The sequence below is a fragment of the Cibotium barometz genome, chromosome 63 (assembly GCF_041138505.1).
Source record: "Cibotium barometz isolate CiBa-2024 chromosome 63, ASM4113850v1, whole genome shotgun sequence".
Lineage (NCBI taxonomy): Eukaryota > Viridiplantae > Streptophyta > Polypodiopsida > Cyatheales > Cibotiaceae > Cibotium > Cibotium barometz.
Window position 1 is genome coordinate 17,344,307 of NC_141108.1, and position 144,179 is coordinate 17,488,485.

A 144,179-nucleotide genomic window follows, 5' to 3' on the forward strand; every position below is an offset into this window, starting at 1 on the left:
GACCAGCCTTACTAGACTGTTATCCCCCATGCTTAAAGCTCTTTGCTTTACCCTTATCCTTGGCTATAAATGCCTTGTCTCCACCACAGTTGCTAGATAGGTTTGCTCTTCTTTGATCTTCCTATAAGAGTACACCCACCAGCTCTTCAAAAGTGACGGGATCACCACCTCCTCTCATAGAGAGGTTGAGAGAGGTGTGAAAGCCCAAGTAGGAAGGTGGTAAAGAATGAAGAGTGTTGGTGACCAATTGTCTGTCTGGGATAACCTCATCAATGTTGAGCAATTGTTCTTGCAAATCTTTCACTTTGGTGAGATGATCCGACATGGAGTCACCCTCATCCATAGAAAAAAGATCCATTTGCCTCTTCAAGTAGGCAACTCTTGCCTTGTTGCATACCTGATACATTGCTTCCAATGTGTCCCATGCAAGCTTCGATGTCTTGCAAGATCGAATGTGTGGAATAATAGACCTTTTCATTGAAAGGGCTATTAAGGACATTAGTTATGGCCAGATTAAGAGTTATTCAAACATGTCAGATTTGAGATTAAGTCATTACAAGCATTCTACTAGCCCCATCCATCATTTATTTAAGGCTAACTAGTCAGTTTATCATCAGAAAAAGTGAAAAGCCCCCAAAAAACCCCATTCATTGATGTGCGTCATACAGTGTAATGTAATCCCCATAATCTACAGTGTTGTGGGTTATTCAATATCTGAGCCCTACCATCAAAATTGCACATCATCAAGAAATATATAAAATAACTGTCAACAAGTATTCATGAGAATTTATAGAGGCGAAAATGAAATAACTTCTGTCCAAAAATGCAAGTGCAATTTTTGGGGCCAGATAATCGTAGAATTTGAGGAGGTAAACAACGATTATGCATGCAAGTTTTGTAGAATAGATATTCAGTTTAGGGAAACGCCCCAACATCTTTGAATTAAAATGACTCAGGAATCTACAGCATGCAGATGCCATCACAAAATCAACCATATGGGATTCAGAAAGATCATTATCCGAGAAAGTGCAGAGACTACCATGAGGAATAAAGAAAGTAGGACTCAGATCCAAAGCACCAAGTTACCTGAGAAGATGAACTCCCAATAGAAGCCAACACCATCGACATGGCTAAAAAAACCAATAAGACACATCATGCTAAGTGAGTATGTGAACTCATATGCAAGATGGCCATTTTATACTCGATGTGGAGACGAGGAAGCCAGCTAACACCGCCGTACGCGTTCAAGGAGGATCCTTCGGCAATTTTTGTGTAGAGCTTTGCTATCACGTTTTGCCAGGAAATACCCAGAGTGGTAATGCCACATAATATAGGTACCGGCAAAAGAGATCTAATAATAAAGCGTTTATCTCTTAAAAACCTAAGTCGGCTAAGATAAGCAATCCTCAGAATGTGTGTGTGTGTGTGTGTGTGTATTTGAAGTGAATAAAATGTGCGTGTGTGTGTGTGTGTATTTGAAGTGAATAAAATGTATCTCATGCAATTTCATATGACCTTCAACTCACAACTTCAATTGGATATATGTATTAAACATACACCTCACATCATCCATTGAATATACTCTCTACCTTATACAAAGGCATTGAGACATACTAGGATTTGCAATATCATATACAGTAGTGAAAATCTAAATATATTCAGTATAGTAGTAAAAATCAAATACATAGGCATTTATCTAAGTTGGTTAAGATAAGAACTACTCGGAGTGTGTGTGTGTGTATATAATAAAATATATATGTATGTATGTATGTATGTATATGTGTGTATGTATGTATGTATGTATATGTGTGTGTGTGTGTAGATATATACATACATATATACACACAAAAATAGTCTCCACACTTTTCGTTTGTAGAAGTGTTCAGAATTCTACATGTGTAGAAGCTAGGAGAAAAATAGGAATTTGGAAAATTGATCTAAAGAGGAAGAATTCGACCTCCACCTGTTTCACCCGATTCATGCACCTTCACTCAAGGAGGTTTTTCCAATCCACTTTACAAGGACATGCAAGTAATGATGCCCAAACATCGCATCAATCTAGCTAAAGACTCTATCTTGTCGACCAACATTAGCATTGCTAAGAGTTTAGCAGTAGTGAGGATGCTTTAATCATGAGCCAAGAGGAGAGTGTTGGCCTAGGGGGTGATCAAGGACTTCAACTAGCAAAACCCAAGTGGCTACTAGGACTAATTAAACCAGAGTAGCTATTGCATGGATGTTTACGAACATGGTAAGACCCACAACATGCCTAACAGTGGATGAAGATGACACTGATGAACTTGACTTTTCCTATTGTTGGATGGAATAAATAAGAGCGGTGCAAGCATCCTTGTTCTAATCATGGTTTCCACTATAATTTCTACTATATCAAGTACTAAATGAAACCTTGCATCCTATCATTCCAACCATAGATGGACCATCATGTCTAGTAATCCTGCCCTAGTTGGAACTATTAAACCCTTAGCATCAAGGGGAGACACAGGGATGAAATCTCTAGTCCAGTTAGATTACCCCCTTGTTGGAAAAGTCTTGGGACAACAAGGGATTAATTAAGATTAAACCACCTTACCTACAAAAACTAGACCCTTTGTCGAACCCCCTTTCTAATTAAGCTCAAACCACCTTACTTACAAAAACCTATAGGCATATGCTCACTTATAGTAATGCACTTAGGTGGCAAGTGTTGGATTTGTGGGTTTTTTGGGGTCCTTTTCCATTGCCGTCCCAGATTCGTTTGGCAGCCTTGTTGCTTGCGCCTTCCAGATCCCACTGCCTGCAGCTTCAACGCGTGCGCCCATCTGCTACTGTGCCGACTATCTCAAGCTCCCACCCACCCTGCTACGTCAACTGTAGAGCAGCATCCAAACCTATTTGACTGCACCTCCTATGTGCGCCTGCCTGTAGAGCAGCCCCTGTTTGAGACGCTTGCCATCCGTCTTCTGCACCTCCTACTCCGTGCAGCTCTGACGCGCCAGCACTCTGCTCGTCTTCTATATCTGGTCGCCCCTTCAACCCCGCCACTTGCAACTTCCCCTCTACTTCCAGCAACAACAGGTTAACTCCACCTCAAGAGGTCATTTCAAGCTCTTCGAGTCACTTGCAAGTATTTTTATTATTAAAAAAAACAAAACAAAATAATATTTGTTGTAGACATTTTGGTGCAGGTTCATATAATTTTGGGGGTTTCGCAAAATTCCCCTTTTTCATGGAAAATTGCAGGCTATGTTAGGAAGCACCATCAAAAATTTCTCAATTTAATACAAAATTGCCAAAACTTGAACATGCTACTTTGCTTAGAATTTGGGGGTTTTTCAAATTAAGGTCAAAATCAACAAATTAAGCCTCTTGTAGTTGTAGAAATTTGGGGCTTTTGTGAAAATTGGGCAATTGACTGCACATTGAAGCAATTGCAATGCATAAAAATTGGGGCTTTTCAGTTTGGAGCATGTAATCGGGGGTTACAGTAGTGATTTGTCACATATGTATATGCATTGTGTGTAGTTGGACAATTTGGTGCAGGTTTATACTTGCTTCAGGTTGTAGGCAAAATTTTGCATAGGACATTTGGTTACCTGGCAATGCACATTGGTGCTTGGTTTGCCTGCAGGTGTATTTTGTTGACATGGCTCAAAATGTTGCACATGTATTTGGTGTACTCACCCAAGAGGACAAGTTGGATGGATCAAACTACTCCCTCTGGAGTTTCATGATCCGTAATTCGATGTAGCCAAATAGCTTTGGGGTATCGTGTGTGGTGATGACACACGCCCACTTACCATACAGCCAGCAATGCCTCAAAGGGGAGGTGCTCAAAGAGCTCCTGAGGTAGAACCTGCTCCCACACAAGAGCAGAAGAGATGGGACTCCAGTATGGCATGCTCTTGGATTGATAGAATCACTAATAAATCAAACATTGTATTATCAGTTAGACACATGTGGGTGATGTTGCTTATGGCGACAACATGGTTAATTTTCAACTAGGCACTCTGAATTGTTTTTTTTTTTAATTTTTGGAATACATTCTTCAATGGTGGGATATATACATCTTGCTTTCTGTAATTGGTTTATGCTCCTAATAGGATATACTATCGGTTAGGTCTACTTAGTGGTGCATTTATATCTATTACTAAAACTCAGATACATGATAGATATTTTGTTGCTTATGGTTCCTTCCCTTTGTATGTTTTACTGATTATTCAAACTTTGCATTCTAAGGCAAAATATCGTAACTCACTTTTGTGGAAAGTGGTAGAGCTGGCTTAATGTGGATGCCTAGTAATAGAATGGAAGACTAGTTTGAATAGTATGGGCATGTAGGGCCCATTGGTCTATCCACTATGTGGATTACTATGCATTACATTTCTTATGGATAATCACATGATAGGTTTACAGGTTATCTATCCGAATTTTGGGAATTGACTTTTGGTTGACAAAAAATAAAGGGACTAATTGACCCCCAACCTTAGCTTAAACATTGGGGTCTTTGAGTGACATCTATAACATGTGGTAGGTCCTAAGACACCTATAATATACGCATAGGCTAACTATTTGTTTGTCTGTGTTGGATGGATGTAGGTGACAAGTTCTACCCTCTCAAATGTCTCACAGTTTAAGCTTTAAGACACATGGTTTACTATTTGAGACACAATCTCTCATAACTGATAACATGATTATTGTAGACAATACTTTTGTTGTGAAATCATGTTCAACACTTCATTTATCAAGACTGTCTGGGTTCTCAACTTTTTTTTTTGTTCAGCTGTGGATATATTATTAGTATAAATAAAAAACACACATATATATGTACACACACACACATATGTATATATATGTATGTATGTATGTATGTATATATGTATGTATATATATATATGTATGTATGTATGTATGTATGTATGTATGTATGTATATATATGTATGTATGTATGTATATGTATGTATGTATGTATATGTGTTAGTGAAAATAAAAGGACATAGTACATATCACTCCTCATCAAAGGCTACTCAACAAAAAACCACAATCTTTATGAGATATTGGCCAAGCCTAGCCTCCATGTAGTTAACTTTTGAGTTTTGGGAGCCCAATTATGTATAAGGGCCAATTGCATATAAGTCAATTTCTCATAATGGAAAAACACAATCTCCCTTTATGCCAATTGAGTTTATGCTATCTACTTGCTCTCTTGTTTGTGGTGTATGTGTGTAAGAGTTGAGAGTAGAGGTGTGCTATTCTTGGTGGGATGTTTCTCTTTGCTTCTCGTATATGGGATAGTGAAGAACATGAGGAGTGATTGGTGAGATAGGAAAAGGGATTTGATGAGAGTGGAGATTCAACAACTAGTTAGGCTTGTAGACTTCAAGAGGCGCATTGAAATTAGGCAATGTCCCCATGGTAAGCTGCATTCGGTTCTTATTTTCTCTGAGTGAATAGAGTTATAGGAGGGGTAGAAATGGGGCATAACATGGTTCGAACAGAGAAGTGGTGGACTAGGACATGGGGAGAATCTTATACATCCTATAGCAATGGAGTTACTCATGTTGCTTCATTGGTGGCATATCTAGACTAGAAACAAGACAAGGGCATAATAAATGTTAGGGCTATGCCAATCACTTATTGTAAAATAGTTGTTGAGGTCATCATGCATGGATGGGGTACCTCCTTTTGACAACAAGCACACGCTTGTCGTCGCCTTCTTACCTCCAATGCACCTCCCACTCTCTTGCCTCTGGTGCTCCTCGGCCAGCCCGCTTTCTTGCCTTTTGGTCCATACCATCCTGCTTACCATTATGGCCCATCCGTCGTTGCCCATAACTCCCTTCCCATTTCGCCAGTGCCACCTCTTGTTGCAGCACCTCTGTTCCTAGTGTTGCCCGCAATCTCCCACCTTCTCCATTATCGAGTGTGGCCCTCTCCTTTTCCTCTTTGGCTTTGCTCCAGCACTACTACAAAAGAAGGAATAATGTGATCATCAATAGAGCACTTCTTCTTTCATATATGAAGTCTTTCAAAGACGTTATTAATGAAGAATAGTTGATCACAAAAAAATCCTTTGTTATCATATATGCCTTTGGATATTTTGTATGTAGACAAGTGTCTTCTTTAAAACTCCCCTAACAATGAAAATTACATTAATTGCAGTCAATCTCTTCAATTTTATTTAGCAACATGGAGAAAGCTCGTGATAACTTATCATTTGTCTATAGAAGACCTATTTGAACCTTAGTCCATAAATGGAAATGTGGTTTAGATTTCACTGTAACAACACCCTCAAAGTTATTAAACTCAACTCTCTCATGACTTCAAAAGCTCACCCTCAAAGATATTCAACTCAACTCTCTCATGACTTCAAAAGCTCACCCTTGATCAACCAACTTTGAGAACTTATCACAATTATGGCTTTTATGTGATTGCCTATCTTTAGTCATGTGAGCTATGTCTAGCACGAAATAGTATGTTCGTGTACACTAAATAAATTCCCACAATCATCATTTAACTGCTGCTCCTCTCACAATTCTTGTTGGCTTTTGCATGAAATCACTCTTCAAAACCTTGGACTTCCTTCTTAACTCTTGCATGTACCATGGATCAAACTCTTTTGGGTAGAGCCTTTTGTTGATATTGTAGAGCTTAGATATAAGTACTAACCTCACAAGATGGCTTCTTCCTCATCCTACAACACTATAATGAAGTTAACCCATCAATAGAAGTTGCTAATACTAAGCTATTTGGTAACATGGATAATAATTGTCAAGGAAGACATGCCTACCTTCAGAATGGATTGGTTTTGACAATCTTTACTAGATGTTGTTAAATCTCATATCTTTTTTCATATAATAAGTTCCAAATTGTAAGGTTCTGTCAAGCAACCCAAATGTTTATACAACACACACACACACCCTCACATAACTTATGCATCTTGACAACCCATGAAAAGTGTCCTTCTACAAGTCTCAAGGTACCCTTTGATTGTTTCCCTTCTAATGTAATCAATACTAATGACTAGCTTAGAGATGCCTGCCTTCAAAATGGATTGGTTTTGACAATCTTTACTATATGTTAAATCTCATATCTTTTTTCATATAATGTTCTAAATTGTAAGGTTATGTTAAGCAATCCAAATGTTTATACAACACACACACACACACACCCTCTCATAATAACAGCACACACACATATGCAATACTGACATAACTCATGCATCTTGACAACCCTTGACAAGTGTCCTTCTACATAGTCTCAGGGTACCCTTGACAAGTGTCCTTCTACATAGTCTCAGGGTACCCTTGACAAGTATCCTTTGACGGTTTCCCTTCTAATGTAATCAATACTAATGAAACCTTCTACATTGTCTTGGGTACCCTTGACAAGTATTTTTGATGTTTCCCTTCTAATGTAATCAGTACTAATGAAACCTTATACATTGTCCTGGGTACCCTTGACAAGTATTTTTGATGGTTCCCTTCTAATGTAATCAGTACTAATGAAACCTTTTTCCCCTTGCCTTTGAAGCATTTACAAGATCTTTTACCCCAAAAAGTAAACAGTCTCCTAGTATTCTAATAGTGTTATAATGATTTCTATAAATTTTCTCAACATGACAAGTATCCTTTGACGGTTTCCCTTCTAATGTAATCAATACTAATAAAACCTTTTTCCCCTTGCCTTTGAAGCATTTACAAGATCTTTTAACCCAAAAAGTAAACAGTCTCCTAGTATTCTAACAGTGTTATAATGATTTGTATAAATTTTCTCAACATGGCTCAATGTTCCTAACTATTTCATTTTTTCTTAGCATGGCTCAATGCTCCTAACTAAGTCATCATTTTTTGTTTGTTGGCATGGCTCTAACCCTTCATAACTTTTAGGTATTTTTTTCCGTTCAAAAGCTCCCATTGACATCATTTATCAACACACTCTGTGCCCTTATTGTTATTTTTACATTCAAACCGTTTCTTAACATTTTTCAAACCTCACATGATAATAAACTTTACTGGCATAGATAACAAGTGTAGAGCCTTATTTACACCTACCTTCCTACTACTAATACAATTCCTTGTTTGGTGTTGGATGATGGTGGCATGTATAAAGACTCTACCTCTAAAGTTGATGGATGGAGTTGCCCTATTCATCAACACATTAATAATGTGTAAAGCCTTATTGACACCTGCCTTCCTACTACTTATACAATTCCTTGTTTGGTATTGTATGGTGGCAGGTATAGAGACTTTACCTCTAAAGTTGATGCATGGAGTTGCCCTATTTGTCAACACATCTATCTTGTTTCAAATTCTCTTCTATATATTACATTTTTCTCATGAACTAAGTATCTCCAAATTTGACACTTTGCTCCTATTTCTTTCCTTTTCATTAAAATTTTAAGTGGCTATTGGTAGGTTGTAATTTGTTTCACTTCTACACACACACACACATACACGGGCGTGCACGCGCACACATACACGCACACGCACACGCACACGCATGCAGGCATACATGCACACACATAGACACACATACACATACGCTCCCTTCCCATGTCACACATACACATACGCTCCCTTCCCATGTCATTACCCCTTTCTCCTCGTTGGAGTCCATTGCTCGTGCTTTATGGCATGCAAACTCTTACCCTACATGCAATAAATTCACAACCACAGCTTGTTGCTTATTCTTCATGCTATACCACCTCTATTCTCCACTTAATCACCTCTTGAAAATCCATTTTCTCCTTGTTCATAATGTATGTATTAAGTTTCTTCTCTCTTCTTTTATGCTTAGTGACTTACCAAGGCACCAATGCCTCTCGTTGACGCGAGAGAGAGAGAGAGAGAGAGAGAGAGAGAGAGAGAGAGAGAGAGAGAGATGCTAACAGGGTGGGTGAGCATGGATATTTGAGGTGGAGATAGAGAGGGTGAGAGGTGGAAGACAGGAGGGGTGGGGTGTCAGTTCAAGATGGTGAGAGGTGATGCAAAGGCAAGATGGACTTGCCATCTATGAAGAGGTACAAAGGAGGGGATGGGGTGTCAGTCAAAGCTGGGAAGACGAAAGAGGGTAAGAGGATGGGAAGGCAAGATGGTCTTGCCATCTATGAAGAAGGCCCAAGACATGTATAGATTGCATGGTCTTCAAAGCTACGTTAGGTTTTGTCTCACGAATTTCCGCCCTAAGTCCAAACCTTAGGACCTTTATATTATTTAATGTCTTACCAAGAACCAGCTGCTTTCTGCTAGCAATCTCCACCATAGCTCTTGCTCTTTTGTGCCTGCCTATGGTCACCCACTTCAAATGAGACTGTAGTCTTGATGTGCAGGTAGGGTTTTATTTTTAGACAGTCCTGTGCTGGATGAAAGGAAGGCAATCGACAGCGATGGAGACCTTTCACACGCGAGAATCTGGTGGTACAGCTCTCCCAAAGCAGACAGTGCATGCATTGCTTCATTGCTCTTCTCTTGAGAAATGAGCGGAGGTTTCCGCTTGGAAGCAACAGCATGGTGCTTGCATGTGCACGATCTCTAACCTCAGGTTGGAATTTAAGGTTCCCTCTTTGTTTGATATTGCTTACACTCAGGAACCCCATCAGTGGGATACTGTGCTTATTTGGCCATGGCATAACCCTCACATGTTAATATATGTTCATTGTTTCAGTTTTTTTTGATTGCCCTAGCTATGGCACTACATCTTTCCTAACTACAGTTAGATGCCCAAATATCCTATGGTGTACACGTACGTAGCTTTGGCATTTGTCTTTTCTTAACTGCAGTTTAGATGCTTGTAGGTACTAGCTGTATATCTTAACTGCAGTTAAGATGTATGTGGCCATTTTTCTTCAAAAAATATAATGTTACGGAGAGCATTGTAATGTTAGCTATACACTTGGTCTTTCCTAACTGCAACGAACAAGCAGCTCTCCAATGTTTTATTTCCCTAAGATGATGTATACAGTTATGGCATTTGTTCTCTCTAAACAGCAGTCAAGACTTAGGCTTTTTGGTTTTACTTGATCTTTTTGTTATTATAGCCACAGGAACTCTGCTTTTCTTGACTTGACCTCTGTCTGGCTTATGATCAGGTCGTCTGCTTTTTAAGGGGTTTTTGGGAAGAGCATACATTGCAATGTGGGTTGCCACTCTTTGTGTGAGCCAAAAAACACAGGAACCTGGATTTACCACCTTTTACAAGCCGAAGCATTCAAAATGTCATCGAAAAGCAGGCAAATTTTTTAGGAAAACAAAGGCCCACAACATATCTGGAACTGGTAAACTACGTGTTCAAGAAGAAGTGCGGGCCATGTGTGAAGTTCTGAAGGAGAACCGTTGGAGCGATGATGCCGAAAGGATGCTAAAGAAGGCTGTGAGGAAGCTGACATCAGCTCATGTGGAGGAAGTGCTGAAGCAAACCAAGAGTGTTGATATGTCAGTGGGCTTTTTCCTTTGGGCTGGGAAACAAGATGGTTATAAACATAATTCTCTTACGTATCATGGCATACTCAAGCTGGTTGGACGAGCTAAGGAGTTCCAATGCTTTGAAAAACTGCTGCTAGCAATGAGATCAGATAAGTGCAAGCTAAATACAGTGACTTTTAACATAGTCATATCAAGCTATGGGCGGGCAGGGTTGACTGGAAAAGCTTGGGCAGCCTTCTCCAAAATGAAAGTTTTTCGCTGCCTTCCTGACACTTTAACCTACAATACACTCATAGATGCTTATGTGAGGAAAGGGGAATGGGGCAGAGTTAAAGAATTATACAGACAAATGTCCAAAACTGGTCCAGCTCCAGATTCTTATACTTTTAATACTCTCATGGATGGTCTCTCCAAAGCGAAGAGAATGAATGATGCTTTTCTAGTATTGCGAGAAATGGTGACAAATGGTTATTCCCCTACTGTGGTTTCTTACAACACATTGATGGAGGGTCTTTGTCAAGAGGGTAGAGTGGATGAGGCTTACAGCCTGATGAGCAATATGCTGAAGAATGGCTGCATTCCCACTGTAATCACTCACAATATTTTGATCAACGGCATGTGCAAGGTGGGGAGAATAGAGGATGCCTGCAAAATTCTACATGCAATGCATGAAGCGGGTTGCTCCCCTGATGTTCAAACGTACACGGTAATGATAAACGGACATAGTAAAGTTGGCCAAATGGATGAAGCTTGGAGCATGTTTTTGGAAATGAAGAAGAGAGGCTGTACTCCTGATGTCATTACTTATGGAGTTCTAATGGATGGATTCTGTAAGGCAGACAGGCTAGAAGCAGGATTTGAACTTATGCTAGAGATGCTGGAAAGGAATATTCCTTTAAATACGGTTGTATACACGATGTTCTTGGATTGTCTATGCAAAACCAACAAGGCTGACTTGGCACATGCAATCTTGGATGATATGATTCGCAATCACTGCATTCCTGATGCTATAACATACCGTGCACTCATCAATGGTCTCTCCAAATCTGGCAGAACTGCAAAGGCTTATGGTCTAATGGTAGAGCTGGTCAAAGAGAGTTCTGTCCCTCCAGATCTTGCTAACTACAAGGCCTTGATTGATGGTCTCTGCAAGAGTGGATGCGTGGAAGAAGCTATGAACTGGTTTGATGAACTCTGCCACAATAGGGGAGTTCCTGATATCATTACTTACAAGGTGCTCATAGGAAGTGTATTTAGGGCTGGCAGAATAGAAGATGCTCATAAGCTTTTGAAAAAGATGATTCAGGCAGGTTTCTACCCAAGCAGAAAATTCTTCCATGACATAATCCTTGGATACTGTCAAGAAGGCAAATTTGATTTTGCTGGTAAGGTCTTTGAAGACTTAGTGGCGAATGGCAAGTCTGTGAATGGAGATGTTTTACAAGCTTCAGTTCACAGCTTTTGCCAAGAAAATGGATTGTCCAGTGCGAGTGCACTCCTTTACAAGGCTTTGGAGAGTGCTCCCACACAACACATAATTTCTTTTGTAGAGGTAATTGGTTATCTTTGTCAAGGTGGCGAGTCTACCCTTGCAAGGAAACTCCTGGAGCAGATGATGTTGCAAGATTGTTTCAGCCCTGTTTTAGATGGTATTAGAATGCTTCATAATTGGTTGAGCAATGGGGAGCTGTGTAAGGTAATGGCAGCTTTGACAGGTCTAAGGATTCCATAAAAGGAATGGAACTGACCATAAGAAGGTAAAACCTCACGCATTCATTGACCTCATGTGCCTTTGTTATAACATGGAATAAAGAAACTAAGTTTTGCTTCATTAATCATTTTTGTCCAGATGGTTAATGGCAATTGTAAATTGCATTTTGGTGGTCTTGCGGGTGTTGATCTTTATGGTTCACATATCACAAGCATGCGGGTGTTGATCTTTATGGTTCACATATCACAAGCATGCGGGTTTATCTCAGGTTTGTTTTTCCCACATTTAATATATCTTGTTTGTGCAACGATTATTGCTAGTCATGTGCACTGTTGCAGTGCCCTACCTGTGTGTGGCTAAATTCTGCTTTCTGCCATGATTATCAGGGTGCTTCACAGACAGGATACACAGGCTCAGGTATCCTTGGTGTTGAAAGAAGAGCTTATCAAGGCTTGGAACTTGATCACCTAACAATTCAGCAGCAACTTTTGGATGACAGGTGTTGAGTTGGTGAGATTGTGAAGAGCAAGCAGCTTCCATCATGTAAGCATTTAGTGTCTACTATCATGTAATTTCTGAGTCAACCCTGTATTATGCATTTCTTTCCAGTGTTTTTTAACTGCCATAACTGGTCTTGCTAAAATATTCCATGACTAGGAATGCTTTTTTGACGTGCTGATTATACTGATGTAGACTATCAAGCTTAGATACCAATCAGCTTTCTAGTTATAACATTCAGCTCTAGAAAGTAGCTCAGGACCAGCTTTAAGCGAGTAAACTAAGTCACCAGTTGGCACAGTAGCTACCCTTGCTTTCACACAAGCCTTTAAATGCAAGAAAATTTTCGCCAATGAGGTGATAGCTCAAGTGATAGAGATGTTTGTCTAGGACTAGGAGGTCTTGGGTTCAAAACCCCACATGGTGCTTCCTTGGCGGCATTGCCTACGGTCAGATAAAAGTGCCTGGGTGAAAATGGGTTAACTACGGGAGGTCTTGTGGCTAAGGTGAGTCATAAAAAAAAGGAGGGGGGGAGCGGGGGGGGGGGAAGCAATAAAATTTTATCACAGGTAAGGCATGGAGCAAATTCAAAAATGGAGAATTAAAGCATGCTATTTTGTTCCCTTGTGAACTCCAAACTGGTGAATGGATTGAAGGTTCAAAGAATTGACGGCTATTGTATGGGCAAAGTTGGCAGAGTAAATTTTGCTGGTGATCGTCCGAGGTTTTGTTTTTGGTCTCCCATTAGAAGCAAGGCTCGCTCATACAGGGCTAGTCAATGTGTTTCTGCTGAGTAGTGTAGAAAAGTGAAGAGTAGTGAAAATAGAGATTCTATGCAAGTAGAATTCCTAGTTTGAGCCCTTTTTCCCATAATCCATATTTTCTTAATGAGAATCATTGATCCCTCATTAGGTAACCTACCCATCATTTGACTAAATTTCCAACTTGATTCTTGGTGATTTTGGTTAAGGGAAAACTATGCTAATTCAACGGTAGTCTATTCTTTGTGTCAAGATTTGGAATTGGTTCTCGAGGTTTTCGCTTGATTCGAATTCAAGAGATGGGCAAGTAGTTTACTGGCCGCCATTCTCACAGTCGTGGTCTAACCAAAATTATTCGGTTTACTTCTAACTTTGATTCCTAAGGAGTTTCTTCAGATAAAAATCCACTGAACTTTTAACCGTAAAGAAAATTCTAAATTTATGAATTTCATTCCTTCCTAAACCACAATAGATTAAGAAATAGTTCTATACGAGAATATCGAGATTTTATAAAAATACTCTTCTTTCACTAATCTAATTTTGGGTATATAACAATTTATTGATTTATCCACAAAAAATATCGAATAATATTCTTCCCACCAACTTAATCCTTAATATACTCTAATTTAATAGGTGGAATTATGGTGAAAGATCCTCTTTTGTCATCAAAATTAATTTAGACCTTTCTCTACTTAAAAGACCATGAAAATTCTTCTTTTTAATTAAATATAAATATCCATTTTTTTAATATGCCAAAAATTCCTCTTTTTACATTCAAATGATTGAATTCCCAATGTCATGGAAATTCCTCTTTTATCATTTAAGAATTTCTATGCATAAAACAAATTTATCAAAAATTTCTTTTTAAATTAAATAAAAATATCCATTATTTTGAATATGCCAAAAACTCCTTTTTTTTGCATTTAAATGATTGAATTTTGAATGTCATGGGAATTCCTCTTTTATTATTTGAAAATTCTTGTGCATAAAATAAATTTATCAAAAATTTTTCTTTTTAAATTAAATAAAAATATCCATTATTTTGAATATGCCAAAAATTTCTCTTTAGTGTTTAAGCAAGAATCTAAATGTTTTACATGTAGAGATAGGTGCCTTGATCTATGACAACAAGATTGCAAGTGAATTGGAATCTCAAAATTTTTACTTTTATGATTCATTGTATGTTGTGTAGAGACATAGTTTGGAGTACATTCCACTACCATCGTTGTCTAGCCCCAGGAATGGTATAATGGTAGCTTAGACATGTCAAAAGCATGTAGGGTAAAGATAAAAACTCATGTTTGTGGTGCTATGAAACCCTCCACAGGTCCCAGAGACGTGCATCTAAGTTGGTTTGTTCCATTGGGTTTGTTTGCACATTTGTTTGGATCCTGTGAAGTAGTGAAGAAAACTAAGATTACTTACCAATGCATGTGCCCATCTGAGGATTGGATGACTTAGTTACTAGGTGAGTCATGGGCCATGGCATCTCAAGAGAACTCACCATGATGATATCATTGAGTGTAGAATCATTGTGTCAAATGTTACCTTTAGGTAACATGGCACTTATGTTGATTTTTGATAGCTTTTATTCACACGTACTTATGTTGATTGTTGTTATTTTTATGTTTTTATGTTAGTTGTTGCTTATTTTTTATGACAGGTACTTCATTGTAAGAAGACAAACTTTGTGCATTCATTTCTAGTATAGGAGGAAGTGACTTCTACAAGGGGAGTGGCTTAGCTTGGACCAAGACATGCAAGATGGCACACATTTAGTACTCATTGATGTGGTTATTATTTGGGAGGGTCATGACTCTTAATGTAGAGAGTCATCGCCTCCTTAGTTTTATGAGGTAGGAAATCCAACTGATGTCCAATGATCCCCCTTGTAACTTCTATTTCAAGTCGGATGGTAGGAAGGTTGGGAGTTGGAGTGAACATTACAAAACATGCAAGCAGGCAGTGTGTTACTCCACACATCCTTGAGATTAAGAGTCAATGTAATTCTTATTTTTCCAAGTGAATATAAGAAGTTGTTTCTCTAAAAGTGCAGTAAATGTAATTTTAATTCATTTTAATAAAGTGTTGTGGTTTGTGAAGTCTAATGTGTTTCAAACCCATGAATATGTAAGAAAATAATGATAAGTATCAGTAACAACCCTAATTGTGTGTTTGTCTTTTTTCCAAACCAAATTGTAGATTTGCTCTTTATTGATTGTTGAGACTCATGATCTGTGCGACTTGGTTTTGGTGTAGATTCCTGCCTAGTATGGTCAATGGTTGATGTAAGCTTAGAAATAAAAGATACCTTGGGTGGGAAAACTAGCCCAGTTCTTGTGGTCTCTGGTGTGGTGTATAGTGTAGTATTTTGATTGCTCAAGTAGATAATTTGATTTGTGGTGGGGAATGGCTTGGTATGAAAGTTATGATCATTATGAATCCATCTTTGTGCAGTGCTTATATCCATTTGGTTCAAAAAGACTGATTGAATTGTGTGGCACTAAGTCGATTATAAGACCCTCAAAAGCTCACTGTGAAGAATTAAGTTTTCGCTCTCTTTCATTGATGTCGGATCAGATTAGCTAAAAAGAGCGATTGAATTGTGTGGCACTGTGTCACTTATAAGACCCTCAAAAGTTCACTGTGAAGACTTAAGTTTTTGCTCCCTTTCATTGATGTCGGATCAGATCCAAAGTCTTGAACAACACCCACTATTGGGCACTGATGACGTTAGTGGGGATGTCGTAGTATCTAGTCCATACTATGCATGATGGAGTATATGGTTGTGGATGGCTACTATGAGGTTATAAATTGCACTTTCTTATAAGGTGAATTTGGGTATGTTCTTGAATTCATCTAGGTATATCTTTATGCTGCATTAGCATACATGCAAATTTCACATTGTGAAGTTTTCGTCCAAGCTATAGCCAATTGATATTGTGTTAATTCTTTCTATCTTTAGTGGTGCATAATACTGCATATGCCCTATCAACTACCTTTTTATTGTAATAATTCTTTCTATTTGTTATGATCCTTAGTGCTAGGCTTCATTATGGTTGAGTCTGCGCTGTATCTCCGGAGCTTTGACAGAAACTCAGTACACAAACCTTTGTATGAATGTATACTTTTATGTGTGTGTGTGTGCGCGCGCGCGCGCACGCGGGGTGTGTGTGTGTGTGAGCATATATTGATACCAAGTTCTACACCCACTATTGGGCATTGATGACGTTAGTGGGGATGTTGTACTATCTAGTCCATACTATGCATGATGGAGTTGATGGTTTATTGTCTTGTGGATGACTACCATGAGGTTATAAATTGCACTTTCTTATAAGGTGAATTTTGGCATGTTCCTGAATTCATCTAGGTATATTTATATTCTAATATTTGGCAGAAAGGATACCTATATTAATTATAAAATAACTTGTATTTGAGGCTCTGTTATGAAAGGACACTCAAAGAATAAATCACTACGTGAAAGGTGTGGGTGCTTTCAATGACCTCGTACAATGGGATCTTCAAACTTGCCATGCAATCAGGCTCCTGTAAATTTCCTGGTCCGCCCAGAAGATCTCAATATTTTACATAATAAACAAGAAGTGGATGCAAGTATGATATGCAATTGAAGTACAGTGTGTGTACGGTGTGTGCTTCATGGGTAGACACTACATTGGGGACCAAAGTATGGGTTGGTCCCCTCTGTTTGGGTATTCTTTTATTCCAAAGATTGGCTTCAATGCTGTACACTGGGATTGTCAATACAGGTGCGCACTCCACCAAATTCAGGCCGTTTAGCTCTGCCAAATTCTGGATGTACAGCAGGGTATGTGCTGGCCATAAGCTGCACGCCCTGCCCATACCCTTTTGTAGACATGATCTGGCCGTATAGATGCTCTTAAATTGTGTGTACAGTTGAACAGGCTGATCTTTGAGGTCTATGTAAACCGTGACAAACAAGGTCTAACTGAAGCAAACAAGGTCTATGTAAACCGTGAGGGATCAACATGACCCTCTAAAGCTTATCTAAAAGATGGATAAATTGGTCGGACCAACCCATCTTCTTTCCATAGGCATAATGTGGAGTTCCCTCCAGATTTCTCTTGGTCCACTTCTTCTTGGACTTGTAGCTTCTGAGGTATGCTCCAGGTCCATGTGACTTGAGTCCTTGAGATGCCCTTGGGATTTGGGAGACTTCTCATATCCACCCTCACACGTGAGAGGGCCTTGACAATCATTCTCACATCTCATGTCCATAGCTAAGTCTAGCATAGTTACCGCGGAACGGGAACGTTCCGGGAACGTCGGATGCTAGAACGGGAGCGGGAACAGAACGGGAGCGGATCGGGAACGTCGCGGAACGCCACACCATATGACATGTCAGCATATGACACAAAAAAAATGTAACTTTTTGTATACGGATAGCCAAATATGCTTCATAATATTTGCTCCCCCAAGACATGAACATACATTTCTGCAAGCAAAACTTGAAAAAAATAAAAAATAAATAAAAAAAATCGGAACGTTTCGGGACGTTCCGGGAACGTGCCTTCGCCCGGAACGGCGTTCCGGCGTTCCAGGAAGGCGGAACGACGTTCCGTGGTAACTATGAAGTCTAGTCTCACTTATCTTGGCCCACTTAGTCTTGGATTCATAGTAGTGTACCTAGCAACACGTTTAACCATGGGATCTCAATACTTGTGCAATTGTGAAACATGTATTCACCCCTATTTAAGTTTTTCTTATCTTATGATTTGCAGACCTAGCTGATCTCTTAAATCTCCCTAAATCAGCCCCTAAAGTCTTTTCAAATGTAGGAAGAATTATCCAAACTAGTCTTGTATTGAGGATCTTGACCAAGTTTTAACTTAACCCCATTTGTAAATCTTTGATTTTTAAGGGTCTCTTTGCAGTAATTTTTGAACATCTAAAACTTGCAAAATCAGCCCTTCAAACCATTTGAATAACCCCAAAAGACAGAGTCCCGATATCTACCTTATAGCTGAAGATATTCAAATGAATGTATGCAACAAAGAAACTCCACACATAACCCATGTAACTTGCGGCGGGTGCCCGGGGGACCAGGGCCTTTGACACACTTGTTGATACCATCAACAAGTGTTGATATTCAAATGAATGTATGCAACAAAGAAACTCCACACATAACCCATGTAACTTGCGGCGGGTGCCCGGGGGACCAGGGCCTTTGACACACTTGTTGATACCATCAATGCATATTAAAACATTTAAACATGGCCACAGCCTTAACACATATCCATCATCACTTTGCATAAAACATAAAGCTGGACAAAACATCCACAAATGCTGAAAATGGAGCTTGCACGTGTGACACCGCATAGAGGCCGGAATGGGCTGACCCCCCCCCCCCCCCCCCTTGGAGTATTTTATTACCCAAGGAGAATAGTTTCATGTACAAGCTTTGAGGGCCTTACTCTCCCCTCGGGAGATGTCGGATTATCCATATACAAATGCCATAACACAGCCCAACACGAGGCAACCAAGCCGGAACATAGGCTGTAGAAATGTCGAGCCAACAACATAATCCATATACCTCCGTGTGGGTATTGATTCTTTCCCAAAAACCACGGGTCTTCATGCAATAGAGCTGGTACAGCAAGTACAACTCTCCATTCAGCCGGTACAGCAGGTACAATGTGTAATATGCGGAAGTTTCGGAGAAGAATCAGTAACTTCAATACTCAGAATTCAGCACTCTTTTCGCGGCGGAAATTAACGCACAAACTGAAAGGAGAAGTGCAGAAAATAGAGAGAGAGAGAGAGAGAAAGAAAGAAAGAAAGAAAGATATATTAACGTCTACGAGAGGCCAAAGTCGGCCTATGAGACAAAAAATAATACAACTGTGTTCTTCCGATCATCGGAAGAAAAGAAACAAAAGAAAAAGTGTGCATGTGTCTGGATACAACTGTGAATCATCATGGATCGGTGGAGCCCATATACAAACAATATAAGGGGGGTGGGGATGTGGATGGAGTGCTAAGGCAAGATGCATCTCTATATGCTGAAGGGGTAGTACAAGCATGCTATGCAGATCTATGTCTAACTCCATCCAGTGCCATAAGAGGGATATAAGATATCATACATCGCCGATGCTGAGGCTGTGAATGGCATGAACATGTACCTTGAGTCTGAATGAAAGCGAGCTAGCCTCTCGTGTGTCTCCATCTGGTGTCTCATTCGGATAGCTGTTATCTCTCGGTGACGGAGTCGGGGTGCTCTATGTCCAGTCTGTCTAGGTCTCCTCTTGGCTCTCAATTCCTCTGCTCTCTGTGCGGTCACCCCACGTGGTACATCAGCTGGCACTGGCATAGCTCTCTGGAAGAAATCTGTGAGCTGGGACTGTCTCCCACCCCTAGTGGGAGCGGGTGTCTGGAGGAGTCTCTCTCGAGAACTATGAAGCTCTAGTAGTAGTCTGCCAAGCTGTCGCTGGTCCGAGGCCTCCATCAATTGATGTAGTGAAGAGTGCTCCTCAAACAATCCTGCATATCTATCTCTGACCCCCTGGTGGGCTCTACATCTACATACAAAGTGATCCTCAGTCTCCACCTCCTCGCGGCACAATCTGCATATCCGCTCAGCTCTAGGAATCCGTGCCGCTCTCCTAGCCTCTATCTCTAGCTGATGTGATGAGACTCGTAGCTGTCCAATAGCAACACGAGAGCTGTGTGGCATGTATACATCCATGTACCGCAGTCGATGTATAAATCCATCCCCTGAGATGCTCATAAAGTGGTCTCTGTAATACAGCATCTTCGGTGGTAGTGGGCTCTCTAGTGCTGTCCATGTCTCCTGTATGTAGTGCTGCCATATGTCCTGTCTCATCACTCTGCTCCTCTCATTGAGAGAGAGGTAACCCCGTGGAGCAGACTGATCATACTGAAAAGGTGGCAACCGCTCAATGTCTATACCATGATGTGTGCATACCAAGATCCAGTGTGTCCAGCCTCGGCCAGCTGTCTGGATGCCTCAAAAGCTCGGCGAGATAATCTCTCCATGGGCATCTCCCTCATCCTGTATATAAAGGAGATCGTGTGGAACAATGCCTCCACTGCCATAGGTGGTGCAGCAAACTCAGCTCGAACAATGTCGTGCGGGACGGATGGTTTGCTGCGTATCATCCTCGAGAGCATCCAGATCTGTGGTCTCTCCAGCTATACCCATGTGGAGGCTGCAAGCCTTGGTGCCCAAACCGCTGTTGCATACATCAAGGCTGGTGTCACTAATGTATCAAAGAGCCACCCCTTCGTGCGGGGTTCCTGAAAATGTGCCTGATGACACTGACGCTCAAGGCCAGCAAGAGCTGCATACCCCCGGGTCACTCTGTCTCGGACTGCCTGAGCCATGGAGAAGCGTCCAGCTGAGCTAGTAAATGTGATGCCAAGGTAAACATAAGAGCTCACCACCTCGACCCGCCCTCCTGCTAATGTGAGAGAGAGAGAGAGGGAGAGGGGACACAGTACTGGGTCCCAATTACCCTCTGTAGGGCCCCCACCACGGATGGTGTATTTGCTTTATTAGAATGATGAGAAATCCGAAAGAAAATACAGCAATCTTGGACCTTTTCTTGGCTGGGAATACCATGCCCTTGACCTGAATCCTTCACCCCTTTGCTTAGCACCCTTTTGGCTTTGTCTAGCCTCTTATGCTTGAGCTCTTGGTGGAGAATGAGATAAATGAATGGGATTGTGGGCATCTCCTTTTATACCTCCCAATCATGAGCAGTCGGCCAGTACTACAGCAGTCGGCCAGCATTAAATGCTCCCACGACCAGAAATTCAGCATAAAATGTTGAATTAATTCACATTTAATGCTGCATTTTTCCCTATCAAGCTGAAAGGTGATGCGGCTGCTTCCAGAGGGCTGGGCACAGCTTTTGCCCACAATCCAAGGGCTTGGCAGCCTGTATGGGCTGCCCCATACTTGCCCTACAGCCATGTAAAGGTTGTAAATTCCTGGAATTTGCCTTATTCTTGCCCTAGGGCTGTCCTACAGCCCCTCCATGGCTGGTGGGTTCAGCCTGGGCCTTCCTGGCCCTCATGGGGGTGGTTCCACACCATTCCCATGCCCACACTAAGATCCGGGGTAGCCCTATGGGCTGGCCCCTTGTCCTAACCACTATCTACTTAGTGATCTGGCATCCGGTACCATACCAGATACACAGAACCACTGACATCATTCTAGAGGGAGACTCACAGTGCAGACTGGCACTGTTTCATGTGCAGGACAGTGCCGCCTGCTGTGAGAGAAGAAGCATCCACTTGCAAGGGAGGAGATGCCTGGCTGCAGTGTGGAGGAGCTCAAGCAGAGTCGCCTGAGGGCAGTGTTCTACTGGCTGGAACACAAGCGCACAGCCACAGCCGCCTGTAGGGGCATGCGTAGCTTGGAGAGGTGCAGCCGGTAGATAATGGGCAGCCTGCAGGTACTGTCGCCTGGGGGAGTAGCCGCCTGTAGGAAGGGAAAAACAGCAGCAGCACGCTGCAGTTATGAGCAGCCGTACAGCTATTTATGGCAGCCGCCTCTGGCCTGTACAGCAGCTCAGCCTATCGGAGGTGACAGCCGCCTGCTGAAGGGGCTGTAGCAGGCAGCAGCAGCATAAGCAGCCGCCTGTAGAAGAGCTGCCACCAGCACCCGCCTTGGAGTAGAAGCACATAAAATTCAGCAGCCGCTTGGGAGCATGTTTGGTTGTAGCTTGTAGTGCAGGGGAAACAGTCGCCTGAGAGAGAGAAGGCGCAGGTTGGTGAATAAACGCTTGAAGGATGGAAGCGATTGATTGTCCACGCTTGAAGGAGGGAGCCTTTTTAATAAAATTAAAGTCGAGTCTTCTCTAGTGAATTCCACGCATGCATGTGGGGGGACTAGTGTGGGTAGATGACCATGCCCACCCCCACACTCACTTAAAGTGGGGCTCCCCACCTTGGCCCCTAAGTGGGTGCCCACTTTTAAATAAATGTGAACACCTAACCTTATAAAATAAAAGGTTAGAATATGAAACATTAAAACAATATGTGCGACATACTTACCACCTGTTCACATGCACCAAAACTCGTCAGAATACAGAGCAGACTTCACGACTCACTGGCAGGCGTCCCCGCTCAGTAAGTAACACGTCAAGCAGGCAAACACACAAATACATGTCATGCGAAAACAGTTTCAAACATGCAAAATATGTGTGCATGTGCAAATAGTAACATGGACATATCTCCCGTTCATGGAACAAGTACAAAATATCTGTCGGCACAAAACTGGCACGACATAAAAACATAAAAACCTGGTCTTCCTATGGAGTGACAGTCCCATAGGTAAGACACAGTTCCAAGCACGAGTCTCCCTATGGTGTGACAGTCCCATAGGCAAAACACGGCACGAATACTGGCCCTTCCATGGCGTGACAATCCCATGGTCGAACACAGTCCAGGTCATACACGGGTGGCACTGGTCTGGCTCCCGTCCATAGGACACCATCCTGCTAACACACGGGTGGCACCAGTCTGGCTCCCGTCCATGTCAGTAAAATACTGGCCTCTTCACACGAGACACCGGCCTGGCCTCAAGTGAACGAGACGCAAAAATTGGAGATGGACCAAATGGTCGGTCAATTGGTGACACAATCCCGAGAAGTATGTCCTTTTGTATGACAAAAGAAACATCTACTCTCCTTCTTGTGCTGAGAAAGGTCCTCAGCACTTAACTAACCACCTGTCTTGCCTGCCTTTGCTTTCTGGTCTGGAGTAAGCTTAGACGCATTGTTTGAGTTCTTGGAGCCAGAGGCTCCCGGGCTCTGTCCCGGGGAAGACACCATCTGGTTCTGGCTTTTGTCCCCCGAGGCGGTAGCCCTGGGAGAAGCCGGCTGGGAAGTCTTGGGCTTGCCACCATTATGTTTCATTTTTGCACTCTGCGCAAGCGAGAGTGCGTCCTCAAAGGTGTCTGGCCTAAACATACGCACCTCCCATTGGATTTGTGAGTCTACGCCATACAAAAATTGCCCTTTCTTATCCGTATCCGATAAGCCTAATCGCAGACATAAAGTCGAAATTCTATTGGCAAACTGAAGGACTGGTTGCGCGTTTTGACGTGCTTCCCTGAACTCAAGGTAGTGGGGCGGTAGAAACCGCTGCTTAAGGTCGCGGACAAACTCGTCCCACACATAAGCTGCCATACTTGCTCTGGTGTGGACATGAGCCCACTGAGTCCACCAAGGAATGGTCTCACCTTCCAAGTACCAACTGGCTAAGATCACTCTGTCAGTATTTGTTTTCCTAACTGCGGCAAAGTAAGCTTCAAATTGATGTAACCATGAATAAAGAGTTGTGGGATCGAGTTTACCATTATACTTACTAAAGTTCATTTTCTCGGGAAAATGATTCGAGGGCGTCGCCGGTGTCAATCTGGCGTCCAAAGCTCTGAGGTAATGCTCGTGTTCCAGGCGTCGCATGGCTTCGTCTTCTCGTTGTCGGATCTCCAATGCACGCATCTGCAACTCAAGCAAAGAGCTTGTCTGCGGTTGTGACCCCGCGAGAGGGTCCCTGTGTTGAGGATCTGGTATCTGGGATACGGAAGGAGAGGGGGGAGGAGATGGAAACGCGACGCTGGAGAGCGCGTACGCTCCTCCAGAGCCAAGATCTGCGCCTTCTGCTCATCCAACTTGGCTGTCTGTTCTGCGATTGCTCGCATGATCTGCTGGAACATGTCTGTGACACTCAAGCATGGTGCCCTAGCTGGGCTGTGTCATGTGCACAGTGTGTATCTACCGTGTGCTACACGCACGCAAGACTAGCTTCGAGGTTTGGGGAAGCTTGGAGCTAGGCAGGCAAATTGGTGAGTTGAGTTAGGGATAGACTAACGGGCGCGGGCGCCCAAGTGTGGACGCCCGATGACCGGCCAAGAGCCTATAAAAGGGTGGCCAAGGTTAGTCATTAGTCATATAGAGTCTCGCGAGATTTGTGAGAGCTCTATGGTCTTGGAGCCTGGATCTAGTGCAGACGTGCACCTGCTTTACGCAGCTGAGGCCGGCAGCAATCTCGAGGCCCGCGAGGGTAGCTTCGTGGCGGTATGGGACGTCGCGAGGAGGAGATTGGTTGGTACGTCAACCTAGTTGGCTTAGCTCGTGGCTCGGTTGTTTGTTTGTTTGTTTGCAGGATTCGAGTCTCGTACCAGGAACGATCACCAGTGACAGTGGCATCAGAGCATGCCTCGTGAACGAGCAAGTCGGTAGGTAGAGACGATGAGGTCGAAGAAAGGTATGTGTTCAAGAAGCTTGCTGTTTTGTTATACATGCTGCTGATTTTTCAGAAAGTATGTGCTTTTTCCATCAAAGAAACCCAGGATGATGGAGATGGTGGTCTAGAAAGGGTTGATTGCTTTGCAAGAAGCAGGTTGAAGACGCTTGTGCAGTAGTATGCATGAGTCGGGTGAGAAAAACAGAAAAAGCACGTAGTTTTTTGTTGGACGCGAGAGAGATTGAGATTGAGAGATGCGATTGTTTTGGAGCTACTGGTCGTGAAGTGTTGCAGGCGGGTAGACATGTGGGCAGGAAGCTATGTAGTCGGCCAGGCCTAGGTAGGCCGGCGCTCAGGCCTACGAAGGCAGGCGCCTTGGCTAGGCAAGCCGGTGCCTAGGCTACGTTGGCAGCTGGCCAGGCCTACGTTGGCAGGCGGCCAAGCCTAGGCGGGGCTGGCGCAGGCTCTCGTGTACAGCCAGGTACACCCGCATGCAGCGAAGCTGGCGACACACTCAGATAGCGGCGGCGGCGTTATTTTCGAGGGGCTAGAAAAAAAAAACAGCGAAAGCATCCGCCCGATTCGGCGCTTTTGTTTTTTTTTGTTTTTTATTAAACTTTTTTTATAACAAAAGTTTAAAGGTCCCTATGGTTCAACATGTTTTTATTTATTTATTTATTTAAAGAAAATAGAACTTTTATATATATATATATATTGAAAAAAAAACACAAAAGCAAAAGCTCAAGTAGCTTTTGGAGATAGTTATATAAACTCCTTAAGTGGACTTCTTGCCACACATCTCTTAAGTTTTCAAGCTCTCAAGCTCTCAAGTTCCCTTGCACTTTTATTGTGCAAAGATCGAATTTTCTCTCCACTTGTTCTCTTCACGATGTCGACCCAAGAATCGGAGTTGGAGCCCCTTGTCGAACGCGAAGGCTTGCCGGCTACGGAAGATACCGATGCCGATCTTTTTGACGATTGTGTGTCAAAATTAGATTTCCAAGAGTTCAAAGTAGCTATCGAAGCTTCTTCTTCGGAATGTTGGGCACAAATTGCTGCCCAGATGCAAGCCTTGTAGAACTCCATCTCTCTTTTGACCACTACCCTCTCTACTCTTTCGGGTATGGATACCTTGGCCTCTGCTTTAGGCCCCAACATTACTGCGGAACCGTTCGGGGGCGAGCAAAAGCAGCCAGCAGGTTTCCTCTCCGGCAAAGCTTTGCTTTGGTGGAAGGAACTCAACCCTAAGCCAACAACGTGGGCACAATTCGAAGATGTCTTCAAGAAGGAATTCCTCAAGAAAGAGGATGATTATGATGTTGTTGCCCGGTTTTCAGCTTTGACCATGACCTCGCAGCACCTCACTTATGACGTCTACCTCCATAAGTTTAGAGACTTGCAGATGAAAGCTACAAAGATGGATCCCACTACTCTTTTGGAGTTCTTCGTAGCTGGTTTACCAGACTCATATCGTTTATAGGTTAAAAATAACAAATGTAAAACATTGGACGAAGCCATTCATTTAGCTCGTATCTATGATGATACAATGGTCTCTTCCAATTCGAAACCCGTTATCGAGCAGGAGAACAAGCATAAAAGAAAGTTCTTTGCACCTATGGCTAACACGACTGAAGGAAAGTCTTTGGACCAACCTTCGAAGAATTCAAGTTCGACACCAGCGAAGAAGAAACGACTCCTTAGGGCTTTAAAGCTCAAGAAGGAAGGACGTTGTTTTATCTGTGAAGAAAAAGGACACATGCGTAACGAGTGCCCAAAGCAAAAGGGTGCAAAGACCAACGCAGGACCCAAGCCAAAGGCAGCTAACCAGTCATCTTTGACAGGTACGTTAATTACTGTACTTTCTCGCCCTAGTACTTGTTCTGATTGTCTGTTCAACTCTAAAGTATTTGGCTTGCATGATCTTCTCCGCGTTTATGGAGAAGTGAATGGCTATAAGATTCACATTCTTCTAGACCCTGGCAGCTCACACAACTTTGTTAACTACAAACTTGTGGAGAAATTGAGTCTTGATACGACACCCAGCGATCATACCTATGAGGTACGCCTACTTGCGGGAAGGCAAGTATGGGATCGAAAGGTGGAGATGCTTCCAATCTAGATTCAGGACTACAAAGATACTCTGGAATGCTATGTTATGCACCTAGAAAATGTAGACTTGTTATTAGGGATTGAGTGGTTTAAGACTCTTGAAGTCCAGATAGATTGGTCTAGTCATATTTTTTCTTTTCAGCATAGGGACATCCAGTATAGTATTTTAGGTGATTGTATTCATCCCTCTCAGGGACCTCTTGTAAATACAGTTGATTTTGGAAATATAATGGATTCTTCTTTGTATACCGCTTTTCATTGTGTATTGATTCCACTTTCTTCCTTTCTCATCCCTTCCATGGATGTAAATGAATTAAGTGTGTTTGAAAGCAAAGAATTACAGAAGATACTTGATTCGTTTCAAGATGTATTTCCTAAGGAATTGCCATCAGGCTTACCACCTGAACTGGCCGTAGATCATCGTATTGACTCGATCCCTAGTGCCCATCCTGTCAGTATTCCACCTTACAGGATGAGCCAAGCTTCGTCTTGCTTTTGCTCATTAATTTAACCATCTTATTGAAGTTTGACCAAACTTTCTCACGTAGAACTACAAGGCTTGGATTGGTGCAGTCAAATGTTATGCATTTACACAAATCCTTCCACAAGTCCCAGGACTTTGAGTTCTTTACTTTTTCTGGCCTCTCTAGAAAATGTATTGCCTTATATCCACTCATTGACACCTGTTGAGCCACTTCATGATTAATGCCAGAGGTCTTCTTGTTAACAGTAATCTGCACTTTGCCGCCATGAGGATAATATTTGTCGTATGCCGTGACCCCATTGTAATCCTCAATCCACGATAAGTCAGGCACAAGCGACGTAGGTCATTCTCAGCCATTGCAAGTTAGTCAGACAGTCTAAGTCCCTTAACCCACTTAAAGAGACGCATTCATGCATATATAGTGAGTAGAAACCTTAGGGTTTGCATTCGAAAGCATCCTGTATATTGCACATTATTCATGCATAGCATCTAGACCATTGCAGGAATCCCAGATATCATCCAGTATTTATCAAGATATTTACTAGGATTTTTTGGTATTTTTTCCATCATTTTTAGCATTTTTCACATCATTTATGCATTTATGTTGAACATGAGCAGTCGGCCAGCTCAGTAGCCAGCCGACTGGCTCCTTGTGTCCATATAAATAGAGTCCTTGCATAATCATTGAACCCCCTGCCAATGGAGGACCTCTAGCTACTCGTGGAGGCAATATCTGGGGATATTTCAACTGGGAAAGTGAAGAAGACAGCTGGGCGCTCAAATTCGTACGGTCAATCGAAGGAAATGCTGCTTCGTTGTTGCGGCATTGCCGCCTGAGTGCGCCGGCGCCTGTTTTCTGCTACGCTGGATGCCATACAGCAATACGCCGTGTGTAGGCGATTGCTGGCTGCATTGCTTTAGGGCTTTTGAATCCCAATGTCTCAAGGAGCTACAGCCCTAATTTCAGTCCCAATGGTTGCTCCATTCGTCTGCTACAGCAGAAAAAACCAAGGTTTACTCCTTCAACTCCATTGAAGCTCACCATTAAAGCTTCAAAACCAAGTCTTTTCTTGCTCTAATCCGCTCCACTTTGCTCTAATCACATAAGTGATCTCGTGAGGGCTTGTTGCTGATCTTATTCTTGATTTTGAAGCGGTCGCCAACAACATGAGGCATTCATAAGTCTCATTCATCAAAACGTCATCAAGCTTCCTCATCATCTGCAAGTTCACAAAGCCTTTCAAAGTGTGCTTATGAGCACTAATAGTGTTAATTAACACTAATGAGGCTTTTAATCCAGCAAAGGAGAGTTATTCCAAAGTGTTTTTAAACACTAAGAGTGTTCTTAAACACTAACGGTGAATCTAATCACCAATACAAGTGTCATTAGACGCTAGAAATGTGCTCTTAAGTACTAATCGTGTTTTTAAACACTAATGGTGATTTTAATCACCAAACAAAGTGTTGCTTAACACTAATGTGGTCTTAACCATCAAAGGAGGAGGTCTTTAACACTAAGGAGGCTCTTCTTCATCAATATTGGAGGCCGGGCACACACCATAGGTGCCACATTATAAGTCTTTATCGACCCGCTTCTATGCTTACCTTGGCAAGCTTTCAAGGAGAAATGGTGCAACCATAAGCCATTGTCTTCATCCCATAAGCCATAGGATTGAAGTTTTCTGGTTTTTTATTAACAAACTCAGTTTTTTGAGTGGTTTAAAGTTGGGCACATGTACACTAAGTGCTCATCTTTAATGATGTTGTGTATCACCCTTGAGGCTCTTGTTTGTAAGAGGCATAGGCATGTCCTATGTCACAAACCCCTATATTCTAGGGACATGCGGATGCGTGTCAGGCCTAGAAGCATGCGGATGCATGTATGTATTATACCTGGGCATGTGTATGGATCATATGAGTGGATGCATATGAGTCCAAGGACATGGCAGGACATTTGTGGACTTTCGGGCGGTGCCCGTGTGGATTCCGGCCATGCACACATGGTGTGTTATGATGGCAGGCGGAATATTTTCAAGTACAAGAATGATGATAGGTGGTTCTCCAAGTTTACATGTGCACAATGCATAAATGATGCGTGCCATAACTTTATTTTACTTTGTGTGACATTGTCTTGCTGCTTGGACAATGCTTGTTATTTTGGCTTGTGAAGTCCGAGGGATCGGGGACGCCCGGGCACCTTGTGGACGCGTGTGTGCACTCCTGTTTGGGCCTAAAACTGTGGGCTTATGGGTTTTGCAGGTGGTAAGTGCGTCCACACTCAATTTACAGCTTATTTCATTTACTACTAAAGTTTATTGGTTTGCAGGTCCACACTCATTAATAAGTGGCCGGACAACTTATAATGCGTTCGCATTTGGTTGGACCAAAATTAATGAAGTCCGGACAGCTTATGGCCATTTCCCATTTGGTTGGACCTAAACTTATACAAACAGGACAAATGGAGCACTATGGGCTGGACACCTACCTGGACACCTTATGGGGACACATGTCAGCCATTATGTGCACCCACCAAGCCCCTTAGGTGGCACTGGAGAAAGGCGCCTCCCTCAAGAGGTCTTTTGGGCTGTTTTATTCATTATTCAACACATTGGAGAGCTGGTTGGAGCTTTGGGAGTTGCTACAGGGCTGGTTGCTTGCTTCCCGGACTCACACAAGCTTGGATAATGATCCCCACACTCTTCTAAAGGGCTGGTTGGTAAATTTCAGACCTGTATTTTCTGGTTATTGCGAGTTTTGGGCTGGTTACAGGTGTCCAAAGTCAACTTGGACAGTACAGGACAACTCTAGGGACCTCCACAGGGCTGTAGAACCCTTTACAGGTGGATTTCTCGCGACAGAAAGTTGCTGTTTTGGACTGGTTATTGCACAAAACAGGCCGGACAGCAATGGAATATGTGAGCATGGATGTGTCTCAAGGATTCCTGGTATAGCAGGTGCTTAGGGCAAGCATTGGGGACACTTGCTCGCGGAGAACACAGGTTTCTGGATCAGTTTCTCGCGTGGAAACAGGGCCTAAAGATCCATTTACATCCTGTGCAGGGCGGAGTACCTGTGAGGATTGTGATACTCTTGTGCAGGGCGGATGTACCTGTGAAGAGGCTTGTGCAGGGCGGATGTACTTGTGTGTAGGGCGGATGTACCTACAGATTCTCTTGTTTGAAATGTATTCATTCATGATGTATTTGGAAGAATCAGGTGCAGGCTGGTGGTGAATCCCCAGGCACCCGTAATCTTGTACTTTGCAGACTCTTTTGGTAATATAACCTAAAGGGGGGGGGTCAGCCTATCATCGGCCCCTTTATGTGGTGTACTGTCATTTTTCAGCTTTGTGGTTGTAATACTCAAGTGTTAAGTGCTCAGAATCTTGTTCACATTTATACGATTCCAATACACGCGTCTGCCTCCCGTTACATTGGTATCAGAGCTCAGTTTTTTCCCCTCATTGGAAAACGGTCTGAGGCTTGGAATCATAAGTGGTGACCTGATTTGAGTGTCATGGACAGCCACATTTCTGACAATGTGGAGAACACACAGGACCGTGAATTTCATGGTACAAGGGATGCAAGAGATGCTGCAGGCAATGATGTCTATGGAGATGCAGGTACTCATGATACTATGCATTCTGATTTGGAATCTTTGAGGCGTCAAGTGCGACGCTATAGGGCTGAAACCGAAGAGCTTAGGTCATTGAAAAATGACCCGGATGTACAAAAGGTGTTGGCTGCGAAGGCAAAGGCTTCGGTCCATGAAGTCACTTTTGAAGCAATTGCAAAGGAAATGGATGTTGAGAAACCCCGAGAGCTTGCACTTGCATACCTAATGGTTAAGGGTGATGTATACACTGAAGTAGATGGTAGTTTGGCTTTCAAGAAGCCACCCCTCATGGCTGCCTGTGGTGATGCACATGATGCACAACAAGCAGAAAGAGCACAGCAAGTGCCAAATGCTGAAAGGACAAGAGTCCCTGGTGCTAGGCTTGATGCAGGTCAAGAGAAGAGTAAGGATGAGGGATCCTCTACTCATTCCCGCTTTGCTCCAAGAAGACATATCCGTTCTCGTGTTGAGCTTTCCACTCATTTGGAGAGTGTGGCTCAAGAGAGAACGAAGAGGGATCGTGAATCTTCATCGCGGCATCATCATCATGCAGATGAACAGGATGTACATAGGGATGCATATAGAAGGAAGAAGCCTCGAGAGTTCAAGTCCGGTGACAAGGATGTAAAATTTGAAAACTTTCAGGGACGGATGGACTCTACCAAAGCACTTGCTTTCATTAGACAGTTTGAGATAGCTTTTTGCAATGAAGACTTTTCCGAAAAGTCTATGCTCAGGCATGTGGGAATGCATCTCAAGGATACGGCAAGTGATTGGTGGCTTGCAAAAATACTTGATGGAAGTGCTGCCCCAACTTGGTCTTCTTTCAAAATTCAGTTTTATGATCAATTCTTACCACCAAACTTTGCAAAGGATGTACGCAAGGAGTGGGATTGGCTGTCCCAAGATAAGGGAGAGTCCGTTGCTTCATACATAGCAAAGTTTTGGAAAGTCCTTCTCAAGGTTACTCCCTTCATGAAGATTGGAGAGGACGAGAAGAAGAGAAAGTTTGAATCGGGGCTCCATCACATCATCCAACAAAGCTTGGGAGTGTACCCAAATAAGACCATACAAGAGCTTATACACTCAGCCATGATTGCGGAGAACTTGCACATAAAAGCACCCACAAATAAGTCATTTGCAGGTCAAAACAAGAGCAAATTCAGGGCTGGTTATGACCAGAAAAAGGGTGGACAGCCACCTAAGAATGCTCCCAAAGATGGCCGAGATGCAAAGGATGACTCCGAAAAGAAGCCGGGGGGTAAACGCCACAATTTTGGGCTCTCAAAACAGCAATTGGAAGAGTACAGGAAGGCTGGAAAATGCTTTAAGTGTGGCAGTAAAGATCATATATATCCTAAATGCCCACAGAATCCTAAGAATGATGAGCCTAATGTGGAAAAGCCTCTTGTGAATGTTGTACCCGATGTGCAGGGTAATACAGGGCATGAGCCCAAAAGTAGAGTCATATGCAAGGCTTGGGGCAAATTGAAGGATCAGCCTGCTTTGTTTCTTTTTGATGATGCTTCCACAGATAACTTCATATCCGTACAGATGGCTGCCGCCATAGGTCTCAATGTGGAAGACATGGGAATGCAAATGAATGCAGATGCCGCCTTTGAGGGCAAACAGGTTGATGTAACTCCGGTCATTGGTAAACTCCGTGTACAAATACAGGACTACCTCGACTATGAAAGCTTTCTAGTGGCTCCTCTTACATGTTGTGATGTTTTGTTGGGGATGCCCTGGCATCACTGTTTAGAGCCTGTTAAGGCTTACAAAGAGAAGAAAATCAGCTTTGTACATAGAGGCCGTGAGCACTCTATAGATGCTGGTACTACTGGAAGTACCATACCTCTTGTAAGCCATGTACAAATTAATAAGGCAATAAAGAAATCAGCTTGTTCTTACTTGGTTTTTGTACGTGATACCATTGAACATTCTAGTGTTGATGTTAGTACATTAGATCAAGACAAGCTTAACTTTTTGAATGAGTTCAAAGATTGTTTTGCGAATGCTTTACCAGCAAGGTTGCCACCAGAGAGGCCGGAAGATCATTGCATAGATCTAATTCCCGGTAGCTCTCCACCTAATAGGTCACCATACAGGGTGAGTGCTAGTCAACACGAAGAGATTATGGCACAGGTGAATGAACTTTTGGAAAAGGGTTTGATTCGGCCTAGTTCCTCGCCATATTGCTCGCCGGTACTTCTTGTTAAAAAGAAGGATGGTACTTACAGGATGTGTGTTGATTACCGTGTCCTCAATAAGATAACCATCAAGAATCGGTTTCCGATTCCGCGCATTGATGACATCTTGGACAAGCTTGAAGGTTCGGCATGTTTCAGCCGAATAGACCTCAAGAGTGGGTATCATCAAGTGAGAGTGGCACCTCAAGATGTTCACAAGACTGCATTTAGAACAGCCTTTGGTCTTTATGAGTTTTTGGTGGTGCCTTTTGGTCTTACAAATGCACCCGCTACCTTCAACAGGATGATGGACAGGGTGTTCAGAAAGCATAGAAAGTTCACAGGTATATTCTTTGATGACATTATTGTATTCTCAAAGAATGAAGCCCAACATCGTGAGCACCTGGCTATTGTGTTTAAAGAACTTAAGGAAAATCAGCTCTACATAAATGCAAAAAAGAGTGAATTCTTCCTCCCAGAGATTCACTATCTTGGTCACATTGTATCAAAGGATGGTGTGCGCATGGATCCCGCAAAGATACAAGCCATGCAAGAATGGCCAGAGTTGAAATCAGTCCATGAAGTCAGGAGCTTCCTTGGTTTATGTGCTTACTACAGGAGGTTCGTCAAGCATTTTGCTTTCATTGCCGCTCCGTTACATGACTTAACGAAGAAGAAAGCAATCTTTAAATGGACACAAGAAGAGAGAGATGCCTTTCAAAAGTTGAAGAGTGCAATCATCTCGGGACCGGTACTCATTATTCCGGATTTGCATAAACCTTTTGTGGTGGAATGTGATGCATGTGGGGACTGCATAGGGGCTGTTTTGAACCAAGAAGGACATGCCATTGCCTATGAGAGCAGACGCTTGCAACATGCAGAGCTTCACTTACAGGTTTATGAGAAGGAGTTGTTGGCTGTAATTCATGCCCTTACTATTTGGAAACACTATCTTTTAGGGGCTGATTTTATGGTCAAAACTGATCATCAAAGTTTGAGATACTTTTTGACTCAAAGTAAGCTCTCAGAGAAGCATATGAGATGGGCAAATTTCCTCTCAATGTTTCATTTTCAGATTTTACACAAAAGTAAGCTCTCAGAGAAGCATATGAGATGGGCAAATTTCCTCTCAATGTTTCATTTTCAGATTTTACACACTCCAGGGAAAAAGAATGTGGTGGCAAATGCTTTATCTAGACGACCACAGGTTCATGCTATTACAGTTGCATACCATGAGGACTTATCGGATATGCGTAATACTTATCATCTGGATGAGGATTTTGCACATGTATGGGCTGAATTACAAGAGGGTATTGCTGTCCCGTCTTATATCATAAGAGATGGATATCTCATGATGCAAAATCGTATGTGTGTGGTAAAGAACCTTCGCCATAAGGTTATGGATGAGTGCCATGCTTCTCCATATGCAGGTCATAGAGGCATTTTGGCCACAGCACAAGCTTTGGAGAGGTATTTCTTTTCGCCAGATATTCGCAAGGATATTGAAGCATATGTACGTGAATGTATGGTATGTCAAAAGGTCAAGTTTGATCGACATAAAACACCTGGATTGCTTCAGCCTTTGCCTATACCAAATGAACCATGGGAAAGTATTGCTATGGATTTCATTATGGATTTGCCAAGGACGCCACAGGGAAATGATGCTATTTGGACCATCATTGACAGGTTTAGCAAGCAGGCACATTTCATTTCCGTGCGCAAGACAATAAAGCCAGATCATATGGCTAGGATGTTTTTGGCAAAGATATTCAAACACCATGGCATGCCTAAATCTATTGTGGGGGATAGAGATCCTAGAACCACAAGCTTATTTTGGCGCGCATTGTTTGACAATATGGGTACAAAGCTGAACTTCTCATCAGCTTACCATCCACAGACAGATGGGCAAAGTGAAATAGCGAATTCAGCCGTCCTCGACTTGCTGAAATCTTATGTATCCGACCGCAAATCGGATTGGGAGAAGTATTTACCTCTTGTGGAGTTTGCCTACAACAATACGGTACATACTTCTACGGGCAAGGCGCCCTTTGAGATTATCTATGGCAAGGTGGTACTACCACCCATCCTTCGTTCAAAGGATGAGATTTTTGCAGCAGATGAGTATGTCAGAGACTTGGATACTGCATTTGCACAGGTACGGACAGCCATAGAGAGGTCTCAAACCAAGATTAAAAAGGCAGCTGATAAGCATAGAAGGGATGTACAATTCAAACAAGGTGATTGGGTCTTGCTGAAATTTGAAAAGGCACGCCTTCGGAAGAGGCCAGGGAAAGAGGGAAAGTACCCTACGCTTTCCAACAGGTACTATGGACCTTTTCAGATCTTGGAGAAGATCAATGATGTTGCATTTCGGCTTGTACTCCCAGATCATTGGAACATGCATAATGCTTTTCATGTGAGCCTATTGAGGCCTTATGTGGGACCGACACCGTTTGAGCTGGTTTTGGAAGACCCACCCGAAGTGGATGAGCTGGAAGAGATTCTTCAACCTGAACAGATTGTTTTTCACAAGGAACGAAAGCTTGCGGGAGGCAAACTTGTTCGTAGGTACCTTGTGAAGTTCAAGAATTATTCAGCTTTGGATGCGAAATGGATGGATGAGGCCTACTTCGAGGATTACCCAGATCTTTTGAAGGCCTATCTGGAGGCTTTTCAGTTGCGGTCAACTGATTAGAAGCCGGGGGGATGTCACAAACCCCTATATTCTAGGGACATGCGGATGCGTGTCAGGCCTAGAAGCATGCGGATGCATGTATGTATTATACCTGGGCATGTGTATGGATCATATGAGTGGATGCATATGAGTCCAAGGACATGGCAGGACATTTGTGGACTTTCGGGCGGTGCCCGTGTGGATTCCGGCTATGCACACATGGTGTGTTATGATGGCAGGCGGAATATTTTCAAGTACAAGAATGATGATAGGTGGTTCTCCAAGTTTACATGTGCACAATGCATAAATGATGCATGCCATAACTTTATTTTACTTTGTGTGACATTGTCTTGCTGCCTGGACAATGCTTGTTATTTTGGCTTGTGAAGTCCGAGGGACCGGGGACGCCCGGGCACCTTGTGGACGCGTGTGTGCACTCCTGTTTGGGCCTAAAACTGTGGGCTTATGGGTTTTGCAGGTGGTAAGTGCGTCCACACTCAATTTACAGCTTATTTCATTTACTACTAAAGTTTATTGGTTTGCAGGTCCACACTCATTAATAAGTGGCCGGACAACTTATAATGCGTTCGCAATTGGTTGGACCAAAATTAATGAAGTCCGAACAGCTTATGGCCATTTCCCATTTGGTTGGACCTAAACTTATACAAACAGGACAAATGGAGCACTATGGGCTGGACACCTACCTGGACACCTTATGGGGACACATGTCAGCCAGTATGTGCACCCACCAAGCCCCTTAGGTGGCACTGGAGAAAGGCGCCTCCCTCAAGAGGTCTTTTGGGCTGTTTTATTCATTATTCAACACATTGGAGAGCTGGTTGGAGCTTTGGGAGTTGCTACAGGGCTGGTTGCTTGCTTCCCGGACTCACACAAGCTTGGATAATGATCCCCACACTCTTCTAAAGGGCTGGTTGGTAAATTTCAGACCTGTATTTTCTGGTTATTGCGAGTTTTGGGCTGGTTACAGGTGTCCAAACTCAACTTGGACAGTACAGGACAGCTCTAGGGACCTCCACAGGGCTGTAGAACCCTTTACAGGTGGATTTCTCGCGACAGAAAGTTGCTGTTTTGGACTGGTTATTGCACAAAACAGGCCGGACAGCAATGGAATATGTGAGCATGGATGTGTCTCAAGGATTCCTGGTATAGCAGGTGCTTAGGGCAAGCATTGGGGACACTTGCTCGCGGAGAACACAGGTTTCTGGATCAGTTTCTCGCGTGGAAACAGGGCCTAAAGATCCATTTACATCTTGTGCAGGGCGGAGTACCTGTGAGGATTGTGATACTCTTGTGCAGGGCGGATGTACCTGTGAAGAGGCTTGTGCAGGGCGGATGTACTTGTGTGTAGGGCGGATGTACCTACAGATTCTCTTGTTTGAAATGTATTCATTCATGATGTATTTGGAAGAATCAGGTGCAGGCTGGTGGTGAATCCCCAGGCACCCGTAATCTTGTACTTTGCAGACTCTTTTGGTAATATAACCTAAAGGGGGGGGGTCAGCCTATCATCGGCCCCTTTATGTGGTGTACTGTCATTTTTCAGCTTTGTGGTTGTAATACTCAAGTGTTAAGTGCTCAGAATCTTGTTCACATTTATACGATTCCAATACACGCGTCTGCCTCCCGTTACATCCTAAGCCATATGCTCTCATTTCCCAAGCCCAAGGCATGTTATTCCGCTGCATATTCAACATTTTCATCCTCTTAGATGAGTTGTAAGGTTGAGCATAACATCACTAAGTGCTCTACCTTGTTGTTTGTCATGTTTTTAAGCATCTCTTGGCATTGTCTTTGTAAGAGGCATAGGTAATATTATGAACCATGCTCTCACCTTCTCGAGCCACGAATGATGTACCTTATTGGTTTGAGCATTTATCTCAATCACTTACTCACTTTCATTAAGCTTGTATCTTCAAACCCTATTGGGTATCATGTAACCAACATGCACAAAAGCTTTTGTTGTAATTATGGAGTAGACACTGCCCTTGACCAATCCATAAGGCAAGTGGTAAGACCCTCCCTTTCCCTTTCCCATATAAATCTACCTCATAACCATTACTCTAAGAAGGAAGGCCCTCATTGCCCATGGAGGAGGTATGGTATTCAAGGAAGCATCAAGCGTGTTGAAGGAACATCTATGTGCAAACCACTTAAGCAAAGGTGGCAGCCTTGTTTTGATCATTGTGTGAGAATGGTCAAGGTGGAAAGCATGTGGAAGCAATGGCATGTATGTCCAAAGCATGTCAACTACAAGAAGTCAAGCAAGCACAAAGAGTGGGGTGCACCATCATTAAGGTGTACAGCTTCATCGACATCAAATAAAGACTTAGATTGCATCATTGTATTAGCCTCTAAGGCTCTAGGAACATAATTGTAAGTCCTAGATAACCACACCACCTATATTGCTAACCTTGTACGCCTAAAGGCAACCTATGTCCAATACCACCTATTCCAATTTATTTCATAGTGGGTATTGAGGGAGGGTATTAAAAGACTAAGGTTATGTAAAAGGAGAAGAGAGGGGTGTGTGTGTGAAGGGGCTTAAGGTCCACTAGCTCATCTATTTAAAGGTGGAGCTAGGAGGGTTTTTTTGTATGGAGCAAGAAGCCTAGTTGTATTTGAGCAACTTAATAAGCAAGATATTTTCTTGTATTTTGTGAGTCCCTCTCCTCCACATACTTGATCTAGCATGAGCACCACGAATTCTAACATTTTAAAACCTTGTATTGAGGGGAGGTATTAAAAGACTAAGGTTATGTAAAAGGGTAGGAGAAGGGTGTGTGTGTGAAGGGACTTAAGGTCTTCTAACTCCACCTTTAAATAGGTTAGCTAGTGGACCTTAAGTCCCTTCACACACACAGCCTTCTCCTACCCTTTTACATAACCTTAGTCTTTTAATACCCCCCCTCAATACCAACTATGAAATAAATTGGAATAGGTGGTATTGGACATAGGTTGCCTTTATAACATTAGGCGTACAAGGTTAGCAATATAGGTGGTGTGGTTATCTAGGACTTACAATTATGTTCCTAGAGCCTTAGAGGCTAATACAATGATGCCATCTAAGTCTTTATTTGATGTCGATGAAGCTGTACACCTTAATGATGGTGCATCCCACTCTTTGTGCTTGCTTGACTTCTTGTAGTTGACATGCTTTGGACATACATGCCATTGCTTCCACATGCTTTTCACCTTGACCATTCTTACACAATGATCAAAACAAGGCTGCCACCTTTGCTTAAGTGGTTTGCACATAGATGTTCCTTCAACATGCTTGATGCTTTTCTGCATACCATACCTCCTCCATGGACAATGAGGGCCTTCCTTCTTAGAGTAATGGTTATGAGGTAGATTTATATGGGAAAGGGAAAGGGAGGGTCTTACCACTTGCCTTATGGATTGGTAAAGGGCAGTGTCTTCTCCATAATTACAACAAAAGCTTTTGTGCATGTTGGTTACATGATACCCATTAGGGTTTAAAGGTACAAGCTTAATGAAAGCGAGTAAGTGATTGAGGTAAATGCTCAAACCAATAAGGTACATCATTCTTGGCTTTAGAAGGTGAGGGCATGGTTCATAATGTTGCCTATGCCTCTTACAAAGACAATGCCAAGAGATGTTTAAAATCATGACAAACAACAAGGTAGAGCACTTAGTGATGCTATGCTCAACCTTACAACTCATCTTAGAAGATGAAAATGTTAAATATGCAGTGGAATAACATGCCTTGGGCTTGGGAAATGAGAGCATATGGCTTATGACATGCTTATGTCTCTTATAAACAAGAGCCTCAAGGGTGATCAACAACATTAAAGATGCGCACTTAGTGTACATGTGCCCAACTTTAAACCACTCAAAAACTGAGTTTTGTTGACGAAAAACCAGAAATCTTGAATTCTTTGGCTTATGGGACGAAGACAATGGCTTATGGTTGCACCATTTCTCATTGGAAGATTGCCAAGGTAAGCATAGAAGCGGGTTGACGATGAAGACTTATAATGTGGTACTTATGGTGTGTGTCCGGCCTCCAATGTTGATGAAGAAGAGCCTCCTTAGTGTTAAAGACCTCCTCCTTACATTAGTGTTAAGCAACACTTTGTTTGGTGATTAAGATCACCATTAGTGTTTAAAAACACAATTAGTGCTTAAGAGCACATTTTAGCGTCTAATGACACTTGTATTGGTGATTAGATTCACCATTAGTATTTAAGAACACTCTTAGTGTTTAAAAACACTTTGGAATAACTCTCCTTTGTTGGATTAGAAGCCTCATTAGTGTTAATCAACACTATTAGTATTCATAAGCACACTTTGAAGAGCTTTGTGAACTTGAAGATGATGAGGAAGCTTGATGACGTTTTGATGAATGAGACTTATGAATGCCTCATGTGGTTGGCTACCGCTTCAAAATCAAGAATAAGATCAGCAACAAGCCCTCACAAGATCACTTAGGTGATTAGAGCAAAGTGGAGAAGATTAGAGCAAGAAAAGACTTGGTTTTGAAGCTTTAATGGTGAGCTTCAATGGAGTTGAAGGAGTGCAGCTTGGTTTTTTCACTATAGCAGACGAATGGATGCACCATTTGGAGTGAAATTTGAGTTGTAGACTCCTCAGAGTATGGTCTTCAAAAGCCCTTAACTTCTATGGCTTATGGTCGCCTACAGACGGCGTATTTCTGTACGACCTCCGACGGTGTAGAAAACTGGCGCCGGCGCACTCAGTGAGCAATGCCGCAGCCACGAAACGATTAATCCGCCAATTGATCGTACGAACTCGAGCGCCCAAATGTTATCTTCACTTGTCCAGTTGAAATCTCCCGAAGATATTGCCTCCATGAGCTGCTAGAGCTTCTCCAATGGCTGGGGGTTCAGCTCCACACAAGAAAAAGGTGATAATTTTGACCTATTCTACACCACAAAGGGACCTAATCAACCAAAGCTCTGATACCATGTTAGAATTCGTGGTGCTCATGCTAGATCAAGTATGTGGAGGAGAGGGACTCACAAAATACAAGAAAATATCTCACTTATTAAGTTGCTCAAATACAACTAGGCTTCTTGCTTCATACAAAAAAGCCTCCTAGCTCTACCTTTAAATAGATGAGCTAGTGGATCTTAAGTCTCTTCACACACACACCCTTCTCTTCCCCTTTTACATAACCTTAGTCTCTTAATACCCCCCCTCAATACCAACTATGAAAGAAATTGGAATAGGTGGTATTGGACATAGGATGCCTTTATAACATTAGGCGTACAAGGGTAGGAATATAGGTGTCATGTGCACAGTGTGTATCTACCGTGTGCTACACGCACGCAAGACTAGTTTCGAGGCTTGGGGAAGCTTGGAGCTAGGCAGGCTGATTGACGAGCTGAGTTAGGGATATACTAACGGGCGAGCACCCAAGTATGGACGGGCGGGCGCCTAAGTGTGGATGCCCGATGACCTGCCAAGAGCCTATAAAAGGGTGGCCAAGGTTAGTTATTGGGATATAGAGAGTCTCGCGAGTTTGTGAGAGCTCTATGGTCTTGGAGCCTGGATCTAGTGCAGACGTGCACCTGCTTTACGCAGCCGAGGCCGGCAGCAATCTCGAGGTCCGCGAGGGCAGCTTCGTGGCGGTATGGGACGTCGCGTGGAGGAGATTGGTCGGTACGTCATCCTAGTTAGCTCAGCTCGTGGCTCGGTGGGGACTGCCAAGATTGTGGGCTTGCCCACGGCTGTCGTGGTTGGGAGGTGAGTCAGGCCTGCACCCCCTTGTTTGTTTGTTTGTTTGTTTGCAGGGTTCCAGTCTCTTACCAAGAACGTTCGCGAGGAGATCTGTGGGGATTTGACAGTGGTATCAGAGCATACCTCCTGAACGAGCAAGTCGGTAGGTAGAGAAGAAGAGGTCGAAGAAAGGTATGTGTTAAAAAGCTTGCTTTTTTTTCTGTGCATACTGTTGTTTTCAGATTCAGTATGTGTTTTTTCTTCATCAAAGAAACCCATATTGATGGGAGGTGGTAGTTTAGGAAGGGTTGATTGCTTTGCAAGAAGTAGGGAAGTCGTTTGTGCGGTCGCATGAACTGCAGGGAGAGAAACAGAGAGAAAAAAAAAAGGAAGCATGATGCTTTTCTGGTTGAACGCGAGAGAGAGAGCGAAGAGAGATGCGAAGGGTTGAAATGTGGTGGCGTGCTGGAAATCGTGCTGGAGGTCGTGTTGGCGCCAAGTTGCGGGCAGCTTTGTGGCGGGCGAGTACACAGTTGGCCAAGAATACACATTCGCACACAAACGTGTGCAAGACTTGTGCGTAGGCGGGCTCTGTACGCAGGCAAGGAAGCAGCCAGGCCCTGTATACACGTCCAGGCGGCCAGGCCTGCCAAGCGAGGCGGCCAGGCTTGCATGACCAGGCGGCCAGGCCTGCCAAGCGAGGCGGCCAGGCCTGCGTAGCCAGCCCAGGCAGCGCCTAGGCCAGGCGGACAGGTGCCAACTCAGGCCAGGCAAGGCAGGCGCCCAGGCCCACGCAGGCGTAGGCGCAGGTTGGCGCAAGAAAGCACCGGCTGACGCAGGTGACGACAGCAGCACGTCGGCGGGCTAATCCTGGAGGAAAGAAAAAAACAAGGAAAGCACTCCGGCTTTCCTTTTTTTTAAGTTTATTTTTTTTAAAAAAGTTTAAAAGTCTCCTCCTCCAAGGTTTCAAAGGTGTTTTTTTATTATTAAAAAGAACCTAGAATATATATATATATATATATATATATATATATATATATATATATATATATATATATATATAAACACAAAAGCAAAAGCTAAAGGTAGCTTTTGGGGGCTTTTAGTTTTTTTTGGAAACCTTTATAAACCCCCTTAAGTGGGCTTCTTGCCACACATCTCTCAAGTTTTCAAGCTCTCAAGCTCTCAAGTTCACTCGCACTTTTGTTGTGCAAAGATCAAATTTTCTCTCCACTTACTCTCTTCACGATGTCGACCCAAGAATCGGAGTTGGAGTTCCTTGTGGAACGCGAAGGCTTGCCGGCTACGGAAGGTATCGATGCTGATCTTTTTGACGATTTTGTGTCAAAATCAGATTTCCAAGAGTTCAAAGTAGCTCTCGAAGCTTCTTCGTCGGAACGTTAGGCACAAATCGCAGCCCAGATGCAAGCTTTGCTGAACTCCATTGCTCTATTGACCACGACCCTCTCTACTTTCTTGGGTATGGATACCTTGGCTTCAGCTTTAGGCCCCAACATTACTTCGGAACCTTTTGGGGGCGAGCAAAAGCAGCGCACCAAGGAGATCGTGGACACGTGGCTACATAAGTGGCAAGTTCACTTTCAGTTTTATTCATATGATGATGGAAAGAAGATCCAGTTAGCAGCAGGTTTCCTGTCCGGCAAAGCTTTGCTTTGGTGGAAGGAACTCAACTCTAAGCCAATGACTTGGGCACAATTCGAAGACGTCTTCAAGAAAGAATTCCTCAAGAAAGAGGATGATTATGATGTTGTTGTCCGGTTTTCAGCTTTGACTATGACCTTGCAGCACCTCACTTATGAGGTCTACCTCCAGAAGTTTCGAGACTTGTAGATGAAAGCTACAAAGATGGATCCCACTACTCTTTTGGGGTTTTTCATAGCTAGTTTACCAGACTCATACCGTTTACATTGGACGAGGTCATTCATTCAGCTCGTATCTATGATGATACAATGGTCTCTTCCAAGTCGAAACCCGTTACTGAGCAGGGGAACAAGCATAAAAGAACGTTCTCCGCACCTACGGCTAACACGACAGAAGGAAAGTCTTCGGACCAACCTTCGAAGAATTCGAGTTCGACACCAGCGAACAAGAAACGACTTCTTAGGGCTTTAAAGCTCAAGAAGGAAGGACGTTGTTTTATCTGCGAAGAAAAAGGACACATGCGCAACGAGTGCCCAAAGCAAAAGGGTACCAAGACAAACGCAGGACCCAAGCCAAAGGCAGCTAATCAGTTGTCTTTGACAGATATGTCAATTACTGTACTTTCTCGCCCTAGTACTTGTTCTGATTGTCTGTTCAATTCTAAAGTATTTGGCTTGCATGATCTTCTCCGAGTTTATGGAGAAGTGAATGGCCATAAGGTTCACATTCTTCTAGACCCTGGTAGCTCACACAACTTTGTTAACTACAAACTTGTGCAGAAATTGAGTCTTGATACGACACCCAGCGATCATATCTATGAGGTACGCCTACATGCGGAAAGGCAAGTTTGGGATCGAAAGGTGGAGATGCTTCCAATCCAGATTCAGGACTACAAAGATACTCTGGAATGCTATGTAATGCATCTAGAAAATGTAGACTTGTTATTAGGGATTGAGTGGTTTAAGACTCTTGAAGTCCAGATAGATTGGTCTAGTCATATTTTTTCTTTTCAGCATAGGGACACCAAGTATAGTATTTTAGGTGATTGTATACATCCCTCTCAGGGACCTCTTGTAAATACAATTGATTTTGGAAATATAATGGATTCTTCTTTGTATACCGCTTTCCATTGTGTATTGATTCCACTTTCTTCATTTCTCATACCTTCCATGGATGTCAATGAATTAAGTGTGTTTGAAAGCAAAGAATTACAGAAGATACTTGATTTGTTTCAAGACGTATTTCCTAAGGAACTGCCATCGGGTTTACCACCGGAACGGGCAGTAGATCATCGTATTGACTTGATCCCTGGTGCTCATCCTGTCAGTATTTCACCTTACAGGATGAGCCAAGCTGAGGAAGATGAGTTGGCTAAACAACTGGAAGATTATTTGAGGATGGGCCAGATCCGTCGAAGTAAATCTCCTTGGGGTGCACTTGTGTTGCTTAGGAGAAAGAAGGACAATACTTGGACAATGTGTATAGATTACAAGAGATTGAACAAGCTGACCATTAAGAACCGTTATCCTCTCCCTAGATCAGATGACCTGATTGACCGGTTAGCAGGAGCGAAATTTTTCACGAAGATAGATTTACGTACTGGCTATCACCAGATACGTATTCATGAAAGGCATGTCGAAAGAATCGTCTTTCAAACTAGGTATGGCCATTACGAGTTTCTCGTATTACCTTTTGGGTTAACCAATGCTCCAGCCACTTTCCAGCAAATGATGAACGATCTTTTTCGTGAACATTTGGGAAAATTTGTGGTGGTGTTCCTGGATGATATTTTGATATATAGTCCTACTCTTGAGGATCATGTCAGACACCTCACGATTGTCTCATCTATTTTAAGACAGAATCGACTATATGTAAAGTTAAGTAAATGTGAGTTCTTTATGACCGACATCATTTACTTGGGACACAAGATCACTAGAGATGGATTGAGCATTGACTATGACCAAGTTCAGAAGGTTCTGGACTGGCCTATATTGCGAACAGTGAAACAACTTCGTTCTTTTCTCGATTTTGTTGTTTTTCTTTGGAAATCTGTACGGGAGTACTCTCAGCTCACACTACCGATGACCGACTTATTGAAAGGTCGTGGACGTAAGTCAAATCAGCCTATCACTTGGAATAACGATTTGGATATGGCCTTCAGACTTTTGAAAGATAAAGTCAAGGAAGCACCTATCTTAGCATTATCTGATCCTAGTCGGCCTCATGTTCTTGAAACTGATGCCAGTGACTATGCTATCGGGGCTGCTCTATTTCAAGATGGTAGACCGGTTGCTTTTGAAAGTAAAAAGCTAGACGACACTCAATCTCGTCGGCCAACCCTTGAGAAGGAGCTTTATGCTGTGATTCATGCTCTCAAGGTTTGGAGACATTATTTATATGGCTCCAAGTTTGTGGTATTGACTGATCATCAGTCAATCAAGTATCTGTGTGATGCGGATGATTTGAGAGGAAGGAAAGCTCGTTGGGCTGAGTTAATGCAAGATTTTGATTTTGAGATCCGTTATCGGAAAGGGTCCATGAATAGTGTTGCAGATGCGCTTAGTCGAATTCGAGAGGTGAATACTTTGTCGTTCACGGAGATTTCTATTGACTTATTTTAGTCATTGAGAGGGCTTTGCAGGACTGATAATTATTTTGGTCCATTTTGGCAGAAGATCCACATTGATTGACCAAGACTCGATGACTGAGCAGTTTACCATTCAGGCTGCAGGAGGCCAGTGGATGATTCGGAATGGTTTACTATTCCGTAATGACAAAATTTGTGTACCACAGATCCCGGACATTAGGTCTAAGATTCTTAAGGAGTGTCACAACGCCCCTTCTGCTGGACACCTTGGGGTACACAGGACGTTATCGTTAGTGAAACACACTTTTTATTGGCCAAAGATGAAAGGGTATGTAGAAGATTATGTTCTCAAGTGTCAAATTTGTTAGGCGAATAAAGCTGAACGCTTTAGACAGGTTGGGTTGTTGCATCCTTTACAAATCCCAGGTAATAAATGGGAAAGCATTTCCATGGATTTTATTACCGGATTGCCAACAACACATCAAGGCCACGATTCTATTTGGGTTGTGGTAGATCGCTTGACAAAAATGGCTAGATTTTTACCAACCCGGAAGACTATTACAGCTACGCAATTAGCACGGCAGTTTATCGAGCAATTGTTTAGACTGTACGGGTTATCGCAGGACATAGTCAGTGATAGGGACTCTAAGTTTACGAGTGATTTTTGGAAACTTGTTTTTGAGAAGTTGGAAACAACTTTGAATTTGAGTTCCTCTGATCATCCTCAAGCTCATGGCCAGACTGAAAGAGTGAATCAGATTTTGGAGGATATGCTTCGATCATATGTATCCAAAAGACAGAGTTCATGGGAGGATTATCTTCCTATGTTAGAATTTGCTTATAACAGTACTAAGCATACGAGTACAGGGTTTAGTCCTTTCATGCTTATGTATGTTTTTCAACCTCGATCACCTGTTACAGTAGGATTCTCAGGATTTTAGCATGATGCAGCACGTAATTTTTTGCAAGATATGCAGAAAATGTTACAAGTTACGAAGGAATCTATTAGAAGTGCTCAAGACCGAGACGGGTTTTGTTCTAATAGACATCGTTCACCCAGAGAGTTCTCTGAAGGAACGATGGTGTATTTGTGAGTTCCGAAAGATTCCGAGACTTTACGGACAGGTCGATTTCCGAAATTATCCCCTAGATACTGTGGACCATTTCGTGTTACACGACGGATTGGTTCAGTTGCATATGAATTGGATTTGCCTTCTCATGTGAAAGTTCATCCTGTATTTCATGTCAGTAGACTTAAGGAAGTACTGGGTGGAATAGATCAGATAGTTACTCCTCAAGAAATCATAGATGTCGAGGACATGACATTTGTTCCGCACGAACCTGAAAAGATTCTTGGATTTCGTGAACGAAGATTGCGTAATACGCTTATCACAGAATACAAGATCAAGTGGAAGGATCGTGTTGAGGAGGACGCTACATGGGAGACATTGACTACTCTTCAGAGAGATTACCCTGGCTTTTTAGTGAGCTCTGGAGTGAGCTCTTAGAGGAAGGGAAGTATGTCATGTGCACAGTGTGTATCTACCGTGTGCTACACGCACGCAAGACTAGTTTCGAGGCTTGGAGAAGCTTGGAGCTAGGCAAGCTGATTGACGAGCTGAGTTCGGGATATACTAACGGGCGGGCACCCAAGTATGGACGGACGGGCGCCCAAGTGTGGACGCCCGATGACCGGCCAAGAGCCTATAAAAGGGTGGCCAAGGTTAGTTATTGGGATATAGAGAGTCTCTCGAGTTTGTGAGAGCTCTATGGTCTTGGAGCCTGGATCTAGTGCAGACGTGCACCTGCTTTACGCAGTCGAGGCCGGCAGTAATCTCGAGGTCCGCGAGGGCAGCTTCGTGGCGGTATGGGACGTCGCGAGGAGGAGATTGACAATAGGTGGTGTGGTTTATCTAGGACTTACAACTATGTTCCTAGAGCCTTAGAGGCTAAAACAATGATGTCATCCAAGTCTTTATTGGATGTCGATGAAGATGTACACCTTAATGATGGTGTCCATAAGGCAAGTGGTAAGACCCTCCCTTTCCCTTTCCCATATAAATCTACCTCATAATCATTACTCTAAGAAGGAAGGTATTAAGAGACTAAGGTTATGTAAAAGGGGAAGAGAAGGGTGTGTGTGTGAAGGGACTTGAGGTCCACAATCATATTCAGCAATCAACATTCAGGCGCATCAGTCTTCAGCCTTGCATTCGCTTCAGCCCTATACATTTTGGAGAAGCGTGTCATCCTCCAGCTAGAGGAGCATCAACGCTTGTGCATTCAGCCCTCCATCAGCAAACGCAACAGTTCTCAGCATTCAGCCATTAGTAAACCTTGCGTTTTTTGCATCCATACAGAGTTTTTAGCATTCATCATATCATCGTTTTGCTCCAGTCACTCGGTGAAGATAAAACGCAGCATTCATAAGCATTTACAGCATTTATATTCAGTCTAGAACAGTCCCAAAAAGCCCCTCTCTCAGTCTTAGCTTTGCATCCCTCCCTCATTCCATTGGGAAGAGTGCATAGGCTTGAGATTGGACATCTTTGGTGCTTCTACAACAGTGCACAGTTCAGCCCAACACTTGGTCTTCAGAGGTCTTGCGTTTGGCTTATCGTTCACACCGTCAGTCTCTTTAAAGATAAGAAAGCAAATACTATCTCGGAAATGGGATAGGGGTCCTTCACTGGGTAATTCGAGACCCCATATGGTGTACAGCTCTCATCTCTCTCTCTCTCTCTCTCTCATATCTCTTTAAAGTTTGAAGTCATTCAAGTGGATTGCTAAACTCGGGAAACTCAGGATACAGAAGACTATGTGAGCATTTGTGTGACAGGATCCTCCAATACGAATACTTCCGTTGCATGTTACATTGGTATCAGATTCAGCTTGTCCACACATACCGTATCCTAGCACGAGGGCATCCTTGGATGGTCAGATTGCGTTCTGGCACGACCACCGACTTCAGCATCATGTCTGTAGAGGAGAGTACTCATCAGCCGGAAGAAGTCTCCCCTGAAGGAGACCTTGCTCTTCCGACTACAGTAGACACCATAGCTCTTCTTAGAGCTCAGAACCAGCTGATCATGGAGCGTCTCCAGCTCTTGGAGGCAACAGCAGCACGTCCTCCTCTGCCTCCAGTAGTCCCCGACTACATCTCCCTCTTCTTTCAGATGGAACAACGAAGAAGAGAAGACGAGCCTTGAAGGAGAGAAGAAAAAGTAGAAGCAGAATTAAGAAAACAACAAGAAAAAGCAGAAGCAGAATTAAGAAAACAATAAGAAAATGTCCAACGCAGGATCGACGAAGACCAGCGTCAGGCTGAACTTGCCGCTTGGGAGCACCAACGAAAGCTCGATCGAGAACGTATGTTACTCGAGAACCAAAGGGAAAAGAAGGCCATTCATCTTAGATACCAGCACCTCTCTTCAGTTTTCCCCACCTCAGGTGCCACCAACCAGTAGTCTGCAGCATCAACTACCGTCGTTCACAGTCAACCAAATTTGGCAGCAGGCGCAGGGAGCTCTCTCTCTCTCTCTCTCTCTCACTATCGTATATGCATATTAAATCTTTGCCGAGTTTCATATTTTGATAGTTACTCCTATCAATTGAATATTAAATTTATTTTTCAATCTACGTTCTTGTATTTAAACCTTTTCTAGTGTTTTCCTTGTGTTTGCTTCTTGTTAAACAAGTGTACTTATTCTTGCTTATTTTATGAAGCAGAGGTGGCGTTGGACAATATTTTTATTTATAAGCTGCTATTTTCTAACGCTTCTAGCATTTGTTCTCTTTCACGAGCTTCCTACTTTGAAAGAGCCTTCCCTAACCCCTAACCCTTCTTCACAACCAAAACCTTACTTTGTTGCTCTAAATCTCTAAATTCAGCCTACATGACTAAAATACTTGCGTAATTAACCTCCAAAAGCTCCAAAGACTCACAACCCTTGTTTTAGAAGTTGTTGGGGCTCCTCTAACTTGGAGGTCTACTACAAAATGAGCTTCAAAAGGGCTGTCAATTCAGCTCAAAAAAGTGTACTAAGAGTTCCTGTAGGCTGGTGCCAAGCTGTTTAAGCCTAAAGTTTCCAGCTTTATGTAAAGTCTAGGGCTAAACTTATGAGTGTATGTATTTCTGGGAGATTGGAGGTGGCCATCTTTAATTCTTGTCACAAAAAAGCTTACCCATGGGTTCCATCTTAGCCCCTTAACAACAAAGAGTCCTCCTTTACCTCTTCCCTTGCTTTTTCATTCATCTATTAAAAAGGTAAATCACTACACACCCAGCATGTGTTTTTTATGCTCCCCAGTGCCCACATGTATGGAGAACACTTTGGAGTACCTTTTTGTGGAAGATTCCTTGTGACAAGAAGAACCCTTTGTCTACTGATGACTTGTTTCAGTCAAGAATCCCCAGATGGGGTTTGGAGCCACCTTCAGGGTTGTTAACTGTTACAACATACTCTCGAGTTGGTGTTGAAGTTTTATAATAATTCTTGTCAAGACTGTTGTTATGTAATTGATTCAGCTGTTGGTAATTTATGCTGATTTATGAAGATTTTTTCTGTGGCTGTCTATTAGCTTTTTTGAGTGGATTGACTTATGGGGATATCTGGCTTTACAAATTAAAATTTTGCTAGTTGATGGTGTTTTTAAGGCAGCATCGTCTTCAACACTACAGACTTACTGGCTGATTTAAAAGATCCTCAGATATGCATTCAGGTTGACAACAACAGCATGGTGAGAATGATGCAAGGTAATGATTTGGATGCCATCTGCAGACACCTAAACAGTATAGCCCCCATGTCCAGTTATTTTCATAAATTTGATTCCCACATTCTATTTCACCGAGTGATATTTTTACAGTTTTTGTGTGCAAGAATAACACCGACTTTCTGAATTGTTGGCTTTGGGTACAGATTGTAGGAAGGGTATCGGGACTGAAGGCAAAGAGGGCCAAAAATTTCATGGGATGAGTACACTTGAGGTTGTGGGGCTGGCAGGAGATAACTCAATGTTGTCCAGTTACAGAACCTGTCAAAAGCATCTATGAAAGATGACCAGGCTGCTGATTGCATGGATCGGCATTCAGATAGTCTAGTTTCCTAGTCACTACATAGCTTTGCTATGCAAGATTGACTGAAGGAACTTTCCGAGTTGGCCTATCAGATCCTGCTCCTAGTGCAGTTGAGCTTCTGAGCTTTGCATTGAATGTTGCCTTGCAATGCTGAAGTCTCTGAGTATTCTGAGTGGATGTCTTTTATCAGCACCCATTGTGCTATTTATGTGATTTTGCACCATAATTGCTCTCTCTCAACCATGCTTTGATTTGGCACTGGAGTGGCCTTGGAATTTCCTTCTTAATGGATTTGCTTCTGTTTTTTCCTTGTGCTTTGATTACTACACCTATAACTGCATTGTTACACCCCTCACGTGTGGTAGTCCACCAGTAAGATGCTGGCAGCACAGGAGTGTTCCACTATCACAAAGGAATGGGCAAGGTCACTTAACACGTTCTGCCAGTTCTCTTAGTTGTTACCTTGTAATGTATCGTTGCCTTTTTACCTGGTTTGATGGAAAACATGAGGTGACTGGACGAAACTCATCTGCCCTTAGGAAGGGGTGTCCATACATGCAAGTCAAAGCTCCTCATTGAGCTGCAGGTGATAAGCAGTTCTTCACCCTTGGAAATCAAGTTAGTGGCTTGACACCACCTCTGGAGGTGCTGCGACAAGGGTTTGATGTTAAGAACGTTAAGACTTGTGATTGGTTAGGAGGACGGCATTGTTAACCAAAATGAGGTTCTCTCTTTTTCTCTTATAGGTTGCTTCAACTATAGTGAGTAAAGACATTCAATTTTAGAGTGTTATTTCCAAGGTTGAGGACCATGCTTTGAGAACGGGGGTGTCAAGCTAACCTCTTACTTGTCTACCTACCCATAGTATAGAGGCCATTGGGTTAACGCAGTCTAAGAGGATTTGTGAGGTGCCACGCAAGTATTTGTAATGTCGATTGGCATGGTTGCCAATTGCATTACTCTTATCTATTTATTTTGTTTCTTCTCTCAACTCCACCTCTCTGTAGTAAAACCTAAGCTGCTTGCATGCCACTATTAACACATACATATTACTTAGGTTAACGTAGTCTGAGAGGGTCTGTTGAGGTGCCACCCATTTGTAATGTCAATTCGCATGGTTTGCCAACCACTTTTTTCTTATCTGTACTTTGTTTCTTCTCTCAACTCCATCTAGCAAATCCTAAGCTAGTTGCATGCCACCTTAACCCAATACTTGTTTTAACGTTGAATGCAAAGGTTACGATTTTGGATTTTAAGTCGTGCAGGAAACATTTCAGGCCACAAGTGGGGCCTATAATCAAAAGTAGCAAATATATTTTGAGGCAAGCGTAGGTGTTGCCTTCTACCATTAATTCCCTTTTGGCAATGTGGGTTTTAGGCTTCAGAGGCTAAGCAATGTTTGGCAGGCGCTTGACCCACATATCATGCCAAGGAGTTTGCCTTTCCGATTGGTTTAGCTACCGACCTCTTGATGAGTGCTGACTCCACTTTATTTTCCTTCCTCAACTCCATGATAAGAAGATACTTCCCCCACAACGTTGAGCTTGAAGAAAATGGAGTACTGCAACCCAAAGGAAGTTCCCAAGGGATTCAACCCAAGGAATCGGGTGTACTCTTATTTCCACTCCACGCACTCTATTCAAACTAACTCTGGGCCTTAATCATTAACTAACCTTTAGAGAATCTCTAACAAATATAGCACTTTCTTGCACATGGCTTCCAAATCACTATCTTTACATGTTTTGTGCACTAAAATAAGGAAATTGCATCCATTTGGTCAAGTGGTATATCTAGACAAACTATCGATTTGATATAATTGAGACTTAGGTGATTTATATTCATTCATATTGCATAAGTTGGCAACTCCTATGAAGCTTTAGTCTAAGCACATGATCCTTTTGCCATCCTTGGCCTCTAGTTTTTTTTTTTGGTCAAATTTGGGGCCTTTACACTACTATCTGGGCATACAGTTTATGCATAGAGATGACGGCATTGTTATGTAGCAAACTAAGTACATAAAAAGTGTAAATCAATAAAGATCCTTGTATTTTACTTGATGTCCGTCTTACATACTTGAAATCATAGCCAGGAGAGCCTACATCAGGATCTTTTATAGCCTCAAATCACTCTTTAAACACACAACTGGTTGCTCTATATTATTGACTAAGGAATGCTATCAAAGTTAGTGCTCCATGGCTTCTCCAAATTATCATGTGGTCTTCAATTTGCACGTTTGTTTGTGTGGCTTGAGCTAGGCCATCCAAAAGCTATCAATGTGCTACCAAACACCAAAACATTCCATGCGATATTTAAAACAAAATATTGAGCATTCAAACCACTCAAAAACATGGTAGCTTCTTATGAAGGGGAAATATAAGCGCTAGCCAAATTTTGAGTGGAAGATTCAAATTTGGGGTTGGGCATTGATTTCTAACACTCGACTAGAGGAACCACTCAAACATGGTTGAGACCTTGAAGATGAGCTACCCAAAATTTGAGAAGATCTACTACTTAGGTTAAGCATTGATTTCTATCACCCCCCCCCCTCAAACTTGAGGATAGACTATACCAAGTGGCCTATATGCACATGGATCTAAAAAGAAATGGTTTGATTTCCAACACTCTATCTTGATCTTCACTAAAAGGTGAACATTTTCTCTATGGATGGATACTAAGATACTAATGCTTATGCACACATCCTTGAGGAAAAGATTCACATCCAATGGTTTTGATAGAAGGATCCTTATAATGCGTTGAATGATCCAAGGGCGTACTCTTGCCCAAGAAGTGCATTATACATGCAATATCTTGGACGTGAAACCTTCACATTGATTGAAAGGCCTTACCTTTGAAGCACTTTGTTATTAATCCTGAAGTAGCAATGCTAACCCACTTTGTTATTAATGTCCGAAGTAACAATTCTAATCACTCTCAAATACCCTCAATATGCACCTTTTCCTTCTAATCTAATAAGAGTAAAGATGCGTCACATGTGCATGTGTATGAGATACATCACATGTGCACGCATACACAACATTTTAAGAATCAACTTTTGTACACAATATCCACTAAGTAAAGATCTTTTCAAAGCCCTTTTTCATCTTTTCCCTCGCGGTACTTGTTCGCTATCGGTCTCTTGTCCATATTTAGCCTTGGATGGAATTTACCATCCACACGTAGGGTTGCATTTCCAAACAGCATGACTTGGGTCCGACAAGGGGAATGCGCTCATACCATGAGGGTATATTTAAGATTGACTAGCATTGTTACTTCAGAGATAAATAACAAAGTGCTTCAGAGGTAAAAGCCCTTTAATGTGAAGGCATTACATGACCAAATATGCAAATAAATGTAAAGATCCCAAGTAAAAATTGATAGAGTGACCACTGTGATTATACCATGGCTTTGTTCAACTCAGAAGGATTCCAATGGGCCCCTAACTAAAATTTGTGAGTGACCACTTTGATTATACCATGGCTTGTTCAACTAGTGAAGATTCCAATGGGCCTTACAAGGGGAATGTGCCCATACCATCCCTCCTTGAGAGAGAGAGAAAGAGAGAGAGAGTTTTTGTCTAACTTCGATGCCCTCGTATACAGATAGATAGATGTGCATGCATAAGAAAGATTTAAGGTATTTTGGTGGCAATTTATGTGCTCTCATACAACAAAAACGCTCTACATTGAAGAACATTAAGCAAGATACGAAACTTTGTGACCTCCATGCTCACTTCCATGGCATCATTTGAAGCTACAAACCATCTAGAAGGTTGGCCTCTTCGAAAATAAGCTTGCTTTGGTGCCCTTCAAACCAAGCTTCAAACCTTGTAGAGAAGGTTGGCCTCTTTAAAAATAGGGTTGCACCTTAAAAAAATAGGGGTGCAAAAGAAGGCCATTATTTTGAAAATTTATATACATTTCTTATGAACAATCACAAATGGCCATTGTTTTGAAAATTTCTATACATTTCTCATGAATAATTAAAAATTGAAGGTTAGGGTAGGCTTTCAAATTTAATTACTCCATGGAATGGCATGAGAAAAGGGCACCATGGCAATGCACCCACCATATTTATGCGTATTAATAAGATGAACATTTGTCATATTACTATTTGAAATTGTACTCAAAAGCAATTTCAGTTCTAGTCAAGGGTTTACATCAACATTCCATTTTTTCAAGCCCTACTATCCCTTGTTTTTCACCATGGATTGTATTTGAATTGTATTGAACACTCTTATTTTCGAAAATCTCACAAAATATATTTAATGGAAATGCAAAAAAACATTTTGGTGCCATATTTAATTTAGTGCGTGTGCTTAGAATAGAATACAAAATGGAATTACATTTTTCTCCCTACAATCTACTCAAATGGCTATGGCTTGCTTCACCAAAAAAAAAAGGCCCTAGACGGCTCATTTAGGGCCTCTTTAAAATTTTGTTTTATTAATAAAGGAAATGATATGTCTTTCATTGTTTCAAAGCCCTAAGAAATTGTGATAATAGTTCAAGGACATGATATGCAGTATTTCATTGTTTCGAAGCCCTAAATCAATCCTGTTCTCTGAAAAAAAAAGTAATTTTTTCTTGAATCCATGGATTTAAGAAGTGGGAAAAAAACTGGATTTTTTTCTTGCCATGGATTTAAGAAAGGAAAAAAAATGTAATTTTGAACAGGCATTCACAATTCTGAAATTACCAATTCGACAGGTCTGATTAATTATGACTCATTATAATGAATGCACAGGAATGTGATAAGGGTGGCAGTCCCCTCAGTCCCCTCCCTTCTGTCGTGTGATGTTGAAAGAGAGAGAGACTGTCTCAGAAGAGGTGTGTCAGAGAGAGACTGACAGAAGAGGTGTGTCGCAAAAAGAATGGGACTCACACTTTATTTCACTTTCTTTTAATTATAGGTAGATGTTCAAAATTGAGGTTTTAAGGTTCATTTATGCATTTAATCAAAATTGCCCATCGCTTGGTTGGAATGGAGTTTGACAGTCTGCAGGTTGTGGGTTCGAATCTTCCCTTTAGTGTGCGAGCGATGGCAGGGTAAAAACATGTTAGTGCAGTGGAATGGAGTTTTAGAGAGTCTGGAGGTTGTGGGTTTGACTCTTCCTTTCCCCTTCCTTGTAGGGATGGCACTTGTTTGTGAGGTAAAATGGGTCATCCCTACAAGGAAGGGAAAGGGAAGGGAAGATTTGAACCCACAACCTCCAAACAAGGAAAGATTCGAACCCACAACTTCCTGGCACTTGTTTGTGTGGTAAAAACAAGTTATACCTTCTACTTTCAAGCCAAGATTATTAAAAAAAAAAAACCATGGGACACATATTCACTTTATTCTATTTTAAAAGCCCCAAAAATGAGTGGCTGTGCACAAAGCTTTTGTTCATGAAAGAAGCAGAATTAAAAAGACCCTAGTAGAGGTGCATTTTTTTTGGGGGGGGGGGGGGGTTGGTTTAAGAAGCATAATATAAGACCTTTATAATAGTAGAAACAGAAGGAGATTATGAGGATGATATAGAAGGATATGAAGGGCATTTGCCAAGGAGCTAGGAAGGAACAAGCAAGGTGGTGGTTGAGAAACTTCTGTTAAGGTGATTGCAAGGGGAGGGGCAAAAATGGGAGGGGGTGGTGTGTACACACTAAGGGCACTTGTCTTGGCCTTTGCTGTTCTTGAGGTTGGCGTAGCATGGACAAGCTTGCTTGTTGCCCACCGTACCCGGGGGTACACACTGGCATTGCTTGCAACAGATCATGCACTCTTGGGTACACCTCTTCTGCTCCCCAGCTGCACTGCACCTCCTCTGGCAGCTGCTCGGACAATCTTTAACACACACACACACACACACACACACACACACACAAAAACATACACACACGCGATCAAAACAAAAGAAATGGTTACCCTTCTCTTCCTTGATTAGAAACACTAACCCCCTTCTCTTCCTTGATTAGAAACACTAACCCATCTTTCTCTTTGAAAAACAACCCAAGTCTACTACTCAAACCATCTTTTCTTTTGCAAAAAAAAAAAGAAAATTTCCCCCCACATCTAATAAAAATGCAAGAGTCCACACATGTAGTAACCATCTTTTCCTTGACAAAACAGAACAAATTCACCCCTATTAAAAAAAAATGTCTCTCCATATCTAATAATAAACCATCTTGTTCTTGAAAAAATAGAAATTGGGTTCAAACCTTCCCTTGTGCAAGGAGTGTGTGTAAGTAGTGTACTTTCAAATTTCCAACCGAGGTTGCCCCAAAAGGAAGAAAAAAGAAAAAAAGAAATTCACCCATAGGTAATAATTGTAAGTGCAAGAGCCCAAATCTATGTTTTTTCTTGAAAATTTGACCCATACCCACTAATTTTCACCCATACCTACTAATTAAAAGTGCAAGAGCCACATAAATCTAAACGCAATTTCGAACACACTATAATTTTTACAACCCACTTTTAGTTCCTCACCACAAGCAATCACACATATGTGTATGCTTACCAATGGTTAAGAGGCGCCTTAGATGCAAAATTGACTTTGAATTGGCATGCACTGCGTTGGCTTTAGTGTTACCTCCTGCTGCTGAACACTCCTGAAATATATAACACAATGAAATTGCTTAGTACCCAGCCATGCATGTACACAAACAAGCCTCCATTTACAACTAAAAACAACTCAAAACAAGTAGATAATTAATCCAGCTAGAGGAGAATGATATAATCATATAAACACAGGCTAAAGACAAAATTACACTAAATCAACCCTATTTTGCAGATGTGCATGTAGATCCGTGTGTCACCTGGAGGAGCATAAGCAGAATTGTAGCAAGAACAAGGGAAGCCATGAGCTTGAGAGGAGCCATACTGTGTAGCTGGAAATGCAAAGACAGGAGTGAAGCTGTGGAGGACTGTGGTGGCAAACAGCAGGGACTAGAGGTGCATATTTATAGCTCAGGAGACATTAATTTGTGGAAATGAACAGTGAAAAGATCATTAAAACCAAATGATTAATTGGTAATCAACCTGCTTAATGGGTGATTTGGTTGGTGTTTTGTACTGTGCAAGCTAGTGCGCGACAATTTTACAAGTGTAAAAAGAGCAAGCTTTGATGGCTGTTTCGCTCTTTTTTCTACCCCATGTACCCGCCTGCAGCAGCCAGCTTGCATGCAGCGACACGTGAAAGATCGGGCAGGCTCGGCGGCCTGTATAAAACTTGCTTTTATATGCTCCTTTAGACTTGAAAGTTCAACGACCAGAATGAGTCCCATTGCATTTGGCCTTCCTAGCTTTGCACAAGTTAAAAACAATGTCGTCATTGAAGTGTAAAATCGAAGGCTATGTGTGTGTGTGACCTCTCCCCCTCCCCCCCCCCCCCCCTCTCTCTCTCTCTATATATATATATGTGAGTGTAAAATCAAAGGCTGTGTGTGTGAGAGCTCTCCCCCTTCCCCTCCCCCTCTCTCTCTATGTGTGAGAGTGTAAACTCAAAGGTAGAGACCAAACCGTAAGCAACCCAAATTATAATGAGATTTGGGTGGAAGATTTTCTTAAATAAAAAACATCGATACTATGGTCACTATATCGACGACAAGTGGCAAAGCAACCCAACTTAATGAGTGTCAAATGAGTCACAAAGCAACTCATTTTAGATGGCTAAGCAACTTTTTGAAGTGCCTTCCAAAAAAAATAGTCAACTAAGTAGACTTGAAAAGATACAAGTTGTTGTGTCTAAACTATATGTGGTCTTGCTTCGTCCGCTATTGTCACTTTAGGTGAGTCTAGATTTTGACAATACACACCCATCCACATGCCCCAAATAGACTTACTCTCTTCGTCCGCTATTGTCACTTTAGGTGAGTCTAGATTTTGACAATACACACCCATCCACATGCCCCAAATAGACTTACTCTCTTTCTCTCTCTTTTTGCCATACATACATACATACATACATACATACATACATACATACATACATACATATATATATATATATATATATATATATATATATATATATATATATATAGAGAGAGAGAGAGAGAGAGAGAGAGAGAGAGAGAGAGAGAGAGAGAGATGTATATTGTTAGCACACTACCATTCATGACCATTGGGGATGCCCGAGAAGTCATCGTGTCATGTTTATGGCTCATGGTATTTTCAGATGCATGGCATACCCAAGACTGGGATCGGACTAACTGTTATAGGCGATACCGTTGTGAAACACCACAATCTCGTTAGGTGTATACTTGGGCTTAAATCATTGTTAGTGTGTGATTTATATTTACAGCTTTGTGTGACATTGTCTTGGTGTGTAATTTGGTTTATTCACATCTTTGTGCGGCACTCACATGATTATTTTTGTGAGTACCTAAAAGAGAGGCATAGGTGATGCTAAGCATGCGTGTTGTGGTGATGACAATATACGTGGGACAATTATTGCATGTCCGATGGTATTTTCGATGGTGGTGTGACTGCCATGATTATTTTGTTGGCCATGCATCATTATTTGTACATATTATTTGTCCACCTTGCACTTGGGTAGTGCTCTTTGTATTAGCACATATGAACTAGGTTTATTAGTTTTACACTCCTCATGCACACTCTGTGTATGAACTACTCAATTTTTGAAGGTCTACATCTATTGTTATGTTTGTTGATATGTGCATGAGGTAATTTTATCAAGTAGTACAAAGGTCCTGACATTGATATCAGAGCTTGGGACTACTTTGAAGAGGAAGAACCAAGCCAAATCCTAAGGGAGCAAAGGCAAAGGTCTTTTACCCACTAGACATAAGGACCTCTAATGGTTTAGCAAAAGAAAGGTGGATTTGCGTAAGCCCAACCACCCTTTTTCTCTAATAGTGGTTTTTCCCAAACCTTAACCTCATCAAGATCAGACTCCATGGGATGTGATCAGCAAGTTGTGAAGGTCAAGGTTCCATTCTTAGAAGGAGGCGCAACTATAATTTCATCTCTTTCATTCCACGAACGTGTTGGTGGCACACTTCTTCCTAATGACACCTCGGTTTCACTCCAAAAAGAAGCTTCAAAAGCTTAAGCCTTAGTCATTAGGCTTATAAACCTTAAGTAAAAAGGCTAAAAGCAAGGCTACTAAAGCCATAGTATAAGGCTAAATTTAGAGAATTAAACAAAAGCCTTAAAAAATTTAGAATTTTTTAAAATTTTGGCAAAAAGAGAGGCCTGGAAATTCATAGAAAATTTATTTATGAAAATGGAAAAAATTGTATTACTTCAAAAAATTGTCAAGTCAAGGGCGGCTTTAACAAAAATTAGTTTTGGCTTCCATTTGAGGTGTGTTTTCGCTCTTGGTATCACTTATCGGTTTTTGGTTTATCACTCAAACAAAATTACTTAAATAACACTTCACAAACTCAAGCAAAGATTCGACTTTTTGCAAATTGGTCACACTACCTTCACACTTTTATTATCCATTATTTTGCAATATCGTTGTTTCTTCTTTTTCATATTCTTTTATCCTGTCATAATGAATTAGCAACTTCTTCTATCCTTGAACAAATCCAGCTACTCTAAACTCAGTTGAATGAAGAAAGGGAGAAGAGCAAGGAGTTAGAGGAAACTGTTTTTCATAGAAAGAGGAGAAGAGCCACCTTTGAAGTAGAATATGAAGATGACATATCTGTAGAACAGTGGAAGCTACTCTTAGAGCCCAATATGCCAAAAAGGAGAAGAAAATTAGTCGTAAGGTTTTTTCTTTCCAAAACTTGGATGGCAAGAAGGATGCATGGGTTATTTTAATGTGGCTAAACCAACTTGATGACTATTTCACGGGAGAGAATTTTTTTGATAAGATCAGGCAAATTGTCATGCATCTTTTAAGATTGTGGGCCACCATGGTCATGCTTAGAAGATCTTTCGGCCTATAATTTCTCCAAAAAAGTGTCCTACACTGACACCTTGATGTGCTTGTGTAATCACTACAACTTTCTCATGTGATTGTAACCATTGAATCCATCTAGAAATGAATATATTTCATGACCACCAACAGTATCCAAAAGAGAATTTGTGAAGGGTAATGGAAAGGGATCTGTAATTGTGGTTGCATTCAACTTCCTGTAATCCACACATGTCCTCGAAAGAGAATTTGTGAAGGGTAATGGAAAGGGATCTATAATTGTGGCTGCATTTCATGACCACCAACAGTATCCAAAAGAGAATATGTGAAGGGTAATGGAAAGAGATCTGTAATTGTGGTTGCGTTCAACTTCCTATAATCCACACGTCCTCAACTTCCCATTTTTCTTGGGGGGATGATAACAATAATTGGAGACACCCAATTAACTTTATCAATGGGGTAAATGAAACCTACTTTCAGCAGCTTATCAACCTAATATGATCTTAATTGGAGACATCCAATTAGCTTTATCGATGGGGTAAATTTACTTTCAGTAGCTTATCAATCTCTTCTTTAACTTTGTGGGTATAATTCAGATTCATCCCTGTACCTCTGCTTCATGGGAATTGCATCTTCCTTGAGATTGATTTTATATTGATAAAAACTAGAATCAATACCCTTCATGTCTTTATAACTCTAAGAAAATACATCTTTATATTCAGACAATAATTTCTACAATTTTTGCCTCCATTCTTCTATGAGTTTGGCACCTACCTAGACCATTCAAGGATTCTATCATCTCCCAAAAAAATAGTTTATCTTCTTGTGCTCGACCACTTTTGTACATGTCCTTTTCATGGACTTCTTCCGCAATAGTAATTAATGCTTTGATCTCTTCAAAAACCTCAACTTGTTCTGTTTCTAGAAGAACTTTCTTGACCCTATCCTTTGGATTTACCAGTATGGTTTCTTCCAATCGGTGTCATCACAACTGCTCATATTGGGAAATAATCCGATCTACATCCACCTCAAACAAGGAAACTAGATCTGGATTCTCCCTTAAGATTTTCTCTTCCTCATCGTCCTCCACTCCTTTTAGCCAATTAAGTCCTTTTGCATAGAGTGGTTGGACCGATGGATCCACTTTTCCTTTGGAGGACATAGACACTCTGTTCTCTTTCCTCTGTGGATGGTGAGCCGGTTTGTTTCCCAATTTCGGTGAATCTCCCCATGCTGCAGCCACCACGATCAGCTAAGCATCATCAAATATGCTATGGAGTTTTCCTTCATCCATAGTATCATAAAGGATACCAGAAATTTACATTTAGTCACATTGATTTCTTAGTTGCTTGCATGCATAACTCTCTGCTAAACTACCATCTTGATTGGCAGAGGGTGCCGGCTGCATATTTGTGATGTCGTTGATCTGCCATCTTGATGGTGGCGGAGGGCATTGAGTGCATCTTTGTAATGCCTTATCTATGAGTCATTTCTTTTTATAGCACATTGACTCCAAATCCTCCATCTATAAGGATGCCAAATAATGTCTGACCTTTTAATGTTACTGTGACCTTCTTCAGGATCCTCCATCTATAAGGATGCCAAACATTGTCTAACCTTTGAATGTCATTGTGACCTCCGAGACTCCTTCATCATAGTTCTACTGATCCACATTGTACTACATTTACCTGATTACTATTGCTGCCTGCTGGCTTGAACTTTCACCAATTTCTCCACAGTTCCTATCATTTGTTACCAATACTTAGACACTAAACACAGGAATTGATCCAATGTAATGTTGAGCTTTATCTTTGCAAGTCCTCCCATAGATCATATTCACATGATTGTTCAGTGTTCCTTGCTTCCAAATTTTTGAGGTGAAATATCTACCCCTCTCTTGGCCGAACACTGCTCCTAAATCCACTATCTTTAACTGAGCTAACTTTTTGTTTTCCTCCTTCCTTCTAAACTTTAGCAGTGTTCTTTCCTTATTTCTTGTGAGCTTCAATAGTATGCTTTGTTGTGTCATCGAACAGTTCATCTATACCTTTTCCAATTATTTGTAGCTTGATTCTGGTGCTTTCGGCACTTTTTGGCCCTGGAGTGCACCTATGCTACTTGATCCTAATGTGTTTTGGCACTTTTTGGCTCTTGATTACACCTTGGATCCTTTTTGGTTTATTTGGACTAATTCCTTTATGTGATTGAATGGCCTCTGAACTATCTGATGTCGTTGGTAGGGGAGCTTTATGAGATTTTCGGACCTTGCCCTGTGCTTTTTGCACCGTCTTGGTGACTTGATCCTGTGTGGTGGACACGCTGCTCCTCCTCCCAATTTTGGGGTTTTTTCTTTATCCTTGGTCCACCCATCCCGACAATTCTCTAAATCAGCTAGCCTACACCCTTGTGACAGCGTGACTGCCATGATAGCCTACAGTAGTGGTGGAGGATGAGACACCTCTAGGTATGGCTGAATTTGCACAAGGTTGATTGTTGGAGGTTAGGCTAAAGTGGACCCCTCTGCTTATGTTTTCTAGAGTTCCTACTGAGATGATGCTGCCACACTGAACACTCTGTCTTACAATGATGGATTACTTTGTAGTAATAACACTAGAAAGGGACACTTATTGCACCACCACGACCTCGTCTGCCACCATAAGGATGAGCCTATATGGTATGCCTGTAGAGTGATGCGGTTGACTGGTGCTATGTATTTTACTGGAACTGTGGTAGCTTGAGTTTGCTATAGACAATGCACTCTGCCATTATATCGGTAAGCCTCGTACCATGAGTGGTGGTTTGACATGTAGAATAATAGGGAGTATTCTTACATTCTTCCTTAGTGTGACCTTGATTTAAACACTTCGTGCCATCAGACATACGATCGTGCAGTCTAGATCCAACTCTCCTTGCACTTGCACCTTGAAGCGTAAGCCTATGTTGCCACTAGTCATTCTTTATGACAGTCTCTAGTTCTTCTGGCTTTTCTTCTTCTGGTTATTGTGCTTGGATTTTGAATCTGACTCCACATCCAACTTATCATCTAAAGTGTCATTCTCTTGCTCATCCTATGAGGAATCTACTTCTCACTTTTTCTTTCTCTTCTTTGAAATCAATCTTTCTCTTCATTGAAATCAATCTTTCTCGTAAACTTTTCTCGTAAACTGTGCTTTGATCTTTGAGTAGCTTCCACTAGCGTGGTGAGATCACTGGATGCTACAACTGGCTTCAAATTTGTCCACACAAACCTTGGACAAACCATTCTCCCATAAGTGCCTCAGTGGCTGATCCGTCGAGTCCACTCGACTCCGTAGAGTGTGGAATTTAGCCACGCAATCTTCTACCATCAAGGTTTTCTTCTCCAAGCAGTATAGTTTCTCTAGCACCTACAATAATGTCTTATCCTTGTGTGCAGAAATGCATCATGTAGTTCCTCATATGTTGGAAATACATTGGGACCATACTGTACATGCCAATCGGATGTGTATGTCCATCAAAAGTTCCACTGAATGTATTACACTTTTGAGTAGCTGTAACTATAAGCGGCATGCCATTGGCCAACCATGTGTTCTCAAAATTTTCTACATGTGTATCCGGATCCTCCTTCTTCTTACCTTGGAAATTATTTGAGAGATACCTATTGAGCTATGATAGGTAACGGCGGTGGAGGTAATGATACACCTGCAAGATCGAGTGGGTCAGGAAGTTACCGTAAGAGAGCAGATGGAGTCAGAGCCTTCAGATGACATGCCAAGATAAATCTACACCTAATCTGGCAAGCAGTAGTCCAAAAATCAACAGGTTCCAAGCCATGCGCTTGAGACAGATACTAATGAGTCAACTGGTTATAATCATCCGTATGGTGTTAGCTGTCCTTCGAATGCTTCACTAACTATATCTTTCATAGCCCCAACATCTGTGGGCTTATCCTTTTCTTTTACGGGTGCCTTGTCTTCTTTAGTAGCCTCATATTCCTCAGCATCCATGGGTGCATCCTTTCATAGACTATGCAATGTTGCATGGTGTCGATGCTCCTCCCATAGACTACCCAGTGTTGCGAGCATCATAATGCCATTGTCCCGGTCCATCATAAATGTATGATCCAATAAGAGTCATTGCCACGCTCTGCTTCCAAAGCAAGTCTTGCACATTTGATTCAGCATGGACGGGGAAAACTATTAGATAGCCACACAAAAGTGATAAACCAGCTTAAATGCAAAAAATGGAAGACGTTCTAAGCACTTTTACTTGATCAACCAAACATCACAAACTCCTAAGCTAACATTGGGAAGTAGGAAAAATGAAATTTCTCCTTGGGTTTCACTTTGAGGGGGGCTCAAAAGAAAGAAGAGGGGAACACACAAGAGTCTTAGTGGCCTTTGGGGAGCCTTTGGGAAGAAGGAAATAATGAAATTTCTTAGCTGATTTTTCTTTTAGTAGTTGACATATACTGGAGGTTGCTTTTCACTTATTAATTTCAAGTGAAATATCAATGTAGCTAAGGAGTTTGACATGTATTAGAGCTTTCTTTTATGTGCTATTTTAATAAAGTATTAAGCCTTGCAAAAAAATTGGCATGTTCTTAAGCTTGCTTTGCATGTGCTAAGGAGTTTCAACATGTGCTAAGGAGCTTGACATGTGCTAGAGTTTGCTTTGCATGTGCTAGCTTAGTAAAGTATTAAGCCTTGCAAAAAAATTAGCATGTGCTTAAGCTTAGGTATTTGTCAAACTTCAATGAGGTATTCCTAATGGGCTTTGGAGTTGACATGTGCTATTCTTAGCATGCTTTGGAGTTGTGACATGTGCCAGCAAGTCTAAGTTGCTTTACATTTATCAAGTTTCTTCGTAAAATTAACTCATTTGTAACTTATTATAGAGTGGGTAATTTCTTGATCTTGCTTTACATTTTTCCTCTTTTTTTAGTGAAGTTTAAATTTTACTTTTATGAAGGAGTTATCAATTAAGCAATTATTCACATGCGAAGGTGACAATTCCTTCATTAGCCCGTTCACCTACTACATCAGACTTCGGTATTCTTGTACAGGTTATGTGGGGCTTATTTTTATGGAGAAGGCTCATTGTGGATTAACATTTTCGTGATATTCTAAGGCCCATTTCTCCATTATGGGGATTGTTCTCATAGCATTTCTTAATGTTGGTAAAAAAATATTGCTTAAGCCATGTGGGCCATGTGGGAAATTAATGGTCAAATTGTAGAGTGATTTGACAACCTAATATATAGACCATTAATATAATTTTTTTAAATTGAGATTTCCACAATATTCTTGTAGGGACTCTATATAAGTAGATACGAGGCTAGTCAGAACAATGGAAATCATTAAGAAAATACAATTATAGAAATTTGTAATCTACATGAAGTCATCTTTATGGGCCTTAAAGATGGCTATTAACTACCCTACCGTCGAGTCATCTGGGAGTGCAACTCAAGTGGTGCAAGCCCTATCTTTTGAATAATAATCAAATGTGGAGAGAGTACATGGCCATGCTAAGAAAAGTCTACATTGACCCAAGGTTCATGCCTATCAAAAGAAGGTGGGGTCATGGTGTAAGTTCTTACAAATGGAGAGCAAAGGCCCCCGTCTACAACTTTACTTGGAGTGATGGCCCTCACCACCTAATGGAGATGCAGCTCCTCATAAAAGACTTCAAGGATCTCTACTACACAAAGGCGACCCACCTATCAATTCTTCAAGCATATTATCCTCATCGCGTAAAGGAACAAATAAAGAATGCCAAAGTTATCAATTTTTCAATATGACGTGGCTTCATCTATGTTAGCCTTGGTGCATGAGCTATTCCTAATTCTGTAGCAACCCTCTTCCTATTTTAGCATCCTTCTCTATAGATCAACTCGAGTAGCTATGGCCATGCATGGCATTGGTACTGATGAAAAACTAGTTGGTGTTAGTTCTTTAGTTTGCTCTTATTGGATTAAACACCCCCTTCCTTGTCCTTTACCCCTTCTTGGGTCATGAATATATGGAGGTGTAGGCCCTTAGGCAAGCCTAATTGGGCAACATCATAGGGATCTACATGTGTGTGAGAAACTTTGTGTTTGTTGACAATATGTTATTGATATCTTGCTTTTTGTGTACAACTAGTCAGTTAGTCCTTTTTGTGTACAATGGTCAATCAATCCTTTCATCATGTTAGGATTAGGTGTTACAATGTCAAGTTGTATAACAGTCTCGTAACCCTATTATTTTATTTTTCCATGTGGGAGCCCCTATAATTTTGGACTCAATATTTTCAATTAAATATTGGCACTAACCCAATTATTTTTTAGTTTCTTTTTCAACAATTTTACTATTTTTCTCCTTTTACTTAAATTAAATGTAGGTGTGCACGTGCATATAGGGAGGGGTTTGTCTTATTATTTTAAGTATATGAATCCTACTAATTTTACTCAAAAATAATTTTCTAATTTACTTATGAGACTTCAACAAATAATTTACACTTTTTCTCTCTCTTCACTGTGATTACAATATTTTACACACTCAATTTAATTTTTTAATATTTAGAGAAATTTTACATTCTCCCCTACTCAAAGAACCAAGATGTCCTCAGCTTTCACAAATTGGGAATAACATCTTACTATATCATTTTCTTTCTCCCATGTTGCATCGTCATCTTCCACTTGATTAAATATTCCTTCAAGATCCAGCTCTAAGAGGCTTTTCTCTAACATCTAAGACCTCCTATGATTCTAATTCTACTTATCCTTGAACTAGCATAGTAATTTGCTCATCTTCTAGGATATATTGTCTTGGATCTAGAATATACTTTGTCAACAAACTGACATGAAAAATATTATGGATTTAAAGATACAGGGGAAGAAGAATTTCATAAGATTGATCTTCAATCCTTTGCCTAATAACATATGGACAACAATAATATCTAGGTGATACTTTCTCGTACTTTTCTAATGAGAGAGAACTCCTCTTAGGTCATATACAAAGAAAGACAATATCACCTTTTTCAAATTATCGGTTGGAATTCTTTGGGTTAGCATATTGCTTTTGCCTATCCTGAGTTGAATTTATGTTCTTTCTTATTGATGATTGCATTTTATGGTCCATCTCATTAAGCATCTACTTATCTTGCATTTACCAAAGGTAATCTAGTAATGAAATCCATACTTAGGCATTCCCATTTCATATGCGAACTATCCAAGGGATGTAATTTTCTTGGCATTTACATCCTTTTTTAATCTAGGCCAAAAGAAACTCCTTTTGACCACCATAAATGTCCTACATAACCAAGATGTTCTACAATGTGGTTATCATGAGCCTCAATAGTTGAGATTCTCTTCTTGAATTCCCCTCCATGTAGTTATTGAAATACAAACAACCATCTTCAATTTTTTATAACCCTAGATTTTCCTCAATTCCCGAGAGTTCTTTCTTTCTTGCATTAACAAGGTAATGATTGGACCAAAAAACTCATATGTCCCAATCTTTCCCATGATCTATGTAGATAGAGGGTTTGAAATCATGGTTATTGCAAGTAAAGAGGCTTTCCTACTAAGGGCATTAGCAACCACATTCTCCTTTCCTAATATATATTTAATTTGAAAGTTAAGCTCTTGTAGAGTCTTTATCCTTCTCCTTTGATGCATGTTGCGATCATTCCATATAAATATCCACTTCAAGATCTTGTGTTCAATTACTAGAGTGAATCTCTATGTAGGAAAATAATGTCTCCCACAACTTCAAGGCATGTATTGCTACCAATAGTTCTAGATTATGAACCACATAATTTCTCTCTTGAGCTTAAAGATGTTGGGACTCATATTCTATGGGTCATCCTTCCTGCATAAGAGTCCCATCGATAGCACTCGTGTTTATGATTACCTCAAAAGATTTGTTGCTAAACCTGGTAGTTTCAATACCAGGTTGGTTACCAAAGCAATCTTCAGCTTATCAAATGTACTTTGGCACATCGGAGCATCAAAATGGTGTATCCTTCTTAAGAAAAGATATTAAAGGTGAGGTAATCTTAGCATACCTATGTATAAATATCTAAAATCATCCAGTTAAGTCAAGAAATCCTAACTTCCTTCATTGTTTTTGGTTCAAGCCAATGAATTAGCAGTTTGTACCTTTACCGAAACAACCAAGATTTCATCTTTTGATACCCCAAATACTCAATAATCTGACCAGCAAAGAAAGTACATTTCCTCTTCTTATAGAAAAGAGTCTATGTTTTTTTAGTATCTCCAAGACCTCGTGAACATGCTTCTTGTGATTAGTAGCATTCTTGGAGTAGACCAAGATGCCATCAAAAGCGAAAGGACAAAATCATATAGATGCTTTGTGAAGATTTCTTACATAAGCCGATTAAAAGGGGGAGGGGAATTTGTTAAACTAAAGGGCATTACTATGAACTCGTAATGTATATCCCTTGTATTAAATGTAGTCTTTGGAATTTCCTGCTTTTAACCCTGATTTTAAATCAACCTTGATAAACATTTGAGTACCATGCAAAGGATCTAAGAGTGTATATCCTAGGGATATCATAGTTATCCTTATTAGTCAACTGGTTTAATCCCCTATAATCAATGTATACTCTCAGGGTTTCATCTTTCTTTGAAAAAGAATTGGTGCACCCCATGGAGATACACTTGGCTAGATAAAACCCCCTTCTAAAAGTTACCTCAATTCTTCCTTAAGCTTAATAGCCTCTAGGAACACAACCATTTTATAGGCTCACTCAAGCACTTGGATGAGCTCTAGGTAATGTCCTATGAGCATACATTTTTTTTTTGGTGCATAAAAGTATGGGATGAACTGAGTTCTTAACAAAGACATCTCTGCTTACACCAACATCTACTTTTATAGCTGGATGGTAGAGTCTATACCCTTTTCTTTTGAGGTTGTATTCTATATAAAAATGCATTTTATTGCCTTATTATCTATCTTCTTATGTTGTTGCTCAGGCACAAGAGCATAAGCAAGACAACCAAAAATACATTTTATTGCCTTATCATCCATATTGTAACATGCCATCTCTATGAGAGATATGTTCTTTCTCTTAGCCATACCAATTTGTTGAGGTTTTTAAGGCACCGTGCATTGATATTTATGCCTCTTTCAGCCATTTTGTTGAGGTGTGTAAGGAATCGTGCATTGATATTTTACACCTCTTTCAGCCATATATGCATGAAACTCCTTTGATATATATACTCCCCCCTTGAACTGTACGAAGATTACCGACTTTAAATGCAAATGCATATAGAAACAAAGTGTGTAAAGCATGTAAAAATGTATGGAGAATTCTAAGAGAGATTATCCCACCATTTGCAGTAGTGAGCACAACCTTACTAAGTCCTTTCATTAGATATGAGGAGTTTTTTGCACATGTGATGATTGTGCCTCCTTGAGGAGAAGACTCAAGGGAGGAAAATAAATCACGTTGAGAAGTAATGTTCTTGCTAGGACCACTATCAAAATATCATACATGTTAATCTATCACTCACATGTATATATCATGGAACACAAGGGTCCTAACTAGTGAATGCACAATCATCCTCTTGTGCATATAGTTTATTGACTTCTTCTTTTGAGCACTTAGTGCGGATGCATCAGCCACAAGTGCTAATGCACCAACACCAAGCACTCATGTTGATACATCAACCATAGCCATTCTTGACTCTTTTTTCTTCTCTTTCTCTAGACTTTTTCTACATTCATTTAATATAATGGCATGCCATTCGATAATAGTTGCATTTTCCTTTCTTCTTAGTCTTATCACCCCAGTTCATTATGGCTTTGGCGTGTAGCCACCCTAAGAAAAGGCTTTGCTTAGCGAGAATGCTTGATCTCCCACATGCATACTAGTTTGATTTTGTCGATATTGTGCTCTTCTCAAGAGCATTGCAACCAACTCATCAAACATCAAATATAAGGACATTGGGGTTATCCTTCATCAAGAGCCGAAGTGTGGATGTAAACCTTGATATGAATTAAAAAAAGGTTGTGAGAATAGTAGCACCAATGAATTGTTTAGATAGGCTTCATCAATACATGCAAGATGCACTTTGAGATCTTTGATCCTTGTGAGAAACCCATCCATTAAGTCTCCTTCATTCATATGCTCCGACTCTAATCGCTTGCATAAGTAGGCAACTCATGTCTCGCTATGCACATGTAAAGCATAGTAAAAAGTGTATCCTAAGACTGCTTGGCAGTTTTACACGAATGAATATGAGGAATAATTCTCATTTTCATGGAAAGTGCCAGCAATGCATGTGCATGTGTATCCTTGCCATCCTGCCTAGCTTGTTCCACTGTGGGAGGTGGGGAGGCTATGTGTGGCAACATAGGGCATACCTCAATGCCAATAACAACATTCCAAATCCATATTAAAATCAATACATAATGCATCATATAGGACCACAATGGGTAGTTGGTCTCATCAAGCTTATCCTCAATGGAAAGCATCCCAAATACATTACTGCCTACCATTTCAGCCTACAAATAATAAATCTCTAACACAAAATGCAAATATCCCAATAACCTACAAGTATTATCAATGCCCACTAAATGCAACCAAGATGATTGGGAGTAGTAGATCATTGATGAACGAAGAGAGCTCTAAAGTGCATGAAAATGGCAGGTGTAGAGTGTAGAAATGTTACTACTAGTAGGGATGCAAAATTCGATGACAATGATGACAATGTTGTTGAGCTTGATAATGCAATATTGATGACAACAAAGTAGTGTTGATGCCCCAATCTACATACTAAATGTATATTGTTGCAATGCCAAAAATTTATTAATGATGAGCTCGATAATGCGATGGAGAGATGATGAAGTAGTGATGAGACGGTGGCCCTATCTCACACTAAATGTATGTTTTAATAGTGTCAAAACCCTAAAATTAAACAAAGAAAATTTAAACTAACACTCCCCCGAGATGTTTATGAAAACCTTAAAGCATGCAAAGAAGCCCTAAAGCACACGAAAGATGCACAAACACTGTTAACATAGTTAACTTCACACTATAGGGTATACCTTTCCACTTACTAAGAGGATAGCTCTCAATGTAAGATAATCAAAAGAGCAGCTTGAGGAGGTAATGAGATGAGGTGATGAGGGCCAAGAGAACCTGCTCTGTACCAATTGTTGGAGTTACAAAATACATATAGATACAACAAGCAAGAAGAGATAGAGAGAAGTAAAATGCTCAAAGAAGATTAATGAGAATGAGTTAAGTACAAGTCAACTAACATGCTAAGGTCACTTGCAGACTCACCCATAAGAATGTGTACACATGCTCGGGGGAAAAAAACCCTTCAAAGAGGTAAAATGTGTCCCAGCCCATTATTAGTGTACGTCCACCAACAATCACTACCATATCACTCATGTTGGAGCTAGTACACATCCATCCAATTGCACTCAACTTTCAAGAATGGTGCCAACTACTCTAGTCTTTAAAGGAAAACAACTTCATCATGTTGGAAAATAAATTCATCATGTAGGAGAAGGATCACAATTAATGGAGCACTAAGCCTTATGATAGTGTTAGATGAGAGCATAAGTGGATGATGACCTCATTACTTTTCTCTCCATCTTGGCTAGTCCTTGACATTGAGACAAACATTGTTTATTTGCACATTTGATCATGCAAGATGGGGTTGGAGAGACATATAGCAATTATCACACCCAACACTTAGGTCCATTGGGGGGTTCCACTCAATTCAATGGTATGAAGTTTATCGAAGGAGGAGAAAATTGAGTTTTCCTCTATTTAATAGCCTCATGCATATACATTGGGTAAAGTGCCCCGATTGAGGCACAAACTTCACCAAAATTTGGAGGTTATCCATGACACTTGTTTGGTGATGCACCAAAAGGTTATAACTGCTGATGCAAAATGGCAGAGTACGTCAATGTAGTTAGCTTAGGACCATTGGATGTTGATTTTTGACCCCCAAAAATCTTCTTTTAGTGTATTGATGTCTACAACTAGTTGATTGGTATTATGTAGCATAATTATGAATTAGTACTTTCTTTTTCAAAAAAGAAATTTCTATTGAGTATGAAAAATATAAAAGAGGGAAAATTTAAACCAAACAAGGTGGAAATCTCAACTAGTCTAGCACCTTACGTTGCTAACAAGGTCCCATATGAGTGGGAGTGAAAAGATGCCATAATGCCACTCTTTCGTATATTGGTGGCAATTTCGCTCTGCAGCCCTAGAACATCCCTGGATTCTGGCCCAAGTGGCCATGAGGGTGTGGATGATATCACTCCAAATCCTACAAATGCACAGTGACTCATATACCAAGTTACCCTCAATGGCATTAGTGTATCTAGCCTTCCAAAGGTGTGAGGCATTGCAGTACTGGAAATAATCTCCCATCCATTTTCCAACCTTTGTGTTGGGGGACATATCTTGACTCTGGCATGTCCTAATAAAGATAACACCACCAAGTAATTCCTTAACTAATCATAATGACCAGATCCATGGCGTTCCCTTCATACCAGAGATATGGGCTTGATTGTGTCAGCACCAAAAGGAATGTAAGCATCTTTCCTCATCCATCCGAGGAGATCTATCACAAATCCAAATCCTATGTGCTTCCCTTCACTCCCAAGGCAATGGTAAATTGTCTTTGAAGCTTCTGTGCATCTTGGGCATGTTGGACTAATACCAAAATAACCAATCTCCACTGGTCGGTGGCAAGATCACCAAAAATAGAAAGCCAAATAAAGGAGGATATATGTGTCCTGCTATAAGATTGCCACAACCTCCTCCAAAAAGTCCTCTGAATGTCTGGTGTAATACCATAAGCCTCCCTATGAGGTCTAAGAATAGGGACGCTTTGAATGTGTCATAGAACAAGATGATTGGCATCCCACATAGTATAACTAAAGAAAGGCATAATTTTCATTCACACCCACTCATTACCTAGGTCCCAATGCAACAAGTACCTAATAGGGTAGCTGCCATACAATCAAAGGCTCTAAGTATCTATGATTATACTTGGGGTGGGATCAATATAAAAAAACTTCTTTGCTCTACCAACAACTCTCACAAGATGCACCACTAGGACCTCGAGAATATCCTGCACATCACATCTCTCTAACAACCATCCATCCTATAGTACAAAGAAAAAGACCGGTGCATCATCCTCCCTAGAGTGGGGAGGCCCATAACCATGCTTGTCTCGAAGAAAACTCCAAACCACCTTCCAAAAAGGGCTTCATCACTTGTGGACCTTCCAAGAAGGTCCATGGAATCCAGTGGTTGGGTAGTATGAAAGCATTAACCTACACAATACTCTGACCTAATGACCCTGAAATGTTGTGTAAGAATGCCTCTCTGATCCTCTCTGATTCTTTTAAGCCTCTTCCAATCCACTATGGGGAGGAGAGTCTCCCAAACAGCCCACTGAATATGTGTAGCTACTCCAAGAGGTCTATCATACTCATCCAAGATCAAGTCAGAATAATTGTTTCCCAAGAAATTTTGTATTGTGCCATCTAATCTTGATCAAACAAAATCTTGAATGAGGTGAGGTAACTAGCCAATGCATCCCCTATGAAGAACCTAACAAGAAGTGATAGATCAAGCAGTGGCCACCAGCAACACTTGGTTAACCATCAAGGCTTTAGATGCCACATCAAGCTTCAAGCTACTCCAGTGTTGAAGTTTGATTTTAATGCTTATGATCAGCACAAACTATTATGTTGGGGAGATGTTAGTGCATTTTTAAATAGGTACGAGTCTAGGACTCATATGTTTATGATGAATGAATAGAATATGTCAGTATGAATAGGTACATGTCTTGCATGAATATTAGTACATATTTACATAGCTATGTTCTAATATTGGTAGGTTTATATAAGTGAATAGAATATGTTTTAGTATGCATAGGTACATCTTTAGATACATACACTCAAGTTTGGTACATTTTGAAATTGGTATGTCTCTTAAATGAGTGCATGCTAGCTTATCTCTTAAATGTGTACATGTTTTAAATGTTTGTACACCTATGTTTATTAAGGCCTTCATACATGAACTTGGAATGTATACATCTTTTCAATTGTTATGCCTTGTTAAATGTATACATGTTTGAGGTTAAGTTTGATATAATTTTAGGATGCACGTACGTACTAACAATGAATGGAAGATTTGTGTGTATGAGTCTTATCCTTAGAACAACTTTTAATTTTGAAGGCACCATGAGTGAGCTCGCATGGAAAGGCATGAATGTTGATGTGTCAAAGTGTGAGTCCCTCTCCTAAATTTCCAAGGTTTGTGAATGTGTGCTCATGTTTGTGAATGACTAGGTATTTATAAATGCACAGGCTTGTGAATGACTAGGTATTATAAACTTATAGGTTTGTGAATGAAAAAGCCTGGGTATAAACCCATGAGTGAGTCAACTCACATTTGTGCATATACATTCATGTATGTGAATACATGACTTAATGAGTGCAAGACACTAGTGAATGTAGTTTTGTTTAATAGGTGACCACCTACTAGTGTGAATGTAGTTTCAACCACATTTGTGAACATGAGGACCATGCCCATGAATGAGGGGGTTGTGGATGAGTAGCTATAAACATACATATCATTTGAATGATCAAATTCAAGCTCACATTTTTTAGCATGATGAGTTAAGGGACTAAGGTGTGAATATGTCAACATGCATTCCAAGGAGGTATTCTTGTGGCAAAACTGTGGCAGATCTCATTAAGGTTTATAACACACCTATGCTTTTAAACGGGTCATCACCATTTCTCCATTAATAATCACAATTAGTAAGTAATAATTATTAATTGACCCTTCCCATTAATAATCACAACTAATAAGTTCTACTTATTAATGGGTCCTCCCCATTAATAATCACAATTAAGTACTAATTATTAATGGGCCCTTCCCATTGAAAATCACAATTAATAAGTACTAATTATGGTCAATTTAATGATAATCTTGGCACTTAATGAGCACACAGCTTATTTGGGCTTGGATTAAGACACTTAATGGTGATTAAGCAAGTTAATCACCATGCTAACCTAATAATAACCACATAGACTCATTGGTGTGCTAACTCAAGTAAGAATTATGGACTCCCCTAAATGTTAATTGTGAGATGACTAGCAACCAATAATTTTTGGTTAAACAATGCTAATCATGCAAGACTTTGTAATTATAATTGTGCTCTTTACAATCTAATCAACTACACTAATTAGATGTTATGCAAACTTTAGTCAAAAGCTTACTTTAGGCCTAAATAATAATCGTTAATTAGCTTATTAACACTAACTTGTCACTTACCCTAGGCCAAACCCTTAGGGCTGAATCCAATCAATTTTTTGGCCTAATCAAGGGTTATTGATCAAGCCTTTTACCAATATAATTTCCATCTCAATGAAGCACATTATGTAAACATGGACCTACTTCAAATGTTATGTAGAATTTTCTTTAATTAAGTATACATTTTAAGCTTAAAAGGTATTGTAATCAAAAAAAAAACCATCCTACCTCCAAAATTGCACATTTTTTGTAGTGTGCCACTAATCATTCTTTTGTTAAATCTTGTTCTCTATGAAGGTTCTATTGTTTGTGTTAATGCACAAGTTGTGATTTCATACAATGGCTCCATAACCCTTCATTGGGCCAAAAATAGCTAATGATAAAGAATGCTCCAAAGATTTCTTACAATGACTCCACAGCCCTTGCTTAGGCCAAAAAATAGCTAATGATAAAGCATGAAGGTTCAATTATTCTCTATAAATTTTGGCCTAACAAAGGCTAATGATAAAGCATGCTCTAAACTCTAATCAATGGTGATTCCACACAATCTTGATCAGGGTTGCAAGAGAGTAAAAACAACACCAGATTTATTGTATAAATTATAAATCATAATGTATCATAAAATCCCAACATTATTTGTAACATTGTATCAAAAAAATTACAAGCCATACTAACCTACTCGAAAATAAATGTGTAATTACCGTCATGGAATCAAGTCTCTAGCTCTAAACCTGCTAGGGTGCATGGAAGGGAAACTTTGATGGCTATAAATAGAGAAACCTATAATTATGTGCTTTGCACTTTAAAGTCATAAAAGTAATCTAGAATTGCATGTATGCTAGAATATAATAGGCAAAGTAATATAAGGTTATTTCATAACATGAACAAATATAATAAGGTTATTTCATAACATGAACAAATATAATAATCTTTTGTAGCATGCTTTAACTTCATCTATGTTTGCACATTTGGTTATGGTACACACGCATGGCAATGTAAGGTGTCTAAACTTAGGAGGTACAATTGAATTCTACTTTATGGCACAACAAAATAGAGAAGGAACAAGGATCTGCATTTGGGCATGATTTCAAACTTTGAGTGGTACAATGCCCACTACTTATGGCAATTTAATAGAGACAACAAAAAACAACAAGTGGCTTAGAAGAACATGATAGGGCCACAAAGACCTTTGATTTCTTGGAATGGGGGAAAATGAGTGGTTAACTTATCATTTTTATTATTATAGCAATGTTCAAGATTAAAGTAGATTCCCAAGATGAATGTGATCTGGCCCCTTTGGTTTCCAATGTAAGACATTTGAATTGGCATGGAAAAAAATGTAAGACATTTGAATTCAAATGTAAAACATTTGAATTGGCATGGAAATAAATGTAACTTCATCTTTTTAATGTATTATATATTCATGTTTATTAAAAACTTGAACTTTACATAGGTTCATAACTTTTTGAATCAATAAATCAAGTTTTATCATTTATTGTGTTTAGACATTAGTTTGAAATCCATGAGTAATGTCATGGCTAAAAAATGAGCAAATCACGGAAAATGTTTAAAAGTCAAAAAGTTGGTTTGAAAAGTTAATCTTTATATAATATTTAAATCAATGTAATCACTAATGCATAAATATTACTAGATCTACGTTAAAAAAGAGCACCTTTTTCAAGACATTCTTAAAAAAAAACTAGCATATTCTCTTCATGTGGTGGATGTTGACGATTTAGTTGATTGAGAATGTAAGCAATTCTTTTATTAAAAAAAAGAAACTAGCATTCTCTCTATGGGATGGGTGTTGACAACTTAGTTGATTGGTTGAGAATGTAAAGCAATGCTTGCTCAGTTAAGCTATTTTTCTTATTTTCAAACCATGGTAGTAGGAGAGGTGAAGGATCCACATTGAAAGTATGCTAAGGTTACAACAAAGGTCATATGTGGGTGGGGATGATTTATGGGGCAAACATCAAGTGAGGTGCCAAGCTTAGAGCTTGGAATGGTAAACATAAGCATGCACGTTCTCTAAAGAGGGAGTCGCCACTTCGTGCAAGGGGCAATGTCTTAGAGAATTGATGGTGATGATGGCATGTTAGTAACATACTCCCTTCACACCAATGATAGCATTATGGTTAGGATTGTTATCCCAAGCCTAACAGCTAGACTAGATGGTGATATGTTGCCACACCCAATAACAACACATCCATAAATCAAGTATCCCACTTAAACTATCCACAAAACCCTACCACACCTTTCCTTTCCCCACCGAAAGAGGGATTCTTACCCTAAAGCTCTATATAGACCTTTGCCCTAGTGAAAATCTAACCCCATTTGCACAACCCACAAACCAAAAAAGCTATTTAAAAATCCAAAAAAGAAATTTTGACCCAAAAATAAAACCAAAAGAGAGAGAGAGAAAAAAGAAGAAGCTAAGCATGAGTGGAGTAGACTAAAAGGGGACTAAAAGGGGCTAAAAAAGCACCAAAATAGGCCCACACATTGCAAAGCATGAGTGAGGTAGACCACGAAGGGCTTCAAAACTTTGTAAAGCATGAATGAGAAGTAGAAGAAAGTGGAGGCCCACCACCACACCAAAAAAACAGAAAAACACACACACACACACAAGAATTAGATTCATTATATAAAAAACCCTACCTTGGTGGGGTTAATTTCTCACTTTGAATTTGAGAGCAGGTACCACCCCAACATTGACATAAGAAAATGCACTACAGGAAGGCTTCACGCGGTTTGTTGTAGAAAACACCCAAACCAAGGCTAGGCCTCCGTATAAATACTCATGAGCAATGCCGCTCCTCTTATCATCTGAAGTTCTCATCAATGTGTCCAAGAAGTTAACATTTTGCCATGGGCTTTCAAACCTCTAAATCCCATTCCATTAGCCTTAATTTGTTTGGTTTTAGGATTGTTAGCTCAATTTAGGGCGGCCAAATTGAAGAGAACTAACCATAACCCAAGTTTTGCTAGCTCACTTCTATAACAAGCTCTATGAGGTAGGGGTTAGGAGAAATACAGACCATTTGATCAACCTCTACATTTTCATGCAAATATATATTCTTTTCGTCACCATTAGCTGGGATTTTTGGGCTCAATCCGACAGAATTTTCCATGCATTAGACCGCGTACTAAATCTGCAAGTTGTTATTGAATCTGCATAGAGTTGTAGCCTAATTAAGACAGATTTTCATCATATTCAAGCCACTCAAATCTGCAGATCTCGTTGATTTTAATCCTTTTAAACCTGTAAATTGTGGGTTACTTCATGGCGATTTGGTAGCCCATTAATTTGAAAGCAAGTAAAGCTAGCTTTTGTGGGATGATCAGCACTTACAGAGGGCACCCAATGGCGGTGACAGCAGGAAGCGCAGCAGCTTCTGCTTTTGCTTTTGCTTTTGCTTTTTCGGTCTTGCTGATGGCGGGAAATGCAAAAGCAGCGGGTACGTCTGTGGGGTTTTACAGAAGGAGCTGCCCAAAAGCAGAGGCCATTGTACAACGAGTTGTGCTTGCGAGGTTTGCCAAGGACAAAACAGTCACCGCTGCACTCTTGCGAATGTTCTTCCACGACTGCTTTGTCAATGTAAAGCTCTTAACAATAGCTGATCTCTGATTGTTAGAGCTTAATTCGTATTAATTAGTGATACTGCTCTATAATGATGCAGCTTCAATTGCTAGTGATCAATTTTTATTTGATTAGCAGATATTATGCTGCTTAATAATAGCAACGCTCCAGTATATTATGCAGCTTAATATGCGATTAAAAGAGCTCCATATGCAGCTAATGTATCATTGTTTGTGTATGATTGAAACTGATTAACAACTACTAATATGTGATCGCAGGGTTGTGATGCATCTATCCTAATTGATTCTACACCCAATAATCAGGCAGAGAAGGAGGCACGCCCAAATCTCACAGTGAGAGAGTTTGATCTTATTGATGAGGTGAAGCAGGCTTTGGAAGCTGCATGCCCGGGTATCGTCTCATGTGCAGACATCATTGCTATGGCTGTCCGAGATGCTATCGTCCTGGTAAACCCTTTTTTCTGTTCTTCTCAATTTCTTGATGTGATCTAAAATTCCAAATTACTTGTTCAGCTAATTTCTAATTGATAATGGGTTTTAAGAACTACTTTGCTTGCAATTAAGTCAATCAATTAAGATGATTGCTCATGCCGCTCTTTTTCTTCATATTATTAAAGGAGTCCTAATTATACCTTCAAAAAATTAGCCTATTGATGTATTTAACTGCAATTCAGCCCTATAAAGGTAACTGTAATCTTGATGTATTCGATTAAGCTAAACTAAGCCAATTAGTAAAGATCAATTAGGCTAATTGTAAATTTCACATACACACATACCTAGTATACCACATATATATATATATGTGTGTGTGTGTGAGAGATATGCATATACATGTTTATTCCTGTGTGTATACATACATATATATATATATATATATGTGCTTTTTTTTCAACTCCACAAATGCTTGTGGACACCAACAAGAAAATGATTGCTATATGATTGAATAATGGACCTCATTGCAGTCAGGAGGCCCGAGCTATGGAGTGCCTTGTGGGCGGAGGGATGGCTTGATATCAAGGGTTACAGATACTGTTAACCTGCCATCTCCAAGCTTTAGTGTGGACCAAGTGAGGGTAGCATTTGAAGACAAAGGGTTGACCTTGACAGAGATGGTGGTGTTGCTGGGTAAGTCAAAAAAGCACACATGCATTCTCTCTTTCTCACACACACACAATCTCTCTGTCCATCGATTGGTCTCTCTAAATCAATAAAATCGACGTTAAGCGCTAGATCAATAAAGTCGACGTTAAGTGGCTCAATCTCTCACAACACACACAATCTCTCTCTTTTACACACAAATAATGTTGCGCATCTAATTATGTTTATTCTAATTGTGTATTAGTTGACTACATATGGATGCATGCAGGCGCGCATACTGTGGGCTCAGCACTGTGTGGGTTCTTCAGCGACAGGGTGTTTAGCTTCCATGGCACAGGGGCGCCGGATCCAAGCATGAACACCACCCTGGCCAGGCGTTTAGGTAGCGTGTGCCCAGATCCCTTCACCAGCGAGAGCAATGCAGACCCCGCAGTTGGCCTCGACCAGGCCACACCTGACATCTTCGACAGCAGCTACTTCTCTCAGCTGAAGCTGGGCAACGGAATCCTCCAAATCGATCAGGAGCTCACTGGCGACGCCCGCACCCTCCCCCTAGTCAACCAATTTAGCGCCAACCAGGACCAATTTTTCGCCGCCTTCGCCAAATCAATCCTCCTCATGGGCAACATCGACGTCAAAACCACGCCTACCCAAGGTGAAATCCGCTCCCACTGTCGCAAGGTCAACAGCAAAACTGCTGCGCCGCCTCCTAAACCAACGCCCGCACCCCCGAAACCGGCCTCTCCGCCCCCGAAACCGGCTTCCCTCCCTTCGATACCGTTCTCTCCACCCCGCCGCCGCCACCACCGTTCTGGTGGTGGCCGGACTTTTGTGCCATCTCCCCGCAGTCGAAACTCCATGCCTTCGGAACCTGCCGGCCACCCCAAATCCCACCACCACACACGGCGGCGTGGAAAGAACCGCCGCCACTGAACATTGTTTCTTCCTCAATACACAAATCTAACAGAAGTGCCAAATTTTTTCACTCATTCATTTAATCTAAAACTACAACTTTCCATTCATCCACATTGTAAGTTTTCAATATAGAACAGATGAAGGTTCTCAAGTGAAAAATGATTCTTTTCTACTTCACTTGATGTTATAGAGCACCAAAATATTGTTTTGTATTTTCATTAAATATATTATGTGAGTTTTTCTAGAATAAGAGTGTTTTTTCAAGGTTTTATTTTAGTTTGCAACTCTCATACCCTTTTTTTAAACAAAATTATACTTATATTTATAAGTTGAGCGCTACCATATACAAAGGTCCTCTTTTTACAATTATCATTCTCACCTTAATTCCAATCACTATTTGCATGCATTCACCCCATTTAGTTGCCCTTTCTATATGCATGCATTCACCCATGTCCTTTCTATTTAAGGGTCTCACAATTCTCTACGAAAGGACTCATTCTACAAGTGGAGCGAGGGAGGGAGGGAGGAGGTGTACTAAGGTTGTTACTGGCATTTAATTAATACAAATACGATAATTTTTTGTAGGTGTATATTCAGACGCTATGCCTATTAATTTATTAATGCACACTCAAAGTCGGCATTAATAAATTAATATCTTAACATACACTAAGGTACCAGGTGCGCCTTGTGACCAAGGACCTTGCACGACAGAGTCAGACAAAGCAAGCAATTGTTCGAGACAGCAAACGAAGCACAGTTGAGAGAGAAAGAGAGAGAGAGAGAGAGAGAGCAAAGTTTGAGGACTAGCAACGCAACACAACAGACTCGAAGAGAGAGAGGGAGGAAACTGCAAAAGCCTAGCCTCTATACACAAGAGAGAGGGAGTCTAGGAGAGAGAAAGCAAAAGAGCAAAGCACGACAAGGCTCTCTTTGTGCTCTCTCTCTCTCTCTCTCTCTCTCTCTCTCTCTCTCTCTTAGATGCTATGCTCTTCATGCTCTCTCCCTTTCTCTCACGGTCGCATGTGTCCATACATCTCGCTCTGCCTCCACTACCACACATCATAACCGAACCAAAAAAAATAAAATCTAAGCCACGGATACTAAGGTTCCAAAAAATTATATTCTCTTGCCAAACTAATGAATGTAAAATTTTTTTGTTTGGGACCCATATTCACAACTGTTTTAGCAGGTGAATTAATTAAATGCCACGTCAGGCATTTAGTTAATACAACCTTAGAACGTGAGTTTCCCACCACCCTGTCCCTTTCCTCCTCCTCTCCCTCCCTCCCTCTACTCATTGAACGAGCCCTTTGAGGCGTTTTATAGAGAATTGTGAGACTTTAAATAGAAAGGATACAAGTGAATACATGCAAATAGAAAGGATATAGGAGTCATCATTTTATTGATATAAATAGAGAGGATATAGAGGGTCATCATTTTATTGATATAAATAGAGAGGATATAGAGGGTCATCATTTCATTTCTCTCTCTCTCTCTCTCTCTCTCTCTCTCTCTCTATATATATATATATATAGACATACGCACCCGGGTCATTTTTCTTTCTTTCAAACATGAAATTGCTCTTTGCTATCTTTGTAAACATCCTCTTTTCTTTTCCTTTTCCCTTATAATAATCTCACCCTCTATTTTAAGAGAGCCAAGCGTCCTACCATGAACATAACTGACATTCTTACAAAAACCCAAATCAATTGATCAAAAGGTCATTAATGCGCACAAAAATCTGTACACATAGGACATGAGGATCAGATTTTTGGCAAATCCATAATTACTCAACGTTTTGTAAAAGTGATTGCTATGTAGCAAGGTTGAAGTCCCAACAACAATTAACAAAATTAAATGAAGATATCCAATTTTACAAGTTTGAAACATGGAAAAAAGGAATGGAAAAGCTCAAAATTACATTGCAAGTGTGAAACATTCTTGTTGAGTAGAGGCCTTGGGGTAAAGCACTAATGTGGCACTTCATAGTGGGGCTAAGCAAAAGAATTTGAGTGCGTATGACAAGTGGAGGACAAGTCACATTCTCCAAAGTAGGGTCTCTTGAAGTTTTATTTCACAAGGCAATCAAAGATGGAAGACAAGCTTACATACAATGATAGGGGTACAAATGATGAATGCGACAGAAGCGCGAACATACCTCTTTGGAAAGACCGGAATTCAACTTTACGATAGTGAACCAAGCAAGAGTGAAGCCCTTGGCATTAATGAGGGATGTATGTGTAAAATCACGACACTACTTTAAGGTGCTTGGGAGTTCCTGAAGTGGACTTTGATATTACTCCCTCAAAAAATTATCAACTGATAAAAAACGTCCATGTGTGCACCACAAACCACACTGCTCAGTTTACTTTAACTAGCCTTAGTATATTGGTCTGAAAATCCTCTTAATTTCCAAATCACATCACAACTTTAGATTAGTAGAAACGTCCATGTGTGCACAAATAGACTCTACAAGCCACATTGCTCATGTTATTTAACTAGCCTTAGCAACAGCCCCAAAAGCCTTTCTTTATTATCAATGAAACATTAACGTATAGTTATCTTCTCCCATCAGACATTCCAAGTTTGCTTTTGATAGCAGATGGCTTTTTACTTCATCCAGGTCGGCACCAGTCCTACTTTGTCAAGGATCACCATAAAAGAATCAATTCTGATTGATACTCCCAATTATTTGTAATTCTTACTTCCATAGATCACTTATCAGCATACCCTGAAGAGTGGTGGAAACCCCCAACAAGTGCAGTTCCAAAGGGATGTCCCGAAAAGCATTCCTCTTTTATGTTAAAAAAAAAAAGATATGCTGTACACAAGATGACTCACATCATGATTCATAACAACTCAGTGAATTTATGCAGCTGTGCATGCTCCAGAGCATACAAGCTGAATAATTTTGTTGAGATTGGGAAGTGTGTGGCGTGGCCCAACACTCTCTGCTCCCAAGTAATTTAGCACCTGTTCAAGGTCCTGTCACAGAGCCAAGTGATTTATATTAAGATGTAAATAACTACTTTACAATGAAAGTGACAGTACACATGCATTCCAAGGCTTAAAGTAAGAATGAAAGGCCTATGTGCAGTTTCAACATGGGGTAGAGAAGGCTTATAGATTGTCAAGCAGTCTAGAATCTGATACCATAGGGATGGCTAATCATCACCATCTAAATGTACAATGCCATTAGAAACTAATGATAACTCAAGTGTTGACACCCTCTCAAATACAGAATCCATGGTTTTAAAAACGAACGCACAAATGAATCCAGTGAGTCTCCATACAGGAGTTCCAAGATATCAGGAGTTCTTGCCATCTCCCCTTGTGACTGTCAGGGCTGTCAATTGGCACCTTACCTCTTGTTGTTCCTAGCAGAGGCTAGCCATATGAATATATCTAGCAATGCGAACAAAGGTTTACAGAAATGCACATCGAGAGGCCTGAGGCTTCTCAACTCGTGGTTTGCTGATGTTAAATTGCTTATCTGGAGGGACACATCTACAAGAATATCCCATCCATAGCCCCACGGAGCTGCTGGACTTGGATTTGCTGATAATAAAGATTTATCTGTAGGGGGAAGAATTGCAGCATTAGATACCTACTGCTTCATGGTAAACTGGAGGATTCTAGCACACCGTGGAGATAGATCGATCTCCAATGGATCCCCAGGTTTGTCATGACAGCGGTGAACACAACTGATGTCTTGAAGAGGTTTTGAGCCCATTATGCCTCTACAACCACACTACTTCCATTGGCTAAACAAACATGCAGCAACAAAACTGGCAAAGGCACCCTTTTGTCAACCATGTGTGAGTACTTTAGCAGCCACCCTGGCTAGTACATAATTTTTGACATTTCAGACCAAGTACTTACTTTGTTTAGCAGGAAAACAGCATAGGCTGATCTAGTGGAATCTTGGCCTTCCGAAAAAAGAGGGAACTCTGTAACAGTTTTGCAATTGCCTCCAAGATTAGACCCTGCCCCATTCCCTCCTTCATTTGAGTTAAACTCCACCACTGGTGCATAGTCTTGTATATAAGAGCGTGAAGCCCCTAAACGTACAGGATAGCGCAAGGGCACATCCAAGCAAGCGGCCAACAATGTGAGAGCCTGGGCAATGCAACCAGCAATGTGTTGAAATGCATATCAAAAGTTCTTGTTTTACAAACCATTAAAAAAGGGTTATTGCTTTCATGTTACTCACTGGAAAGCCCAGGCAGCTTCTAACTGAGACAAGCAACTGCACTCACATGCGCAACATAACCAAGTGCTGTTGCAGAAGCCTCATGGTCACTGTGTTCATTATAAAGACCAGGCTTCGTGTTGAGAGGAGCCACAACATGCAAGCCTCCGATAGTCATAGGAAGAGTGTCCATCTTATCCACAGACTGGCTTTCCGTGTTTGAAGAATCTGACAAGTAAAGCATTAGAAGAAACTTGAGATACTGAAATATGTGACTTGGTTGATCTATAGAAACCAAAATGCTTATCATTTGGAAAGGATTTCAATGAAACCACAAGGTCTGCATATGTGTGCGCACGCTTGTGTGTGTGTGACCATCCAACAAATAGAGATTTAAGGTGGTATCAAATCTTCACAAACCAGTACATATGGTGTGCACATGTGCATACGTGTGGGTGTTGGGTGTGTGGACCTAACATGAGATTTTGTCCTTACCAGCACATTGAGAAGTCATGTTCGTCAAATGCTTTTGCTGTGGTGGAGCAATAGGTGCAGGACAAGGAACAACAGGGTATAGAGTTGCAATTTGACTGACCATCAGCCGCCGTCTTGCGCTGAGCATGTTCCGTAGGTGTGAAAGCCTACCTTGTCCTCCTTCACCTTCCAATAATCTACAAGCATCCTGTAAAGAGAATAAAATATCAATAAATCACAGCTTGTAATACCCTAGGTCAAAGGCTATTTCTTTGTTTTTTTTAAAAAACCAACTATCCAAGTAAAGTTCCTCACACTCTTTCTTCTCGCTGGAGAAAGGTTCCTGATGGAAGGAAACCTACGGAGGAGGATTACTAGCTGCAGCTTGGGGAGCCTGGGAGCATAGCTCCACCAACTGTCTGTGTAAATCAAGCACAATGGAATACAAAGAATCCATGAAAGGAGATGCAGGGGGTAAAGGCTGTCCAGATGGTAGAGGAGGCTGCACGTAGCCCATATAAATGTGATATGGCTGTGAGTAATGAGAAAAAGCAAAGTAAAGATTAGGATCAATACCACAACTTGCCATAGGAACTGGCTTTCCCAAATACTGAGATGGCACATGAGGCATCGAAGTCATGTGTACTTGACTACATGGAAGTATCGCTCACGAGGTCATAAACAGCTGACACCTTCGTGGGCTGGCCACCAAAAGCATCCACATACACCCCTAAAGTTGTTTGTTGTTCCGCTATGAAGTAGAGGATGCAGAAATTTCAGTGATAAGGAGTAAAAAGCGTATGAAGAGGGTGTAGTAGGGATTCTCTTAGTTTATGAAGGAAAACAGCACGCTTTTCTGCAGGACAAGGATGCTCACAAGGTCGACCAACGGCCAGCCTTTTATACACCAGGGGCCGATTAGAGCATGTCCTAGGAAAAGCAAGTTACCCCCAAAAAGGCATGCGCCTACAAAGTCAAAAAACTACCCCCAAATTTGGAAAAAATCCTAGTCGACAAACACAAAATGCTCAAAATACGATTGAACACTTGATTTTTTTGGATGGCGTGTGAGCTCTGTAGTGCACCATGCCTGCAGCCACATTCAGCCGGACTGTTTGCTCCATAGACACACATGAGAGCCTCTGCTGTACATCAAACATAGCTAGGCCTCCATACCCATGTGTATCACGCAGACAGCGGTGCCCAGGGCCTATAAAAGCATGCACCCAGTTCTCATCATAAATCATTCAAGCATAACTCAAATCATCAGTCACAAATCAGGTCATCAAGCAGAATTCAGTCCTTCCTCTCCAGGCAATTCATTGAAGCCCTCTTCAGCATTTGGCCACCATATATGCACTCCTTTCTCTCTTGCTCTTTTTCAAGATTGGCTGTTGCAGAAGCTGGTTGAACAGCACCTTCACAAATCCTCTGGGTTTTCACTCGTGGAACAGGCTGTGAACAGAAGGGCTGTTTTGGGACAGTTTTAGGACTGTTTTTGCGGGACTGTTTTGTCTTGACTTTGGGAAAAGAACTTTGTCGGAGTCTCATGTATGCTTTGTGGAAAGTTGCTCAGGAACTGTGGAAAATCTGGTGCTGTCTGCACCCTCACCTCAGATTCTTTGTAACGCTTCTATGTAATAAAGAAGTTCCTACGGGCGGGCGGCCGTTCCGGCTCAATGTCATGTTTATTTATATTTTTGTGGCTTCCTATTGTTACTCTCTGTTGTTATTTGAAGTGTTTCGCTTCTGTTCCAGATCCCCTAAGGGTTACACCCCCCCTTCCCCCTGCAAGCAAGAGTATTGGAGAATTGCTATACAATGCTTTAGAACAAGATCTATGACTAGCCAACACAAGGGCGAGGAAGACCGTATGTCGCCTGAGAATCCACCAATCCAAGGGCACTGTAGAAGACTCTTATGGGCTACTTATTCAAGTTTGCTATCAGCCCCACCTATGCGCATCCCCTTCCTCCTGCTTTTCACGATTCAGCCCCCCAACCTCTTTAGATAGAGTCAACCAACCTAATATGAGCCCCATGCTTTTCCTTTTGGCCAAAAGTGGCCTTCCTTGCTAAAAATATCCAAGCTCATGCTTTGTTTAGCCAATCACTATATAAATGACAAAACTTGCCATCTTTAGTGTCCGGACTATGAAAATATCTCATAAAAGGCCGGTATTTGGCTTTTATTGACTTTGTGGGCCACAAACTATCCCGCATGTCCATGAATCCATGCCCAAATAATAATGTCCAGCCAACTTTATGATGTCTGAACACATTGACTTATAAACCAATAAGTCACATAAATGATTAAAATCCCATGAAGCTCATGCTTTGAGACCATCTTTCAGGCCTATCCATGCCAGTGAATGATTCAGCTTAACCCCTTATTCTGTGGAAAATCCACATTCTCACCTTGGTTCCGTTTTGTGTGTGTGGGCTTTCCCCAAAACATTGATCAAAGCTAAACACAGGAGAGAGTGAGAGAGAGATGGAGAGAAAACACAAGTGAGAACCTGCTCTCAATATCATCACCAAAAGCAATACATGTCCCGAGCAAGAGGAGAGAACCTCGTAAGTGAGGGACTGCAGCTAGACAAGCAATGCTAAGCAGTGAAATATGAGGGAGGCATGCCAACTATATATAACTCTACATGAAGGCAGCCGACTGGAGCTAAAATACCACACGACTGGGAAAATACCCACGACTCCATAAAATGGGAAAAAATATGGAAAAATATATGTGAGGGGTGACCAGCCCCTCAGACTAACATGGTCAGCCCTAGAGGCTAAAATAGGACACCAAATAGGAAGCCAACAAGTAGGGGATGATGTCTAACACCCCCTCTCAGCACTGGATGCTGAGCAAACTCCAAGAAGCCAGAGACGCCATCCTCGATCAAAGATGAAAGACTGCAGAAACAGGTACCAAGAAAGCTCCACAAGCAATCTCCTTAGCAACTCTACTACACAAGCAACAGAACAAGCTGCCAGGTACACCGCTCCTCTGGAAGAAAACAACCATGTAGGCTATGACGTGCTGCTCCAAATAATGGTTCCAAACCCAAGTGTAAGAACACTCCCCGAAGTCGAATGTCGTGTATCCAGCCTGGAGAAGGTATGAAAAACCTCAAAACCAACCAAGATCAGATCCTATATATAATCAATCCTAGAAGAAGCAAACTGCTCCTCACTAGAACCCTCAAAAGAAATAGAGTCAATCTCCTCCAACTCTGTACCAAGAGTAGCCAAATGCTGTACAAAAGCATCTTGTGAAAAGGTCGGCATCGCAAGATGTAAAGACTCTGTAGAAAAGATGGGGTCCATTTGCTCAAACCTCATAACATGAGTTGCCCAATGCTGTATATAAGTACACACCATTGAGGTGGGTGGGCATTGCAAGATGAAAGGACTCCACATGCCCCTCTGAAAAAATATATCGTTGGATTGATATAAGCCCAACCTGATTCTGATCCAAATCCAAAAAACTCTGGAAGTACCACTGTGCCCCAGGCACGGTTAGCAACCACACATCCAAAGCATCCCACCGGGTCCAAAACACCATCCTCCAAAACAACAAGCCTGCAGAACTAGCATGGGGAGGGGCATCCTTAGAAGCATCACAAAGAGATGCAGAGATAGACTCCTCACAATGAGGAAGGGAAGCAGGCATATAAACTGCAGTGGTAACAAAGTCCTCAAAAGCATCATAGATAGCAGAAGACTGCTCCAGAAGTAGAACCAGATCCCAAGAATCAACAACAAATAAAGGATCCATGTGAAAGGATCACACCGCAAGGGCAAAAACACCCTCCTTGTTCTGCAAATACTGCAAAAAAAAGAACACAAGCTCGGACAAAGTAAACTCTCCTCAGGATCTCTGAAAAGATCACTGCTCTCCTCTAGAAAATTGGAAACTCCTGTCACACAGAAAGTCTCCACAGATACAAAACAGCTCCCGAAATTGATCCTCAAGTGAAGTAGCTGGAGAAAGGCCCCCTTTGAGTGTAGAAAACTCCTGTGGGAAGCAAAACGCAGCCAAAATACTGCTATCCAGCAAAAATAGCACTCCACCGCCAACAGAAGGCAAGGAACATGTAGAAACCGGGAAACTGTGTAGGCCAAGAACAAAACCCATGTATAGATGCTCCAAAATCAACAAAACGCTGACTGAAATCTGAAATTCAAAATCCTCCTCAAGTACGAAACTACCTCCAAAGCCACAATCCAAACAAGAAATCCCCTCTGCAAGTGATCTGTGTCCACTGGAGAAGAAAACACAGCTAAACAAGGACTACAAACCTGAAAATTCAGGTCAACCAGTGTCCACGCCTCCTATGAGGAAAAACGCTGAAGAGAAGGTAACTTCGGGTCCAATAGAAGAAGCCCAAGTGAAGGTAGGGCTACCAGCAAGATCGGTTCAGAAAAACGCAGCAACCATGGCTGCAAATTTGAAAACGCAGAGTAAAACGGGCTGAATATGGAAACATTGAAGCCTCAGATCAAGAACTGAGGCAGAGAACAATCAGGAGGGGGAGGGGGGGGGGGGGGGGAGGATGGCACAAGATAACCAGAAGGGTCAGGCGAAGGGGAGCCCAGAGAGCTCCAAGTTTAGGGCTAGGGCCAAAAACGCAACCTATTTTTGGGATAGCTATGTTGCTGTCCAGTCCTAAAAAAAAACGCCTGAGAACCCCTGGAAGGTGCCACCAAGAAGGGCAAGTATGTTGCCCAAAAAAAACACCCTTGTCAAGCTGCCTAGAAGCTGCAAACTGACGCCTTGAAGAGAGGAAACTGCAGCCCACTGAATAACAATTAGCCCTTGAAGTAACGCAAGCTTCAATGCATGAACAAAAAAAACGCAGATATGAAGAGGTAGAGGAGGGAGCATCCAACCCTGAAAATCACCGGCGCTCTGATACCATGATAGAATGTGCAGCGGAAGAATGGAAAGTGGAAACACAGGAGAGAGAGATGGAGAGAAAACACAGGTGAGAACCTGCTCTCAATATCATCACCAAAAGGAATACATGTCCCGAGCAAGTGGGGAGAACCTCGTAAGTGAGGGACTGCAGCTAGACAGGCAATGCTAAGCAGTGAAATATGAGGGAGGCATGCCGGCTATATATACCTCTACATGAAGGCAGCCGATTGGAGCTAAAATACCTACATGACTGGGAAAATACCCAAGACTCCATAAAATGGGAAAATATATGTGAGGGGTGACCAGCCCCTCAGACTGAAACCGGCCTTTAGAAACTTGACGGGCGGTGAACACACTTAATCACACTTTAATCGCTTTATGAAATGGAATAATAAATTTGGAAGAAGAAAATAAATAAGTGGAGCTAGAGTGCTCCTACACAAAAGACCAATTGGCCCCAAAGTGTGGCACCCTCCCAGGTATTTATTTATAACTCGAGGTCAGCGTAACCCTTGTAAAATTCCCGAGAAGATGCCTCCTTGATCCACGTGGAGGAGATCTTCTAGCTTTCACCCAAATTGTGTTGTGGGATACAAGAGCCTTGGCCCCCCTATTTATACAAGTTTGGGAAAAAAGCTATGCTTTTCCCCCTTAGGAAAAATCTATTACAAGTGCTTTTCCCTCATTCAAAAACTCTTCGAATATTTTCTATTAAAAAAAAATTAGCACAACGCTAGCGTTTTCGAAAATTCCCATGATGGGTTTTTTTTTTTCGCGTTTGGGCTGCCGACGCTTTTCGCTTGCGTTTGCTTTTGCTTGTGCGCCTGTCCGTCGACGTGGCAGCCAGCCACCTTCGCTTAAGCCAACCACCATCGCTTCTCTCATGCGGGTGCGCAAGCCTTGAGCTTCGCTTCGCCTCTCGCTTGCTGCACGGTGCCTTCACGACTAGCTGCCCTTTGCCTCTCTTGCGCTTGCTGCACGGCGCTTCTCTCTCTCTTGCTTGTGTGCCTGCCTACCCACGTGGCAGCACCTGCACACGTGCAGTCCAGCCTGCCACGTCAGCCAGCCATGTCAGCTCTTGCAACCAGGTGTGACACGTAGGCTACTTGTACTAGTGCCACGTGTCAGTGCCACCTTGAGAGAGAGAGAAGGTACACTTGCAACAAGGTAAGAGAAACACACAAATACATGCACATGAACAAACACATGAGCATGCACACGTGTACACACACACACACACCAAACATGTATTTGCATCCACACATGTACAAACTTACACATGCATTTACAGGTATGCTAAACAGGTTTAAAACATAATTACAATGCTTAAGAAAAAGAGAGAAAATACTCAGTCCTGCAACATACCCCCCTCTTAAAACAAAGCAATCGTCCTTGATTGTTCATTCAAAGGATCTGCCAACTGAAACAGAGCCTAAGAGAGCAACGAGAAAGCTATGTCTTGCCAACTAAAATTAAACATTTGAATAACATAACATAAATCAAGAGCATCCACCTTGTGAATAGTCATGTCCCCCTGGATGCTTTATCTGCTCCGCTCATGGCCATCCCACAGGACCCACGATCAGCAGTACATCATGAACATGAGTAAACACTGATGCATATCAAATGAAAGTCTAGAATAGGCATCCCCATTCTCTCAAAAGATTCGAATATCCATAAATCAAACCATGTGACTAATACACATATATCATAGAAATCCCATAGGCAGATATATTGTCAGTTCAGTATCTCGGGTGTGCTGATAAGAACACCAAGCGACTTCCAGATCTCATCCAAGTGAACTCTATGACAAAGGAGCAGAGTCACTACCCTCTTGAGTAACAGGTAGTACTCCAGAATCCACAGCTGAACCTGTTGAAGCACTTTCTAAGGTAGGCTTCAAACCAAAAGCCTCGAGGTAAAGTTGTAGTATCCTCGATGGGTGTTACCACTCACAGACAGTCACGGATTACCTTCCGGCGCCTAGTGCGACGGAAGAAGAGGGCTTATCTTGCTCAGTTAGAGAGGGATTTGTATCAGTTATTTATGAGTCAGGACTCAGGCGAGGCATGGAGACTATTCCATGAGCATTCACCATCACCAGCCATTACCTCCACCGAGATTTGGGGTGAGTATGCAGCATCCCTGTACATAGCACCAGGACAGCCCCCCCTGCCAGACCCATCGGAGCCATGCCCAGAGACATGTGCTTTCTTTACTGCTGAGATGGTAAGGAAAGCTATTGACGGGATGAGGACTCGGAGAGCATATGATCATGATGGTTTGGTAGCAGAGCACTTTATTCATGCCAGAGATATGCTTGCAGAGCTTGTTGCTATGATGTTTAACCGAGCCATGTGTGAGGGTTTTTCTGAGACTTGGAATATGTCCACGATTGTGCCTATCCTCAAGTGAGGAGCTCCGGCTCTTTGACACTTTGGTCACTTCAGCCATGCTGTATGGAGTGGAGATATGGGGACCCTCCGTGGATCACCGCAGCCGAGCTGGTAGCACTGATGGATGGAGATGTATGGAGAGGCCCTTGGCTTCTATGCTTTCCCGGATGATTAGGGCCAAGGCCTCCGTACCACATGATATTATCCATGCACAGATGGCTGCCCCCCTATTGGTAGTAGAGGCACTCACTCGATCAGTCTCCTTTATACATAGCACTTGGGCTCTCCCTAGAGACAGATATGCTCGCTTAGCGCTGGAGTCTTCACGACAGTTGGCATCACAGGGAGACGTATCATGTTGGTATGCACAGATGACAGCTTGGTTCCAAATGCATGGCTTTAGTATGGACAGGCTACCTCCATTTCAGTACTCCCTGGATGCACCCTCCCTCTCTCTCACATGGGCAGAGATTACCAGACTTATCAGGTAGGACTTGACTCAGCTGGACACTAGGAGGACATGGATACAGCCGACACACGAGCTTGGTACGAAGATGGCTTTCTAGAGAGATCATCTTCTCCAGCTCACGGAGGATGGGTTTGTGATTAGACCCAGCTACATGGATACTCATCTTTCTCATGGGGTACGGTGTGCTATTGGTCAGATGCGCACATCCTCACACCAGCTAGAGATCGAGACTGGCAGATTCAGAGGAGTACCAGCTGGGGCCAAGATTTGTCAGTTGTGTCAGATGGAGCTAGAGACAGAGTTACATTACATATGTCACTGTCCAATATATTATGAGATACGAGGCCGTTTTCACTGCCTGTTCAGAGAGGGTTTTGGACCACTTTTCAGAGTCATGAGATACCAGGATCAAAGATGCCTCGGATTATACTTGCTGGAGCTGCGTAGACATAGAGAGGGTCTCTTGAGAGGGAGGGGATCAGAGAGGGAGAGACACCTACAGAGGCAGATTACAGACTTCTTTCGACCAGAGATTGAGCAATCAAGCTAGTAGGCATTGCAGCTAGCCCGAGAGTATAGCCGCACCAGAGGTGCACTGATTGATCGGGCTATAGAGCTGGGGAGGTCCATGCGCCCCAAGATGAGAGGCCCATCTCGACACCGGCGGAGACTACAATAGAGGATCAGGACCATACTAGCACGGCATGGGAGACGTCCAGTCTGAACCATGAGAGAAGGGGCAATCCAAGAAGAGAAAATTTCAGCCCTTACCTCAAAGGACAGACGAAGAAAAGAAAGAGCTTATAGTTGGCTACAAATGTTTCTCTTGTGGAGAAGCGGGACATCGGTACTATAGGTGTCCGAAGAGAGCACCTTAAAAGGCAGATGACTCATAGGAAGAGCCTAAAGCAAAGAAATAGAAACCGTCTGCTAGACTAGTACCTGACTTGATAGGGTTGAAGCAAGGGGATGCATCTTCAAAGTTATGCAGAGCATGGGGAAGACTTCGAGTTTAGGAGGTTTTGATCTTTTTTCGATCTTGGGGCTCGTGCAAACTTCATCACCCCTGAGCTTGCAACAAAGTTGGGCATTCAACCAGAGGAGATGGGTGTGTTGCATGAGGCTACTTTGGCTTGTCCTGGACATTCGGTTGAGGTTACACCTATCATTGGGAAACTGCGTCTTAGTGTGGAGACTTACACGGACAGAGAGGATAATTTCTTCATTATGCCTTTGGAGGGTTGTGATATTTTGTTGGGTATGCCTTGGTGCCATAAGGTTAAAGCGGTAGTAGATACTTTCAACAGGAAAATCTCTCTCTCATAAGAATAAGGAACACACTCTTGATGTAAAGCTTAAAGGAGAATCTATTCCTGTTGTATCGGCCTCGGCCATTTCTCGTTTAATAAAGAAACATGTTTTTGTTTACTTAGTATTTGTTGAAGAGAATCAGGATACCACAGATTCTAACCTGTCTAAGTTGGATAAGGAAAGATTGGACTTTCTCAAAAGTTTTCAAGATTGTTTTTCAGAGGCTTTGCCAGGGGAGTTGCCGCCTGCTGGGCTTGAGGATCATGGGATTGATTTGATTCCTGGAAGTTCACCACCGAATAAGCCACCCTATAGGGTGAGTGCAGCCCAACAAGAAGAGATTATGAGCCAAGTGCGTGATCTGTTGGACAAAGGGTTGATTCAGCCGAGCTCTTCGCTCTATTGTTCACCGGTACTTTTGGTACAAAAGAAAGATGGTTCTTGGCGGATGTGCATTGATTACAGGGCACTGAATAAGATTACCATCAAGAACAAATTCCCTATACCTCGAATCGATGATATTTTGGATCGGTTACAAGGAGCAACTTACTTTAGTCGCATTGATCTGAAGAGTGGATATCATCAAATTCGCATTAAGCCAGAAGATATGCACAAGACAGCTTTCAGGACAACTTTTGGACTTTATGAGTTTTTGGTTATGCCTTTTGGTCTTACAAATGCTCCAGCGACTTTTAACAGGATGATGAATTGGATTTTTCGACCCCACCGTGCTTTTGTGGGCACCTTCTTTGATGATATGATTGTGTTTTCTCATTCAAAGAAGGAGCATCGGGAGCATTTGACCAAAGTCTTTGAGGAACTTAGAAAGCATAGGTTGGTTGCCAATGGAAAGAAGAGTGAATTTTTCATGCAGGAGATTCACTTTCTTGGGCACATAGTGTCTAAGGATGGCATCAGGATGGATCCAGTAAAAGTTGAAGCAATAAAGAATTGGTCGGATTTGCAGACTATTCATGATGTGAGAAGTTTCTTAGGACTTTGTTCATATTACAGGAGGTTTATCCGATTCTTTGCAGAAATCGCTTCACCTTTACATCACCTGACCAAGAAGGATGTAAAATTCCGATGGACAGAAAAGGAAGTGGAAACTTTCAACAAGCGTAAGGAAAAGCTAACCACATGTGCCCGCCGTCTCCATTATCTTTCATCATGAACTTGATGATATGCGAGAACAATATGCTCAGGACTCAGATTTTGAGCGGATTTTTGATCGTTTGACTGCAAGAGAGCGAGTTGATCATTATTCTCTCAAGGAAGGATTTTTGATGATGCATGACAAATTGTGTGTCACATCTCAGTTGAGGTAGAAGGTTTTGACAGAATGCAATGCTCTGCCTTATGCAGGCCATCGTGCTATTGAGGCTACAGTGAAGGCTTTGGAGGCATTTGTGATATGCAGCGGAAGTCTTTGTATTGGAAGATCCTATCACACAAATGCTCACACCGTCTGCTTTATCGTGAGTTTCGTGAGTTTAGCAATCCACTTTAATACTTCAAACTTTAAAGAGATGAGAGAGAGAATATGAGAACTATACACCATATTGGGTCCCAAATTTCCTTTGCAAATCCCAGGTAATAAATGGGAAAGTATTTCCATGGATTTTATTACCGGATTGCCAAGAACACATCAAGGCCACGATTCTATTTGGGTTGTGGTATATCGCTTGACAAAAATGGCTAGATTTTTACCGACCCGGAAGACTATTACAGCTACGCAATTAGCACACCCACTGAAGGGCCCCCTATCCCGATAACGAGATAGTATTTGCTTTATTACTTTAGAGAGAATGACTGTGGACTGTAGATAAGCCAAACGCAAGATCTCGGAGGATTTGAAGCCTGGCTGAACTGTACACGGCTGTAGAAACACCTCAATGAATTGATCTCGAGCCTATGCACTCTTCCCAAGGGCGCATGAGGAAGGGTTGCACACCTGAGGCTGAGAAAAGAAGGCGGTGGACTGTTCTAAGCTATGTTAGAATGCTGTAAATGCTCATGAATGGTAGAATACCTTTACCAGATGACTGGTGTATGCCTGGATGATGCCCTGAATGCTGGATACTGATGTAGACTAATGAATCAAGGCTGAAACTGCTGGAAATCTCCAAACGCAGGTCTGTAGGGCTGAATACTGGTGTAGGACTGATGCTGGATTGAAACGCAGACTGTAGGGCTGATGCTAGACTGAATTGCAGACTGTAGGGCTGCTGTGGGACTGTAAATGCAGGGCTGTAGAGGACTGAACTACAAGCGGCTGTGTTCCATGCAGAAACACAGATGGATTTGCTGATTTGGGCCTGTGGATGTACTGTATGGCTGTGCCATGGCTGTAGGGATTGCTGAACTGCTACGTTGGAGAACCAGGGCTGGCTGAAGCAAACTGAAGTACTCCAAGGGCTGGATGAGACTAGTCTAGGGCTGAAGGCAAGGGTACTCCTAGGGCTGAGGAGGAAAGTTCTTAGCACACTGAAGACTGAATGGGAAACTAAGCCCTATGCAAGCCTATTTATACTAGATAGGGGTTGGTCAAGTTGGCTGGTCATAATTTAATAAACTTTATGTTTATAAATGACATTAAATGCTAAATAAATACCATAAATATGGAAAAAAATACCAGATAAATCCTAGTAAATTCCCTAAGGCTTCTGGGATGTTCTAAATGATGCACATGCATATGAATGCATATTATGTAGGATGCAGAGTGCTTTCTGATGCAAACCCTAAGGCTTCTACTGACTCTACATGCATGAATGATTCTCTCCAAGTGGGTTAAGGGACTTGACTGATTGACTAACCCGCTAAGGCTGAGGAATGAACTACGTAGCTCATGCTTGACTTATCCTGGACTGAGGATGTACAATGGGGTCACGACGTACGACAAATATCATCCTACTGGGTTCTAATAATGTACAAATGTTGCACTGTTGATGATGAGCCATCTTGTCACCATGCACTGAGTGCAGAGTGCATGTGACAGCATTCTTTTATTGGCCTACTATGCGGTGGGATGTTGATGCTTTTGTTCGTGAAGTATGACTGTCAAAAGACACTTGGGTTACTTCATCCTTTGCCTATTCCAGATAGATTTGGGAGAGTATTGCTATGGATTTTATCTTTGATCTTTCTAGGACAAAGAGTGGACTAGGAATGGCTCAACTTTTTATATGACCATAAGGTGTTGGTCAGCTGGTTTAGAAGCTGTCGACCTATTTATTTATCTGTCACGACTGGATTATTTTGCATTAAATGTTGAAGTCACTAAAACGCAAGGACAAAGTGACCAAACACTGGGAAAAAATGTGCATAAGCTGTAGGCGACTCTGAAGCTATATATACCTAGATGAATCCAGGAACATGCCCAAATTCACCTTTTAGGAACGTGCATGTTATATACTCATGGTAGTCAACCCACAAGACTATATAACTATCAACTCCATTATGCATAGTATGGACTGGATACTACGACATCCCCACTAACATCATCAGTGCCCAATAGTGGGTGTAGAACTTTGTATCAAGATATGCTCTCACACACGCACTCCACACACACACAAATAAGAGCATATATTCACACAAAGCCCTTCGTACCGAGTTTCTGTCAAACCTTCGGAGATGCAAGGCAAACTCTGAAGCTATCTTCGAAGAGAATACGCTGGCCAGAGACCGAGGATTGGTGTGCTGAGAACTCTAGGAAGAGATTAAGCTTCTGATAGCTTGGCTTGGAAAGCACAAAGGATGCTGAAAAGTATGCATAGGCTGGATGCCTAAGCACACATGCTTGACTGTTGTTGATAACTTGGATTTGATTTTTGGACTAGGAATAGCTCAACTTATTATATGACCATAAGGTGTTGGTCAACTGGTTTAGAAGCTGTCGGTCTGTTTATTTATCTGCCACGACTTGATTATTTGAATTAAATGCTGAAGTGGGTTGTGGGCTTGTCCGGCTGCTAGTCGATTGCTGCCTTGGCTTGGCCGACTGCTACCCACGCCCCAAAGGTGGTTGTCGACTTCTCCTAACTGCTGGCTAAGGGTATTTGATACCCATGCAAGGTTGTCCCTCTTTGGGTAGGCCTTGGGGCTGGCCTTAGGGATGGCCCCTACTAAAGGGATGCAGCTAACATGCCTTTGATGCATACTACTCCTAAGGCTGACATCTACATGCACCTACATGAGGACTGACCTAACAGACCTCTATGGCTGGGAAATAACATTGATGGATGGTGCTACAACATCCGCCCCTCTTGATTTTTCCTATAGCTCTTGTTGGTGCTTCTGAAACAACTGATAATCGTTCCACCTATGGCCAAGCTTCTGATAATAATAACATTGGAATCCGTCTAACTACCCAACGCCACCTCACGCCACCTCTTCCTCACCCTTGGCCTTGACCATAGTAAGTCCTATATGGTGTTGGTGCGAAAACCATGGGTGCTGCTATTGTTACTGCATTGAGAGCTGTGCCTGTCCGATTCCGGACTTTATATCTGCAATTTGATGTTAGGTGTGTGTGAGAATTTATGCATCTCAGTGTAATTGTGTTGTACCATTTATTGGATGTTTATTGTATTTTCTCCTCTATTTTTGGGTCGTGAGCTGGTCGGCCTACTCTAGTGCAGCCGGCCAAGTGATCATACTCACTATATAAGGAGGCCTCCCATTTCTCACCATTTCATCCAATCTCTTGCACAAGTTCAGCATTCTCGTGCTGGCCAATATAAAAGGTGATCTTGTCCACAAGCTCTCTCTACTCTCTCTCATCTTGTTTATGCTTCCGCATGTGCATTCTCCAACATGGTATGACTCGCTTAGGTTCAGGCTGCTCCATCTACTGCAAATCTGCCCACCATCTCTTCTGCGCCTTTCGTTTTCTGCCCTAGCTCCTCCTAGCTGCAGATCAGTCCCAAACAGTAGCTGCGTTTTCCTAATCTGCTGCGTATTCTGGTCCAGCCAGCCATCTTCTTCGGCCAGTTTCTTGGCTGCGTTTCCTCCTACAGAGGCGAGCTGGCCAGGTTCTTGGCTGCATTTTCTTCTACAGAAGCAAGCGTTGGAGTTTTGGCTGTGTTTTCTGCTCCAGCATCAGTTGTTGGTGAGTTTCTTTCATGTGGTGTTGCCAGACAAGTGACTGTACATCTCCTTCCTCCTCCACGAGTCCCTGCCCTTCCGGTAGGAGGTTCCCGGTGGTTTCTTGGACTGTTTTGCTGCTGTCCAGTCTAATTCTCTCTCAGGTTTGAGAGGGGGCTGATTGGTTCTGGAGCCTCGCTTCGTTGGAAAGCACTTGAGAGAAGTCTTTGAGAGCTGAGATTTGTGTTTCTTGTTGTTGTGGATATGGCTCCCCCTGTACGAACAAGGATGACAAGTTGAAAGGACCCAACTATGCCCATTGGAAGCTTCAAATGCGGATCCAGTTCATCTACAAGGGTTTGCGGGATATTGTTCAAGGCACTGAGAGGAAGCCCGAGCGTCCTCAAAACTCTAGGAGGTGGACTTAGGATTAGGAGGATGAATTTGTTGCAGAATTACAAGATTGGGAGAATCGGGACTCGAAGGCGCATTTCGTGCTTGTGCGGACCATCACAGAGGAGGTTTCACCGGCCGTGCAAACTCTCACCAGTGCTCATCAGGTATGGTCTAAATTGGAGGCTCGAGATTCGTCGATGAGAGCAGTTACCTTGCAAGGGCAGCTCTACGGTTTGTTATTCCCTAAAGGCAATTCCATGCAGTCGTTTCTCATGAAGGCCAAGGTTATCCATGACCGGTTATTGGCTATGGGTGCTGCTTTGTCCTCTACTCAGCTAGCTTCACTTATCCTCACCAAGCTTCCCCCAGACTATGATATGATTTCTCGATCTTTGTGGTGTCAGGTCACATCCACTCAGTTGGATTTTGATGATCTTAGCTCTCTCTACTTTTGGAGGAGGAGGAGACCGTTCTCGTCTCACAGGGTATGTTGAAGGTGTTAGTCAACAGTTCCGACCACACACTTTCCTCAGTTTAGAAGGAAGGTTGGAGTCGCTCCTTCTCTTGCGGGAAATGAGGACATCTGTCCAAGGATTGTTTGTCCAAAAAGGACAAGACCAAGAGCAAGGCTTCATCTCAGAGAAAAGGCAAAGACATGACACAAGATAGTGATACAAATTCTAGTACCACTTCTAGCGCTCCCAAGGCGCTTCTGGCTCAAGAGAACCCAAATGGTGTACTTTTCTAGTACACATGCAGTTCCCCCCCATGTGCTTCCAGCCAGAGGAGGCTTGTGGGCGGGAGAGGGGACTGGATACAGCTCCACTTACTCGTGCATGGAGACCGTGCTTTGGAGTTCCAAGCATTAGACATCTAGTAGAACATGGTTACCTTTTGTATATAGCAGAGATTATGAACTGGATCTGTTCCGAGTTCATTGTTCGAGGCTTTTGGAGCGTGATGTGTTTTCCGTCCACTATTGGGCATTATGGGCGCGGTGTGTCCAGCAACTCATCATCTATTCTTGGAGTTCACTGCACACTTGTGTGGGAATTTGTCACAAACCCCTATATTCTAGGCCTGACAGGCATCCGCATGTCCCTAGAATATAGGGGTTTGTGACATTACCCCTATATTCTAGGGACATGCAGATGCGTGTCAGGCCTAGAATATAGGGGTTTGTGACAGAATTCGTGGCCAAGCAAAGTTCCTTGCTGTTTGTGGAGCCATTTTGTTTCGAGGAAACAGGTTGGCGGGTGCTCTCTCCGAGGTGATTCCAGTATTCGCGGTACTGGAGGGTCCATGGTTGCATCTTCATAAGCTTATCTTCTTCCGACTCTTGTACACTATGAGTTGCAGAGGAGGTGTTAGAATTTATGCATCTCAGTGTAATTGGGTTGTACTATTTATTGGACAGTTATTGTTTTTCTCCTCTATTTTTGGGTCGTGAGCTGGTGGGCCTGCTCTAGTGCAGTCGGCCAGGTGCTCATACTCACTATATAAGGAGGCCTCCCATTTCTCACTATTTCATCCAATCCCTTGCACGAGTTCAGCATTGTCTTGCTCGCCAATTGCCATTGTAAAGCTTCAAGCTAATATAAAAGGTGATCTTGTCCACAAGCTCTCTCTACTCTCTCTCGTCTTGTTTATGCTTCCACCTATGCATTCTCCAAAAGCGTGAAGGTTTGGCAGATGGCATAGGTCGGCTACATCTTGCATTCCTCTTTCAGATGTCCTTCATTCCTGCAGATTGGATAGAAGACACCTGCTCGGTTGTAAGATGAGCTGGAGGTCTTTCAGAACCCACAACGAGCTTCTCCGCAACCTTCTTGGGTAGGGCGTCTACCCCGCCCTTCTTGCCTTTGTGTTTATCCTTTTTGTTGTGCCTGTCTCCTCCTCAATGTCTGACTCAGATTCTGAGTCTTCTAATTCCGACTCGCTTCCAAAGTCACTGTCTGAAGAGTCGTACTTCTTGCTTTTCTTTTTCTTAGACTTCTTCTCTGTAACATGCGGAAGCTTCGGATAACATCGGTAACTTCAATGCTCAAAAATCAGCACTCTTTTCGCAAAGGAATTAACGCACAAAACTGAATGAAGATGTGCAAAAAATAGAGAGAGGGAGGGAGAGATGGAGAGGACACAGTATTGGGTCCAAAATGCCCTCTGTGAAGGAAGCTAAAGAAGCTCAGCTGAAACAGTTAGGGTTTCATGTGGGAGACACACACAGAGAAGAAGGGAGAGAGAGAGAGAGACGTGTGGAGATAAGTCAACTCACAAAGTATGAGTGTGTGACTCCCCTATCACACATGTATATTTGCTCTAGTACACATAGTGCACTTAATACATTAAAAGTACTAAGTGTACTATGTACTATAAAACTTATGGGCTTGTACACACTATAAGGGTGGGCATAATGCCTTTACCCCAACAACCTCCCACTTAAAGGTAATGTGTCCTTAAGTGAAAAAAAAGAAAAAAATCAGCATGTACATGATAATATACAAGGCCATATGAAGGCTGAAACTGGCCTCATCCAATGCCCATCAAGTGTCTGCAATGAGCAAACCGCTCTGGAGGCAAACTCTTTGTCAACAGATCAGCCGGGTTGTCATCCGTATGAATCTTGACAAGCTGAATCAGCTTGTCCTCTATCACCTCTCTGATGAAGTGATACTTCACATCCACATGCTTCGTCTTTGCATGAAAGACAGGGTTCTTTGCCAACTGGATGGCACTCTGACTGTCACAATGCAACAATGGAATATCCCCTGTATAACCCAAATCAACCACTAACCGAGATAGCCATAATGCCTCCTTGCAAGCCTCTGTGGCTGCAATATACTCGGCCTCTATAGTAGATAAGGCAGTGCACTTCTGCATCCTGGATATCCATGACACAGTACCTCCTGTGAATGTAAACACATAACCGGTAGTAGACTTCCGGTTATCTGGATGACCAGCATAATCCGAATCCGTGTAACCATGCACTAATGCATCCTGTTTGCCAAAGCAGATGCACATATCCTGTGTGCCCTTCAGGTATCTCATGACACCTTTCACTGCTTCCCAATGCTTCTTGCCAAGGTTGGCCATGTATCTAGTAACCACTCCCACTGCAAATGCAATGTCCGACCTGGTAGCAACCATGGCATACATGAGACTGCCACAAGCTGAAGCATACGAAATCTTTGCGATATTAGCCGTGTCACTATCCAACTGTGGGCTGTCCATAGCACTGAGTTTCACATATGGAGGCAAAGGAGTACTAGTCTTCTTCCCCCCCTCCATATTGAACCTCTGCATAACTTTGCCAATGTATTCCTTCTGAGACAAATACAACACATGCTTATTTCTGTCCCGAAGTATCCGCATACCCAAAATGTGATTTGCATCACCCAAATCCTTCATATCAAAGGTCTGATGCAGCCTCTTCTTCAAGGCATCCATCTCTTTACGAGATTTCCCGGCAATCAACATATCATCAACATACAAGATGAGGATCAATAGACTGCCATCCAAAGCTTTCTTGGTGTATAAGCAGTGATCTATGTCACTCCTCCTGAAATCCTGGGATTTCATGAATGTATCAAATTTATGATACCATTCCCTTGGTGCCTGTTTGAGCCCATAAAGACTCTTTTTCAGCTTGCATACAAGCTTCTCCTTTCCATTCACTGCATGACCCTCTGGCTGTTGCATATATATCTCCTCATGGAGATCACCGTGAAGAAAAGCAGTCTTCACATCCATCTGAATCAAATCCAGATCATCATGAGCAACCAAAGCTAATACAGCTCTAAGTGTGGTCATTTTGACCACTGGAGAGAAGATCTCATCAAAGTCCACACCATATTCCTGCTTGAAGCCCTTAGCCACTAACCTGGCTTTGTATCTTGGCTTTGCATCAGGTGCAACTTTGAGCCTGTAAACCCACTTGCATGGCAAAACCTTCTTGCCTGTAGGCAAATGCACCAACTTCCATGTTCCATTTTTGTGCAGAGAATCCATCTCTGACTTCATAGCACGCTCCCAAAGAGCCTTGTCTGCCCTCTGTAAAGCCTCCTTATAACATGAGGGCTCCCTACAGTCAGTGAGCATCAAGTAGTCAACCCCTGGAACAAACCTGTCAGGGGGTCTGGAGGGTCTTGTGGACCTCCGTACCCAATGACCATCATTTGCAGGTTGCTGTCCAGCCTGCATATCACCTATGGGTGGCTCGTGTTCCATGCCATAAGGTTGAAAGATCATGCCCGGTATCTCCTCTAACTGTGGGATATCCATAGGGATATCTTCTGCCATCTCTGGCTGTCCATTTGGACCATTTTCAGCACCATTTAAGGGCTGGTTTTGTTGCTGTAATGGCTGATTTACAGCCCTTGGTTGTTGTCCATGATGTCCATCATCATCAAAGATGACTCTGCCAGGCTCCTGTTGCCTTGCAGGTTCCTTATACATGCATGTTTCATCAAAAATGACATCATTGCTGCGTATAATCTTTCTATTCACTGGATCCCAAAGTCTATACCCCATTTCACCTCTGTCACCATATCCTAGGAGTATGCATTTGTGAGACTTAGGATCAAGTTTGGTGCGTATTTCCCTGCGTATGTGCACGTACGCAACGCAACCAAACACTCTCAAGTGCTTGTAGGACGGAGGCTTCCTTGTCCATACTTCCTCTGGCACTTTCCCACCAAGCCTCGTGTTAGGTGACCTGTTTATAAGATGAACGGCTGTCATAACAGCTTCAGCCCAAAAACTATGAGGTAACGCAGCATGTGACAACATAGAATGGATATTGAGGAATGCCTCTTTCAGCACATGGAAGGTGTGGAAGTGGTTCGGGTCATATTGGGATACCCATTCAATTGATATATTTCCAAATGCGGCCTGAAACTGATTCCTTTTTCTTTCATCCGGAACATTTGCACGAGTGTGATTCACCTTCCACATAGCCTCTAACTTCGTGACATGTGTCAAGGTCCTCAGCCTTCTTACCCTTGTAGGTGGGATACTTGTTATTTCCTCCTTGGTTAGCCATTCGGTTCTGAATAATGTTGGGGAGAGGGGGAGCGTTTGCCAAGCCTAGCGGGGTGTGCTCCCTCAGCAGATGATGTTGCACTGAGTTGGCAATAAGTTGCCTTGCTATAGCTTCTGCAAGAAGTGCTTTTGGAGTGTTGTGCCAGAATGCTACCTTAATGAGAAAATGGTGAGAGTGAATGTAGCACGATCGCCAAAGTATCGATGGTAAATCCAACGGACAAGACAGTCGCTTACTAATTGAAAACGAATCTGCCAATGCCTAAGCCCAATGGGTTCGGAACTTACAAGCTCACAGATTGATCAGAAAACACAGAAGCTCACTCTCTCACTTGCTCACTCAAACAGTACACCATGAATAATGTTCAGACACTTTGTATTATTGTGCTTTTCAAACTCATACAATGCTACTCTGTCTAACTCTCTATCATGTTTGTTCCCTCTATGCCACTATATCTCTATATGTTTCCTACTTTATTATCTTGGAAGGACCCTCTTTCTTGTCTTGCCGTTGGCCCTTCTATCACAAGACTATTACAATAAAATACATATGATAACAATGTACACACATGTGCGTTGTTGTCTATTATCAACATGTGTCTGACGGCCAGTTCTTCAAGTCCCACAATCCACAGCTTCCGACGAACGGTCAACACCTCACATCTCGTCATATCTCGATGCCTTGTGTGCACTCTCATGCCTCTCTCCTTCCCTGGTTTCATGTTCCTTCCACCCTACCCTGCTTTGGGAAATCCCGTACTCTGAGGATGTCACAAAGAGCACCTACCATTGATCTTTCTGGGTTCGATGGCTTCATGACAACTAAAGATTGGCTTGATGGTCCCCAACTACTCACTGTGGAGCTTCATGATGAAGGGTCAGCTAATAGCCAGGGGGGTGTGGGAGATTGTCATGGAGCAAGAACCTCGTCCTGTAACACCAACTCTTGACAGCTCGACAGTTGTTGAATAGATGAGGTAGTTGATAACAGGAAATTAGTCATCGCCATTCTTAATTCCTTACTTCAATCCTATCAGAGTTTTCATACTTCTCTGAATCTCTCTATGAGAGGAGGAGGCAATCCTATATCCTTTGAGGAGCTAGTTGGATTACTTCTCCATGAAGAGCACACAAAGAAGAATAGATCCAAGGGTGATGCAAGCAGAGATGTAACTATTTGGTCCTCCTAGCTCTATTTTCACATGATGAAACCCATGCCCGCACACCAAAAAGATGGAAGAAGACAAGATTTGATTAAGAAAAAGCACCATTCTTGGTCAAAAAGCAAGAAAAAGCAAAAAGTCAAATAGGGTTGACCGCAAGCCAAGGGCAGCATTGAAAAGAGAAGACTGAGCCAAACCAAAAAGCTAAAAGGCGCTTTCTCAAAAAGCAGCTCTAAGGCCAAAAAAGCAAGGCCTTAAAGCTAGAAAAGCAAAGCACCAAAAGTAGAGTAATATTTTATTAATAAAAGTAAATAGAGCAAAAGCAAAGGGAAAAAGGGAAAAGCAAAGCATAAAAAGGCAAAGCAAAAGCATGATGGCTTTTTGGTAAAAAGCAAGGCCCTCCCAGAATATAAAAGAAGCTAGAGCCCTCTTGTTTTGGGCATCAAGCTTGTGGAGAGTAAGGAGACCCTCATCTTTATCCACTCGCCGCCGCTCAGCTCAGTCCGCCCGCCGCCCATCTCAGTCCGCCTGCCGCCCAGCTCAGCCCAGACGCCGCCCGGCTCAGCCCGACCGCCACCCAGCTTTGGAAGCTTGAACTTGGGCATGAAGCTTGGACATGAACATGGAAGTTGGGTATATAGCTTGGGCATGAAGCATGGAACTTACACATGGAACTTGGATATATAGCTTGGGCATGAAGCATGGAACTTGGATATATAGCTTGGGCATCAAGTTTGGATATGAAACATGGAACTTAGACTTATAACTTGGACTTGGACTTGGATCTGGACTTGGACTTGGATTCATTGGATTTGAATTTGGATATTAGATTTGGTACTAGCCTAGTGAGAGATACTTTTGGGTCATTCACGTGGTGTACATTGGCATATCTGTTTGTCTTGTATTCATTGATTGTATTGATCCTGGCCAAAGTGCCCGTGGATTGTTCCTGAATAAATTCCTGAAAAGGAGCGGAGCCTATTCCCCGCTCAAAGTGGTGTATTGTGCAAGATCCCTATTCCTTTCTCTCCCCCCTCTCTCTCCATATCTTTATCTCTTGGACACATGGTTGAGTCTGTCACTGCACGCCCCACTAGGCTTACAATCGTATCAGAGCAAGATTTCTCTTGAAGAAACTTTCTTGGGGTGACAAAGCCATGTCGAGAGCAGAGGGAGACCAAGGGTCTCATGAAGGGAACAACCATGAGGTTGATACAGAAATTCTTGATGGGAATCAAGGTCATCAGAAGAGTACCATGACTTTCAACAATTTATATGATTTTTCAAATAATTTCTTGCTTGGAGAACCAAGAGAGAACAAGACCAAAGAAGGGCTCAGATATTTGAAAACTTTACCAATGAACAAGCCACTGAGGCCGAAGGAGTGGAATCCGCCAAAGCTTATCTACAAGCCAAAGGAGTTACCATTGCAAAAGGATCTAGAGCTACCCAGTCTATTTCTCGTGGAAAAAACAAGGAGGCTATTTCTAGGTCAACTTTTTTTTTCAAATGCAGCTTCTTCAAGACAGATAAGGGAAAGGAAGGCAAAGGAAATTACATCAACCGGCAAGATGGACTTCAAGCCGGGAGAGAAGAGCGTCAAGTTTGATGCTTTTCATGGAAATCAAGATACCCAGAAAGCTTTATCCTTTGTCAAGTACTTTGATGCTGCTTTTGGAGGTAACTACTACTCCGAAAAGTTAAAGCTTCACATGGTTCGTATGCATTTGAAGGATGCCGCCGTAAATTGGTGGCTAAAAGTAATACAAGAAGAGACCGAGCCGACGACGTGGAGCGACTTCAAGACTTCATTCAACAAGAAGTTTTTACCCGCAAACTTTGAAGTTAATGTGCAAAAGGAATGGGATGAGGTAAAACAGAAAGTTGGTGAGAATGTGGCATCATACCTTAACAACTTTTCAGCAGTTCTTATACCCCCATTCCATCACTAATGGAAATGCGTAAGTTTGTCAATGGATTGCAACCTAAGCTTATGCAAGCAGTTTACATGGCGAGACCAAAGACATTGGAAGAAGCTCAAGACAAGGCTTTGCAAAGCCAAGGCCTTGTACATGCCTTGGATGGACGGCAAGATAAAGAATCACAATCGGAATCCATCTCAAAAGAAAAAGTTTAAAGACCGATCCCCATCAAGAAGCCGATTCTCTCAAGAAGAAGGATGGGAGTGGAGACAAACTCCCACTCTTTCGAAGAAGATTGTCCCTCGAGTAACATGAAGAATATGCCAAAGAAGGGAAGTGTTTTCAATGTGGAAACAAGGGACATATGGTTGCAAATTGTCCTGTCAAGCCAAAGCAAGAAACCAAAGAGATCAAAAGATCATCAGATTGACATCATGCCAAGAAGCTCAACAAGAGGTGATTATGAAGCAAATGACCGAGCTATTGGAAAAGGGTTTAATTAGACCTAGCTCATCATCTTTTTGCTCCCCAATCTTATTGGTTCAAAAAAAGGATGGTTCTTGGTGTATGTGTATTGATTACAGGACTCTTAATAAGATTATTGTGAAGAACAGGTTTCCTATTCCTAGGATTGACGATATCCTAGATAGATTGGACGGAGCCACTATCTTTAGCAGGATTGACTTGAAGAGTGCTTATCATCAAGTCAGGATTATTCCAGAGGACATTCACAAGACCGCATTCATGACTACCTTTGGACTCTATGAGTATTTGGTGATACCTTTTGGTCTTACCAATGCCCCGCCTACTTTCAACTGAATGATGGAAAGAATATTTCGAGCACATAGAAAGTTTGCAACTATTTTCTTTGATGACATTATTGTGCATTCAAAGAACAAAGAAGAGCATCGAGAGCACTTGGATATGGTATTTCAAAAATTGCGACAGCACAAGTTGTATGTGAATGGCAAGAAGAGTGAGTTCTTTTTGTCAAAAATTCACTACTTGGGCCACATAGTGTCCAAGGAAGGGGTCATGATGGATCCAAACAAGGTCCAGGCTATTATGGAATAGCTAGAGTTGACTAGTGTGCATGCAGTTCAAAGTTTCCTTGGCTTATGCTCTTATTACAAGAAGTTCATCAAGTACTTTGCCATGGTAGCAAGTCCACTACATGATTTGAGAAAGCTGTGGGATTTCAGTGGACCAAAGCTGAAAAAGAATCCTTTGAAGTGATAGAATGTGCAGCGGAAGAAGGGAAAGTGGAAACACAGGAGGGAGAGAGAGAGAGAGAAAGATGGAGAGGAAACACAGGTGACAACGTGCTCTCAATATCATCAAAAGAAATACATGTCCCGAGCAAGAGGGGAGAACCTCGTAAGTGAGGGACTGCAGCTAGGCAAGCAATGCAAGCAGTGAAAATATGAGGGAGGCATGCCGGCTATATATACCTCTACATGAAAGCAGCCGACTAGGGATAAAAGACCTCCACGATTGGGGGAAATCCCAAGACCATAAAATGGGAAATAAATATGGCTAAAATATGAGTGAGGGGTGACCAGCCCCTCTGACTAACATGGTCAGCCCTAGAGGCTAAAATAGGACACCAAATAGGAAGCCAACAAGTAGGGGATGATGTCTAACATGAAGCACTAAAGTTTTATGCTAGCAAAGGACCAGTATTGATTATGATTTATCAAAACCACTTATGGTAGAGTGTGATGCTTCAAGAGACTGCATTGGAGCACTCTTGAACCAAGAAAACCATGCCATGGCCTATGAGAGTCGAAGACTTCAAGGAGCCGAAAAGACCACACCCACATACGAGAAAGAATTGATGGCTATCATTCACGCTTTAAAGATTTGGAAGAACTATCTTATGGGTGTTGAATTTGCTATCAAGACAGATCATCAAAGTCTTAGATATTTTATGTCTCAACCTAAGATATCAAAAAAGCATATAAGATGGGCTAATTATTTGGCCCAATTTTATTTTTAGATTATGCATACCCATGGAAAAGACAACAAAGTAGTAGATACTCTATATCGAAAACCCATGACCCATGCAGTTTCTATGGGTTACCATATGGATTTCATTTTGATGAAGGATCCTTATGCTTCCAAAGAGAATTTCAAAGATGTTTTGGAACAGATTGCAGAATATAAATTTGGTGACTTTTTATGTCATCAAGTAGAGTTTTCTTATCATGCAAACCCAAGTTATGTGTGACACAAGGAATTGAGGCCAAGGTAATGGAAGAGTGCCATGCTTCTTTCTACATGGGGCATAGACACCTTGACTACAGTTCAAGCTTTGGAGAGCTACTTCTATTAGCCTACTATGAAAAAGGACACTGAACTTTATGATTCGAGAATGTTTGGTTTGTCAGAAGGTCAAGTTTGATTGACAAACACCAACAAGATTATTGCACATATTGAATGATATATGGGAGAATATGAGATATTGCCAGATGAGCATATGGGACACCACGGATCTGAAGAAAGACCAGCTACACAAGCTCACTAGATGGGACTAGTACCTTGAAACATATGGATGTACTTGATGTACCAAGAACATATGGATGTACTTGGAAGATATGGACATGCTTGGAACACTAGCGGTCCGTAGTTGAGAACAACTGCAATGTAAGAGGGAGGGAATGTAACTATTTGGTCCTCCTACCTCTATTTCACATGATGAAACCCATGCCCGGACACCAAAAAGATGAAAGAAGACATGGGGATAGGGTCCATAAGGTTTGATTAAGAAAAAGCGCCATTCTTGGTCAAAAAAGAAGAAAAAGCAAAAAGTCAAACAAGGTTGACTGCGAGCCAAGGGTACCATTTGGGCATGAAGCTTGGACATGAACATGAAACTTGGGTATATAGTTTGGGCATGAAGCATGAAACTTACACATGGAACTTGGATATATAGCTTGGACATAAAGCTTGGGCATGAAGCATGGAACTTGGATATATAGCTTGGGCATAAAGCTTGGACATGAAGTATGGAACTTGGATATATAGCTTGGTCATGAAGTTTGGGAATGAAACATGGAACTTAGACATATAACTTGGACTTGGATCCGGACTTGGACTTGGACTTGGACTTGGATCCGGACTTGGACTTGGATTTGGATTTGGGTTCATTGGACTTGGATTCATTAGTTTTGGATTTGGATATTAGAGTTGGTACTAGCCCGGTGAGAGATACTTGTGGGTCATTCCCATGGTGTGCTCGGCATCCGAGATCTCCTGCCTCGACATCGACATCGACTTGGATATCCTACATCAGCATATCTGTTTGTCTTGTATTCATTGATTGTATTGATCCTGGCGAGAGTGCCCATGGATTGTTCTTCAATAAGGTCCTGAAAGGGAGTGGGGCTTGTTCCTCGCTCAGTGTAGTGTATTGTGCAAGATCCCTATTCCCTTCTCTCTCTCCCCTCTCCATATCTTTATCTCTTGGACACATGGTTGAGTCTGTCCCTACATGCCCCGCTGGGCTTACAAGAGAAGACCGAGCCTTCTTCTCTAGAGACAAAGGCAAGTGAACTCGTCAAAAGGGTGACATCAAGCAGAAGGAAGAGAAGAGTCATTACGACCACAAGCCACGGCACTACATTGAAGAGTGTCGAAAGAGACTTGCAATGCTGAAAGCTGATGAAGACTATGCAAGCTCTACTACTTCTACCTCCGACGACAAAAAGCAACAGCTAAAAGAAAAAGCAAACCTAGTCAATGATGATTGGGCTTTCTAGCCACATTATCACTATGGGAGGGAATGTTAAATATTAATAGTGAGTAATGTGGAAATAAACAAGTGCTAGGTGGTTTTGTAAACTAGCACTCTAGTGTGTGTAAGCTTAGGTTTTAAATAAAGCGGCTCTAGTGTGTGTAAGCTTAGGTTTTGAATAAAGCAGTTCTAGTGTGTGTGAACAACCACTAGTGTGTGGGTTCTTTTGCATGGGAACAACCTCTTAAGAGGATCTTATGTAAGCAATGATGTATGTAGGTGACACCTCCAAGGGACACTTAGCATCATAATTTGACATGTGGCATATGTTGTGGCAGCATATGTATGCATCTTGTAAAGGGTGTCTCTCCTATAAAAGCACCATTTTCATAATGGTTAAAGTATGCCTAATCCCTTTTAAGTTTATCTCGTGCCCTCTCTTAATCACTCTTGTTAACCCTTGTGATTAAACCCTAGGACCAACAACATTAGTGCATATGGAACTCAACAATTCCCTAAAAAATACCTGTAAGCGATTATGTGCTGCTACCAAGGATTTCGCTGAAATCAGAAAGGATCGCGCTGAAGGAAGCAGTTTGTCTTTCGCAATAGCTACATCCTCAGATTTCTCTTGCAAAGAAACTTTGGCATTCTCTAGACTCAAATCCTTAAACTTCAGTCTTTTGTTCATGGCTTCCAGTTCATCAATCCGATGCAATGACAGCTTGCGAATCTGTGCACGAATCAAGGCACACATTCACAATATTTGGAGTAAAAAATAAGATTTTAACACAGCCAGATTGTGATTATCCGAGGCATTAAAATGTTAGATTAGAGCAAAAGCATAATCAACATCATCCAAAGGTTACCCTAAATCAGCAGCTAATATCCATAAATAACAGCACCAAACAAATTTTGATAACCTAATCAATGGCTAACGTCATGAAACAACTATTGCTAGAGACATGAACCCTGATAAACAGCTAATGTGCATGGCTAACAACCACCAAAAACTATCATTAGAGATAATTACCATGATGAACAAATCCTCATTAAAGATAATTATAAATGCAGAACGTATTTCCCCTAAATTTAACAGTTATTGTCCATTATTTCTATGATCAACATCCTGAATAGCAGCTAATCTCCATTATGACCCACATCTAATGTCCGTGATCCTAAGTAACAGCTGCTTTCCATGATCAAAATCTTGATTAACCGCTAATATTCGTGATCAGCCACACCGGGAGCCCTGATAAGAGATGTTTACCTGCAAGGAAGACTCGAGCTTCTGGGCGAGGGCATCTCGTTGGGCACGCAATTGCGAGGCAACAGAGGCTGCACCGCAGAGGTTTGCGAGGGAGTTCTGGAAATCCTCCCAAGGGATGACTGTAAGGGCAGGTGGGTCTTCTGAGATGGGGACAAGGGCGCCTCCTTCTTCTGTTCCTGCATAGCTCAATGGCAGGTCATGCTGCTGTGTTTGCCCTAAATCGCCCATAGGGGAGCCCCGAGAGCCCATGCGAAGCTCAGGGAGAGAGACAGCACAGGCACCTCAAGCTTCATAGCTTTTCTTCCTACGTCTGTGGATCTGTCAACTCTTGTTGCCTTCTTCTTGCTACATCGTTTGGGCTCTTCTTCACTGTACCCTCTACCTAACACGTTTGGTTTTAAAATTTTACAACTGATTATGCTTTTTTTCCATCAATTTTCTACTTTGAGGACTGTTTTAAAATTTGAGGAGTCATTCACATCCTTGAGCCATTAATATATATTAAATATTCTCCCAATAAAATTTTGAAGAGTCATGAACTTGGTAGTAAGATGTAAAGGTTTTTTTAATGAATCGAGAGAGAGAGAGAGAGAGAGAGAGAAAGTAGCTTGAGTTCTAAGGAGCATTTTTCTTTGTAGCTTACAAAATCGACATTTCCAAGTTCATTGATATTTTAGGGCTAATGAAGTAACTCTTTTGATAAACTAATAATTGTTTATGAAAATGTTAACATTTATAATAATTATGTTCTAAAATTGGAGAGCGAGAAAGATAGGGTGGGTAGAGGGGGTAAAGAGAAAGAGTTACTGGAAATCATTATAAATCATTTTATTATTATTTGCTGATAGGAAATGTACTGAATCTTTTAGCCTTGCAAGATGCAAGCCGATGCAACCACTATTCATGGTACTTTGAAAATGCACAGTAGGAAAAAAGATTAAATCTAAGTTTTAAATTGCAAGGCTTTACATTGCTTAGAGCTTGAGCCTTTGCCTTGAAAGTTGTGGGTGGAACAGAGCATATGAAGCAATGGTAAGCAATGGTACACGGTTAGTTGCCATACCTACCCCCTAGACATCATCTATTATAAAATTTGCCTCAAACCTACCTCCCAATGGTTTGTGTCATGTGCAAATGGCCCCTTACCTTAGCTACATTTGCAGTTTGTGTGAGAATAAGGGTTTTGATTGTGATTTTGTGTGGGATGTTATGTATTGGCATCAAAAGATTGTGTGAGGCCCCTCGCAAGCTAGAAACCACCAGGGGCATTTATCACGTGTAATAGCCAAGTTCCCAACAATGTTATCTTTATGATTATTAATATTTGAAGGAGAAAACTCCATGTGTTAGCTTGCAATCTAGAGTTGGGGAATGAGCCTATGTAATAAAGGGTTAGCTTAGAGACACCAACAATAAATTTTCCAACTTCTTTGTGTAAGAAAGTGCTTATGGGCCATTTATAATAATGGGGGCAAGGCCATGGGCTTGGGGGGTTGCCCAAGTATGGGGACATTAATAAGTGAGTGTGTGTAAACATAGGAGGTAAACGTCAACTATGGGCAAGGATATAATCAGTTTTACTAATCAAATCAAGCTTCAAGCTTCTTGGCTATGGTGTTCTCCTAGAGTGTAGACCAACCGTGTAAACTCTGGTTAATGAGTGATTTGCTTTCTTTTCTTTGGATTTGCTTCCATTCATTGGTATCAAAGCTTGACCTTTGATCTTGGTCTAGGTTTAGGGTTTTTGTGAGCATTTTTTTTATCTTGGCTAGGGTTAGGGTTAGCTATGTTTTCTCTCCAGGAGAATAGCTGCTATCAAGTGGAGGAGTTATCAATAAAGGACTCTATGATCTTAGATCGTAGACAGTTTCCAACAACAATCACGATCTGTCAAAAAACTACGTGATCTAAGACCACTAATGATCTCAACATCAGAGGCGATTCTAGCATTCCAATGCTCAGATCGGCTTTCAAATCGTTGTAGATGGCAACCTTACCATCACAGGTAACTTCTTTCATTCCAATGTTCATATCGGCTTCCATTCCAATGCTTAGATCAGCTTTCCAATCGCTGATGTAGATGATCCAATGGTCTATCCATGGTTTCAGTAGGTCATGTACCTTCATGTTTCTTTTAAATAGCAAAAGTTAGTCATATACCTTCGCGTTTCTTTCAAATCGTAAAAGCAAGTACGTTAACCATTTGTTTCCCTCAAATCATAGAAGCAGAAGCACGTCCTATACCTTGTCATTTCCCTTAGATCGTAAAAGTAGAAGCACGTCATATACAGTCTCGTTTCCTTCAGAGAAGTAGTCGATCTGATTGGGTTCGTAGATGATCCAGAGAAGCAGACGATCCAATTCGGTTCCTCAATCGTAGATGATCGAGCATCACACGATTTAACTCAGCTCTTCTCTATCGTAGGTGATCCAGCATCAAATGATTCGACTCGACTCTCCTCTTGGAAACCAATGTGTAGAGGTGTAAGTCCTTGGTGAGTAGACACGTGGCACTATGAATCACATATGTTAAAAGGTCTCTCGGAAGCACCAAGTATATATCATACGGGGGCAGCACTGCCTCTCTATCCCTCCACCCATTTTCGTGGGGTTTGTAGGGATTAGAGGGGTAGAGGTGCAATTGTAGCTAGTGTGTACTCGATCGTGTGCTACCATTAGTTTCAATATCTTAGATCATAGACGAACTAGTATCAAGATGATTTGACTTGACTCACGATCCAACATCGGATAATCCGATTCAACTCTTTGATCATAGATACTCTAGCATTAGCTATTCGACTCTTTGATTGTCACAGAACGATCCAGTATCAAATGATTCAATGATTAGGCTCTTAGATCATAGGCAATCTCAGATCATAGATGATCCAGCTTTCAATGATCCAAGATCCACCTTTCAATGATCCGACTAACTAGAGTTCTGAGATGATCCTTGCATTTCTAATGATGTATCTCTATTGGTAAGAGACATTGATTGTGGATAGAAAATAGGAGCAAGACTATTAAAAATGAACTTGACAAGTGATTTGTAATGACAAGAAGCATGTATTAGAAATGATTGCTTATGTAAGCGTTCTATCACTTCCTTGTTCTTACTACACATCTCCATTTTTGCATAGTGCGATTGCTAGGAGGATGTGTGACGGCACCCTTGGCACATTGGTGGAAAGGGTAGAGTGCTTTTGAACTCTCATGAGCTTTATGCCACACCCAAGGTTGTGGTGCCCAAGCATGAGAGGGATCCTAGGTGTTGGTGGTGAAGACATGGCCCCAACCATTGCCTCAAAATTTCAAACTTGGTAAAGTGGTGGGAGGACTTGGTTGGGAGATCGGCAAAGTAAAAGCGCTCCATCAATAAACACTACATTGCATGCTCGCTATGGAAGCCAAATGATCAATAAGCAATTGAAGCCAAGTGATGCAATGACACAATGCAATGGATTTGTGGCATAATGACTTGTGTTGCATTAGGGCATTGAATGCCAAATTTTAAAGTTTGGTCAAATTTGGATACATATTGCTACGTTATAATTGTGATTGAAGTTTGGTCAAATTTGACTTGATTGAGAGAATTAACAAGAACCATGCATCCATGATAAAGACTTTCAAAGGGGAGTTGTCTACCATTAGAGATGAATTAAAGATGAAGGGAACTCCTCATAAGCAACAAACATCCATTGAAGAGCTACCAATGCAAAAGGATGCTAATGTGGTCAATCTTGGAAAACGATTGAGTCCTTCTTGCAGCTCACTAGAAGACCTAAGAAACCAAGTGGTAATATGCGTGTCAAAATAGACAACAAGGAGAATAATATGCCACCACCAACTTCATTGTCCTTTGGAAGTTTGCCTACACCTTTTACATCACACAATGATGTAAAAGGGAAGCAAGTTCATAATAGAAGAAGGTGTCAACCTATCCATATATACGCTTCTTTTTTCATTTAGGGATATCAAGTGACATTTAAGATTACAGGTAGCTTTTGCATCAGTTTCAGTCAGTGGCCATGGTTGATAAGAGCAATGATGTATTTCGCATGTTATCTTTTGATTACAAATTGGATGGAGACAGCAACTACCCACTTTGGGCATACATGATGCAGCATGTTTTGGTTGCAAAAGGAGTGTGGAACATTGTGCAGGGTATGGATGTACGTCCAGGTTCTATGGATGCAGGATTTGTTGAGGATGTTGCAGGTTCTAGCAAAAGCTTGATGGGAAGGAAATGGCTATGCATGACTCCTCTCCTCTTGTAATAGCTTCTGAATGTATTAACACATATTGTCATTAAGAGTTCTCAATTCAACATGTAGACATAAAAGGTGTAGCACACAACATACTCAGAGCACTAAAATGATTACAAAAATAGACAATCCAGGTTCTATGGATGCAGGATCTGTTGAGGATGTTGCAGGTTCTAGCAAAAGCTTTATGAGAAGGAAATGGCTATGCATGACTCCTCTCCTCTTGTAATAGCTTCTGAATGTATTAACACATATTGTCATTTAAGAGTTCTCAATTCAACATGTAGTCATAAAAGGTGTATCACACAACATACTCAGAGCACTAAAATGATTACAAAAATAGACAAAGCAACCAATACTTCCTCACCCTACAACCAACACTTCCTCTGACTCTTTCTCTTTGATTCCCCTCATCTAACTTCTCTTCCCTAACTCCTCTCTCTGATTCCTCCCCTCTTACTTCTCTCCTATGATTCCCCTTCTCTGATGTTGACCCTTTAGAGCTTGTGATCACACTGATGATACTTGAGAGTTAGCTACTAGGGGTACTTGTTTTTCTTTAGGGATCCAAATCCAATAGTTATCCTTGTAGTAATAGCCTTGAGCTAGTAAGCACATAGGGATACATTTTGGGGTAACTCATAATGGGGACCTTTTGCAGAGATTAGATCTTCAAGGATTTCTCTGTTGGGGTGGTTGAGGTGGCACAGATCGTAAATTTTAGAAACCCATTTAAAGGTGGATTGGGGTTGCTTTTTTAGCCCATTGGGGTGGTTGGTTATTTTTGGTTCTTTTGACAATGAGGTTTTGAGAACATGGAGGGAAAAAAACACAGAGTTAGTGGTTGATCAATGGACAATGGGTTGGACAAGGTTTCTTTAAGTTCAGACGATGGTGAGGCTTCCTCCTTATGATCCTCGATGAGAGTAAGAGAAGTAGTGAGTTTTGTGTAGAGGGTTGAGCAGTGGGGTTGGAAATTACCCCATAGAGATGTGCTTAATTGACTAGTCAATAGTGCACCTTGCATCTTTCATCCACCTATGACCAAGTATTAGTTATTCCTTTAGTGTTGTTGTAGACATAACCAAGAATTCTCCCACTAGGTGCTTGTTTTATCACAATATATGTCAGTGTGTAGTATTCCAAGTATTAGTGGTTTCTTTAGTGTTCTTACATGCATAACCAAGAATTCTCCCACCACCAGGTGCTTATTATCAAAATATATGTCAGTGTGTAATATCAATACCTTGGTATTACTATTATTGATACCTTTCACTTTCAAAGAGGTATCTAGTTGAGCCTTCCCCAACTAGTTCCATGCATTAAAAGGGAGTAAATTAGTACTTTCTCCAGTGAAGTAATGCATTGTAGAGCACTTTACCATAAGGGCTAGTGAACTCTATAGGTGTTCACAGAGGTGCTATGTGATCATTTGTCTCTCCTTCAACCTCTTCGCAACAAAGGCTTGTGCAAGATCGAGGCTAGCTTCTCGTCATTTTTTGTTGGATTTGTCACTCTTTTTCTTCTTATCAAGCATGGATCCTTTAATACTTTTTGAATTTACTCCCATTAAGGAAGCCTAATGTTTCAACTCCATCTAGAGTTTCAACATGCATGGTATCTTGGGCCGTTATTTCATAAACTCTAAATGGTCCTTTCTCTGTATATTTGAGTTTCTTTTTCTCACAGCGGACCCTATACATAAGTACAAGATCTTCAATTTCAATTTCTTTATCCTTGAGATTATTATCAACCATTTTTTTGGTGATCTGTTTTAGTGAGCATGTTTTGCACAACAATGTGTCTCTCTTCCTCAAGTTGTTATCAAGAATGAATAATTGGTGTTTTGCAAAGCAATGTGTCGCTCTTCCTCAAGTTGTTCAAGAATGAACAATTGGTCTACCAACATATTACCTTCATGGTAAAACCCAGTCCAAGTGATTAATCTCATAAATTAATCCACGTTCAATAAGCTTATTGATCTCTTTCTTAACAATTTTAGCATGGAGGAGGGTCATTACTAGGGATAGGTCTAACGTTTGGTACCATGGGGATTGTGCATTATGCACAATCTCAGCGTGGGTACTCCCTTTATATTATGGTAAGTCCATGCAAGGTAATCCTTATATTCCTTGAGGAGAGAAATGAGTTTCTCTTCCTAACTTTGGGTGAGGTATTTTGCATAAATATTGGTTTAGGGCCTTCCCAAGGTTCAACAACCTCTACTTCTTTTACTTCAACCAGGCCATCGCAGACTCCTCCTACTTGTTGGTTTTTGTGTGGCATTATTAAATACTAACTTATGGTCCCTAATCGTAAAAGATTTAAAGTGCTCTGGTCTAGGAGGGTGCAAGTTAGGTGTTATCCATTAGGAGACCTTGGACTCCAAAAGGGCCCTCTAAAGATTCCTAATTTTAAGGGATTAAAGCTAAAAATGTGGAGGCTTAAGGAGACAAGGCCAATGATGACCCCTATTCTTGTGCTTTTTTATAGAATTTTCATCCCCCCTACAATTGCCTAGACTTTACCTTATTTGTAGGCCTAAAATCAAAGATTCCCAATCATTACCCTTCCCCCTACTTTTTTACTATACAAACATTCCTCCCTCTTTACTTTTTTGAATTTTAAACATTCCCTCCTATTACTTTTTGAAATTTTTATCCCCAACCTCACTCCTCTCTCTTGTCACACATCACCAACTTAATGGGCATTTTTGAATAGGGCTCAAAAATGTAAATTTTAACTTTTTGAAATTTTGACACTTTCTCTCTTAAAAACTCCCCCAACATATATCTATATTAAAAGTGATTTTTTCTTACTTTAACTCATACTTATCACATTTAAAAAAAATCAAATTTAAGGAGGGCCAAAAAATAAAATTTTGACTTTTTCAAAATTTATGAATATTATGCTTAAAAAATTACCCCCAAATAAAATATATATATATATACATACATGAAAAAGATTATATATCAAAAAGATTTTGTTCCCTCATTTTCTCGCACTAACTATTAAAAAAAACTTTAAGGCTTTTTTTTGGGACCAAAAATATATATTTATATTAACTATTCAAAATCAGGCATACATCACCCCCAAAGACTCAACGATCTACTTCCTTTTACAAAGAAAGAAACTAGACTGATCCCACGAGATCTAATACACCCAGGGATGTGGTTGGGTGGAAAGAGGTGAACCTCTTATCTGAGGAGTTTCAGTTAACCAGGAGAGAGAGAGAGAGAGAGAGAGAGAGAGAGAGAGAGAGAGACTTGATGACTCAGGTGATGGAGATGTTGCATAGTGAATTATGCTCCACAGCCACCACTGATACTTCAGTCTGGATCAAGGACTTGTCTTGGATTAATGGTGTCAAATTAAAGGAGGGAAAAACTAGGGATATTTATGCATTAAAAAACCCTTAAGGTTTTTTAATGTATAAAATTCATCATCTTTACTTTTTCAATTTTCAAACATTTCCTCTCTTTTCTTTTGCATTTTTTATTTGCAACCTCTCTCTTATCGCATCAACACAAGCTTTTGAGTCATCTTAACTAAACCTTTCCACTTGTAGGGTCTCCCATTAACTATTCAAATGACCCACGAGGTGGCCCAACAAGTCTCCATGAGTGGAGTAAAAAGCAAGGCAATTTCTCAAGAAGCCCGCTCTCTAACAAGGAGAATTTCACTTTATCTCTTAGGAGCTATCCACCAAAGAACCTTTGTAAATGCACAATCGATGATTGCAACATTCTAAGCCTTCGTCTATAGCATGCTAAACTTTGGGTTTGCTTCAACAACATTATCACGCTACTGAATAGAAGTAGCACATAACAGAGAAACAACAAACTATCTTCAAAACAGAGCTCTAGTTGTTCACACAAGCTAGTGGATAGTTGGGGAGAGACACTGAATATCACTCATTACATGCTAGGTTTATGTAAGATTTACTTTTGGAGTTTTAAGTATTTGATGTTGAAAGGATGTAATATGGATGATTGTTATTGTTATATGTACATTATGTGTGCTATATTATATGCACATTATGTGTGCATATAATATATGCACATTATGTGTGCATGTGCTAGGAGACTAACCCACATTAGGCTTGTGAGCATGGGAGCATGGGAACATGGGAGCATGGGAATAAGCTCTAGTGGAGCATGGGTTAGGACTAACCTTAAGGGTTAAGGTTAGGGTCTGGCATCCAAGGGTCACACATGGGAAATGGAAAGTCAAGAGTCACTTGAGGGCCCTCCTATATAATAGGGGCATGGGGCACACTCAAGGGAGGCTTGGAGGCTTGGGCTTATGAGGCCAAGGCTATGTTATGCTCTCTTGTGTAGAGGTTCATATCTACTCATCTACCATTTCACACTATAGCTACATACTATTGGATTGGAGTTACACCTCTTCATGGTATGGGACATCAAGGTAGAGGTATGATGTATTTCATTATTATTCATGTGTGCATCCCTTGGGCTCGGGGGTGGTTGGGTGGTTGAGTTTATGCCTGATTTATGCATGTTTATGCATAGAGAGATCTTAGGGTTTTAACAGTGGTATCAGAGCAATCTCTATTTAATTGTTGTTGATTTTTTTAAGTAAATTTTAATATTTACTAATAAAAATATTATTTTATTGATTTGTGTTGATGAATTGCACGTGGATTATTGATATGGCGATTGGAATGCGTGTTACTACAATTCAATGGACGAATCAACGTTGCGGGAAAATTTCGTGAGTTTAATGCTATTTTTTTCTATTTTTATGGTTTAAATCAAGCATTAAATTTGGTGGAATTCAAAATTATCATATTTTGAGGTCCTAGAAAATTAGAAAAAATTAGAAAAAAATCATGATAATTCTTTTTCTCGAGAATTTAATATTTTTGAGGGCTATTTAATGTTGAAGTACGTTTTCTCGTGCTGACATTAGATAGATGCGGGTTATTCACATATTATTAATACGATTATACCTCGTATTAATAGATATTTATATTTGGATTAATTCTAAACGATGTATTCATGATTTTTTACCATTGTTTAGCCATTCTTCTGGACATGTTCCTTAATTTCTTTTGATGGCTATAATTTACGTTCAAAGTGTGTTTTATCTTTGACACTTTTCCATGATAACTTATTTTGCACTTGTTTAAGTGTGGTTTGTGCTTAATTTCTTAAGCTTAAGACAAATTCTATCATGGGTTAGTTGATCGGTTTTTTTTAATGGATTTTTTTGGATGTTTTTCAAGTTTTATATGGACTCATCAAGTTCTGCCTAGATCACTTGTGTCTAGGGGTTTTTTATTGAGTGCTATACACATGTGTTTCACTTGCTTACTTTGGAGTTTTGCTTGAACGACACAATGTTCATATACTTCGGATTGATGAGTTGGCCACCAATTTCAATGCTTCTTTTGGCATGATTAATGTCCATTAGATGGTATGCATTGATTTTTATGATCAACTATGGTCTTTATGGATTCGAGGAGCTTCTATGCTTTTATCCATGGTTTTATAAGGATCTTTTGATCTTTTCATGTGCTTTGAAGGTAGCATTTGCCTTTGTTTTTTGTACGTAATTTTGGAGTATATTTCTTGTACTCTTGTACATATTCTAACTCGGATACCTAGTTGCTTATATATCTAGGTGAGTTATTTTTCTACCCTCACTTTATTGTGTTTTGGATAGTTATCATTAGAAAGGCGCCAATAATTCAATTTCTTTTCTAATGATGTACTCAGAAGGAGTTATTCCTTGATGTAGTCTCAAGTATATAGAGACAGGTTTAGTATGTAAAAGTCTAGATAAGGCCATCTTATTTCTTTTATATGGGATTTTATTCATATTTCCTAGACGGCATACTAGGTTGTTAAGGTATGTATGGGTGGTATAATGGTGGTATGGGACGCTAGTGATCCCTCACATATATTATCTTATGGGATAATTTGGGCTTAAGATTGTTGCTTTGCTTACATCACTTAGCATGTTGTCCTCAACATTCAAAGACAATCTCATTTTCTAAATTCACTAGAAGTTATAGTGTGGGCATTCTCTAGATAAACATCTTTTATCTATAGCCTGCATGTTTTGATGAGGGTAATCTCATTGGCATTTTTACTTGTTGAAATCTCTTTCTTTAGAGTTCAAACAAGTTTATCTTGTTGTGTTCGGATAAGGAAATTCGGATTCTTCCTTTGTTGGCATTTCTTTCTCTAGTTCTGTATTTTAGGTGATTTATATAGTCAACCTGATTGTTTACGGATGGACATGTGTAACTCATCGAGACGTTGATGACTCTCTATGTTGATATGGGTAACTTGGGATGTCGATTATTCTATATGCAGATGTGGGTATGTCAGGGCGCCGATGAATCCCTGGTTTCTGCTGTTATAATGCCATGTTTTCCTACTTTATTATTCTGAATGGTTTACAACGAGGAAGTTACTTTGAATGTGAATTGCTCTGATCATCCGCAGTCTGATGGGCAAACAGAGTGTATGAATCAGATTGTAGAGGATATGCTTCATGCATATGTCTCTAGAAAATCATCATATTGAAAAAAATATCTTCCAATGATGGAATTTACCTATAATAGTTTTAAATATACAGCTATTGGTTTTAGTCCGTGCATACTTATGTATGGATATCAACCTAGGGCACCTATTGATGTCGGTCTTAAGGACATTGAGCTTGATGTATCGAGGAATTTCTTGGGTGATATGCAAGAAATGCTGACCAAAGCTCGGGATTCTATCAGGAGTGCTCAAGATAGGGCACAATTTTATGTTGATAAGGGATGCTCATCTCGGTCTTTTGAACTAGGAGCGTTAGTTTATTTTAATGTTCCTAAAGATTCTCAGACTTTGTGAATGGAAAAATTCTTGAATTTATCTCCTATATATTGTGGTCCATTTCGAGTTATACATCGGATACGGTTGCGTATGAACTAAACTATCTCCAATTGTTAGAGTTCATCCAGTCTTTCATATCGATAGATTGAAAGGGAAACTGGGAGGTGAGGATAACACAGTTACTCCTCAAGAACTCGTTGAAGTCGAAGAATTATCCTATGTTCCACATAAACCTGATAAGGTACTTGAATTCAGAGAAAGAAAACTTTGTAGTTGACTAATCCCTAAGGTTAAAATTAGGTGGAAAGATAGGGAAATAGAGGATTTGACTTTGGAGTCGGTTGATATTGTTCAGTGCAGTTCTTCTTCTTTTCATTGCAAGAGTGCAATTTTTTGAGAGAGGAAAAGTATGTTATATGTACATTATGTGTGCTATATTATATGCACATTATGTGTGCATATACTAGGAGGCTAATCCACATTAGGTTTGTGAGCATGGGAGCATGGGAACAAGCTCTAGTGGAGCATGGGTTAGGACTAACCTTAAGGGTTAAGGTTAGGGTCAGGCATCCAAGGGTCACACATGGGAAATGGAAAGTCAAGAGTCACTTGAGGGCCCTCCTATATAATAGGGGCATGGGGCACACTCAAGGGAGGCTTGGAGGCTTGGGCTTATGAGGCCAAGGCTATGTTATGCTCTCTTGTGTAGAGGTTCATATCTACTCATCTACCATTTCACACTATAGCTACATGCTATCGGATTGGAGTTATACCTCTTGATGGTATGGGACATCAAGGTAGAGGTATGATGTATTTCATTATTATTCATGTGTGCATCCCTTGGGCTCGGGGGTGGTTGGGTGGTTGAGTTTATGCTTGATTTATGCATGTTTATGCATAACAATTATCTAGAGAGATCTTAGGGTTTTAACAGTTATTTCTCATGATAGTTGGTTTTTTGTAGCATATACTATATGCACATGAATAAATATGACTCCTTGGACATGTGGAGCACTCAAGGAATAGAGAAGCCCCCTATCAAGCAAGGATGTTTACTTCAAAAACACTCGTCATGTGGAAGAAAAGAATCTCACAAATTTTTTGGAGGAGATGTTCAATTGGTTTTTTTGATATACCTTTGGAAGGTTATTAAACATGGAGAGGTCACAAGCATCCAAGCTTGCCAAGGCTGTCCGAAAATCCAAGAAGGCATCAAATTTTGAGAAGTTGTGGAAGTAAACATGTACCCCTATTTCCCATGCTACTTGGTGCATTGACAATGAGAAGACATGAAAAGTGTTGGGCGAAAGTTGTCGTGTAGCTTATATAATTGTTGCATGTGTATAGCATAGGGGTACCATCACCAACATAGGTGTGCAAGAGTAGTGTGTGCATTGATAAGGAAGTGGATGCCCAGTGCCATGGTAGGGTTTTGCTTCTATCTTGAGATCTTTACCTTAATTTCTTCCATCATGCCTTTTCATTTAGGTTTTTTTAGCTAGGATTATGGTGGGCCTCAAATATAGAGACAAGCTCCAAAGCACTTTGTCAATTACCATTTTGCTAAGCGTTGTTAGTAGAGTACACCACCCATATCCCTCATACATATTACTTGCGATGGCCTCATCAAATGTTAGCATTGAATTTGTTGTTAGCCGTATCGCAAGGGAGGTCACCAATGCATAGGTCAAGAAAAAGACTGTAGATGGTGCACAAGCATGGAAAGGTCTCAGATCCTTACCACTTTCTGCTGGTAGTGATGATGATATAATTCTCAAGTGCAAACCAAAGTGGTGGGCTTAATTGCGATATGGCGAGCCCATGTTTTATTGATGATGCATCCAAGGTCTCTTGCTTGAGGAAGTGCAGAAGGGAACGAACGCCGTTTGCTTACTTTGTGCGTTCACCCCGAAGGACAAGCCAAGTCCATGGAAGTAAACTAGATTGTGTACTTCTTGTTAGTATATTTTAAGTCATCTTAAAAATATTATTCTACCCTCTTAGATGATTCGGGGATGCTTGGATTATCTTTGCATCATGCCAAATTATGTTAATATCATGGGTGATACCATTATAAATATTAATACGTTTGGTTGATATTGACGTATGCTTGGGGTCTCCAATGTTTGTTTCAGTTGGTTTGTATATAGGGGTGATTCCTGGGTTACTTATGCCTGGCAAACATGTGTGTGATGATGGTTTGTATGCTTATGGAATATTTATTTCACCAATTTATTGTTGGTTATTTTATAGGTGGAGGATTCCGAGGATTGAGGAGAAGTCGCACTACTTGGCAAACCATTTTTGTAAACAAGTTTGTAAATACATGTGCTAGCTTGCATACATTTTGATTTATTTTGTAAAAGTTATAGTTTATCAAGCATAGACTTGATCTTTAATATTTGGTAAAGCTTGATATGCTTTAAACCCAAGCCTCAATTTATGGGCATTATATTTTTGAAGATAAGAGAGTGTCGTGCAGAAAAGCACTCCTTTTTATATTTTTGGAGGCTATGGCCTAATTTGGAATAAAATATCTCGTAAATACTCATTAAGGTTAGGGTCAAACATGGAAAATGGAGTCAAGAGTCACTTGAGGACCCTCCTATATAATAGGGGCATGGGGCACACTCAAGGGAGGTTTGGGAGGCCAAGGCTATGTTATCTTGAGGCCAAGGCTATGTTATCTTGAGGCTTAGGCTATGGTCTCTTGATGTTAGCTTGAGGCTAGGTTATGTTATGCTCTCTTGTGTAAAGGATCATAACTACTCACCTACCATTTCACACTATAGCTACATGCTATTGGATTGGAGTTATACCTCTTGATGGCATGGGACATCAAGGTAGAGGTATGATGTATTTCATTATATTTCATGTGTGCATCCCTTGGGCTCGGGGGTGGTAGGGTGGATGAGTTTATGCCTGATTTATGCATGTTTTTGTATAACAATTATTTAGAGAGATCTTAGGGTTTTAACATTGGTATCAGAGCAATCTCTAGTTAATTGTTATTTTTTCTTTTTTATTGTATCTTTTGGGGGTATTTTTGAAGTAAATTTTAATATTTACTAAATAAAAAATACTATTTTATTAATTTTTGTTGATGATTTGTACATGGAAAGTCGATATGGTGACCGGATCACACGTGTTACTACTATTCAATGGACGAATCGACGTTGCCGGGGAATTTTGTGAGTTTAATGCTATTTTTCTCTATTTTTGTGCTTCAAAATAAGCATTAATGGAAAGTTTTATGAAAATAACACATATTTTATTGTGGATATTTTTGGTAGAATGGATTCCCTAAATTTCTAGAATTTTAAGAATTTTTTTTTCCAAAATTTTTAAGATTTCTTTTGAGCATTTTTATGGTTAAAAATATACTTTTTAATACATTTTTACGGGTTTTTCCTCGGGTATGCGATCAAATTTTTATTGATTTTCTGCTGAAATACAGTAGGAGGTAGCATGTTGATGCATTGAATGCTCTCCCATGTGCGTGGGACCCTCTTCGTCTCTCAGTTCTGAATTTTCTTCTATTTTTCTCTCGCGTGTATAAACACCTCTTAAAAAAGTATATATTTTTATTAATATTAATCATAATAATGATTAAAATGGTTAATTAAAAAATTAATCAATATTAATCTCTTTGTTAACAGAGAAGGAGGGAGTGAGAAGGAGGGAATGAGAAGAGTGGAAGAGAGGAGAGGGATCCTCTCTCTCCATCTGTCTCACGTCGCAACACAGGGGGGCCGCTACTCTACGCTGGGTAAAAATCGCCACCTCCCTAAAACGTTTTTAAAAAAAAACCTCAGTTAAAAGGTTTTCTTTATTAGCTTCAAAATATATTTTTTTTAAAAAAGTTTTTTTTTCAAAAAAATCTTCTCAAGGCTTTTAAAAAAAACTTGAAAAAAAGGAAAAAAAGAGATGTTATCTGAAAATTTTTTCACTAAATTTTTTTTTCTTGGAATCTCTTGGCTTCCTGTAGTCCTGGGAAACCTTTTGGCTTTCCGAATTCCGAAAAATCTTTTGACCTTTCGGATTTCGAAAACTTTTGACCTTTCACATTTCGATTTTTTTTTTGTCTTTTCATTTTCTCGAAATTGTTGGCTTTTCGTATTTTGGGAAAATCGTTGGGATTCCAAAAATTTTTGACCATTCGTATTCTAAATGCGTTCGGAGTAAATTAAAATTTTTGGACCATTCATATTCTAAATGCGTTCGGGATAAATTAAATTTTTTAAAAAATTCTTGAAAATTAGTGAAAAATTAGACAAAGGTTATTTTAAATTTCTGAAAAATGTGGGGTTGGTGTTTGGCATGTGGTGTGTCCATTCGGGTGCCCGCGTGATTATTCAAATTTCTTTAAAAATATATTTTTAAACTCAAAAATTTAGAAAATCCATTAAAATTATAAATTTTCATTGGATTTGAGAATTGTCGGGCGAAACTAGAAATTTTATAAACGATGGGATTCTTAGAAAAAATAAGAAATATTTTAGAAATTATTTTTAGAAATCTTAAAAATTGATATTTTTAAAAATATTAATGGTGTTTTGGCAAATCTAAATCACTAAAAAGTTTCTGGAAAAATATAGGTTTGGAATGCCATAAGATAGGTTTGGTGGAATTCAAGATTATTGTATTTTGAGGTCCTTAAAATTAGAGAAAATTAGGAAAAAATCATGTTAATTCTTTTTCTCGAGAATTTTAATATTTTCGAGGGTTATTTAATGTTGAAGTACATTTTCTCGTGCTGACATTAGATACATGTGGGTTATTCGCATATTATTAATACGATTGTACCTCGTATTAGTAGTTATTTTTGTTTGGATTAATTCTAAATGATGTTTTCATGATTTTTTACCATTGTTTAGCCATTCTTTTTAGACATGTTCCTTAATTTCTTTTGATGGCTATAATTTGCATTCAAAGTGTATTTCACCTTTGACACTTTTTCATGATAATTTATTTTGTACTTGTTTAAGTATGGTTTGTGCTTAATTTCTTAAGCCTAAGATAAATTATATCATTGGTCAGTTGATCGGTTTATTTTGATGGATTTTATTGGATGTTTTTCAAGTTTTATTTGGACTCATCAGGTTCTGCCTAGATCACTTATGTCTAGGGGTTTTTTATTGAGTGCTACACACATGTGTTTCACTTGCTTACTTTGAAGATTTGTTTGAGCGACACTACGTTCATATACTCCGGAGTGATGAGTTGGCCACTAATTTTAATGCTTCTTTTGGCATGATTAGTGACCATTAGATGTCATGCATTGATTTTTATGATCAACTATGGTTTTTATGGATTCGAGGAGATTTTTATGATCAACTATGGTTTTTATGGATTCGAGGAGATTTTATGCTTTTATCCATGGTTTTGGAGTATATTTCTTGTACTTTTGTACATATTCCAACTTAGATATCTAGTTGCTTATGTATCTAGGTGAGTTATTTTTCTACCCTAGCTTTAGTGTCTTTATTGGGTAGTTATCATTAGAATGGCACCAATAATTCAAAATTCTTTTTTAATGATGTACTGAGAAAGAGTTATTCCTTAATGTGGTCTCATGAATATAGAGATAGATTTTAGTATGTGAAAGTCTGGGATAAGGCCATCTTATTCCTTTTATACAGGATTTTATTCATATTTTCCTAGACGGCATACTAGGGAGTTTCAAATTGTTAAGGTATGTATGGTTGGTGTCATGGTGGTATGGGACGCTAGTGATCCCTCACATATATTATCTTATGGGATAATTTGGGCTCAAGATTGTTGCTTTGCTTACATCACTTAGCATGTTGATCTCAACATTCAAAGACAATCTCATTTTCTAAATTCACTAGAAGTTATAGTGTGGGCATTCTTTAGTAGATAAACTTGTTTTATCTATAGCCTACATGTATTGATGAGTGTAATCTCGTCGGCATTTTCACTTGTTGAAATCTCTTTCTTTAGAGTTCAATGAGTTTATCTTGTTGTGTTCGGATTAAGGAAATTTAGATTTTTCCTTTGTTGGCATTTCTTTCTCTAGTTTCGTACTTTAGGTGATTTATACAGTCAACTTGATGGTTTACGGATGGACATATGTGACTCATTGAGTCATTGATGACTCTCTATGTTGATATGGGTAACTCGGGACACCGATAATTCCATGAGCAAATGTGGAGTACATCAGGCCGCCGATGGATACCTGGTTCCTGTTGTTATAATGCCATGTTTTCCTACTTTATTCCGAATGGTTTACAACGAGGAAACTACTTTGAGTATGAATTCTTATGATCATCTGCAGTCTGATGGGAAAACAGAGCGTATGAATCAGATTGAAGAGGATATGCTTCGTGCATATGTCTCTAGAAAAGCATCAAATTGGAAAAAATATCTTCCAATGATGGAATTTGCCTATAATAGTTTTAAACATACGACTATTGGTTTTAGTTCGTTCATGCTTATGTATGGGTATCAACCCAGAGCACCTATTGATGTCGTCTTAAGGACATCAAGCTTGATGCATCGAGGGATTTCTTGCGAGATATTCAGGAAATGCTGATCGAAGCTCGGGATTCTATCAGGAGTGCTTAGGATAGGGCACGGTTCTATGCTGATAGAGGACGCTCAACTTGGTCTTTTGAATCAGGAGCGTTGGTTTATTCTAATATTCCTAAAGATTCTGACTTTGTCAAAAGAAAAATGCTCGAATTTATCTCCTAGATATTATGGTCTATTTCGATTTATACATCGGATTGGCACGGTTGCGTATGAACTTAAACTACCTCCACATGTTAGAGTTCATCCAGTCTTTCATATCAGTAGATTGAAAGAGGGAAACTGGGAGGTGAGGATAACACAGTTACTCCTCAAGAACTCGTTAAAGTCGAAGATTTATCCTATGTTCCACATGAACCTGATAAGGTACTTGAATTCAGGGAAAGGAAACTTTGTAGTTGACTAATCCCTGAGGTTAAAATGAGGTGGAAAGATGGAAAAATAGAGGATTCAACTTAGGAGTCGGTTGAGATTATTCATCGCAGTTCTCCTACTTTTCTTTGTAAGAGTGCAATGTTTTGAGAGAGGGGAAGTATGTTATATGCACATTATGTGTGCATATACTAGGAGGCTAACCCACATTAGGCTTGTGAGCATGGGAGCATGGAAACAAGCTCTAGTGGAGCATGGGTTAGGACTAACCTTAAGGGTTAGTCCTAAGGTACTCAAGGGAGGCTTGGAGGCTTGGGAGGCGAAGGCTATGTTATCTTGAGACTTAGGCTATGGTCTCTTGATGATGTTAGCTTGAGGCTAGGTTATGTTATGCTCTGTTGTGTAAAGGATCATAACTACTCACCTACCATTTCACACTATAGCTAATGCTATTGGATTGGAGTTATACCTCTTGATGGTATGGGACATCAAGGTAGAGGTATGATGTATTTCATTATATTTCATGTGTGCATCCCTTGGGCTCGGGGATGGTTGGGTGGATGAGTTTATGCCTAATTTATGCATGTTTATGCATAACAATTATCTAGAGAGATCTTAGGGTTTTAACAAGAAGGATATACGAGTTCTCATTGCTTGGATTAGCCAACTAGATGACTGTTGGCGAAAAGTTCTCCGAAAAAGATAAAATTAAATATGCTTGTAATCATTTAAATTAGAGTGCGGCTTTATGGTGGAACATGATTAAGCAAGGCAAACATCGATCTTCAACATGGAAAGAGTTTCAAAAACTCTTAAAGAAACATTTTCTACCATCGCAATACAAAGCTAAAGCATGTCAACGATGGGACAATCTGTGCCAGATTGATAAAGAGAATGTCCAAGCTTATATCGACAAGTTTTATGATATTCTTTTTACAGGTTCAAGTTATTGAAAAAGTCAAGGAAAAAGAGCAACGTAGAAAATTCATTGCTCTGCAAGACTTAAGTCTACCATTAGGGCTGATGTTAATATATTTCAACCACACGACCTTAGCACTGCTATGGACCTTGCCCTAAATTCAGAACGTAAAACAGCTACATCTAGAGATTTCAAGATTCAGGATAAATCTTTTACAAAATCTACAAAATCTTCTTTCCCTACTAGTACTTTTGATAAATCCAGGATGCAAAAGTGTAAAGATGTGACTAAAGGAGGTTTTCGGAAGGACAACAACAATAAACCTTCAAATGGACAACCAAAGAATCGAATCTTCAATGCTACAACTGTCATAAGGAAGGACACCTCACGCAAGATTTCCTTGACCAAAAGAAGAATTCCATATCGATGACTTGACTCAATGTTATTGAAGAAGACGATGAAGATTCTTTCAAGAAAGAGGGTAACTCTGATCCCTACTATTCAAATTCAGGTAAGCTTTCAATTTATGTTTTATTGAAAATTCAAGGGAAAATAAAAGGAAAATCAATTTCTATATTGCATGATGATGGTAGTTCGCATGATTTCATTTATGAGAAAGCATTGAAAGCACTTAACTTAGATGCATCGTACTCTAGTTATTACAAAGTAAAGGTTGCATTTCAAGATACTAAAAGTACAATTGCACCAGGGAGTTTAGAGATTTAGAATTACAAATGGGTTTACTAAAAGAAAAGAGAACATTCCTAGTGGCACCTTTACGTATTAGGATGCAAGAGTTTCCTAAGGACGGATTCCTTGACTTTAGGATTTGGATTAATCCTAAAATTTTAGGTTTATTAACACCAATTTATAATTTTAAATAAAGCTCAAGTCTAGGAATAGCATAGGACCACTATTATTGGCTTAGTTTCTTGTTTATGAGCTTGTTAGTGTGAGCAAAAGATTTGATGCCACCCTTAGGTGGAATCATTCATAGTATGGCATGTAACCAGTTTCTCAATTTTGGCCAGTAGGTCGCATGGATTCTTTTACCATAATTGCTCAAGCATGGAGCCATTTGGCTCTTCAGTTTTGGTGGTGAGCTATGGTGTTGTTAATTCAAACTCCTTTGATAAGTTAGTGATCCTATAGCTATGAAGTTGAGCAACTACTAGGGATAACTAGAGTTAGTGGCAAACTAGGGTTAGTGATCCTATGGCCAAGTCTTACTAGGGATAACCAAAGTTAGTGGCTAGGGTTAGTGGGACATGCATTTCGATGGAGAAGAATCCTAAGGATAGATGCCCACACTTATACACATAAAACTTATTTGATAAATTATAATTTAATTTTCTATAGTATTTCGACTAATTTGTATATAAATCACAATGTTTAGAAGCATACGTCCTTGACTTTAGACTCCTCTTGTATGCACGCTTGCACACACACACACACACACACGCACCCATGCATGCATGCACATATGCACATGCGCGTGCACGCGCGTGCACACACACACACACAAATGAAAGGCATCACCACACGTAGGCATACATCATTTTTTTTGCAATAGTTTTGTAGCTTTAAATATATGTCAGTTGAATTTCACTCGTTCACACCTTCTTTGCTCTAAGATTAGTATTATATCATTGTGTATCAACCAATGCATTTCCTTAATAATGAAAATCCTAGCTTTATAAGTACTTTGACAATTTATTTATTTTTATGATCATATGATTATGTCAGTGCAAAATTTATGTTGATAAAAATTCCTCATTATGTTGTAAAATAGTTCACACATCAAGAGGCAAGGAAGGTTGAAGGCTCCTTAAAGAGGGAGGGATGCCAAATCCTAGATAATGATGTGTTTATGGATCATGAGAAATCACATAGATCGTATAAAAAAAAACTAGATCATAATTGAAAACTTACATGTAGATCATTAAAAAAAAGTAGATTGCCTTTTGAACATCAATACAAATCTTTTTCTTTCCAATTATTTAACCAAAAAACACGTTTAATCATGCTTAAGTTAGAACGAGACTCATAAAACATCATGCATAGATAAAAAGAAATCTTCTTGTAAATTTAAGACTATTCATGATAATAATTTTAGTTTGAATCTTTTTCCTGTGCCTCAAATAATCTCCTTGATTGGATGACATGGACTAGGATTGCATCATCAAGACCAACAACTATAGAAGATAGCAAGGAAGGCTCCACCTTGTTTAAATACACACATTTAGTCATTGCTTAATGATCAACCCACTATACATCTTTTTCAAAACTTTATTTCAATATGCAAGACTTGAGATACGCTTTCACCATCATTATATAAATGAATATCTTACATTGCTCAATATCTTTTAGCACATTTGCTTTTGTATGGGTAATAACCAATGTTAAAACAAAATCGTAGGATGATAAATTTGCATGTCATCATCAAAACAACTAGGAGATTCGACTCAACTTTCTAAAAACTGCATTATGGGTAATAACCAACGTTAAAACAAATGGTGGGATGATAAATTTGCATGTCACCTTATTTGGGAATGGGCACTTAAGCCTAGGAAGAGCAAAACAACTAGGAGATTCGACTCAACTTTCTAAAAACTGCATTATGGAACTTCCAATGAACCTATTTCGGGTTAAGGTTACAAGGCAACAAGTTGAAGAATTGTTTATTTGAGATTATTTTTTAAATATTGCCCACATTGCTTGAAACTTGGATTCATAAACAAACTAAGAACCTCATAAACAAAATCTCTCAAATTTGTGATGAATTACAACAAAGACTTCCAAAAAAACTATTTAAATGAACATGAGAATCAATCTTATACTAATAACCTTATTCAAGAGAATTGTCTCCGCATGTAAGGTTCCACTTATTATGACTACCAATATGTAAAACCCATTTAATAAGATTTGTCGTGTCCTAATATTCTGAGTAAGATAGATTTGAGTTTTCTTTGCCTTATTATTGCATGTTATTTATCTTGCATGTTAAAAGAAGCAAAGTGAAGTACCTATTTTGTTACACTAATGACTAGTTAAAGGATTTGTAATAGTACTAAACATATAGATATATACAGGAGGAAGAGCACGATGTAATGTGTTATGTACCATTTGACACTATTTTATATACAAACCCACAAGCTAGTACCAAGTTGGATACTTATCTCTTGCCTTTTAGCCTTTTGACTTATTTTAAGAAGATTCTTCTACTCATTTTTTTTGCACCCAAAAACAACAATAGCATATATTAGAGTATATTAAAAATTAAAATGTTATGGCTTGTTTAAGTTTTCTCACCAGGCATAACTTTTAAGTTTCAAAAATACTTTGTGGATTTGACTCAATTAAGTGGCATGAGTGTGCAAGAGTAGATATTGGTGCTAGATGCCATAAGAAATGTGACAAAGGGTGTAAGGATTTAGAGTGATGTGTGAGGAGTAAGAGTTACAAAAAGCATGTGGACTTATGAAGAAGATAGTGGATGGTGTTGTAGATTCACCTTTCTAATGCTGTTAAGAGTCCAAGGGTGCACTAAAAGAAAAGGATGTAGAAAATAGGATCCAATGGTTGAGAAAATGGCCCTAGAGGAGAGTGTAGGAGGAAAAGGAACACCATGGAAAAGAAGTGTAGGAGAAAAAGGGAACCTTACATAAGGGAAGATACTCACTGGGGCCACAAGGGAGGGGGCTAGGGTATACAAATGGAGGTAAGGCTGGCTTCTTGTTGCAAAGCAAAAAGACTGATGGAGATGGGCGGGGATGCTCGGGGCATAAAGGAGGAAAGGGAAGCAAGGAAAGCAGGGTGAGAGGGGTGCGATGTTAGATGGGAGGCTAGAAGGTACTTGTATGTGAAGGGCAAAGGTGTGGGCTAGTTGGTCCTTCTCAAAGAAATGATGGGTTGTTTACAAATTGGGGCCTCTTGGGACCATACAATCCCATACTCACGAGGCTTTAGTGAAGTGAGTTAATGTTTCAAAAGGTATTATAGTACTAAATAAAGAAAGGAGAATAAATAGTGGTTAATGTTTCAAAAGGGGTTATTATTATTATGGTAATAATAATAGTGGTTTAGCTAAGAAATGCTTTAATTGCTTTAATAGAGGAGACTAATGGTTTACTTAAGTAACAAGGTGGTGGTGTAAATGGGCCTCCTTTATGGGCTATGAAGCGTCGTTTACAGTCCCTGCTTTTAATCTTCCGCTTGCTAGCTCCTTCAAAGCCAGTAAAGCTTTGAAGACTTAAACCAATTTCAAACAGTGAGAGAGCACTCTGTGGTAACACTGAGCTTTCGTATCTGTCTTGTGCTTGCCTTCTTGGCCATGCTTTGAGAGATAAGTTGTAGTAATGGCCAACGACAAGAAATCTGAAGGCGGAAAAGCTCCTGCCAAAGTAGAGGTGATTTGTTTGCCTGTTGGCTCTCCCTTGATCATCCTTTTGCCCCTTGTGTGATTACCCATTTCTTGTTTGCGTCTTTTAATCACATTATGCTCATATTTTCTAACTGTGCCTTTAATCCCCCCCCCCCCCCCCCCCCCGGCCCACCTTTTTTTTACCTTTCTACTCCCTCTGTAGCTTGAAGTGGTGAGCTTGCCGCATGCTTTTGCCTGCTCATTTTGGTTAAATTTGGGCTTTGCTGTGCTTTGTTTACCCACTACCTTCTTCCTTGTTTTTCAGACCACCGTTCTCAAAGTTTTCATACATTGTGAGGGGTGCAAGAAGAAGGTGAAAAAGACTTTGAACAGTGTTGAAGGTAAGCAGCTGCATTTTGAGCAGTGGGGGTTATGAATGATATGAATTTTGGTTTTTTTTTTTTCAAGCTTATGAATAAAACACCATGATGGGTTTGATGCAGGTAGCACTTGATTGGGTTCTTGGTTTCAATACACTTTAGTGGGTTCTGGTTTGGCTTTTTGAAGGGATTATGAATGAAACAACATACTGTATCTTAGGTTTTGGTTGTTTTAGGGTTTTATGAGGGGATGCAATTGAAGCACTCAAATTGGTTTCAAAGTTCAATGTGTTAATTTCAAGGTTTTGGGTTGTTTTGAAGGTCTAGGGTTTCATATTTTAACATCAACGTTTTGGGTTTTTCAAGGCTTTCTAAGGTGTAGGGTTTGATATTTTAGCCTTAGTGTTTTGGGTTTTTCAAGGGTTTTTTAATGTCTAGGGTTATTCCCCCCCTTGTTTTCTTCCTCTTATTCAGGTGTGCACACTGTGGAGGTAGATGGAAGCCTTGGGAAGGTGACTGTGACAGGGACAGTGGACTCCAAGGTGTTGATAAAGAAGCTAGAGAAGGCAGGGAAGGTAGCAGAGGTGCTGCCAAGTGGTGGTGGTGGCAAAGGGAAAGAACAACAGAAGGATCAACAGAAAGGAGAAAACAAAGAGGCCAAAGGAGAGAAATCAGGAGGGGGAGAAACTGAAAAGAAAGGCAAAGGAGGAGGAGGAGGAGGCGGCGGCGAAAATGGTGAAGGGGAGAAGAAAGGCAAAGGCAACAGTGATGGCGGTGATAATAGCAACGATAGCAAGGGCAATAACAGTGGTGGTGGCAATGCAAATAATGGTGAAAGTGGGAAAAAGAAGAAGGGGGGAGGGGGAGGGGCAGGGGGTGGGGGTGGGTCTGATGAAGCTGGCCCTAGCAAAAACACAGCTAACAAGAGCATTGCCCCTATCATGATTGAAACCGGCTACTCTTCCATGGAGTCTGCAGAGTATGCCACCCACATGTTCAGTGATGAGAATGCCAACAATTGCCACATCATGTAGAAGGGCCTTTGCTCAAGCCTGCTGATCAGCTTTGCAGCTTGGTACCCGCAGCTTAGCTTAATTAATTAATCAATTATTATCTATAGCTGCCCGCATTATTTAGTTAGGGTCTGCTACAATTTTTCATAACCCAATTTAGTTACTAGTACTATTGACAAGGCTATGTGGCTTATCCAAGTACTGCTTCATGTGATATGGTCTTCATAGGGATGAAATAAAGCTGCCCTATCGTAGCAACTGGAAGAAATCAGGAGGGCTTTTTTGTTTATTGTAATTAATATATAGAGAAGTACATGTATGAGTGTAGTATTGGAGCATGGATGCCTCTGTTTAAGAGGAGTTTTGATGTAAGTGAGCAATCCAAGTGAAGTTATTTTGAAGACTATGGATACCATTGTAGTTGTGCAATACTGGTTGTGATTTGAGATATTATTAAGGTTATGTTGTGATTAGTTTAGGTAATAGCACTGCAAAACTATCTTTGAAGCTTTGAGAGAGCAACTAAATTGAAGCACATATGTAATTGTGTAGCCACTTGGATGGAATCATAGAGTGTCGCAACGGTGATTAATGACCTGTAGGTCTTAAGCAAGGTGATAATTATGATTAATTATTGTAAATGTAGCTTAGCTTTGCGGATTGATATGAGCATTGTAAATGCTCATATCTATTGGTATTCTTTTTGTACTCTTTACATGTTTGTAATCAAAACGTGGTGATGGTTTAAGCGTTAATTTGCTAATGTATTGGGGGATATTAGGGGATTTTGTATATAATGGGGGGAGAGAGAGAGAGAGAGAGAGAGAGAGAGAGAGAGAGAGAGATAACGTCGGTAGAATGTAACACGAAGGCATATACGACCCAACGGAGAAAGAGAGAGAGAGTGCACGTGCATGTGTGAGAGAGTGTTTGTGAAAGAGAGAGAGAGTGTGTGTGTGTAAGAGAGAGAGAGAGAGAGTGTGTGTGTGTGAGTGAGAGCTCTATGCACTACATGTTTTGTAATTAAAAGTGTGGTGATGTTTGAGAATAATGGAGAGAGAGAGAGCGAGAAAGAGAATGTGAGTGTGTGTGACAGAGTGAGAGAGGGGGTCAATGTAATTCATTGAGAATGAAATGCAAATGAATATAAATATGGAATTCACATTAATACAATCCGTGTGTGGAGTAGAGTGAGTGAGTGTGTGTGTGTGTGAGAAGAAGAAGAAGAAGAAGAAGCTCTTTTAACGTCGCAGGAACAAAATCCCAAGAGACCAAATATGATCTATCCGACGGGAGAGAGATTCGAACACAAGACGTGTTGAATTACAACTCCATGAGCTAACCAATCTACCACATAAAGTTAGCCCATTTTGTTTATTTACCCACACATCCGTTTGAAGAAGCTCTTTTAACATTGTAGGAATAATCCCAAGAGACCAAATATGATCTATCCGACGGGAGTGAGATTCGAACACAAGACGTGGTGAATAACAACTCCATGAGCTAACCAATCTACCACACATTGGGTAGAAACGTTAGCCCATTTTGTTTATTTACCCACACGCCGTTTGAAGAGAGAGAGAGGGAGATGAAATTCACATTAATACAATCTGTGTGTGGGGAATTGGGAGTGTAATTCTCGTTGTGGTGTACTTTTGCTTGGAATCGGGTGTGTGTGTGTGTTGACAATTCGAAGCATAAGCGCAGAGGTGTGAAGTGACTGTTGTGAGAGGCATGTTAGTCATGGGTACGCACGTGCAAGCTGCTGCTTGTGTTTGCAAGGCTTTCTGACCGGCATACGTGCAGCTGCTCTCATTTCTCGTCAGTCCGTCCAGCTGTCCCCCATATACGCCTTTTTATGGAATCTAGGCCTGCCCTTTATTGGAATCTAGGCCCATAGCTTTTTACCTTGCTCTCTCCAAGAAAATTAGTATGCCTCTCTAATTGTCCCATTTTAAGACTTGCAACAAGAAATTAATATGCATACCTACGATTTTCATAAAGCGTTGAATTATATTGAAACGTGCATTTACAAAATATTTGCTTTTTATTGAAATGTGCATTTACAAAATATTTGCTTTTTATCCAAGCTTATCTATGATTTTTGAAATTTAGAGTTTGCCCGTTAAAACCTTCTTTAAAAAACAAGAGACACACAATTATACCCAACCTTACACCATCTCTTTATTTTCTACCTTGTGGTACCCACACCATTAAAATGTTATTTTCGTAAGGGCATCCTTTGCTAGAAGTTACAACAAAATGCTTATTACACAACAATTAATTAAAATGGGTTGGTATAAATGCGCCATGTGCCCATAAGATTGCTCACTTATAGTAGGGAGAAATGATTAAAACAACACAATTGATTGTAGATCCTCCCCGTGTGCATAAAATTGCTGCAAGTAATCATTGTGAGCATTTAAAAACTTGGGTCTTCATAAAGCACTTCTTTATTTAATTGATCAAAATGCGTTTGTAGAAATGCTTGATCAATAACAATCATTGACACAAACAACAAGCCTTAAAAACTTTAGGGTTTGGTGAAGCATTGAGAGGAAAAGCAAACATATACATACACTAATGGGTTTGATGAAGATGAGGCCATGCTTGACTTCTGTGGTCATTAAGGCGAAGTTCTCATTCCTTTATAATTATGTGGACATACCCTTGCTACTATGGTGTTGAGCATGTGCTTGTGACATTTCCAATGTCGTGCTAATGGGTCTTTAAAAAAACAGTATTGATAGCTCTAGCCATTTGGCTGGTGGGGCAAAACTAATGCTCAGTAGCCTCAACTAGTACTTCTTAAATGTATATTCACCTTGGGTTGTCAAAATTCTTTTTTTTGACTCAAATTTAAAATGGTTTAGTTTTCAAAATTTTACAAACATTGCAATCTATACTTGTTTTTATCACGGGTTGATTTGCTATGGACTCTAAGGCAAAGAGGCGTTTCATATGAGGTTTGGGTAGTAGCAATCTCCTTGGGTGGGAGGATGAATATGCTAATAAGTTTTAGGAGAGTACATGAGTATTGGAGAAATTCATGCATGTATCATCACGTGCCTACATGTAATGAACTATTGAAAAATGTTAACAAACAAGGCTTTAAGCATACATTATCATTTGCTCGTGTGATATAGTATAGAAAAATGAGAGCTTTAAGCATGACTAAAAACTAGCATAGAAAATTGTGAGTGAGCTAGTAGGATTAGCGGGATCTAGCCTAAGTGGTAATGCCTTGGCCTATCAACGTTAAATCTAAAGTTCAAACTCTACACACCTACACATAATTAATCACAAATGCTTTGGGAACAAATAGCTAGAGAGATGTGAAAGTTGATGGTATAAACTTGTTGTTTTAAAACCCTAAGATCTCTCTAGATAATTGTTATGCATAAACATACATAAATCAGGCATAAACTCATCCACCCGACCACCCTCGAGCCCAAGAGATGCACACATGAATTATAATGAAGTACATCATACCTTTACCTTGATGTCCCATACCATCAAGAGATACCATCAAGAGGTATAATTCCAATCCAGTAGTATGTAGCTATAGTGTGAAATGGTAGGTGAGTAGATATAATCCTCTATATAAGAGAACATTATATCATAACCTAGCCTCAAGATAACATAGCCTTAGCCTCCCTTGAGTGTGCCCCATGCCCCTATTATATAGGAGGGCCCTCAAGTGACTCTTGACTCTCCATTTCCCATGTGTGACCCTTGGATGCCCGACCCTAACCTTAACCTTTAAGGTTAGTCCTAACCCATGCTCCACTAGAGCTTGTTCCCATGCTCCTATGCCCACAAGCCTAATGTGGGTTAGCCTCCTAGTATATGCACACATAATGTGCATATAACATACTTCCCCTCTCTCAAAACATTGCACTCTTGCAATGAAAAGAAGGAGAACTGTGCTGAAAAATCTTAACCGACTCCCAAGTCAAATCCTCTATTTTCCTACCTTTCCACCTAATTTTAACCTCATGGATTAGTCAACTACAAAGTTTCCTTTCCCTGAATTCAAGTACCTTACCAGGTTCATGTGGAACATAGGATAAATCTTCGACTTCAACGAGTTCTTGAGGAGTAATTGTGTTATCCTCACCTCCCAGTTTCCCTTTCAATCTATTGATATAAAAGACTAGATGAACTCTAACATGTGGAGGTAGTTTAAGTTCATACGCAACCGTGCCAATCCGATGTATAAATCGAAATGGACCACAATATATAGGAGATAAACTCGAGCATTTTCCTTTTGACAAAGTCTAAGAATATTTAGGAACTCTTAAATAAACCAACGCTCCTGGTTCAAAAGACCAAGTTGAGCGTCCTCTATCAGCATAGAGCCGTGTCCTATCTTAAGCACTCCTAATAGAATCCCGAGCTTCGGTCAACATTTCCTGCATATTACACAAGAAATCCCTTGATGCATCAAGCTCGATGTTCTTAAGACCGACATCAATAGGTGCCCTGGGTTGATACCCATACATAAGCATGAACGAACTAAAACCAATAGCTGTATGTTTAAAACTATTATAGGCAAATTCCATCATTGTGGAAGATATTTTTCCCAATTTGATGCTTTTCCAGAGACATGCATGAAGCATATCCTCTACAATCTGATTCATACGCTCTGTTTGCTCATTAGACTGCGGAATGATCAGAGAAATTTGTTGAGATATCGAGCTCGTCTAGTGAGGCGGTGGACACTGATGACCCGCCTGGGGAATAGGCCCCACACTTACACCACTGGCATGGTTGGTGAGATCATGGGTGATATGCGGTCAGTGGGGTGACAGGCTGTGTGACAGCCATTCTAGAGACTGGCATAGTTATAGCGCCAGCTCATTTAGTTGGGTTCACACTATAGAGAACCCGTGTATGTATTGGTTGAGTACCTTTCAGATTAGGTGTACTCTTATCTTTGTATATGGTGTGTTGAGTGTTGAGTGAAGAAGAAGAAGATTTTCAGCCTCTCACCTTGTGTGTTCTCTATTAGTGTTTTGTGTGTGTGTGTGTGTGCTTGCAAGAGCTCAAGCTCTCTTCCCCCCTGCATCTTTTCATGGTATCAGAGCCTGGTTTGTGCTAAGGGCTGAGCTACAAGCAAGAGAACCACAGGAAGTGGTACAAGGGTAAGAGCTTCAACTACTCTTTCCTATTTGTGTTTCTGAGTACACCCTTGTCGGGAGCTCTACGGGAGGCACCGGCAAATGATCTCTGATTGAGTAGCTTTCTTCGCGGGAGTAAAGCTATAGGGCAACTATACTATCCTATCGGACGATATTTTCTGGGCTGAAAATGCGTTTCGGGCGCGTCTGGACCTCCGTTTTTCAGAAAGCAGGCGATTTCGAGCATTGCGGGTAAGTTATCGATTCTCTGCAGAACTCTGTTTTAAGAACTGCAGGAAGACAGATTGACTGTGCAGACACTATGGGTGCTGCAAAGAGGTCAACAGTTACCATTGGGTGTATGTATGCATATTGAAGTCACTGATTGTGACATTTGAGAGTACTACAGTACCGTTGCAGAAA

General features: G+C 40.9%; 4 protein-coding genes across 10 annotated transcripts; 3 read left to right on the top strand and 1 right to left on the bottom strand.

Annotated features, from left to right (window-relative positions):
- The first annotated feature begins 9,054 nt into the window (after positions 1–9,054).
- On the top strand, positions 9,055–51,077 carry LOC147603780 (uncharacterized). 6 transcript variants are annotated; one of them, XM_086795837.1, is made up of 8 exons: positions 9,158–9,541; positions 10,089–12,179; positions 12,272–12,309; positions 12,348–12,401; positions 12,520–12,550; positions 12,633–12,676; positions 50,333–50,448; positions 50,612–51,077. In XM_086795837.1, exons 1-2 carry the CDS (start codon positions 9,445–9,447, stop codon positions 12,152–12,154), a joined length of 2,163 nt encoding a protein of 720 aa, XP_086651963.1. In that variant the 5' UTR covers positions 9,158–9,444; the 3' UTR covers positions 12,155–12,179; positions 12,272–12,309; positions 12,348–12,401; positions 12,520–12,550; positions 12,633–12,676; positions 50,333–50,448; positions 50,612–51,077. The 6 variants fall into 6 exon arrangements, with proteins under 6 accessions (XP_086651965.1, XP_086651963.1, XP_086651961.1 ...); XM_086795835.1 differs by having other exon boundaries at positions 50,350–50,448; XM_086795836.1 differs by having other exon boundaries at positions 50,354–50,448.
- A 27,674-nt stretch (positions 51,078–78,751) lies between these two features.
- On the top strand, positions 78,752–81,744 carry LOC147603781 (peroxidase 57-like). The gene is made up of 4 exons (XM_086795832.1): positions 78,752–79,529; positions 79,790–79,978; positions 80,494–80,656; positions 80,898–81,744. Exons 1-4 carry the CDS (start codon positions 79,269–79,271, stop codon positions 81,560–81,562), a joined length of 1,278 nt encoding a protein of 425 aa, XP_086651958.1. The 5' UTR covers positions 78,752–79,268; the 3' UTR covers positions 81,563–81,744.
- A 2,305-nt stretch (positions 81,745–84,049) lies between these two features.
- Positions 84,050–114,386, bottom strand: LOC147603782 (vacuolar protein sorting 38-like). Of its 2 annotated transcripts, XM_086795874.1 has the most exons (7): positions 113,922–114,346; positions 113,178–113,384; positions 86,232–86,418; positions 85,804–85,964; positions 85,427–85,663; positions 84,386–84,529; positions 84,050–84,180 (listed from the first exon to the last, which is right to left on the bottom strand). In XM_086795874.1, exons 1-6 carry the CDS (start codon positions 114,168–114,170, stop codon positions 84,413–84,415), a joined length of 1,158 nt encoding a protein of 385 aa, XP_086652000.1. In that variant the 5' UTR covers positions 114,171–114,346; the 3' UTR covers positions 84,050–84,180; positions 84,386–84,412. The 2 variants fall into 2 exon arrangements, with proteins under 2 accessions (XP_086652000.1, XP_086651999.1); XM_086795873.1 differs by having other exon boundaries at positions 84,050–84,529; positions 113,922–114,386.
- A 22,333-nt stretch (positions 114,387–136,719) lies between these two features.
- On the top strand, positions 136,720–139,036 carry LOC147603783 (uncharacterized). The gene is made up of 3 exons (XM_086795875.1): positions 136,720–137,286; positions 137,566–137,641; positions 138,095–139,036. Exons 1-3 carry the CDS (start codon positions 137,236–137,238, stop codon positions 138,652–138,654), a joined length of 687 nt encoding a protein of 228 aa, XP_086652001.1. The 5' UTR covers positions 136,720–137,235; the 3' UTR covers positions 138,655–139,036.
- Positions 139,037–144,179: the final 5,143 nt, after the last annotated feature.

What these genes read in the sequence shown, in the direction of transcription:
- LOC147603780 (XM_086795839.1), top strand. Translation starts at nt 9,445, where the DNA reads ATGCATTGCTTCATTGCTCTTCTCTTGAGAAATGAGCGGAGGTTTCCG. An exon ending in TGCACGATCTCTAACCTCAG is followed by an intron (nt 9,542 to 10,088) that starts GTTGGAATTTAA and finishes GCTTATGATCAG; the next exon opens with GTCGTCTGCTTTTTAAGGGG.
- LOC147603781 (XM_086795832.1), top strand. Translation starts at nt 79,269, where the DNA reads ATGATCAGCACTTACAGAGGGCACCCAATGGCGGTGACAGCAGGAAGC. An exon ending in TCCACGACTGCTTTGTCAAT is followed by an intron (nt 79,530 to 79,789) that starts GTAAAGCTCTTA and finishes ATGTGATCGCAG; the next exon opens with GGTTGTGATGCATCTATCCT. An exon ending in TCCGAGATGCTATCGTCCTG is followed by an intron (nt 79,979 to 80,493) that starts GTAAACCCTTTT and finishes ACCTCATTGCAG; the next exon opens with TCAGGAGGCCCGAGCTATGG.
- LOC147603782 (XM_086795873.1), bottom strand. Translation starts at nt 114,170, where the DNA reads ATGGGCTCTCGGGGCTCCCCTATGGGCGATTTAGGGCAAACACAGCAG. An exon ending in CAGCACATAATCGCTTACAG is followed by an intron (nt 86,419 to 113,177) that starts GTATTTTTTAGG and finishes TTCTCTTTACAG; the next exon opens with GATGCTTGTAGATTATTGGA. An exon ending in CTGTTTTCCTGCTAAACAAA is followed by an intron (nt 84,530 to 85,426) that starts GTAAGTACTTGG and finishes GCTCTGTGACAG; the next exon opens with GACCTTGAACAGGTGCTAAA.
- LOC147603783 (XM_086795875.1), top strand. Translation starts at nt 137,236, where the DNA reads ATGGCCAACGACAAGAAATCTGAAGGCGGAAAAGCTCCTGCCAAAGTA. An exon ending in AAGCTCCTGCCAAAGTAGAG is followed by an intron (nt 137,287 to 137,565) that starts GTGATTTGTTTG and finishes CTTGTTTTTCAG; the next exon opens with ACCACCGTTCTCAAAGTTTT. An exon ending in GACTTTGAACAGTGTTGAAG is followed by an intron (nt 137,642 to 138,094) that starts GTAAGCAGCTGC and finishes CCTCTTATTCAG; the next exon opens with GTGTGCACACTGTGGAGGTA.